Consider the following 144,179-nt stretch of genomic DNA (forward strand, 5'->3'; position numbering starts at 1 on the left):
TCTCAACTTTAATTAATGTGAGTCTTTGCTTTTTCGCCACTCCTATGAACCAGAGGAGTGGCAAACACTTTCATCTTCTGGGGTTCTTGCCAAGGTTCTAAGCTCTGTCTTCTAAAAGCATGCCTCCAGATGACAGACTCTAATTCAATTTCTTATTTTTGGCCTTTTGGGTCAACTGTCATCACTATCCAATCCTGTAACTAGTGTCCTGGTTCCATCTAGGATGCTGGAGAAAGCTGATCATGGCCTTTAGGGCAGATATTTTACCTCCATTATCAGGTCTACCAGAACCCACCTTAGCTGATTCCAGCTAAGATTGCTGTGATTTAGTTACTATGGGCCTGAAAAAGCAGAAGTTTCATGTTTTGTAATCTTTGAGCGGCCTTTATATTGCTTGGACTCAAGGAGATGGGTCCATTCACAATCTTCTAGGGAAGAAAAGGTTACTTCTAAAGGTTCAAAACCCCTATGGATAGGCTGAAACCAGCAACTCCAGCATCCCATGTCAGAATACCAGTTCCAGTCCTGGCTTCTCCATTTGCAATCTAGCTCCCTACTAACATGGCTTGGAAGGCAGTGGGGGATGATGCAAGTGCTGGGGTCCCTGTCCATCATGTGGGATATGCTGGTGATGTTCTGGCCTTCTTGTTTCAGTCTGGCCCAATCTCGACTGTTGCAGGCATTTGTAGAATGAAGCAAAAGATGGAAGGTCTCTTCCTCTCCATCTTCCTCTCTCTGTGTCAGTCTGCCTTTCAAATAAATAAATGATTAAAAACATTTTTTAGGGCCCGGCGGCCTGGCCTAGCGGCTAAAGTCCTCGCCTTGAATGCCCCGGGATCTCATATGAGCGCAGGTTCTAATCCCGGCAGCTCCACTTCCTCCAGCTGCCTGCTTGTGGCCTGGGAAAGCAGTTGAGGACGGCCCAATGCTTTGGGATCCTGCACCCACGTGGGAGACCTGGAAGAGGTTCCAGGTTCCCGGCTTCGGATCGGCGCGCACCGGCCGTTGCGGCTCACTTGGGGAGTGAATCATCGGACGAAGATCTTCCTCTCTGTCTATCCTCCTCTCTGTATATCCGGCTTTCCAATAATAATAATAAATAAATCTTAAAAATTTTTTTTAGGGCTCGGCAGTGTGGCCTGGTGGCTGGGGTCCTCGCCTTGATCCCATATGGCCGCTGGTTCTAGTCCCGGCAGCTCCACTTCCTTTCTGTCTCTCCTCCTCTCAGTATATCTGACTTTGTAATAAAAAAAAAATAAATCTTGAAAAAAAAAAAAAATTTTTTTTAAAGACATTAATTCAGATAACTGTTTCTTGATTCTAGAAACTAATTTTTTTTTCCCAACTAGAGCCTTGCCCTTGGCATAGGTTATTGCTGAGATTGGAAATTAGGAGTCAAATTTCTTTGGAGTTTAGCTGCTTTGACAAATGTATGTATTATAGACCTGATCCTCTATTCATACTACCCCTTTGCTACAGGAGATGAGATATTGGTACAGATTTCCAAAAGGACCCAATGGCATCAGTGGGTCATTAATTTTTCTTTTCATTTTCTGTTCTCATGTGATACGAAGTTTATCTGGATTTCATTTTTTTGGTTATATTTGGTTATTATTAATTTTTTTGGTTGTCCACAATTTGGAATTACCTGATATAACTCATCCATAGCTTCACTCTCTTAAATATAAAAGTAATTCATATTTACTTGACAGAGACTTGACCGTTGGTTTAACACTTGATGGTTGATGGGGTCCTCATTACCAGTGGAATGCGGAATGATTTGGTTTCAAAACCCCACCTCAACACCTGATTTTCCTCAGATTGCACCTGCTTCTGAGTGTCATAGGCTGAGTTTCCCGGGAAGCTATACAAAGAGATGAACTTTAGTATATGTCTTGATTTGTTGGGACTCCTGGAATAGAATATGATGTGCTTCCGGCCTACAAACAGCAGAAATGGATTTGTCACAATTCAAGAGGTTGAGACGTTCAAATTTAAGGAGCTGGTAGATTTGGTGTCTGTTAAAGTCTTACTTCCTGATTCACTGATGACATGTTCTTTTGATCATCTCCCAAGGTTAGGGAAGAAGGTGCTCCCAGAGGCATCATTTTAAGGTGTGTTAATCTCGAAGTTTGCCTTATGACCTGATTGCTTCCTCAAAGCCTCATTTCCAAACACCATTCTACTGGGGATCAGGATTCCATTTAGGGATTTGAATTGGAACCAGAAATTAACATCTGTAGCATTATACCCTTCACTCCTCACCTCTGAATCCATGTCATTCTTTAGTGCAAGATATATTCATCATATCTTACCAGCCACAACATCTTCAGATGTTCTACCATCAACGTCAAGTCCAAGTGCAAAGAGTTTCATCTAAATACTGTGTAAATCAGATAGGGGTAAGACCACGGTTATGATTTATCCTGAAACAAATGGTTTTCCGGAACCTTTGACATCAAGAAGAAATACACCCCCAAATCACAGTGGTATGCCTGCCATAGAATATTCCCATTTCAAGTGGGAGAAATAGGAGAGAACTCCCAAGTACCTCTGAAATCAGTATACTTTGCACCTCACTTTTTCAGCTCTCACAGGTTGGAGTCATGCACCTGCAATACTTCCAGGTTGAAATGGTGCCCCAAACATTCTTCTGGTGGGCACTGTTGTGTTGGTCTTGCTGCCATGGCTGTGTTAGGCATTGTTCTAGTGGATGCTGTCTGTGGTATCCTAGATTGTGCAGTAGTTTTCTGTCTAAATCCTATGTACCCTCATGGGCTGGGTCTTTTACCCGTGGGTGTCTGAGATTGGCTCCTTGCCTCTGGTTCTTCTGGGTGTCTTATTCACTATGTGGAACAGCAGAGATCACAGCACTGGGAAGCCTGCAGGCCTTTAGGGTTCTCCACAAAGTTGTTCACTAGAGTTGAACCTGGGGCAGTGGAAGACTGTGGTGCTTGAGTGCAGTGAGCAGATGCCATAATAGCGATGCTTATTGGCAGCACACTCTAGGGTCCCATAGGGTCCAATCGACCCTTCCTTTGATATGTCCATGCCAGGCTGAGAATTTCCAAGCTCTTTAAACTCTTTTAGCATTTTCCTAGAAAAAAGTTGACTTAAGATGGCCAGGTCTTGTCACCCCTAGGGTCATCTGTCACGGAACATGAGATGCTCAGGAAAGAGAATGACCTTGGATGAGGCAGATTTCCACATGAGACAGGAGGTGCTGGACTGTACTGACAGTGCTCCTGGGGCCACAGATACTTATGGAGAGGGATCTGAGCAAAGAACTCCCCATAGTGCAAGCCATGATTGCTTTTATTGGCCTTATTTTTTTCTCTCAGCCCTTAAACAGTGCATAGCAACTGAATAAATAGAATTAAACAAGATGTTCCTGGAGAATCCTTTGCAGAACTCAGCTCCACCCTGATTAACAATTGAGATTACTGCTGTGCAGAGTAATTGATAGATTCTGGAATTACCAGGTCAAACAGTTTGGGGTCTGTTGCCTTACTTGTCCCTTCTGAGCAATGTAGCCATGGCTGGTGTCAAAAACATGGCTGGCTGGCATGTGTTATGGGTAAGTGGATAGGTGTACAATGTTGGGAAAGAAGCTAAGTTGGAAAGAGGTTGCATAGAATGTAGCAGAAATCTCATCCCCAATCCTACAATAGGCCCAGAGAATCATCCTGAAACACTCACTCCCCTCTTGAAAACTAAAGTTGACCATCTTGCATTAGAAGGCAAGAGAGAAGCAGATCCCACTGAAGATAGGAGTCCCACATTTAAATAACCTGTTAAGTAGCTCTCAGTGTCAATAATCTGATTTGCACTCACGCAAGACAAGTTGGGTACTTTTGAATGGTCTCAAATATGTCAATATGTAACAAGAAGATAAGGAAGAGAATTAGGTTCAGCACCCAGGCTTTTGCTTTGTATCTTTCATTTTCTTGGCTAGATTGCTAAATAGTTTTATATGGGCCCCAAAATTGCTGCCTCATGCTAATTTGTGAATGATACAATCAGTGCTGAAGCAAATGATATAGAGAATTGATACTGGAATGAATTGGAATGGGTATCTTTAAATAACAATATCGACAAAAGTTTGGCACAAAGGGTAGGGGTTTTGGTTCAGCGATAATGCTCTTCCTGAGACAGCTGAAGCTTGAGTGTGGCGAGACGCACCTCAGCAGCCAGGGGCAGGCTGACCCCTTTACCAGGCAGCTCAACATTGGCATTTGCTTCTGTAACACAAATATGAATATCACAGTGTTGTGAGGCGCACATGACACACTGCATTGAAAACACTTAGTAGATCAGTTGTTCCTACCATTAGGATTGGCCTCTGGAGAGGCTAGAGCAGGGGGCAGTCCTGGTAGCGTTAAGTCCCATCTGTGAGTGTTACCAGCTCAGTGCATGAGAAACCAGTGGTCACTGGTATCTCTGGGAATTTTGAGGTTAGGAAGAAACCCCAAGCATCAGGGTGCTCTGAAGGAACGACCATCCAGGAACCCCATATCCAGCTTCTGGGAGATTGGAGAAAACCATACCTACTTACTGAGCTTCCCTAAAGCCCACACAGGCTGCTTCTTGCCTCCCATAGGCTCTCTGCCCTCGGCCAAGGTCTTCTCTGAAGAAAGCCCTTCTGATGAAGCTGCAGGTTCTGGGTCTTGAAGAGCAAAGCACAGCTGTTTTCTATCTGAATAACCTCAGGATGGAAAGCTCCACACCTGGTTTAGCAGGAGGTGGTCTTTCTCACCCCACCCCTCTAAGTAGCATCCTCTTGTTTAGACACCATATTCTATTTGTACGCTGTCATCATTTGCTTACGTTATGTCCACATCAGCTTTTGAGCTCCCTGAGACTGGTCTCGATGCCTTGTTCATCTTTCACATGGTAACATGGTTGTCCCAGGAAAAAACATCCTGGATCTTCTATATCTCACGAGACAGTTCTGGCATGGTTCATGGCAGGCATCAATCAACCATAGTAAGACATAAGGGCTTTTCTAAAATCTGCTGGATGTTTATATTGGAATGGATCTGTGAGATGGTGGAGACACTTTCCAGAAGAGGCACTCTTAGGGAAGGACTTCGCAGAAGGTACTGCTGTGCTTTGGAGAGATGTCCCAGCTCTAAAGCACCATGGTTATTGCTGCTGACGTGACTGGAATTTAGATTTATTCTCTGGGAAATTCCAGGTTGCTTGGCTATTATTGGTTAGTATTGGTTTTATAAAAGCCCCATCTGGTAGCTTGTATAGATCACTGTACATATTTTCTAGTTGTTGCATTGTAATTTTAAGTAGGAAGCAATGGGTACACCCAAAGCTTCCATTTCCATGTGGAAAATTAAAGAGACCAGTAAGACCCCTGGGTACTAGAAGGACTTGATGAGCAGAAGGCTCAGATCTGGCTGAGCAGAGCTTTTCTTGCCTGGCCTGCCCAGCCTTTTCTCCTGGCTACAGCACCCACACTCGGATTGATTATGGTGTCTGTGTCTAGGTAGCTCTTACTTTTCTCATTCTTTTACTTTCCATTTGAATCTGTGGGCTTCTTGTGCCCCTGAGTGGCTTCTCGCACTGACCTTATGGGTGGCAGCCAAGGGCATGCTATGTGGCAGACAACGTGTACCTGGTGCTTAGCAAATGCACAGTGGGGCTTGGTGACCATAACAAGGGATCATTAGACATGGGCTAAATGAGGGAGAGAAGTTGTAGAGTATTTTGTGGTTCAACCTTTTGAACATTTCTACTTCATTTGTAATATAAAAATTGAGTAGGGCTAGTTACTAGTGGCCATTGGAACCAAAGGCCCTCTAATCCAGCAAATTGAAATGATTACATCCATTCATCTTTAGTTGAACTGGATCCAAACGGTGGCTTCTAATAGTCATTTTCACATGTTGAAATATTATTTCTAAAATAGTCATTCAACACAACCTGTCTGGAAGTTTTCTGGAGAAGGAGATATTTTTGGAATCTTTTTGACAGCCTGGCCAGCACAATTGTGGTAGAGAATGACTAATGAGTAGTCACTTTGTCTCTTAGGCCCACTTTTGTGCTAGCGTGCTTGATTGAGTGCATGCTGAATCCTCAGCATGATTTCTGCAGTGGTGTTGCCTGCAGTCATGCAAGGAGTGCCTGAGTGTTGGAGGCTGCCCCACGCCAGGAGACACCCAATGCTTCATCACTGTAACACAGTTCTCCCAACACCTACTATGGTTAAAGGGGATCTGGAGGCATGCACACAACCGGACAGAGAATGGTACATATGAGGGTCCAGAAAGGGCTGGGGTTTTGAAAACATTTGCTTGATTCCATTGCTCCCTACAGAGAAACTAGCGTTTCCCAAAGCAGATGTCATTGTGGCCTCCAGTTCTCTGGAGAAAGCTACATTGACTCTTACAGATTCTTCTTGAGTTGCAAGAGTAGAAAACCGAGTGTCTCCTGCAGAAGGGTGAAATGCTGGCCAGAAAGCTCCAAGACTGCTTCTGGAGCAGTGTGGGCGTGAGAAGCTTGCATGCAGGCATTCACCCATGAGCCCTGATGAAGTTAGGAAACAGGTAGGCTGCCAGTGCCAACTACCACCCCAAGCAGACTCCTTGCTGTTTGGTTTCTTACTTTATTTGCTGAAGGCTGAACAAGTGAGCTTCTGACTCAGTTCTCAGAACTGAGTTGGCGGCGACCTTGTGGTGCAGCCTGTGTGTCGCTGCTTGGAATGAAGGCATCCCATAGAGAGTGTCTGATTCAACTTTCAACTATTCTGCATCAAATCCCGTTTCTTGCTAATAATCAACTTGGAGCAGCAAAGCGTGTGTGTGTGTGTGTGTGTGTGTGTGTGTGTGTGTTGCGGGGGGGCGGGGAGGTATAGCAGCTAATGACCCAAGTATTTGGGTCCCTGACACTCGGTGGGAGACTAAGATGTAGTTCTGGTCTGCCCAGTCCTGGCTGTTGTGGTCAGCTGGAGAGTAAAGGAGCTTCTGCCTCTTCCTCTCTCAATCTATCTTTCTCCTTAAATGAAAACAAGTAATAAATAAACAAATAAATGAACAAATGACAAATTCTCTGAGCCGAGGAGGAAGAGCAGAGTCAAGACAGAGCATGCCCGGACTGATGGATAGGACTCACTTTCAGAAGGGTGGGAGGAAGTGAGGCAGCAGGTGCACACCCTGCCTCATAAGGTGAGGAGGAGGTCGGTGAGGCGTTCTAGGATGAGACGCTGTGAGGTCTGATAAGAAAGGGAGCAATTGTGAAAATCAATGAAATATTTGCCGGAGACCTGGGCATCTTCCTTGATCTATGGGAAAGGATGCTTCCCAGTTATCTATTTAAAAAAATACTCACCTTTCCCTGTGGGTCTACTAAGAGCTGGAGAAGGATACCAGACAGAAAGAAAGCTCCTGTCTGTATCAGAACCTCCCGTGATGGACGGCATCTCGCCCTGACATTTTCATTAGCAGGAAATTTATATTCCTGTTTCTAGTCTGTTGTAATGACCATTCATAGCCGTAGCATGGTAGGAGCTAATGGACAGGAATTGGGGGAAAAATTCTTAAATGAATGCAGAAGTGAAGCATTTTCTTTGAGAAGCCAAGTAATTCATAGCACTTCTTGGCATTGGAGTGGAGGTAAAATAATTAGACATAATTTTTGGTGATTAAAAAGATTGTAAAATAATTTCAGTTACATCTTAAAATTATTTATCTTGTAAATGAGAAAGCATGAGGGAACAGGAAGGTGAGTTCTCAGGCTCAGAAACTTCCTCCTGGATTCCGGGCTGCTCATATTATCTGGGTTCCAGGCTTTGGTCTATGGTCTTGCTAGTCATCTTTCTAGCTTCATTTCCTGCACAGATGCCTGGGGGCTTTGCCACCCCATCACAACCCAATCTCTCTCCCACTGGCTTTGTTCTCTCTTTGGCTGAATATGCTGGTTTTGCCTGTCAATCACCACTCTCCCATGTCACAATTATATTCAGGTCCCTGTGTGGCTGTCCAGACTTGGCTGGCATGTCTCGTGGGAGCCTTGCTCTCCAGAAGCCTCACAATTGCCCCATAGGACATCTGTTTTGGTTAGGAAAGGCAGAATAAAAGTACCAGAGCAGCCAAGCAGATTGCTTGAAGGCAGTGAGTCCAAGTGGTGGAGCTGATGGGTCACCGTTGGCAGGTGCACTCAGTGGACAGCCCTTGCCCTTCCACTTCCTTCAGAGAACACGAAAGGATGTGTGTGAAGATAGCAGGAGTCAGGAAGAAAAATCCACATGCGCTCAGCTTCTCTAACCCTCAGGGAAATGCAAATCAAAATCACTTTGAGAAATCATTTCCCTCCGGTTAGAACAGCTCTTTCGAAAATGACAAAAGGATAGCAAGACCTGGAAAGGCTGTGGGGGAAAAAGAAAACTCTTCTCCATAGATGGGGATTTAAATTAATATAGTAATGGTGAAAAGCAGTGTGGAGGTGTTTCAAAAAACCTGAAAATAGAATGACCATATGACCAGGCAGTCCCATTCCTGCTCTGTATCCAAGGAAATAGAATCATTGTATCAAAGAAACACCTACACAGCCGGGCTGACTTGGGACTACTCCGAACAGACAAAAAGGAAACAAGATAAAGAAAATGTGTTACAGATGAACAATGGAATATTACTCAGCCCTAAAAGGGGGGGATGTTGTCTTTTATAACAACAAAAATGATGGACCTGGAGCTCCTTCTGCTAAGTGAAATAAGCCCTGCACAAAACAAAGCTGGTTCTATTACATCATATGTTCAGTATGAAGAATATTAACATACAGTGTATTTCTCTTTTTAAAAAATATTAGGAGAAAGGATTTAGAATATTCTCATTATAACCAAATGCTAAATGTCAGGAGACAGGCATATTTACTCAATTGGCCCTTACACTAAATGCATCTATGCTAAAGCACCACATGATACTCTCTAAATACGTACTTCTTAATGTCTATTAAAATTCCAATATGTCTGATAAGGGAAATCCAAATTAAAACATCAATGAGGTACCACCTAACGCCAGTAAGACTGGCCCACATGAATAAAAGCACCAACGACACTTGTTGGCGAGGTTGCGGGGAAAAGGGAACCCTACTCCACTGCTGGTGGGGCTGCAGGCTGGTACAGCCTCTATGGAAATCAGTATGGAGAATATTCAAACAACTCAAATTCAACATACCGTATGATCCAGCAATAGCACTCCTAGGAATATATCCAGAACACTTGTTCTATGAGAAACCAACATGCACTCCTATGTTCATAGCAGCACAATCAGTAATTGCAAAAACATGGAAACAACCAAAATGCCCATCAAAAGAGGATTGGATAAGAAAGCTATGGTTCATCTACTCCATGGAATACTACTCAGCTATTAAAAAAAACAAAATGCAGTTCTTTGTGGCCAAATGGGCCAAACTGGAAACCATAATGCTAAGGGAAATGAGCCAATCCCAAAAGGTTAAATACCACATGTTTGCCTTAATTTAAGATGATATGATGTTATGTATAACATGTTATGTTTTGAATGTTATATGTTGTGTATAAACTAAAATTGAAGTATAGGTGAGGTGGTCACAGAAGGTGGCTGGGAACCCGCATTTACTTTTAACATATTGGTTACTCATTACTATGTCAATTAATTCCATAATGATGTAAATTTTTGCTGATGGTATGTTGGAGCTTTCAATTGACTGGGATGATACTCTGCTGGCTCTGTCATCAGACCAGAGAGGGTATACCTAAGAAACCGTTGAACTTGACGGGACAATAAGATGCTGGACTCTATGTTTGGTATACGCTTGCAATGGGGAAATCTCAACTGAACTTGAGCTGTGGTTATGCAATAAGGTGGAGGAATCCACCATGGTGGGAGGGTTTGGGGAGGGGTGGGGAGAACCCAAGTATCTATGTAACTGTGTCACATAATACAATGTAATTACTGAAGTTAAATAATAAATAATTAAAAAAAAAATTCCAATAAATAAAATAAAAAAGTAAAGCTACTCGGGTGGGGTATTTTAAGACTCCTGGCTGTGGGAGACACAGTGTGAGACGATGGCTTCTCTGCACTGAAATGCAGCTCTTGCAGGAAGAAGAGGAAGAGTCAGCCACTTACCCACTGGGGATATGGTCCAGGACCCCCGTTGCTATAGGAAACAGTACATAGAAGCAGACCCTCTTTAGGGTCTGTTTTCTCCCCCTATATATGCTTGCCTGTATCAATTAGGCATAGGAATAAGTTCGTAACAGGAACCAGCACTGTGATGCAGGGGGCTCGGTCTCTGCTTGTGACAGCATCCTGCATTTAGGTAAACTCATCTCTTTACAGTCCGGCTTGCTGCCAATACACCTGGGAAAACAGCAGAAGTCGGACTAAGCCTCTGGTTGTAGTTTGTGGCTCCAGGGTTCAACCTGACCCTATGGTCTTTGCTATCATTTAGTGTGTAAATCAGTGGATGAAAGGTCTCTCTAGTCTCTCTCCCTCTCGCTGTTTATCCCTCCCTCTGTCACTTTGCCTTTCAGATAGATAAATGTTTTGGAAAAGAAGTTAATAATCAATAGTAAGGCAGAAAAACTAATGAAATCATCAACATCACCAGTCTCGTGCTTCAGGCTTACTAGGATACAATCTCTGAGTCCCTGGGACCTTGGGGCTGATAGCCAACACGGCTGCTAATGGACGTGTAGGCAGGTAGCATAGGCAGTGTGGGTGTGCTGGAAAAGGCGTCGTTCACTTCCAAGGAGGATGGAACAGTGTGACGGGAAGTGGCATCACATTCATTTAGAACAGTGGACAACGTCAGTCCTACTTATTTCTGACATTTCCCGTGTAATATTTTCAGTCTGTGTAAAGACCCATGGATAAAGGAGGAAACAGCTTGGGGTGGGGAAGAACTGAGGTCTCAGTACACAGAGCAAGGCTCTCCCTGCGTAGCTCATCTTTCTGGGTGTGAGTGCTCTCAGGGTCGTCCTCTTCACTCACATCCTTTTCTCAAGAAATTCAGCCCAAACTCTATTACAGAAATTTCTGGGAAATAGTGTATGAGATGACCGCAACCTAGAAACTGTAGAATTTGTTGATTCTGGATAGCCTTCCTTATACCCTGAATAATATTACAAATACTAATAAGCTTATGTATCCCAGAGCATGTGTGTGTGAGTGTACAAGTGAACTTCAAGTGTTTTTTTAAGGGTAACTTTGACACTGTGACTTCTTTGTGACCCCACCAGGATAGTGTGGTGGGTTTTATTGATGGTGTCCTTGCCAGACACTTGGCTAAGTACTTAATACTTGCTTGTATTTTTACCTTATCCAAGCCTTATAAGCAATCTGGGCATAGATACTGTACTCTGTTCTTGGGACACCTACATTGATGGTGGAAGCCTAAATGATCTGATTGGCAAGGGAATTCATTCACCTTCCGGCGACTGGGATGTGACTGGTTAATGGTAACCATGCTTGTTGTTAGCTATGCACCCCCAAGTGTCTCTGGAATGTCTGAATTCCATTTTTGTAGCTCACACTTAGCCTCCTCGTCCCTTCTCTACTAATTTTCCTTTGTACCTGGGCCAAATTCAGGTGAGTCTATTTCTGGAGATAGTTCAGTACCATGAGTTTTTGTGGCTATTGTCTTGCTGATAATGCACTATTCTTGCAATTGTCCCTTTATGATAACATTTCAAATCACGTAGTGTTGGCCGATGTGCAAGAGTAATTATTGGACTCACCTTTACTTTTTTAAAAAGATGTTTTTTATTTGAAAGACTGACAGACGTAATGTGTTTTACCTCTGTTTTTTCTTACCTGTTTAAAGTTTGCCTTATTTTTAAATCTTATCCAATAATCAACTTCTGCTATCATTGTTTTTTTTTATTTTAACTTTTGTTACTTTGAGTATATTTGGCTCCTATTTTTCTAATTTAATGTGCAAGTTTAGCGTTTTGGTTTGAAATCTGTCCTCTTTTCTAACATAAGCTTTCAAACATTAATTTCCTCTAAGCACTTATTGAAGTACATTTCACAAATTTTGATGGCTTGCCTTTTTGTTTTCATTCAGTTCAGAATATTTTCTATGTTTTCTGGAGGTTTATTCTTTGACTTAGATTTTTCTAATAGAGTTTTGAAAAGCAGCTTTAGGTTCATGAAAAAAAAAGTGACCATAAAGTACTGAGTTCCCATCTGGCTTAAATCCAGTACCCATAATCTCCCTCATCACAAACAACTTGCGTGATATGGTAAATTTCTTAAAACTGATGAGCCATTTATTATTCACTCTATTATTCACTCACATCCATAAGAGGAAGACACTTGGTACAATGGTTGAGATGCGTGCACTAGAGTGTCTGGCTGTGAATCTAGCTCTGTATCTGATGTCAGCTTGCTGGTGTGACCCTGGGAGGTCTTGGGTCTTTGCCGTGCATATGCGAGACGTGGACTGTGTTTCAGGATTATTACTCCAGCCTGGCCCAGACTCTGGTGAGAATGTCAGGTCTACAGAGAGAAAGCTCTTCCATCCACTGGCTCACTCCGCAAGTGACTGGTTTGAAGCCAACAGCCAGGAGTTTCTCCCGGGTCTCCACATGGTGCAGGGTCCCAAGGCTTTGGACTTCCTCGACTGCATTCCCAGACCACAGGCAGCAAGCTGGATGGGAAATGGAGCAGCCGGGATATGAACTAGTGTCCATATGGGATCCTGGTACATGCAAGGCGTGGCCTTTAGCCACTAGGCTAGCTATCATGCCGGAGCCCACTGGTGGGTATTTAAGGAGTAAATCTGTAGGTGGAGGCCTCATTTGGGTTTTGTCTAGAGTGACTGCCTCGGCAGTGAAACTTTTTTTTTAACTTTTCCAATTTCTCAGGTTATTCCACTAAGAAATATGCATTTGCGCTCTCTGTGTCATTTTCTGGCAATCCCTTAATTTACAAACAAACATCTTGATTCTTTCCATTTATTTATTTTTTTTTTGCCCTGAAGATTATAAGTAAAGCTGCTGTAATCATTGTCCGTAGTTTTAGTGTAGATGTTGAGTTTTTAATGTAATTGGCTCAATATCTAGGATCTTGGTTTCGGATTGCCTGGAGACAGCTTAGTTTTGTAAGCATCAAGGAAAACGTTTCAAAGTGGCAGGACTACATGGAATCCATGCATGTCCTGATTGTTACTTAATCACAGCTCCACACCCTCCCACGCAGCTGTGTGGTCAGGGTTTAGCCTGTCAGCCGCTCTAACAGGTGTGCAGTAATAGCATGGTGATGTCTCAGTGACACCTGATGGTGAGCATCCCTGTGCTTTCTTGTGGTCTGTACTGTCTTGGGTCAGGTAAGCATTCGTTTGTTCCCATTTCAGTCAGGGTGCCTGCTTAGCTAGTTAAAGCAGGTGGAATTCAGGAGTTGTACTGGTTTTCAGGAATTCTTTGTACACTTGGCTGCAAGTCCTTCAACAGACAGGTGTGTAGACAATATCTTTTCCAAGTCTATTTCCTGGGTTTCGATTCTCTTAATAATGCCTTTCATAGGCAAAATTTAAAATTAGTAATGTCCAAGCGCGTGCCAACTTTTTGGTAGTTATAAAACCGCTTAAATTCCCTCCCCACCCCTGCCCACTGTTGGCCCGCTCCAAAATGTAATCTTTTATCTTTTATGTTGTCTTCTGTCATCCATTCTGAGTTAGATTTTCGTGAAAGGCATCAAATAACTTAATATTTTTCCTTTTTGTTCATATGAATGTCCAGTTGTTGGGAACAACTGTCTTTGCTCTGTGTGATTTTCTGAGTGCCGCCGCACACATGCATTGGCTGTACCTGTGTGGATCTATTTCTGGGCTTGGTGGTACGCTCCATTCAAGTACTTGTTTATTCCTCTGCCAATTGTCTCATAGCTGTGAGGAGTGTAGCTTTGTAGTGACTTAGCAGTGTTCAATGGCAGTGTTTGGACTGTTTTTCAGTATTGTGTCTGTAGATGGGTGTCTTTCCACATCCACTTTGGAGTGTTTAATATCTACAAAGGAACTTTCTGGGGATTTTAATTGGCATTTCAGCTCAGAAAGTGCTGAAGATAAATGCTGTCTCAACAATATTGAGTTTTCCTGACCGTGTGCATGACATGCTTTTCCATTTGTTGAGCGTGTTAGGTTTTCCATCCGTTCTGTATATAGATTTCCACATACATGTCTCTTGTACTTATGTGTTGAATTGATACGTTTTCTTGATTTTATTTTTAATTTATTTGATACTACTGTAAGTGCTCTGTGTCTTTAATTCGAAATCCCAATTGTTCATTGTTATTGTTTTTATGAAAGTATTTTGTTTGCTTTACTGAATTAGATCAGCTACAGTGTAGGCTAGGACTAGATCTTTTTTTTTTTTTTTAAAGATTTATTCATTTTATTACAGCCAGATATACACAGAGGAGGAGAGACAGAGAGGAAGAATTTCCGTCCTATGATTCACTCCCCAAGTGAGCCGCAACGGGCGATGCGCGCCGATCCGAAGCCGGGAACCTGGAACCTCTTCCGGGTCTCCCACGTGGGTGCAGTGTCCCAATGCATTGGGCCGTCCTCAACTGCTTTCCCAGGCCACAAGCAGGCAGCTGGATGGAAAGTGGAGCTGCCGGGATTAGAACTGGCACCCATATGGGATTCCGGGGCTTTCAAGGCGAGGACTTTAGTTGCTAGGCCACGCTGCCGGGCCCTAGGACTAGATCTTAATCTTAAAGAGAAAGTGTCTGGTTTCTCATCATTAAATACGTTAGCTATGGGGTTAATATAGGTAGTATTTATCAACATGAGGAAGACTGCCTGCATTTCTCCTAACGGTGTGAAGATTTTTTTTTTCTTCTGTTAAATAGGCACTGGGATTTGCCAAAGGCTCTTTTCCTTAATCTGTTGATATGCTCATTTATGAGTTTTCTTTAATCTGATTTGATGGATTAGGTTCATTGATAACAGTGTTGAAATTTTTGCATGCTGTGATAACACCCACTTGGTTATTTGATGTAAAATTCCATTCACACTGCTGATTTTTTTTTTAAGGGTTTCAGTGTCTATGTTTCTGAGGGTTAAAAAGGTTAAAAAGGCTGTGGTTGAACTGCTTGCGTCTTTGTAGGTTCTGATAAGGACAAAATCCCGGCTTCTTAGGGGGGAGGAGCTGTTCCCACAGCTTCCATTCTCTGGAATAGAATTCAAGATTTAGGTGGGAGACTGGGTGGGGATTCTCCCTCAATATTCCCCTTCACCTCAGATATATAAATAATGTAATAAAATATATATTTAAAAAAAAAAAAAAAAAAAAAGATTTAGGAGAATATCTTTAATATTAGGCAGAATTCACCAGTGAAATCATCTCACTCTGGCATTTCTTGGTTTTGAATGCTATCATGGTTGATTTATCTTCTCTAAGCAACTACAAGTCTACTAATATTATTTCTCTTTGTGTGAGCTTTCAGTACCTTGTGTCTTTCAAGGAACTGTTCTATTTTATCTAAATTATTAAATTTGTGGGATAGAACTGTTTAGCGTAGCCATTATTATTCTCTTAATATCATTGAATTGGTAGTGATGGTCTTTTAAATTCTGATGTTAATGACCTGTGTCTTCTCTCTTTTTTTCTGTTACCATGGCTGTGGATTTTTGAATTTTATTGATATTTTCAAAGAACCTACTTTTATTTTGCTGATTTTCTCCATGATTCTTTTTATCACTGAGGTCATTTATTTCCTTTGGCTTTTATTATTTCTTTTATTTGTTTGCATACACTGAAGTTGCTTGCTATTTTTCTTTCCAGCTTTCTACAGTGAAACTTAGATTACTGATTATAAGTATTTCTTCTTTCTTAAAGTATGGAATCAATACTACAAATTTTCCTATAATCACTGACTTCTTTGTATCACACAAACTACAGTAGGTTGTACTTTCGTTTTCCTTTAGTTAAAATACTTCAAAATTTCTCTCAAGGCTTCTTGGACTTCTTCGTTGATCCATATCTTAGTGAGAGGTATGTTTTTTCTCTGAATATTTGGGGGTTTTCTGTCTATATGTCCTGTTGGTGCCTAGCTTTATTCCATTGTGTTCTGTGAACACACTTGGTGTGATGTCTAGTCTTTTGAATTTGTTATGGTACGTTCATGGCTCAGAATGTATTCTGCCTTGGCAACTGTTCCACACAAGCTTGAGAAGAATGTGTGCTCTGTCATTGTTGAATGAAATAGTGTATAACAGTCAATTAGATCTGGTTGATTGATGGTGCTGTCAGCTCAACTATATCCTTACTGATTTTCTGCTTGCTGCATCTGTCAGTTAGTGGTAGAAAGGTGTTGAAATATTCAATTTTAATAGTAGATTCGTCCATTTTTTTCTTGCAGTTCTATTAGTTTTTGTCTCGCATATTTTGATGCTTTATATTTTGGCACATGCACATTAAAGATAGTTATGACTTCTTGGGAAATTGAACCTTCTTTTATCATGTGAGACAACTCCCTCGTTATCCCAGATTTTTTTTCTGCTGTTAAGTCAACTTTGCCTGAAATTAATAGTTACACCAACTTTCTTTTGATTGGTGTTAACATGGTATATCTTTCTTCATGCCTGTTTTTGTAGATGAGGTCGGTTTCATCTTGCTTTTGATATACTCTGACAACTTCCATGTTTTAAATTGTGGTTAAACTATATGCATGCAAAATAGTTATTAATAGAGTTGGATTAATGGGAATGTATTTCCACTCTTTTTGCGGTCTCTGGTTTTCATGGAGCGTTTTCTGTGATTTGATTCTGTTCCTTCCTTGAGCATATCAATTACATGAAACTTTGCAAGTTAACGTTCCTTTCACAGTGAATCTGAGTCACCTTCAAATGATATAGTACTGTCTTACAGATAATGCACCTACATTTGATGTAGTATTTTCACTTTTTTCTTCCATGAACATTGGTGTTGTTTTTTCCCTTACCCTTTAGTTATAATCACTGAATGCCTTGTTACTATTATTATTTTGAGCAAAGTGTTATCTAGTAAATCAAGACTTTATTTCTTCTCCAACTATCGTGTGATGTTTATGTAGATCTGAATTTCCAGATTTCCAGCCTATATAATTTACTCCTTTGTGAAGAATGTCTTCACATTTTTTTTTTTTGCTAGTAACAAATTTCCTCATTTTTTTTTCAAATTTAATTGGTTTTTACAGGAAGAAAAAGAAAGAAGTAAGGCAATGTCTTTCATCTCCTGGATCACTCCCCAAGTGGCAGTACTAGCCAGGGATGAGATGACGGATGTCGAGAGCTAGAGCTTCCTCGGGGTCCCCAAGCCATCTTGCTTCAGGAAGCTAGCCAGGATGTGGAGCAGACTGGACATAAACTGCTGCCCGTATGGGAGGCTGGCATCACAAACTACAACCTAACCTGTTTATAGCGATGATGGCCCCAATTTCTTTTTAATCTGATTTTTTTTTTTTTTACTTACTTTTGCTTTTGAAAAATAACTTTGGGGCCTGGCATGGTAGCCTAGTGGCTAAAGTCCTCACCTTGCATGTACCAGGATCTCATATGGGCACCTCTTCTTGTCCCAGTGGCTCCACTTTCCAACCAGCTCCCTGCTTGTGGCCTGGGAAAGCAATGGAGGATGGCCCAAAGCCTTGGGACCCTGCACCGGTAATAGCAGACCTGAAAGAATCTTTGGGCTCCTGGCTTCAGATCAGCTTATCATTCCCATTGAGGCTGCTTGGGAAGTGAATCAGCAGATGAAGATCTTCCTCTTTGTCTCTCCTCCTCTCTGTATCTGACTTTCCAAAAAAAAAAAAAAAATCTTTTAAATAAAAAGAAAAAAAGGAAAAATACACTTGTATTTTTTTTTCTTTTTTTGTTTTGTCTTTGTTTTAACTTCATATCTGCTGTGGACCTTATTTTGTGGCTTCTCACTTAAGGGACTGTATAGCGATGGAGTGACACAGACTACAGTATCCAGGTGTGTAGATGCAATGCGATATGCAAATCAAATTTGGACTCCCAACGAAACTCTTGGACATATCTAGACAGTGACGTGCTGGACCGTCTGCTGTTGTCTGTGCCAGCAATGTTGAGGCACACTTAAATAACAGACTGATGGAATCATAACTTGTTTTGAATGACTATACTGTTGTAATAATATGGGGAAAAACCAGTCAGGGGTGGGAATTTGAATGGGGAAGAATCCAAGACCCTACGTGATTGTACCATAAAAATCAAAATAATAAGAAAAGTAATTTCATCCTACACATAATCTAAGTTAGGAATTACCGTCTTACAATGCTGTGCACACATCCCTTCACTTGCTTTTTCTGTGCATGGTTTCTGTGAAGTCTGTGCTTTTCTTCTTCTTTTCCACATCTTGATAATCCATTTTCCCCTTCTGAAGTCTTTCAAGATTATCCCTTTGCCATGGATTTTCTAAACTTTCGATGTTGCACACATTAATGTAGTTTTTGCTTTGTATCTTCTGAGCTTTTTGGAAATACGGTTTTGTGCCTTTCAATAATTTTTGAAATTTCTCCATCATAGTTATTTCAAATGATTCAAATCATTCTCTCTTTATTCTCCCCTGGTATTGCTCTACCTTTACATTATGTCTAGTCTAATTGTCCCCCCAGATCTTGTATATAATATTTTGTTTTGAAGTTGCATTTATTAATTTTAATTTTATTTGAAATAGACCATTCTGAATGAATATACTGACAGGGTAATGCGTGATGTTTTGCGACACGTAGACACTGTGCACCAGAACTCCAGGTCTTATTCCTTCTCCCTACCTTGAACTTCGACCGTCTGACTGCTGCTGTTCATAACATCACCCACCTGCAGCCTGTCCTCGACTTCCAGGAGCTCAGCTTTTTCAGATTCCACATACCATGACATTTCAGGATGTTTCTGGGAGAATGAGGCTAGAACAGTCAACTCATTTTGGCACAGAAATTTGTGAAAACCATGTATATATTTTTTAATAATCTGTATTTTCCACAAACTTTTTGCAGACCACTCACAAGCAAAATCTCAAGGTATTTATATCTATTCCTGGCTTATGTCACAATTTCTTGTGTGTTACCGATGAATAACATTTCACTATGTATATCCCACTTTTAAAAATATCCATCCATTTATAGGTAACCATTTTGGTCCTTTATGCTGTGAATAATGTCACTGCTGCCACACTGAGCGCGGTAACACAGGCATCTCTGCAGCATAAGGCTTTGTGTTTCTTTAGATGCCGACCCAGGAGTAGCGTCAGAGAGTGATTCAGTTTTTGAAGATGGCTGCATGAATTTAAAATACCACTGACAGCATGCACATTTTCTGTACGTCCTCACCAACACATCTTTCTTTTATAGGTAATGATATGATAGGTGTGAGGTAATCATCTCTCTGCGCCCAGAACAAACAGTGGGAATGGACAGCCTCTTCTGTAGCTGCTGTGACAGAAGGTGAGTGTTCACATGACGACGAATGAAAATGGGTCTTGGGGGCTGGCATGGTAGCTGAGTTGGCTAATGGCTGGAGCAATGTGTTGGCTACAGACTTGCTGTCGGTTCAGCTGTGTTGCAGCCATTTGAAGGATGAACCACAAGGTGGAAGATGGAAGAGTTTTCTCTGCATCTCTCCTCCTCTCTGAAAATCTGTTTTTTCCAATAAAAATAAATCAATCTTTAGAAAAAAGAAAAATTGAGCCAGGTGAGATAGCCTAGTGGCTAAAATTCTCGCCTTGCATGCGCCAAGATCTCATATGGGTGCCAATTTGTATCCTGGCTGCTCCACTTCCCTTCCAGCTCCCTGCTTGAGGCCTGGAAAAGCGGTAGAGGGTGATCACAAACCTTGGGACCCTGCACTTGTGTGGGAGCCCCGGAATAAGCTCCTGGCTTCTGATTGGCTCAGTTCCAGCTGTTGTGGCCACTTGGGGAGTGAGCCAGCAGATGGAATATCTTTCTCTGATTTTCCAGTTGAAAAAAATTAAAAAAAATGAAAATGAATCCTTATCTCACTCCTAATGCAAAAATCTACTAATAATGGATTAAAGTCTGGAAGGTCAGACCTGAAACTGTAAGGGCTTAGGGAAAAAGAAAAAAAGAAAAAAAATAAGAGAAAAACCCTAGGATATTGGTCTTGGAAGTGAATTCTTGGATGTGACATCAGAAGTGCAGGCAATAAGGGCAGAAATAGATAAATAATAGTGTATGAAATTAAAAAGCTTCCATAAAGCATGGAAAGCAATTAGTAGAATAAAGAGACAAACCACAGGTTGGGATAAATGACTTGCAAATCATACATCAGATAAGGGGCTAGTCGCCATAATATAAGGAACTCAAACTACCCAAATTAAAAAAAAAAAAAGATGTTACAAAATCAGCAAAGACTTTTCTCTAAAGAAAATACCTAAATGACCAGCACCCAGATAGACGGATTTTCAGGACACATGAAGAAGTGTCCAGCATAGCTGCTATCAGAGCTCTGGTTCCCCCTTCTTCTCTGTGTGTTTCCAGTTTGGAAGTTTCTACTGACCTGCCTTCCATCTGATTCTGTGCTTGGCTGTATCGAATCTACTGGAATCTACCAAAGACAATCAGAGATTTTGTTTCTAACATTTCCTTTTGATTATTTCTTAGAGTTTCTGTCTATATACTTACATGCTTTCGCTTGTCCAGTTTTCTCATCACAGTCGTTAGCATATTGAGCAGAAATATTGAAAATTTCTAGTCTGGTCATCTTAAAATTGCTGTCATAACCAATTCTTGGTTTTCTTTTACCCTTCATATTGCTTTTTTTTGGGTTAAATGTTTAGTATGCCTAGAAATTTTTGTTAGAAAAATGGGAGACGATGCATTAGATGGAAGAACATGTGCTGTGTGACTTCAGCTCCTTCGGCGTTGTTGGTCTGGAGGACCCTTCCTGTATTCTGAGTGGCTGAGAGCTGCGTCAAGCTTTGGATGTGCATTTGGACCTGCATTCCATTGTGGTAGATGCTTTTGCACATGCAGATGGTGTTGAGTTTTGGTTGCTTACTAACTTTCCAATTTCTACTGACAACAATTTCTGTAATACTTCTATTAGTAGGATAGAATTTCTCTTATTCAACTATGATTATGGATTTAATATCTTTCAATCTTCTTTTTACTGTCTTTCAATTTAATTTTCTCTCTTTCAATCTTCTAAGTTTTGGCTTCATAGGTTTTATTTTATTTTTTTAAAAAGATTTATTTATTTTTTATTGGAAAGTCAGATAGACAGAGAGGAGTAGAGACAGAGGGGAAGATCTCCCGTCCAGTTGTTCACTCCCCAAATGGCAATGGCTAGAGCTGAGCCAGTCCAAAGCCAGGAGCCAGTAGCTTCTTCTGGATCTCCCACGCGGGTGCAGGGTCCCAAGGCTTTGGGCCGTCCTCGACTGTTTTTCCAGGCCACAAGCAGGGAGCTGGATGGGAAGTGGAGCAGCAGGGATTAGAAACAGCGACCATATGGGCCCCAGTGCATGCCAGGAAAGGACCTTAACCACTACGCTATCATGCTGGACCCCCACTTCATAGGTTTTAAATCTCTATCATCATATGCACATATATTTCTGCTTATAATGATTTCTTAGTAATGGGTTTATGTTGTTTCTTTATTTCTGTATAATCTCTTTTTCTTTTATCTGATATCAAAAAAACAATTCCACATTTCTTTTAGTGTTTTATTGCTACATTGTTTTCTGTCCTTTTACTTTTAACTTACCATTATCAATATATTTATAGTAAACTTTTGTTGACAGCAAGTAATTAGGTCTTTTAATATAATTCATACCAAATATTCTAGTTGATATGATTAGGTCATTTACATTTAATGTAATTCATTAGTGGAGTTGGCTGAAGTCCTACCATCTAATTATTCCTTGTTCACTTGTTTCGCAAAATTTTTGAAAATACGTATTTTTAGTTCTATTTTTTATTGTGGTAAAATACACTGCATAAAATTGATCACTTTGACTATTTTAAGTGTGCCACTCATTGGTATTGTGACTATTCGCAGTATTTACAAACATCACCACTGTCCATTTTCAAAACTTCTTCATCATTTCAAACAAAAGCTCTGAGCTGATTACCCAGCGGCTTTTCATTTCTTCCTACTCCCATTCCTTGTTAAATATGACTTTCTGTCTCTGAATGTATTGAACTAATTTACATGAGTGACATAATGCAATATGTGTTCTCTTGTTTTGAGTTTATTTCATTTAGAAAACTTTTCTCAAAATTTACTATGTCATTGCACAATTCAGAATTACAATTCTTTTAAAAGATTTTTTATCTTTATGGTTGATCGCATTACGAAAATAACACATGTATTTGGCAAGGTAATCTAGGCTCCAAGTAGAAATAAAAGAAAATTCTATTTCTTAAACATGAAATCGATGTATTGTCACCTATGCATACTTGCACTTTTACAGGGAGGCTAATAACTCAGTAAGCCTAATTGTAATAATTTCAGATGATATCACAGGGTATTTTATTTTACCAATGTAGATAAGTATGTAGTTGTGTTTCTGCATTTGTAAATCAATAACCTTTAAATATTCTTATATACAAGACAAATTTACAGAGAGAAGGAGAGACAGGGAAAGCTATCTTCCACCTGCTTGTTAACCCTCCAAATGGTTGTGGTGGCTGGGACTGAACTGCTCTGAAGCCAGGAGTCAGGAACTTTTCTCCCATTTTCCCACGTGGATGGAGAGGCCTGAGGATTTTAGCTGTCCTCTGTTGCTTTTCCATGCCTTAAAATAAGGGAGCTGGATGAGAAATGGAACAGCTAGGGTATGAACTGGCACCCAGATGAAGTGCCAGTGCTGCAAGGTGAGAGATTAGCCTATTGAAACAATGTGCCAGCCGCAGAATTACATTTCTTTCTAATGTGGAATAGTACCACATGTGTGTATCACATTTCTTTATCCATTCGTCTGCTGATGGACACTTGAACTGTTTCTACAATTTGGCTATTAGGAATAATGCTGCTTTGAAAATTGGTGTAGGAATCTTTGAGTTCTCACTTTCAGTTATTTTGATGTAGACTTAGAAGTGGAATTGTTGGAACATGTGATAATGCTATGTATAAATTTTTCAAAAATTGTCTGTTTTCCACAAAGACTGCACTAAATTATGTTCCACCAATAATCAAAAAGGACTCCAATTTCTCCACACCCTTGTCAACACCTGTTATTTACTATTTTTAAAATAGTAGCCCTCTTCCAAATGTGAAGTGGTGTCATTTTGTTTTACATTTTCTTCATGCCTAGTGATGTTCAACATCTTTTAATATGCTTACTAGATATTTTGTACAACTTTGTTGGAGAAATTTCTACCCAATAGAAATCGTTCATTCACACTGCTAAATTTTTAAAATGTAAGATTTATTTAGTTTACTTGAAAGTTTACTGGAAACAGCAAAAGAATCTTCTATCCGCTGTTTACCTCCCCAAATGGCCATTATGGAAAAGCCGAGTCTGTTAGAAGCTGGGTTGCAGGAGATTGTTCAGGGCCTCCCACAGGATGCAGAGACATAAGGCTTTAGCTTATCTGCTGCTTGCTCAGGCCACCAGCAGGGAGCTGGATGGGAACAATCAGGACTAGAACCAGTGCCCATAAAACCAGTGCCAATGCAAACAGGTGGAGGATCAGCATGCCATGCTACTGTGCCAGTCCCACCCCACGTTGTTTCACAAGTTTAATTATTTTGTTTAGATCTTTAATAAATATTGAGTCAATTATTTTAATGTAACACAAGATAGGAATCTAATTTTGTTCGTTTGGATGTGACTATCAAACTTGTTGAGAAGTTTACAACCCCGCCATGAAAATCTTCTTTGTAGCCTTGCTGAAATCATTTGATTTTGTAGATAGATCTTTTGGCTTCTCCATCTGTTTCCTTGGTCTTTATGTCAGTGCTATATTGTGTTCGTGCTTTTAACTTTGTAGTAAGTTTTGCAAAGAGGAAGTGTGAGTTTTCCAAGTTAATGCCTCTTCAAGGTTACGTTGGCTATTTATTTGAAATCTCTTGAGTTTCCAAGTAAACTTTTGGATGAGTTTTTCGAAAAAAATAAATGTCATTGAGGGAAGGGTATTTGATGTAGCAGTTAAGATGCTTAAATTCCATATAAGAGTGATTGGGCTTAAATTCTGGCTCTATTTCCAATTCCAGGTTCCTTTCAGTGCACACCCTTGGAGGCAACAAGTGACGGCTTGAGTAGTTGAACCTCTGCCACTTGTGTGAGAAATCTGAACTGAGTTTTGAGATCACGATTCAACCCTGGATGTTCTGGGCATTTAGGAATTGAAACAGCAGATTGAAGATCTCTCTCTCCTTTTGAAAATCAACAAATAAATAATTAAAACATGTCACTGACATTTTAATGGAGCTTACATCAACTCTGGGTCTCTGAGTAGTATTGCTCTCATACCAATGTTGATTCTTCAAATCTTTGAACACAAGATATCCTGCTTATTTACGTCTTTGAATTCTTTCAGAAATGTCTTGAAGTTTTTAGCGCACAAATCTTTTTTTTTGCCTCCATGTTTGTATAATGTAAATAGAAATATCCTTTAAATTTATTTTGCATGATTTCTTGAAATTGATAAACACATCAGATTTTGTCTCATTCAAATTTATTGAATACGTTCATTAATTCTGATAGAATTTTTAAAAACAGAGTATCTAGGAATTTGTACATATGTCAGCTGTAAGCACAGGTAATTTTACATTTTCATCTGCATTTGGACACCTTTCATTTATATGAGTTTCTTGACTGTTTGGCAAAATGTCAATCAAAAAGGTGAATGAACTGTTCCAGTCTGTGATACCTTATTTGTTTATAATCTTGGGGTGGGGAATGTTTTGAATGTTTTATCAATCAGTGTACTCTTTCCAATTAATGGCCTTTAACATGCTGAAGGACCTTCCTTCTATTTTCTGACTGATTTATTTATTTATTGTTTTCCACACTATATTTTCATAAGCATAGTACCTTCATGTCTCCACCTCTGCTTCTTACTTCCCAATTTCCTCCTTCCACTATTTGGTGCTGTGTTCTTAAAAAAACAAAGTCACTCAGTTCAGTTACAAATTTAATTTTGTAATGCTTAAATACATCATAACATGGTAAGGATAAGAACAGGTAGCAAACATAGTATTGTAGCAGAAAGTTACATTTATAAGTTTCTTTTTTTTTTTTTTTAAGATTTTATTATTATTATTATTGGAAAGCCGGATATACAGAGAGGAGGAGAGACAGAGAGGAAGATCTTCCATCCGATGTTTCACTCCCCAAGTGAGCTGCAACGGGCCGGTACGCACCAATCCGATGCCGGGACCAGGAACCTCTTCCGGGTCTCCCACGCGGGTGCAGGGTCCCAAAGCTTTGGGTCGTCCTCTCCTGCTTTCCCAGGCCACAAGCAGGGAGCTGGATGGGAAGTGGAGCTGCCGGGATTAGAACCGGTGCCCATATGGGATCCCGGGGCTTTCAAGGTGAGGACTTTAGCCGCTAGGCCATGCCGCCGGGCCCACATTTATAAGTTTCAAAGGGAGTCCCACTATTATTCAATAGTAGATACAGATACCATGCACAACCATTACTTCCCAGAATGCTAATTGATCTTGTAATTTCATATATATGTACCATATTTTATAAATATGTTGTACTTTGAGTATTAGATTCTTGACTGTTTTTAATCATAAAAGGATGTTGGGTTTTGTCAGATATTCATTCTGTATCAATGGAAATGATCAAGTGTTGTTGCTCTTATCATTCTGTTAACACAATGTATCATGCCGCACACATGATCCTTAGCTTGCAAGGGATCAATCTTCTACATGGAAGAAACAAAGACCACAAAGATCTTAGAAGAAAACAGGGGCGTAAATCCTTATCGTTTTGAATTTGGCAGTAAATGCTGACATAGGACATAAAAGCATGAGCAATGAAAGAAAAATAAATGAAAATTAACTTCATCGAAGCAAAAAGTGTCGTGCAGTGAAACCAAAAAAAAAAAAAAAAAAAAAAAAAAACATGAAATGCCCAAAGGGGAGCAGAGTTTTGTAAATTCTACATTTCACTCTAATGTCGAGTGTCCAGAATATGTAATGAGTTCACACAACTCAGCAACAAAAGCAGGAACAGCACACTAGTCTGTTTTCATTATGTGCATTTGTAGGTTTTATTGAATGATGGCTTGAGATGATTGCAACACAGGTTCCTGATCTCTTCACCATTGTCCTTACAATTCAGAATTTCTCTTTGACTATGGAAGGATGTGTGGAGAGTCAACTTTCTGATTTTATGCAAAACCTTGTTTGATCTTCCTCTGATTGCCATGATGTTTTGCTTCTTCATACATACTGGAACTCCGCCTTTGATGTTCCAACATTTTTTCTGTGTTTTCAGTTTTCAGCGATTTAAATCTGGCTGTGGACATCCCTGATGTTTATGTTTTTGCATTTGATGAGAGTCTCAAATCTTTAAGCTTCCGTTCTTTTTCAAATCGGGGAAGTTTTTATTTATCGTTCGTGTGACTATCATTTAATGCGTTGATCTTGTTTCCCTTCTTGTGAAAGTTCAATGGCAGGAATATTCGATCTTCTGCCACCTTCTCCCATGTCTCTAAAACTTTGTGCAGTCATTCCCACTTTGCTTTTGAATCAGTCCAGTGTTTGAAAATGTTATTATAGTTCGTAGTTGTACAATTTTACTTTTATTCTCTTGTATTCTTCTATTTCTGTCCCACGGTTCCATAGCATTTCATTTTGCTGCTTGGAACATAGCTTCAGTGTGTACTTTAAACTTTCCTTTGATGTTTGCAACACAATCCTCTTTCGGGTTTGCTGTTTATTACCTCCTTAACTTGAGTGAAGCATCCTCTTCTTCACGTGTCACGGATTTTGTGTGCATCGTTGGCATTTTGAATATTGGATCGCATTGTTCTCCCTCTTGTTTGCAATTTTGAGGAATATTTATTTTCTTGTTTGTTTATTTAGCTTCAACAGGAAATCAAGTGTTCACACTGGAGGGTGAAGCGTGTGGGTTCTGGTTCTAATTTTAACTCAGTTTTGAAGGTGTGGACAGAACTATTTAGATCTGTTCTCCATGTGTGTGTGCAGCCATGCCCAGCCTGGGACCTTTGAGGCAGGCGACACTGTAGGGTAGGTTTCAGAAGATGATTTGGTGCAGGGCTTAGTGTCGGATGTGTGCATGGCTCGAGTATGAACCCAGGAGTTCACACACGGCTTTGTGGGATCATTTCCTTGCATCCCTTAATGATCTCCACTATTCCTTTGACTCTATCCTCCCAGAGACTTTACTTCTTGACTCAATTCCTTTCTCTGTTCTGGACCTTTTTTTTAAAAAAAAGATATATTTATTTTTATTGCAAAGTCAGATATACAGAGAGGAGGAGAGACAGAGAGGAAGATCGGTCCGATGTTTACTCCCCAAGTGACCACAATGGCCAGTGCTGCGCCAATCAGAAGCCAGGAGTCAGGAACTTCTTCCAGGTCTCCCACATGGCTGCAGGGTCCCACGGCTTTTGGCCATCCTTGACTGTTTTCCCAGGCCACAAGCAGGGAGCTGAATGGGAAGTGGGACTGCCGGGATTAGAACCGGTGCCCATATGGGATCCCGAGCGTTCAAGGTGAGGACTTTTAGCCGCTAGGCCATGGTGCAGGCCCCTGTTCTGGACTTCTTATTCCTGTGTCCCCCTTCAGGATCAAATAGAAAGGATGATGGGAAACAGGAGAAAAGTCTGTGGCTCAACCCCATCCTTTTGGGACCCCAACTTCATGGGTCTCTCCGTTGTTGCTGCTTTGTCATTTGAAGGCAACTCAGGGTCTGCAGCAGAAGAGAATGAAACAGAAGAAAAGGAAATGTGAGGATTCCTACCACCCCTTCTGATCTGCAAGTCCCCTTTTATGCTTTTTTGAATAGAACTAAAAGTACACGCTTCGGAGTGCTTCTCTGAGTGCACCTGTTTGCAGTTCTTGGCTTGGAGTTCTCTTGAGGTCACTGCTGTTTGGGTGGCATTTTGTTTTCCTTTCCCAGTTTGCTCTCTGCATTTTTTTTCCCTCAGAATTCTTGTATCATTGCTCCTCATTCTGCTCGGGGATTTTGTTAAAGACAATGAGGAAGATAAACTTGAGTGTACTTTCTCTGAATTAACTACAATTAGAACCTGTCTAGTGGTCACTTTATAATAGGGAAACTTGATGTTCCAAAAAGTATTCATGCTTTGTCTGTCTTAGACTTCTCTGAAATGGAATATAACTATAAGACAGAAATAAGATCTCAGTTTCACTCTATCTTAGTCCACTCTTTCTTTTGTACAAACTGACCACTGATTCGTGAAGTCTAGATTCAGTATGGAAATGTGGAACCGAGATGAACATATGGGTACCATGAACTGCCTTAGCTCATGCCTCGATCAGTTATGATAGCACGGCCTCTTGATTGGAGATCAGAAGAATGTCTTCTGCTATTTAATTGGCTTAAATTCTTGGCCAATACCAATCTCATCCCAGAATGTCTGTTTTTTAATCTGTGGGTGTGGGGGGTATCACACATACAGCCACCAATGATTCACCTGTGCTGGCATCTTTCCATTTGATGGTCGGCAGATGTTTTCCAGTAACCCAGTAACAGAAGAAAGCTTTGAAAGTTGCAAGTTGTGCCCTACTTGGGGTTAAACAAGATTGATGTGGGCAGATGCTATGGCACTGTGGCTCAAGCTAATGCTGGGATGCTTGTATTCCTCAACAGTGTGCCAGTTCAAGTTCCCTGGCCACTCTGCTTCTGATCCAGCTCCCTGCTAATGTCCTAGGAAGGGCTCGATGACAGCTTAAGTACTTAAACTCCTACACCTACGTGGGAAACCTGGATTCAGTTCTTGGTTTCTGACTTTAGCCTGGGTCAGGCCTGGTTGTTGCAGGCATTTGGAAGAAAATGTGTTTGTCATTCAGTCTGTCTCCCTCCCTCTTCCTTTCCCTGTCACTCTGTGTTTCAAATAAAGAAATACATGCTTAAAAAAATAAACTATCAGGGCCCAGCTTGGTAGCCTGCTGGTTAGAGTCCTCGCCTTGCATGTGCTGGGATCCCATATGGGCACTGGTTCATGACCCGGCTGCTCCACTTCCCTTCCAGCTCCCTACTTGTGGCCTGGAAAAGTAGTTGAGGATGGTCCAAAGCCTTGAACCCTGCACTCGTGTGGGAGACTTAGAGGAAGCTCCTGGATCTTGGCTTTGGATAGTCTCAGCCATTGCGGCAGCCTGGGGAGTGAGTCAGCAGAGGGAAAATCTTTTCCTCTGTGTCTCCTTCTCTCTGTAAATCTGACTTTGCAATAAAAATAAACAAATCTCTTAAAAAATATATAAACCAGGAACTCAGGGCAGGATTGGGGCTGTAATGAGGACCACTTATTTGATGGCTTCTAGCAGTTCTTTCTCCTCCTGGTTACCTCAGCTTCAACCATCCCTTCCATGCATTTTGTCCTTGTACTTTCAGGAAGTTGTGCCACCGTCCAGCTCGGGTATGGACCTAAAGATCATAAGAGATTCAGCACATTTCAGCTTGTTTGCCACAGGTGGCATGACCACATGACCCACATCTCTGCCTTTTTCCTGGAGCATTCGAGCAAGAGGAGTTTTCCTTCCCTTCAGTATTTGTTAAGCTGGGAAAATGGTGGCCTCTAATGCTGTTAATCTATTCCAGATTAAGGAAAGGGCTTCCAGAAGCTTCCAGAAGGTGAAGTCAAGGCATAAAGATTTGGAGCCGAGGAGATAAGGATGCTAATAGCTCTAGAAGTGTTGTTTGAGGCTCTAGATTTAGCTATGCCAAAAAGCCAGCTGCTTTTAGTTTTTTTTTTTTTTCAATTTAAGTATATCAATACATGCATTTTGTGTTTAAATCAGCACGAATCGAATTCTTTTCACCAGCCCAATCTTGCCCTGGTCTTCCTGGAGTGAGGCGATTGTGAATGAGTCTCATGCGCTTTGGAGCTGCAGAGCCCACTCCCAGCTTCTTAGAACAGATCTGTTTCATCAGGAGCATTGCAAACTTGGATTGTTTGTTCTGCAGAGTGAAGAAATTTGAAGTTTTATTTTTTTAAATTTTTCTTATTCACTTTTTTATTTGAAAGGAAGAGATGAAGTAACAGACAAAAGTAAGCAGAGAGTAACCCTGACCCTTCTGGTTTACCCTTCAAATGTCCACAACAGCTGGCGTTGTGCTACGATGATGCTAAGAGCCCTCAACTCCATTCAGATCCCCTGCATAGGTGGCAGGAGGTCCAATATGCATTCCATCACCTGCTGCTTCCTCAACTGCTCATTCACAGGAAGCAGGAGCTGAAAGTGAGACTAAAACCCAGGCACTTCAGTTTGGCACTTCAGTACGTCCCAACACAACACCAAATACACTCCCTAGTTTTTCCTTAAAGACTGAAATGGAGTTGGCTTAATGCAACTTCGGACTTTCAAAGAATGCGGGTTAATCTAGCATCAAACCACGCTTGGAAGACGAGGGAACAGGCAAGAGCTGAGTCAGCCGTGGGCTGCTCTTCCTCTGGTGTTGCCGAGTCCTAAAGGACCATATCTTGTACCCCAAGTTGGGAGAACAACATTTTGTAGATTCTCAGGCACCTGTAAAAACAAATATTTTCATTTAGAACTTGAGAAGGCCAGGGCACTCAGCTCTAGTGTTAAGCAAGCCTTGGTTTCACTACCTCTGCTGGTCTTGGGACAAGTCATTCACTTGGCCTTAGAGTCTTTGGAGATGTCCAGATTATTTTTCTAGCACAGTCATGCTTACTCATCCTATTTAGCAGTCAATTCCTTCAACTATGAAAGGAGATAATTTCTAGGCAAGAGTTGTGGGAATTAGCAGAGAAGTCTTTGCTGGAGCCCGTGGTTGCATCATGGTCTCCATTTGATTATCGGCAGGTGTAGCTTCTGGTGTTCCAAGAATTCCATTCCTGCTTTGCGTCACCTTAGGGACAAAGGTGACTTCACTTCTGTTAAATGGATGGATGGGGTCTTGAGAGATTCCTAACTCAGTGCTGGCTGCTGAGTGGAGTGGTGAGCTCTCCATCTCAAGGAAGATGCATCTAAATCAACACTCATCGGAGGAGCTAAAGTCAGTCTGAAGATAACAGGTTGGAACCTACCCCATGTTTGTCGCTAGAGTCAACTCTTCACAGACCTCAGCACCTCCAGCAGGTGTTTTACCAAGTGACCCATACAGAATCACCTTCCCATGAAGGAAATTTCCAGCGTGTTGTTTCATGTGGGATTGTCAAGAGCCTGCTCTCCTGGTGCTCTTCAGCCCTCCCATCTCCAGCTTCCTTCTTCCCCAACCCAATCACATCGTTCAGAGTAAGTCACAATGAAGAAATCTCCAAGAGAAGCTTCATGGCACTTGCTAATCAGTTTAATAATGGAAGATATCTTTGCCATGTTACATGGAGACCAACTGAAAGAACAAGGAGAGCTTGAGACATCATCTGTGCATGTTAATCAAGTGAATACTAATGGAAAACAAAATTGACTTCCTCTAGTGTCTGATTTTCATCCAATTGTACAGGTATGAGAAAACGGCTATGGAAACCCCATCCACTAGTATTTAATTCAAAATCACGTTGGCCTCTGCTCTATTTCTGACTGTTATCTTGCTCATGGGCAGAAGTGCCAGCCACCTTCCCGGGACAACTGCATCATGAGAATCAAGAGTGGCACACATTCAGTTCTGTGTGGATCAAATATTCAGACAGTGGGGATGCTCACGAAGTGAATAGCATCTGAGGATGAGAACAGAAAAGGGAGTCCAGGGAGCATTTTGCTTTCTACCTCCAGGAGGTAGGTTCAAGTTGCTCAGGCCACCAGTGACATGACTGCAGACCTCAGGTGCCTTCCAGAGAAGCACTGTTACACACTGCCCAGTCAAGGGGTCATGCCCAGCTGGGCACTTGTTGGACTCAGCATGGGGAGCTGCTCAGGGTAAGGAAGAAACTGGCATGCTCTTGATTCATTCTGATGTCAATAGAGAGGTGATGGGAGCTGCTTCGTGAGGGGCACACTGGAGCCCATGGGAGACCGCCACAGTGCTGTCTTTCGGGGCTGAAGGGAAGGCTAATAGCTATCCTGCTTACTGGATTAGTCTCTGCCCTCTGTTAGAAATGCTTCCAGCTGCAAGGAACAGAAAACTCATGTGCAGGGTGCTGCATGGGGGACCTGCTCAACCCTGGTAACGAATGTTCTGGTTACAGATTTTCATGCAGCAAGAATGCTGTGTGCATTGTTTTCCTAACCTGTCTTCCATAGTATGTTGGTTTTTGTCCTCATTCCTACAGCCTCATGGTCACAAGATGGCTACTAAGGCTCATACTATTGACATTAAAAGTAGAAAAGAAAGAAAGAAAGAAAAGCCATGGCAATTGAAACATTTCCCTTGATCTGGGAAAAACAGAGCTTTCTCTGGCTCTGCCCTGGCTCAGCTTGCTGGGGACCACCCACAGGGTGGCGGGATTTTCATGGAGCCAGTCCAGGTCTGGCACATTTGGGGCATGCGCTGCGACAACACTTGGAGAGCCAAACCTGGACTGAGTCTTTGTGGGGACCGAGGAGACTGATACTCAGGAAGGCAAAGGAGGAACTAGGATGGAGATGTTGCAAGCCCACTCAGTCCACTTCTTCTCAAAGACTGCCCATCCTTGGGATAGCCAAGGCAGACTATCTGGCATTAGGACACGGCTAGATTAGATGCTCATGCTGATTACTGGGGGTGGGGAGCAGAAATGGCCACACTGGGACCTGGTCACATTCCCTCAAACATCTGCTGAGAGGAACCAAGAGGCTCTAGCATGATATCCGGACTGCTGTCTCAGCCCGCATCTTGCATTCAAGCCCCGGTTTGTGGGTGGCTAGCTGGCAGCTACTAGCCTCCAGATGACCACTGCAAACTCCATGGGGACCTCCGTAAACTCTTGAAGGCGTGCTATTTTTCTCTGCCTGCATAATTGTTGGGAAGGAAGCTGGAGAAGGTGTTCTAATTAATTAGAGCAGGTATTTGAGGGTGCCACTGTGTGCAGCACGCGGGACCAGAATCCAAATTTCCCACTTATCTGCCTCCACCACTGCGACCCCGAGGCGCCCCTCTTTTTCCCTGCATCCGCATTTGTGTGAACTGCAGCCTGTGACCAGAGCCTTATTAGCTGGTCAAAATTTTACTTTTAAATGGACCATTAACCTACCCGGAGCCCGGAGCACTCTGATAATGTAATACCTCAGGAGCTCCTTGGGCCCCGGCGTGAGGCAGGTCAGAGCACACATCTATTTCTCTCCATTATCCCCCCGATGTCTGAGGCACGTTTGCACCCAGCAGACTTCTGTGGCTGCACAATACCCCCCTCACTTTTTTTTCCCTATCTTGCCTGTTCATCTTAGCCAAGGGCTTGCACAGGGCCCCTCACCACCTTACTGGAGTCTCAGAGTGCCCATCAACAAAATGGAAGCAGTTGCATATTTTTTATGTACACATTTTGTTTTGTTTTGTTTCATGGCCGTCAGAAGGGAAGGGAGATGCAGAGGTGAAGTGGAGTGGCTTGGATGCCACTCAGGCCTGGCTAGCAAAGCTGGACATTGTTCCCTGCCCCTGGTTACCTCTCATAGCTCCCTTCTCTGAGAACGAAGACAGGGACCCAGGTGACATACATGAAGGTCCCAAGATTGTACCGAGAGCCCCTTCCAGCCTCACAGGCCTTCTTAGAGAACTCCGCCTGGCTGGAATTCCATCCACTCCTGGCAAAGCATGACTTCCAGTCTCCCAGTGAGAGAGGCTTATAAAAAAGGCATAAAAATGAGGCTTCTAAAGACATCCTGGACGTCAACTAGATGTTGCAAAATTACATTTTGATGAGTTCAGTGTAAATGAACCAGAAACATATGGATTCAATTTCCCTTGGAATCCACACGGGTTTAAAAACCAAAGGGGCGGGGGAAATGCGTTGGGGGAAGAGCATTTTAGGTCTCACCAAGCTCCCCGCATTTGTAAACAGCAGTTTGAGGTTTGTGACGACTGTGTCCTGGGCCAGGCTCCATTCTAATAACAGAATACACAGGATGTCCTGCAGCAGCCACACAACATGTGCTTAGGGAAAAGTACCCGGCATTGGTGCTTTCTCTCTTGCTCGCTCTCTCTCTCTCTCTGCCATGGCCCCAAGGCCCTGTGGAACTCTGGGGCTATTTTCCCAGACTCCTGCTCCAGGCCCCATCAAGTAGGCACCCTCTTTTTCTCCTTTTACTTTTGCTAGGATGGCATTCCCAGGGGGTGTGACCGGATTCACTACATCAGTGAGTGCCATGTACCAGTCCATCTGGAGGATTGCAAAAGCCATCTTGCCTTTACAAGGTGATCAGCTTCCACCTTTGACTTCAAACTGGAAAACTGACATTGAGGGCAAGCCCCAGGTAGAAGGGCTAGCACTGGAAACCAGGGCTTCTGCCCTGGAGTCTGGGCATGTCCCACCATGGAGAATGCTATTCTTCACCTACGTTCAGGTGCACCTGTACTTCTGGAACTGCTGTAGGCTGATCTATGAGGACACTGGCAGAGGACTTCCCAGACTGGGCTCAGAGGATTCTAGGAATTCTCAGAGGTTTCTTGGGCTGGGGGCACAGAGCAGCAGCACAGGGGAGAATGAGCTGTCTGAATCCACAGGCCACTGCCCACACCCAGGGAGGCCACTCTCCTCTGTTTTGTTGACTGAGACTTCGGGTAAGATGTTGGTCAACAACAGGTTTGGGAGAGAAGGTTTCAAAGTAAGGGATGCAGTGACCACTTGCCACTCCCTCTGTCTAGTTGAATTTGTAGCTGGCCAAACTGTTGCATGGGCAGCTTTTGGCTTCACTGTGTCCCATATTGCACTGTGGTTTCCATGTTTACTCCGGGGCTGCCGGAGCTGTTCATCCTTGAACACCCACGACCTATTGAGTCCCTCTCCTGGGCTCCATCCAGGAGATCTGAAACCTGTTGTACTGAAAAGCAAAACTTACTTGTAGGAGTCACTGTGGAAAGAAGATTGTGTGAGATAATAAGCTGGCAAGCTCTGGACCCCAGAGACTCAGGCCCCGTTCAGCAAGATGTTGAGTGTGGACTGACCAATAGAAGCCAATTGCATGGGTCAAAACCTCCAACACAGGACTTTCCAATGACTGGGGCTGAAGCACTGGCCCCCAGCCCTTGCAGAAGGGACAGGCTTTTTTTTTTGTTTGGAAGGAGCCCCAAGTGTCCTCTGTACTGAGTTCCCGAGGGGGAGAGTTGCTGGGACCCGCCTAGGTACACCCTGCGAGACCCAGCCAAGATGCAGCCGGGCTGGAGAGCCATCTGATTGCTATTAGCCTGCGCGACTTTCTTTATTGGCAAACAGTCTGTCAGCAGCTTCTCCTTGCAGAGTGGCCCAGATGTGCTTACAAAGTGCTCTGTGTCCTCTCCATCCACACCCAGCCCCCCATGCGCATGGCCACTTTGCCAAACTCTATCCTGGCCCCTGGAGTCTGGCGACAGCCAACACAGGGTGTGGTCAGGGCTCAGAGGAAGGAGGCTGGCTCCCCAGGCAGCCTGCATGCCATCCACCCCCAGACTGTGTGAGCACTTGTCCACGTCTCCTTCTTTGTGCCCTGGATGAGGGGAGCGTGGCTTGGCCTTACGGATGTAGAGGGGCAGGACTGAGTGAGGCTGGTAGAGTTTGATGATGCACACATTGTACTCTGAAGTCTGTGAGGGCGATTTTCATCTAGTGTTGGGGCTCTGCCTCTTCTCTGAGTGAATTCACATGGGAGAATTGCAAGCAAACCTGCAGACCATTAGCTTCAGTTCTTGACTGGGTAAGCTGGGCCCAGATGCAACTCGCTCTGGACAGGGGTCAATGTCAAGGGTATTTTTCTACTCTAAAAGGTGAGTAGGCAGATGCAAACTGGTGCCTGCTCATAGCATTCCCTGGGGAATGTTAAATTTTTGGAGCAATTGGTCTCATTGTATGGCTGTTTGTGGACTGTTTCGTTCCATTCCAGCCATGCTGCCTTTCTTATCTTTTTTTTTTTAACAAAAAAGTTTATCTACGTGAAAGACAGAGAACACACATACATGTACACATATCACACACACACACACAATTAATTTTATGTAGTGGTTGACTCCCCGAATGCCTGCTATCAGGATTGAACCAGGATGAAGCCAGCAGGTGCAATTGATGGCAAGCACTCAAGCACCTGAGCTGGATGTGCTCAATATGGACGGTGGGCATCCTTAGTGATGCCTTAACCTGTTGTGTCACAACCCCTGTCTCCTGCCTCATTTCACATCACAGAATCCTGAACTCCCTTTGAGGGGACCACACTTCCCCAGCTGTCACTCCCTTGGCTGAGGCTTTTCCCACCAGCCACTTGGGTCTCTTACAGCCAAGGCTTTATGACAATGGCTTCACCAAGTTCATGGGAAACGTGTGTTACAAAAAAATGCATAGATTTCATGGGGTTGTGTTGCCTTACTTAGCTTTTAATTCTGTTTTTCCGACGGACATTTTGAGGGTCTTGGTAGACAGGTTTGGCCCCTGGTATCCAGTGCCGACACTGCTCTGCACCTTCCTCACACTCCTGAGTGTAAGAACACAGGAGGATATGGGGTAAACGCCCCTTCTACATTGCCATTGTCCTTTCTACACCCTTGTAGGCGATGGGGGCTGACGCAGGGATCAGCCAATACCTGTGAACAGGTCTCCTCCTGACCCCTTAGAGGACGTTGAGGGAGAAGTTGTGCATTCTGGTTACAAACGTACCGCACGTTTGGCATGGGCAGCCTTAGAGATAGCCTAGTCCCTAGCTCTGCATGTTTCAATGGCAAACGAAGGCATAGAGTGAGGATTCCAGGGGAGTTTGGGGAGCCTGTGGCAGACGAAGACTACCAAAGCTGTGGTGGCTGCAGAGTATTGCTGCAGTGAGAATGGTGACCTGCTTACGCGTTGCCACTGACCTTACCCAGGAGGCAGGGTGGTGAGGTGGGGGACCCTGGGTGCTGATGACTCTGTCAGTTACTCCATCACCCAGTGTCAGGTGTCAATTGCTTCTGCAGGCCTCATATTACAGAAAATCAATTTGATTCTTTAGACTGACCAGCATGGGATTGCCTTCTCACTTGATATTTGGTCTGTTCTCTTTAGGGCGAAGTAAGTGACCGCCTACCCGTCTTTGTCCAACCTTCCAAGACCTCGGCTACTGCAGCCAGGATTGCTCTCTTCACTTCCGCCCCATCTCTTGCCTTCTCTTGGTTGACTGCTTGCTTTACCTCAGAGTAATAGCCTGTTAGACATTTGAGCAACTTGCCCTCCCTCAAGTTCAGCGCAGGGAAGTAACTCAGCCATGTGTTCCTGGTCCACAGAAAGTGGGAGCCAGCATGAACTTCCAGATCCTCTGTACTCAGCCTAGAGCTATCAGATGGACCAGTTCCTTTGCTTGGTTTCTCCCTGCATCTTCCCACACATTTCCCTCAGCCTTCTTCTCCCTCTCTCTCCTCTGCCCAAGATCTACCAATCTCTTTCTTGATGCTGCAGGGTCACTCTCTTGGAACTGTGTACGTGGGAGGGTAACAGAGAAGGCCTTGCTAAAGGCATTGTGTTGGTGCTGGTTGTAGCCGTGTCTGGATGATTCCAGAGTATCAGGGCAGATGTGAGAATGACCATCAGGTAGCAGAGCCCACAATACCAGAACTGATGGAATTCCAAGGCCCAGCCCCGTAGCAGGCTCAGCTGGGTCTCCTTCCCATCCCAAATTGGAGAGAAGGCAAATTGGTGATGCTGCTGTGGCTTTATTTACTTTTCACGACAAGCATGTATCACAGCTGTTCTCCAGGTGTTTCTGCTCTCTTGGGCTTCACACAGACATCTACACAGGGCATTTGTAGCTCTGTCTGTGATCATCAGGTCAGAGCCCAGCTCAGAGCTATGTCTTGGCCTGCACCGGCCAAAGGGATGGCATCACTCAGTCATGTGACTGTGTCCTAACTCAAGACCGGTCTAAGGCTGTAAGTATCTTCTCTTTTCTTGGATCCATTCAGGAAGCATTAGTATAGCCCAGGGTTGGGCTGAAAGATACAGAGCTCTCCTTGTTTCTGGAGATACAAATCTGTCTTAACAACAGTGCATGGTCAACTTGGACATCTGGGGTAGCCCTTGATGCTGCATTAGGCTTCCTAGGCCATCTCATGCTGTCTCTAAGGGGGTCTTCACTGTTCCCACACCCCAAAGCCTGGCCCTCCCCGTCTGCCAATGCAGCTCGAAACAGCAGACACGGTGTTTTCAACACCTCCTACTGCAATGGTGCCTTGACTCGGCTCTGTCCCGTATTCTCTGACTCTTTGACATCGGAGAAAGAGCCCTTCTTCCTGTCCCAGGCCAGAGTCTTGCCATGTGTATTTGACCTCCCTCCTATCCTCATGTCAAAGCTGATGCTGATCCTTCTCTTTTGCTACACTGCTGACATTTTCTGTACCCTGGGAATATTCCAACTCTCTTATGGACACCTTCTCTCTTTCACCCACTCTAATCCAGTTTCCACATCCTCACACCATCCAGGGTGTCTTGTGTCAGGGTTCCCAGTGGTTGCCCTCAAGAAGCCAAGTGCAGTGCCTGTTTTCCACCTGTTGTCTATGATGGAGAGAGCTGCCCCCACCTTCAGCCATGCAGGTGTTCTTTCTCAGCGGCCATGATCCTTGCCCTCTTCTGGTTCTCTTAGCTCACAGGCTGCTCCTTCTCAGTGACAGTGGTTCAGTCCCCCTCCTCTGTCCAACCCTTTTCTGTTGGAGTCCTAATACTTAACCTATTAGTTTTTTTTTTTTCAAGATAATCCCATCCTGCTTATAGCTTTAATGTATCAAACGTCCCCAAAGGTACACATTCAGTCCAGATCTCGCTTACATATTCACACTTGACTTTAACATCCACCTTGGCTATGACCCACTTATTTGAAAATTAATATACCTAGAGTTAGATTTGTTTTCTCTCTCTCTTTCTTTTTTTAAAATTCCTTTGTGATTGAAAGAGAGGCAGACATAGAGAGATCTTCCATCCCACAACAGCCAGGATTGGGTCCAGCTAAAGCAAAAAGACTGGAATTCCATCTGGATTTCCCATGTTAGTACAAAGCCCTTTGGCCATTGTCTGTCGCCTCTCAGGATGTGTATCAGTAGGGAGTTGAAACTGGAAGTAGAGGAGTCGAGACTTGTACCTGGGTTCTCTTATACAAAATGTAGACAACCCAAGTGGTAACATGGCCATGGCATGAAACTTCATCCTTAAATAACTTAATTCCCAAAACTTAATTCTTAACTCAACCCCAAATAATCCCATATGACAAGAATAATTCTAGGTTATCACCTTACATTTCCCATCCCCCCTCTGGCATGTATGCCTTACACAATCTCTGGCACCATGCATCTAATGAGTTTTCCCCCCGGGATTAGGTTATGTTGCATAGAGCCACTGCCCTCAAGAAAGGAAAACCCTTAGGTTAAGTCTAACCTCATGCCTTGAAAAGCAGAGCAAGAGAAAAGTTCAGATGGAGTCGGCTCCAAGGAGACACGCCCGGGCCAAGCACCCCTGAGTGACCTGTAAGAGGACAGAGTGATCTCTGACCTTGAAGAACAGACTTGGTCTGAGCCACAGAAAAGTGTCTTTGGTCATCAATCAGTGAACTTGGAGGAGAATCCCCTGCTCCACGTGAGAGTCACACTTTAGTTGATATCCTGTGCAAAGAATCCAGCTCTGTGTCCACACCTCTAGGAACAGCGAGATACTGTGTCTGTGTTGTTTGAAGCTATTCCATTTGTAAGCAAATGCTTTGCAATCCTGAAAACTAGTGTATTTCTCCATAGTCTTCCTTCTCAACAGAATGTTTGATTCCTTCGCTTCTCTCACTCTTCTACCTGAACCATGTGTCTTGAACTTGTCGGTTTCTCTGCATCTTGGTCCCATTCTGACCCAGGTCTATGACAAGTTACTCCATCGTTACAATAAGCAGTCACCTCCGCACCTGCCCTGCACAACACATTTTTTTGCAGCGGTCAGAGCACTGTTGTGGAAACATTAAGCAATTGAGGCTACTCTCTGTTTAAAGCCTGTCTGCAGCTTCCTGCTAGATGCCAGACACCATAGAAGCTGCTCACCATTCGCTACAAAGTTCCCAAGTCCTCCTGCCCTATGAATGCACTTCATGCCCTCTTCCTCTAGATGGGGCAACACTGGCTGCTTCCTTCATAGTATGCATCAGAGTTGCAGCTGCTTATTTAGGTAGTGAGTATGGGTGTGGACTGATAGGTGCGTGTCTTCTCATCTAGACTGTAGCTGCATCCACACAGGGGAATCCTTTTATCCTTTAGGACCAATGTTCAAGGAGTGTCCTTCTGCAGGCCCTTGGTACCCTTCATGGAGGTACCCCCATGCACAGGAGAAACTTGCAGCCTTGGGGGAGAGTGACAACAACACATGGGCCTTTGTGGGCCATGCTGCCTGCCCACTGGAGTCAGCAAGACCCCTCACTCTGTGGGGACAATCGATAGCATTTCCTCCTGTGGACCCTGGTTTTTTGGCCCTGGGCCTTACCATCCCTGGCACCTAACAGGACAGAACAGAACTGGAGGGTCTGTAAGGGAATACTTTTCTCTGGCGGGGACCACAAAAATGAACAGATGAAACCATCGCTCTTCCCCAGAGCTGGTTATGCCCCAAAGCCATGAACCCAGTACCTACGAGGCACACATGCCCCCCGTTGTCCTCAGAGTGGCTAGAACAAAGCTCTCCTCCTGCCCCTCGGGAGCCTCTGGGGTTACAATTGGCCAGAGCAGCTCAGTCTGGGTAGCCCAGGAGATGAGACGTTATCTTGGAAGATGCTTGTTCCTTTGGGAGCCCGGGTTACCAAAAGAACACATAACATAGATCTGTCGGCCTCAGCTGCTGCTCCCCTGGGTGGGGTGAGTCACCCTCAAGGTCTTCAGTGTAGAAAGTTTGCTCGGCATGGAGGGTGGAGGCCGCCGGCCCTTGAAGCCGGCAGGGCCCGAGGGAGCTCAGTGAATGCCTTGGAGGTTTGCAGCCTCCTCCTCCACCCAGCCTGCCTCCTCCTCCTCCTCCACCCAGCCTGCCTCTCCCAGCCTCAGTTTCCTCAGTATCCCTGAATGTTCCATCCCTGGCCCTAGAGGCCCGAGGAGCACATCAGCAGGGTCTTCTCTTCCCAATGGCTGAGCAGACACTCCCATCTTGTAGCCATCCCTGCTGCTGCTGCTGGCTGTGAGCACCTTCTCTCCAGACCCTTGGCTGAAAACCTGTACCAAGCGACAGAAACACAATAAAAAGCCAACTGTCCAGAGAGCTCAGGAGTCCCTTTGTGAAAACATCAGGTTGTGATTTTTTTCCTCCCTATGTAAGTTCACTGGGTCTCGAGAGGTCACATTGTACTGGGCTGTCCCCTGGGAGCAGGGAAGCAAGTCTGAGGCCCTATGGGACACTAGCCTGAGCCCAGCTAGAGGAGCTCCTGGCCTGCCTTGGCCCTGTGGAGCCTGGGGAGCCATGTTTTTGGCAGAAGGCCCCCTTGGGGGACAATGGCAGGAGGGGAGAGAAGGGAGAGGACATGCCCCTGTTCTCTAGGCACTACAGAGAGCTGTGGTGTTAGAGGGGTCTGAAAAAGCCTGCAGGACCAGCAAGACTGCCCACCCCACCCACCAACGCCAGATGGGGGCTCCTGGGCTGCTGTCCCTCCTGCTTACGGCCTCTCGCTCCCTCTGCAGGAAGCATACAAACCACCCGTTCCAAGAGCGAAACAAGAGAATCCCATTATGGGCTGAGATTTGTCTGTGGCTGATCCCAGGGCCTTGCCACCTCTCCCATGCAGCCTCTCAAGAGGTCAGGGACAGAACGCATTCACACACCTGATGATTGTGCCCAGGCAGGGAGTTCTCTTGTACCCAGCAGCAGTAGTCTAGGGTTCCCATGGGTGGTGTGAAAATGACAGGGTGAGAGGGTCTGTGAGAATCCTTCCTGGAGGACAGAGCTCTATATTAATTAGAAATGCGATATTGATCAGCCATATGGCCTTGAGGGCAGGACCCCAAGGGCCTGCTGAGGAGCAAAAATGACCAGTAAACTGCTCTCAAGGAGGTCAGAAAAAATGACATGTGGGGCTCCTGAGACCCACCACAGTCGGTGAAATGGGACGGAAGATGAGGGCCGAGAACAGTATGAGAGGACCCCTTGCTGTGACCCGAGTCTTCAGTCAATGCGACTAAACTCACAAAACGCCTGATGTGAGCCAACTGGAGGAAGGTGGGAGTCACCGATTAAGTTGAGTGTCAGCTCAGGTTTGACACGAGGGAAGCCGAAGCAGTTAGCATGGACCCCGGAGCTCATGCAGGCCATGGAGTGGGGCTCAGAGACCATCCAAATGGTAAGGGTGGGATGATGGGCACCCAGATTTAAAGGGGCCATTGAACCACTCCTCTAGAGTCGGAAGTTGTACAAGGAGTTTTCACAAAGTTGATGGAAAATGCATATTATGGAAAAATCATGCATGGATTTCAGGAAATTCATACACCAAAGAAAGATTTGTTTAAAAATGATTTGTTTAAAAGGAGAGGGAGAGACAGAGAAAGAGCTTCCATCTGTGGCCGTCCAAAGCGTCCACAACAAATGGGCCTGGGCCAGGCTAAATTCCAGGGGTTAGGAGCCAGAAACCAGGAACTTCATGCACGTTTCCCACATGAGTGCTGGGTGTTCAGCTACTTGGGCCATCTTCTGCTGCCTTCTGGAAGCAGAGCAGCCAGGACTGACATCGGCTCTCTGGTGTGTGTCACTGGCATCTTGAGTGCAAGCTTAACCCATTGTGTCAGAAGCCAGCCACTGTCCATATCTCTCAGCTTCGTTTTTCCCACTGATTTGGAAACTGACACCCGTCTGAGTGTGGCTTGTCTCTGCCCCTGCTCCCTGGAGACAAACTGCTAAGTCTGGGGGAATTTCCCAAGTTGTCCAAGGGCCTTTGTTCTCTATGAACCTCTTTCATCCTCCCTGAGACCATGAGGGCTGGTGGGTCACCAGAAAGAGCGTAGCCATTCTTCCATCCCAAAGCCAGCCTGACCTCCATCCAGAGAGCAGAGGGGCCTGCAGGTGGAAGTCTCACCACAGTCTTCATTAATCACGTCTAAGTTGTATAAGCCCAGGAAAAATTCGGATTGCTGAAGCTCAACAGCAATCACACTGGTATGCCAGAAGGGTGACACTTCCTGACTTCACAGGGAAAGCCTATGCATGGGACTGTCCCAGATCTCATCCTACAAATCCCTTTACTCATCCATACTAAATCTATCATCCCCGAGTTCAGGGAGTCATTCCAGGGCAATGGGGTTTCCTGGGATTGGCGGTTGATATTTGAGGCAACAATAATCTTTTGGGGGAACTGTACATTTGTCCTGTGAAGGCTACATTAACCCCAGACTGTTGGTGTCTGTACTGGACTTTGGCCCTGCAGCTAGTTAAGAGGAAGGAGGCCTCTGTTTTGGTATGGGTCCTCTTCTGCTCATGCCCACTTCGTCGATACTCAGATCTTCATTATCTGCCTTGGCTCCGGTGCAATGCAGTCATGGCTGCCTTGTATCTTCACCACAATTCCTCCCCAGAGGCAGGGTGGTATGAACCCAGGGCAGGCATGGCTATTCTGTGTCGGGCTGTGTAGGACCTCTTTAGAGAGAGCCCATCCAGCTCTTCAAGCACAGCCCCAGTGTCTGATTGGGAGGTCCCTGGGACCACGATCTGGTGCTAAGACGTCTTCAAGATGCTCCTGCGTGGCAAGCATATGGTCGGGCTTTGAGGGTGTGTTTCTGCAAAGAGGCTAAGGAAGGGCTGAGAGATGTTATGGGGAGGACGGAGCTCAAGTCCAGAGGAAACCACACCTTGGCCCGCCCTGTAGGGCTGGTGTCAGAGAGCATACAGATCGTAAATCCCTCCCTTGGAGACAGGCAATTTCATTGTACTTGATACTAATTAAACAAATCTGTAAAACATGTTTCTCTGCATTAGTTTACTTCACTTGGCCTCGCAATGTGAAGATCATAATTACTTAAATATTTCCCTTTACTATTTTTCAAAACATTTTTCTAAATTGTCAAAAAACATTCTGGAGACAGTTGGATAAAAAACACAGTGAACATGTGTCTGATTAATTTTTGAAGACAATCAAGATCAAACAAAAAAAAATGATTGGGAACGTTTTCCCTGCAACAATAAAAGACAGAAATTTCAGAGCAGGAAGGGTGGTGAGTCAGAGGGAAAAAAGTCTTCATCGTTTTTACTGTGGTGTTTATTGGAGTTCTATTGACAGTGAATGAGCTGGGCTGGTGTGTGGATCGCCAGAGGTGGAGGGCGTCCCACGCGGGGTGTTCGACCAAGTGTGTTGCAAGACATGGAGTCTCTCCTGATGCCAGTCTTGCAAGCAAGAGATCACTCGGAGCTGCCACTCTCTGTCACCTGTCATTACAAACAACCCCTGGGCGATCTGCCGGCTGCTTGACACGCAGCTCTGTCCCTCATCTGGCAGCTGACAATTGGGCCACCATCCCGAGGCCATTGACGGAGCTGCAGGGTGATGGAAAGCCACTTGTCAAAGGAAGGTTTATGATGTTAACTCACAAGCACTTCCTAAGCTGGAACTGAATTTTATTTTTCTTGATTCAATTTATATCGTGGAGTCCTTTTTTGAAAACGTATTTTTTAGGTTCTGATAAACAATTGGGAACCAGAGAATGCAATTTCTTTTTTCTCTCTGACTCCTGTATTTGCTCTCCCTTGCCAGAGAAATGTCATGGGGCCGGAAGAGAGGCCAGGCCTCTATCTGAGCTCCTCATGCTCTCGGAACCCCGAGGAGACTCCAGGCAGGGCCGAGGCTTGGCAGCCAGGTCCCCGATCAGTGGGAAGGCAGCAGCCGCTGTCCTGCTGGTGCGTGTGGGTCACCAGGCATAGAGAAGTGCATGCTGGGAACACATCCTAAATTCAAGTCTGGACCTTTTTTGAAGGGAAAGCAATCTACAGAGGGTCCCAGCCCTCTCAAGACTCTCAGTCACCTATGCCCTTGTTTTTATTTTCTCTTCCAAGATGCTTGCATTGCTTCGAATACTGCAGAGATTACTGGACCTGTTTATTGGTTCAAGATGACAAAACACTGGGGGTTGTGGTCCCCCATTTCTCACTACAAATAAGAACTTGCATTTCCACAAGAGGGAAGAAGAAGGAGGGGCAGCTCCACACGGCCTGGGCCATCCTTAGCAGCTGGGGTCGGTCTGAGTGTGCACACTGCTGCTGAATTCATGAGGGACTAGCCGTGTAAAGTCAGTTCCGTCGTCTGCTGGAAGTTGGAACGCTGCTCCTTAGGGTCTCGTGTCAAGGAAGGAATTGTCAGGTGGAAGTGCAAGGAGAATAGTCTCCAAGGGCCCCTACCTGGCCCAAGAGGGTCAGCTCTGTTCTCTCGGTGCCTGCCCTTTTATCGTTCCTGATCATAAGGAGTAAACAGCTCATCTCAGCAGCAGAGACCCTGTTCCTGGTAGAGCAGTGAGCTGTTACAATCACAACCAAGCCATGCCGTTGAGCCTTGATGTCTACTCAGTAGGTTGGCATTGGTCACTCAAGGGGCTCACGAACAGAGGGAAGTGAGACATGAAAGTGGGTGAAATGATCTGACCACCCACAAAGGCTGGGCTCCAGTTGTCCTCCCAGCCTGGGTCCGTGGGTCCCCCACTGCAGGCTGGATGCCGTGCCTTGAGTCCTCGGGCTGTGCTGAGTGTCCCAGCTTTGCAAGCCCTAGCTTTTGCTTTTCTTCCACCCCCTCCAAAGCTTAAGGTTTCACACCAAGTGAGTCAGATGGGCTTACACCCATGAGTTGGGGAAGCTAATAACTTACGAATATGGGTTTAGACCCACCGTAGTGCTGGGTGCCTGTGACGTGGAGCAAAGAGGGGAGCTTCCAGCCATAAGCTGGGACATTCCTGCCCCATCTGTTGCACTTGGTCTTTCCCTTGTAAAGTGCCATTAGATGCAATGAGCCCTTGAGTTCAGCTCCACGTTCGAGTGTGGTGTTCACTGCGTCAACAGGGAATCCCCTGAAAAATTCAGAAATGCAACATGGAATTCTTGTGGCTTCCAAGTGTGAATCAAATCATCAGGGGCTTAATTAACAGTCAATTATACTAATTTTAGACTCGGACATTGATTCTGAAGATTTGCGGTTTTTTTTTTCTTGCAGCAATTCCTTTACCTGGTCCTCAACTTGTGTTAGTCATTTCTAATCCAAGTGAGCAAGGGGCACAGGCGCAAATTATTTCCTTACCCTCTTTCTGTTTCAGCTTGCTTCGGATAAATAAAGAAGAATTGGTTCAGTATTATGCATTTTCTTTGACCGTAGGCGTGCAGGTGTTATCTTAGTCTCCATATGAAACTTCTAGGAGGGAAAGAGAGTTTGGATTTATGGATAATAAATTACCCACAAAAGCGAAACAGTGAAAATAATGTGCATGGTATTTGCATAGATATGTATATATTTTGCCCAGATCATTACATGGAGGAGCTCACAGGAGATGGAGAAATGGAAAATGGAAACTACAGGCAGCATGCTCACCTTCCCTAAGTGCAAAGGTGCTTGTCCAATTTGCACATGTGACAAGTTTGTTAGACATTTGTTGAACTTCCTGTAGGAAGGGGAGTTTTTTTTTTTTAAAGTCTTTGATCTTTGATATTAAGAAAAGGCATTTCATTGAAAACAGCCTTTGCATGATTTGGCACGAGTCGTCTAGACTGCTTTATGAAAAATGACAGCTAGTAGGAAAGTAATTAAAGATGTATTTTGCTGAAAGCAAAAGTATTTTTGGAATCAATACCAACCGTCTTTAATTTGCCAGCTCCTTCCACAATCAGGGTGTGCTATCCGGAAGATCTACAACCCAGAGAATGGGAGTTCTCCAGCCCTCTTTTTTGGAGTCCCTTGTGTCTTCAGCATCTGCGTTGCACTTCTCTAGGAAGGCTGGAGGAGGCGGGGTCAGAAGGGCAAGGAGTGCTGGCACCTCCTGGGGCTTTCCCAGGGCAGCTGAGGAGCAGTTTGGAAAGGGGAGTGATGGCGCCAGATGCCGTGCAGGTTGGACTGGGGTGGAGCTTGTGGTTTGCTATGGAAGCAAAGGGACAGATGCTTCCACTCAAGCTTTTCCAAAGTCTCGGAGTAGGAAGAAATCAGTCCTGTGTCTTTTCCCTTCTTTCTGGAAAGCATCTTCCTTGGCTGGCTGGGAGGTCCACTTCTGTGCCAGGAGCCATTTCTTCTGCATGCATTCCAGGGACACCACATGGCAAGAGGATGTCAGGCACACGCCAGGGATTGACATGCCTTGGCTGGTCCCTCTGAAGTTGACCTCTCCACCTGTAGGAACATCTCTCTGAATGCATTCGTCCCTAAGCTCCTCCATCCCTCCTTTTGCTTGCTTGATGATTGCACATCTTTCAGGTGTCTGTTTAGACACTGCCTCCAGGAAGCGTTTCAGAGATGCCTCACTCCTTCCAGTTCCATCTGAGAACATCAGTGCTTCTTCAAGCTGATCCTGTTGCACTGCAGTTGGTGGGTGGCCTACTATCATTGCCACCTGTGGGGGCAGGGGCCCTAACTTTTTTACTAATTTGCCTCCTAATCCTTGTCTGGGGACTCATCGAATACGCTTGAATTTGAGGGAAGCAGAAGCAGGATTTAAAAACTTTGTCGTAACATGCATTTCTGTACACTTCTTAGAAGATCCTTTCCGGTGGTACCTGTGGTTGCGTTTTTATCCTTTGATTCTCTCTCCCCACAGATGTGAATGAACAGTAGGACAGAATGTGGATGCTGTGGGCAGGACCAGCCATCGTATGCCCTCATCCTGTAGCCTTGAGTGCCTCTGGAGATTCCCCTGGGCACCACACTCACGGCAGAAGCAAGAATAATTTAAGTGAACCCTCTGTTGTGCCTGCAACTTGGACGGGTCTTCCTCTGTCTCTCTTATTTTTACATCCACTCCTGCGATAGTCAGGTACCACATCATTTGGTTACATCACGTGTATTATCTGTGTGTGCGTACCTCTGATGCATAGGGGTGTACGGGGTACATTAGTCCTTGTAACTGTCCACCAAACTGTGGCCCTCTGTTGACTTCTGACCACTTTTGTCTACCAGTAAAGTTTGTTTCCACATACTCAAAGTCACACTGCAGCTAAGCTGAAGAAAGCATGGAGCCTTTTGGCCCCATTTTCAACGTCTAGGTGCTGTGGATTTCCATTGCTCTGGATCTTAATGAGGCATTAATTTTTCCCCTCATTGATATGCATAGTCAGACATAGTTAATCTTGGGGACACTTGCTGGTCAGATGCCGGGGATAAGTATGGATTAGTGGAATTCTGATTACCAAGCTTCCCAAAGTGTCAAACAACTTGGGAATTCAGAGTACAGAAGTGTGTTCTTGAAGGCCATTGAGCTGCCCAGGGCAGACTGTCCATGGCAGTGGTAGACATTTTCATCAATGGCAGTTAATGGCATTGGTGTCAAGTGGGGAACATTGGAAAACATGGGGCTGTGTGCTTGTGTCTGTCACTCAGTCTGTCTTTGTACCAGGCTGGAATCTGAGCTTTGCCCTCTTGACGATCTTACTCTGGCTACAGTCCTGTAGCTAAGAGCCAGGTCCGCAGAGCAAGGACTCACCCTCTTGAGGAGGCTATGCTTAATCTTTGGGATGACCCAACACTGCAGTGGGACACACATGGTGTTACATTGATCTTCACGGAGATTCTTGCTCTTGAGTTTCTGTCTTGCATCCGCTGCGGGGTATCTTCCCCATGGGTCAAGTTCTACTCTTGACTTGCACTTGGCAACTGCCTCTGCCTGGGTGAGGTGTGTGGTGTTCTCCAACTTCAATTCTAAACATAACCCAATGTGCTGGCGTGAAAAGGTGCCCTAACTCCTGCTACTGAGAATGGATATTGCTGCAAGTCTGACAGAGCACAATGTAGAAATAGAAATTAAAAGGAAAATACACATAATTGGGAATCAACAACAGGCATTCCACAGGGGGACTAGTTTGAATCCTGATGGTCCCAATCCTGCTTCATCTCACTGCTAGTGTGCCTGGGAAGATGGCCCACGTGGTGGGGTTCCTGTCACTCAGGATGTGGGAGGCCCAGATGGAACTCTCGGCTTCTGGCTTCTGCCTGGCCTGACCATGGAAAATGTGACCTTTTAGTGGGTGAACCAATGGATGGAAGCTTTTTCTCTCTCCCCTCTCTCCCACTCTGCCACTCTTTCAAATAAATAAATATATGTATGATATAGCAAATTGACTTCTTGTTAGCTCTTTTATACTCTTTGGGGGGCACACACAGGCAAACCCAAGTATGTTTTCTGAAACATCTTTCCAATCGAGAGGACTTTCAAATAATTTCCATGCCAGTGAATATAGGAGCAGCCAAATAAATTACCATGCCACATTAAGGAATATAATGTACCAATTAGAAAGAATGAAATAGTCGTGTGTGTATGTCCTAATATGGATGAGACCCACCCAATCGTATTAAGTGAAAAATACAGTATGGTATCTGTTTTAGTTCAATGAAGTAGTTACATAAAAATAAATTTACAGAAGAAGTCAGCAAATGATCAAGAAAGTGTAAAAGTTCTTCAAGAAGTTTGATGTGGTCTCATGGTTTTATGTTTTCCCTATGCTTTTTGTGTCATGTTTTTTTTAAAATCATGATTGAATCTAATGTCGCTATATATGTATGTATATATATATATAAAGTTTATGAAAATGCTTATTATAAAAATTGCATAGATTTCAAAGTACCATATCTTTTAATTACTTCTTCCCAGGAATTTTCTCAAGTGCTCTCATCTATTTGCACGTTAGGAAAGGAATACATGCAGGCCTGGAAAACTAGGCGCCCAGCTGAGCCAGGAGACACACAAAAGGATAGAAGAGAAGTGGGGAGGACTCCAGTATTACTGTTTGTAAACAGAAAGCGATTGTCATTGGGCACGCCACCTTTGGTGAGAGTTTCAGGATTTCTACTCACCTCCAGGCTTATGCATCAGTCTTTGGTAAGTGCCTTGGAAGACTGAGGCCATTCAAAACCCTTTGTGCAGCATTGGCTGGGATGGAGACAAAAAGGTGAGGCCAGAATCAATCAAGTGGTTTAGGGAAGGAGCTGAGACTTGCACCAGGGAAGAAAGGCCAGAGAATCCCAGCCAGGTTCCAGGCAAGATGATATAGGCTGCTACCCCACAGCCTCAGCTCCAGTGCCCAGCATGGGACATGTCTTCAGGCCCTCTACGCCTGGGAGTCAGACTTGGTTTCTTGCTCAGACTTGTTTATGAGTGTAGGCTGCCTAAGTCTGTGGAGCTGGATGTTAGGTTGCCTGTAAGGGCCAAGGTCTCTGGGAGATCCCGTTATGAATGGTCTTCATTGGTGCAGCGGTTCAGAAGAATCATCTTTTCTGTAGGACAAGCTTTGAAATAGACTCTGCTAGAGCTGATCGGGGGTCGTGTCATTCCTGTGTGCTGAGTCAAAGACTCAGGGGAGGGTCAACCAGTGCCAACCTGGATTGTAGGAGGCAGATATGGCCATGCACCATGTGGTAGCACAGGCCACAGACTTGTGGCCCAGGGTGGCTCAGAAATACATGTCATGCAGTCATATTTGTTGGGTTGTGATGCCTGTTTATAAGGGTGCTGAGAGCGAGCAATGGCTTGGTGTTGCTGTTCCGGGAGCTTTGGGGTTGGCAGCAGCTGTCACTCCTAGGTGACAGAGCTGGCACTTTCCCCTCCTTCTTGGGGGGCCTCAGCGTCTTCATCTGTGGGATGCAGCAATTGCAGCATGAGCTACAGCATTGCTGTGGGCTGCATCCAGCTCAGGATGAGATGCCACAGAACACCTGACGGCACCGCCCTTTGCTGGATGCAATGCCCTGCACATTCTCCCACAACCTCGTTCCTCGACCCTCCGCCCACTGAAACCAGCGGCTAACTCTCTGCCTCATTTTCTGCTAACGAGGGGGAAATCTAATCTCTACTTCAGGCTGGATGTGGAAATGATCCAGTTGCTTGATGCGGGGACGGGGGTAGAGGAGCTGCAGAGGAGGCAGGGTGTGGGGCGGGTGCCTGCTTTTGCCACTGTGACTGGGAGAGAGAAAGAGAAGCAAGGAAAGCTAGCCAGGGGTCTCCACACCACAGGACCAGGACCGGTGCCCTACCTGCCCACTTTGGCTGACTTTCACACACCGTGAACAGTGTGCAGACTCCCCCAGTCGCCCTGCAGAGGAAACTTCGGGTGGCTGACCCCAACTCTCCTCACGCACAGCCAATCTCCCTCCAATTGTTTCATCGGCAATGTGGCTGTCAGCTCCAACCCGACAAGTGACACGTCTCAGGCTCATGCTGACTAGATAATCAAAGTCTTGTCAGGGCTGTCAATACCCTGTAGATGGGAGAGGACAAAGGCAGGGGAGGTTTCTACAGAAACCGCTGCTTGCACACAAACGCCACTGGGCCTCCTACCTGAGTCACCTGTTTGCTCCCGAGTGTCCCTTCCCACTCCTTCTCTGTGGCTCCCAGGCACAGATTCCAAAACGAAACAGTCACCCAGGAGGGTGCACTGGAGAGGCGGGGTCCTCCGGCTCACAGAGAACAAACCTGTGCTCGTTTTGGTCAGAGGTGGATGTGCGTGTTTCAGGGAGAGAGTTCACAGCGGTAACTTAGTGAAGGAGAATTTTGTTTTTCCAATCAGAGTGGATTCTTAAAATCCGGAGCTGGCAAAATGCTGGCAGGGGCTGAGGACCCATTTGAGTGACACAGATGAGTAAGCATGGGTGTGCAACGCTGGCTGCACGAGCCTGTGCAGGTGCAACAGCCTTCCTCCCAGCCTATGTGCCCGGATGCACTGGTTGGCAAGAAGGCAGCCCTGCGTGAAACTGGAGAGCCCCCGCCCGTCTTCACCCAAACTTCAGCTGAGAATAATCTAGGCTGAGCAGTGTGCCAGAAGGATGGGGGCGACCTCGGGGACTGGTCACATTGCACCTGGCAGTCTGGTCCTTAGGGGAGGGGTGACAGGGACTCTGAAGTGAGCCTCCATTCCCTGCCTCTCCTCTCTCCAGGGCCCACGCCACCTTCTAGGCTCTAGCCTTGAATCATAGCCTGGTTGCTGCGTTAACAGAGATCTCAAGGACCTCTTTCTCCAGTACACACAAACATATGTGCACATGTGTAAGTGTGCATGCATGTGTATGCACCCACGCATGAATGTATGCCTGCACATGCGAGTGCCTGTGGTATGTGCAAACACATACGCAGATAGCTTGGACTGGTATACAGAAACCCCTGCCTCAGGGTTCTTCTGGAGTCTGGGGCAATGTGCTCCACTCTGGCCCTGGAGCAAGTGAGTGTCTAACCAGAGATCCTGCAGAGGAAGGCTGAGCATCTCAACAGTCAGAACTAACTACCTTGTCCAGGCACCCAAGCTCTTGCGTGTCCGTCCTGGCCTTGTCCTACCTCGACCTGCCTCTATTCTCAGATGCTGTCTCCTCCTCTGCCTGGATGAGCCCTCCTTTTTATCCATGCTGACTCGTCTGCCCAGAGACTGCAGTGCTGCTTCCTGCCTCCGCTCTGGTAGCTCCATGCAGACTCCACCTTTCCCTTCCCTGGCACACAGCTGTCAGACCTGCAACCTTCTGGCCTGATGGTGTCTTTCCAGCCCTGCTTGTGACAGTCCCCGTTGGATTTTCATGAAGACCCAGGCTGCTTTGAGATGTTCTTGTTGCTGAAGTCTTTCCTTGCTTATTGAAGGAATTCCTGATATCTGGGGACCACAGACCTTACTGTTTTCTTCGTGTCTGTTTGTGATGAAAGACAGGAGCTAGTGTAAGGATGACATATTTTACCCAGGAAAGAAAATTATGGACCAGGCCCTCGTCCTCAGCCCTATAGGAGCAGGTCCCCCCTAGGTGTTCACGGCTGCTCTTCTGAAGCCGGGCTTGCATCTCTCAGGGACTGGTGAAGACGGCAGAAGCCTCTGCACAGGCTGGGGAAGGCATGGTCTTTGCGCACAGGATTTAGTTGTCCAGCATACATGCTTGTGCTCCTATGGTATGGTCTAAGCATAAGCAGATGAGGCTAAACCTTCTATAGCAACGTTCCATCCTGGCCAGGCTGGTCCTCCTGCAAAGCCGTTGCAAAACCCCCTCTTATCTTTTGCATTGTCCTATCGCCAAAGCGAAGTCTGACTTCTTTATCCCTTGTGTGCCAGCAATTACTCTGGTCTTGCTTTTATGGTGCTAGGATGGTAGAGTTTCTTGCTGAAATATTAGTCCCAGTCCATGGACCCCATCAATGTGCAGGCAACCATATTTAGAACAGACTCAAAGAGGGGATAGGGGCGTGCATATGTGTGGAAGTGAATTCTCCCCTGTCTAATTTATATTTTACATTTCTGTAAAATCATGCTCAGAGTATTTTGGTAATCTCTGCTGAGATTAAGTATAATGCTGCACATTTAATTGATATAAGTGCTTTCAATTCTCCTTAATATGACAAATCTCCAGTGTGAAATATTCTTAGTTAATGATCAACATAAAATAGAGTTCATTTTTAATGTGAGTACAAGATTTGAATTAATTTGTAGCTAGAGCAGGGTTATTAAATTTTGTATGCAAACTATGCATGGGCACATGTGTGGTCATACATGTGGACCAGAGTCCCCGTACATGCTCCAGGCAATAAACATGAGTGAGGCGTGTCCCTTCAGCCCTGAGCTAAGAGTGTCTACCCTGCTCTTCTCTTTCTGTCTCAGAAGCAGCATTTTCAGAGCTTCACATGAGAGGGAGTTCCCCCTACCGGGGTCTAAATGTCTGCTGCCTCAGTATTCTTTGGATTCAAGGGAACTGCTGGGAGCTTGGGGTCGCCTGGCCTGAGCCCAGGAGCTGGCCTACCACACATCAAAACTGGCCAGAAACCTAACAAGCTATGGCCAGGTTGTCTGCTCCTCCCCACTGGGTTTCCCAGGCAGCATTTACTACTCTGAAAATTAGCATATTGCTTTACATTATCAAAACCATATGAGGGCTAACGTCACCCACTAGAGTTCAATGAGAGTTCCATGCCGAAGAGGCTCCTTGCAAAGTCAAGTCCAGGAGGATGGCCTGGGGAGCAGCCCCCAGCAACGCTGATCAAAGCCAAGAGACCTGCATTGCCTAGCTTGCCTCACACACAGGCAGGCAGAGGCGTTGGCCCCAGGCACCTGAGCTGCGAGACATTCGCCAAAAGCCAAGGTTGTCGTCTCGGTACCCAGAGCCATGGCGGAAGGCACATGTGGAAGCCGCCACTGCCTGTACAGCTTTGAGATAGGAGAGAGAAATTTTCACACAACTGTTAAAAGAGAGGAGAGGTGGGGGGATAAAGGCTTCAGGGATACGTGCCAACATGAATTTGAATATTGTATAAACCATGCGTGGGATGGAAGCGGCAACTTGCAGGAAACATCTGTTCCGACTGGACCCTCTGTTCCTCCGGCAGCTGGAACACAGAGCTGAGACTCCGTAAACTTTTCCTTTGTGATGCAACCCATTTGGAAGACAGTCTTCAATATGCAAGCTGACCAGGCAGCTCTTAAATATTTCCAGTTTGTAGTCACCTCCTTAATGATGATGGGATCTGAATCCCAATAATGATGAGGCCTCCCCAGCCCCCTCCCAGAGACAAGGCAGGAGTGCAGGAGGCTGCACTCGGGCAAGTTCAATTTCTATTGGCTCCAGCGGCTGCAAGAGAGAATCTTTAATCACGTATACGATATTATTGGCAACACCACGCAATCAGAGGGCTGAACGCCTCGTTTTTTGAGATTTCCTTTTATATTTCAAAATTGCTTTTCTTTCAAATGAGTGTATCCTATTCCTTTGCTTAGAAGGAATTACTCCTGGCTTCCCTGTTTTTTTTTTTTGTTGTTGTTGTTGTTGTTTTTCCTTTGTTGGCTTTACCATTCCTTTTGAAATTACCACCTAAGACCCGCAAGCAAACGCTTTACATACGAAACGGAAGGCTTGAGTTGTATTATGTTGCAATTTTTAAGAATGGCATAATTTTAATTAGAAATGTACAGATGAATAAAAATAATGCTGCTGTACATTACTAATTAGATATTTTATTACTCTTTGATTTGAAAAAAAGAGGTACGCTTTGCTGTCCTGAGGAAATCCAGTCAGGTTATTGTGAGCTTTTCTGCTGGGCTCCTTAGGGATCGGCAGGTGGCGGGGCGGTGGGAGGAGGAAGGGCCCCTGGGTTACGGTGGAGGGGGCTGGGGAGATCGGCGCCCCACAAAAGACAAGCGGAGAAGAGACTGCTGAGAACTGTCTCTGAAGTCTGGCATCCAGCAGCAGGGAATCCTACCTGCCCAGCAGGTGTGTCAGCCTCTGTGGAGCAGTTAGCTGAGGAATGCCATCCCCGGTGGAGGCTACGTGCCCCTGGAAACTCCTGGCAGCGCCTGCTGGCTGACTGCATAGGAACCCGCTTTTGGCAATGTCAGTAGAGACAGGCAAGTTCCGGGACTTTGGCCTCTGAAGCTCCTTTCTCACTTGATTTTCTGTTCAGCCAGATAAAGCTGTTCTCACCAGCCTGCAGCTGAGCTCCCTGCAAGGGTGGAACCCTGTGACTCAGTTCCCCACCCCGAGTGCTCTCTGTTTACTGTGGGGCTTCAGTCAGGATGATTTGAACCTGACACCAGGATTCCATTCGGTGCTCCTTTTTGCTGCGATCCCAAAGTTCTGCAATTGCCCCCAACAGAAATCTGTACATTGAAACTCCTCGCAGGGAGGTGGTGGAGGTCCCTAGCTCGTTTCTTTATCAATAGTCCCTGCAGCCCGAGGTCATGCGCCCTGGACTAGAGTCTGCTTTAACTCTGCCAGCCGCATGTGGCCCCAGTGTGTGGGAAGAGGACTGTGTGCTGCCAGTCAAGCAGCAGGACTCTTCACACATCTCGCCAGGTAATAAGCAGGAAGTGGAATCTCAGGATTCAGCAACCTCGGGCAGAAACCTTGGGCCAGGCTTTGTGAGTCCTCTGGAGAAGTGGCCAGGTGCTCCAGAGAAACTGCCGGGTGTCTTCCAAGAGAAGCCAAGCGGCTTCCCCCATTAGGAATGGTTTGTGGCCAGGAATGTCGGAGCTGTCACATCTGATTATGCAGCTTACTAATCAGCCGAGAACTCAGAAGCATCCGGACTCCGGTAAAGTCGACATCTGTTCTAAATCCTGCCCTCGGAGCAGAAGCAGTGCCAAACACTCCAAAGACTGCTTAGCTGGGTACAAAAGATGCTGTCAACAGGCCAGAATGCGAAAGTAGTCTCCAGGTCTGATGGGAATGAGCTACTTTTAAAAACAAATTTTTGAAAGAAAAAAAGAGAGAAATTGAATTGCATCCAATACGAACTAACACTTGCATTCCTTAAGAAAGCAGCAGCTAGATATGCCATGTGTGGTTAGATGCAGGAGCATTCATTGATTGGCTTTCTAACATATGTAGCGAAAGTCAAGACCGTCTGATGTGGCTCTAGTGGTAGTCTTCGAAGGCTGTCTCCTGGACACCGTGCAAGACAGGGCAGTGCATTTCTCAGGAAGCCAGGCTCTGACCATCCTTGTCGTTTCTGAACCACGGCTAGCTGGAGGGATGCACTGAGCATGAGAGCGGTCCATTTGTTTCTGCTCATGTGAGCTTGGTCAGTCACCAGTGGGCTGAAGCCGTCACTCACATTGGCAACCCTGTTCCAAAATTCATCTTACAGTTTTGAAGAACGGCTCTCTAGTCGTAAAAGGAAACATTTAATGAGAGTCTTGACTCGTGTAAAGTCACAGTGTGAGGGCTGGAGGAGAGCACTGGGCAAGGAGTAATGATGGGTTTTATATGTTGCTTAGCAAAGTGAAAGAATGCTTGTGTGGAAAATCTTATAAAAATACAAAGAACGAAGGCATTCCAGAGCCTGTTAGAGCTGCCGGGAGATGCTTCACGCGATGAGAGTGAAATCGAAAGGAGCCCAGAGGAGACCAGGGCTGGTGTCAAAGAGCAGTCTGTAGAAGTAGGGTTGGAAGGCAGTGGAAGGGGCTGGGGTAGGCAGGAAGGAGGCAGACCACAGGTGCTTGGCCTCCACAACCTTTGCACAGTGCATTGCCGTGTTTGCAATGATCACCCACACAACCTAGTCGGGAAGTCCATGGTCTCATCCCATGGCCAGTTTCTTCATAACTGCTAGTGCCAATGGGTCTGCCCACGTGGAAATGAAGCCACACACCCTGGTAATTTCGATCAGTAAGGAGGGGCTGGAATGCACTACTTGGAGTTCTTGATTTGTCTGGAAGTGTGAGGCCTGAACTAAGAGTTATACCAGAGATCCCCAAGTCTGTGCTTCAGGTTCAATGGTAGGAAGAGCTTCAATACCCTGACATTGACAAGTCAGGGAAGGGCCTGGGTCTGATCCTTTCTGGGTTGTGTTGAGATACTGGTTGCCTGAGGTGCTAGGAGGAGATTTGCTTGGAGTCTGTCCCATGGTCCACTGTGTCAACACAACAGGTATAGCCTCCCTAGATTTGTATTAGGATAAGAGGGGCGGGTCTCCTGGTATAAGTTCTGTCTTGTTCTAATATTTGTCATTCCAAGAAGACCACGTCTTTTTCATCTCCTTTCCCTCCCATGGACCTAACAGAAGGTGGACAAAGGTTAGGTTTCTGTGAATGGCAGGGAGAACAGGTGTCTCCAAGTTGCTTTTGCTTCCAGCCTCACAACTCGGCGCAGTGAGGGTGGCTCAGGACACGAAGTAGATTCGTATTCATGCAGACCATTCTGAAAGCTCCATTTCCGAGTCATCTCCATGGGTTTTGCCCTGAAGTTTCTTGTCCTTCTTATGTTGCTACCAGAGAACATGTTGCTTGAATGAGAGACTAAGCAAGCTGCTTTCCTAGCTGCCCTCTGCATAGACAGGTGTCGCTATCTGCAGCTTCTCCCTAGCGACTGAACCCGCAAGCTTCTTCCCTGGTAGCCATGTTCAGTGCTGTCCCTGGGTTCTCCGACACTCAGTATGGATCTCACCTTGTGAAGACAGAAGCAGGGATTTCAGAGATCTCCAAGAATTACAACTTCCATCTTTCATTCATGAAACAAAAATGAAATCATGTTGCATTGAAGATGCTGCCGTGGAGCTTTAACGTGGGCATTTCCTGGGAATCGCTGCCTCTCCCAGGTTCTGTCTGCCACTATAGACTGACCCTCTTTGTTCATTGTCATCGTTTCACCCTGATGAATCCCAGTGTCCTTTTCCTGAGCATGCACAGTTCTTACTTCAGTGTCTCCACACTCTGAGACACAAAGGCCACTTCCTGCACTCAGTCCTTTGCCACCAACTCTTACAAACATGTCTGGCCCACAACTGCAACACTGTCTCTTTATCTCCTAGCCACCTGTCTTCCTCCTCCCACCATCATTGCAACTGGATCCCAGGAGGGGCTCCACCACCGGATCCTTCCTCTGTCATCTGCCCCTATAATCTCTTACTCTCTGTTTCAATTCATGACTTTGTTTCATTGCCTTCAATTCCTTTGGCCCCTATCACACCCGCTCCTATTTGGGAAAACCCTTCTATCTGAAGAATGCACACCTTACTGTTTCTTGGTTTTATAAGTTCCAGAAGTCCTTCTAGGGAAAATTATAAAATGGGATGGAGTGGCAGCATGAGGTATGTTTCGTAACATACACAACCTCACTCAGGTTTCAACTCTCTTTTGTGTCCCTTTGTACCAAAACAGTCAATCTTTTTTGCTGCAAAAAATACACATGCAGAGTGACGGATAGAAGTGTTTGAATTAATCGCAACGACAATGACACATAGCCCAGCTCTTTACCCTGTCATGTGGAATATGTAACAGAACAGTCTCTCCTGTGGAGGCAGAGTCCTGGATATACTCTTTTTCCTTTACATCCAAGCCACCTGCTCCCAACTCTAACAATTGTCCTGTGTAGTAGATACAGCCCTACTCTGTGAGCATACTTGCACCCTCTGCAGGTGCATGGGAAAATTGTATTCTTCTTTGCTCTTTTTTAAAGATTTGTTGATTTGTTTTTATTGCAAAGGCAGATTCACAGAGAGAAGGGAAGCCCACTGGTTTGCTCCCCAAGTAGCCGTAATGGTCAGGGCTGAGTCAATCGGAAGCCAGGAGTTTCCTCTGGTCTCCCACACAGGTACAGGGGTCCAAAGCTTTGGACCATGCTCCACTACTTCCCAGGCCACAATCATGGAGTTGGATGGAAAATGGACTAGCCAGGACATGAACCGGCACCTGTATGGGATTCCAGTGCACGCAAGGCAAAAATTTAGCCACTAGGCTATTGCACCAGGCCATCTTCTTTGTTCTTAAATTTAGGGGTGAAAAAAAAAAGAAACGATAACTCAGCAGTGGCCATGCAGCTCTCCATGGCCAGCGGCCTGTGCTCAGTACAACTTTTTCTAGGAATACTTTTCTTCTAGAATGACATTCATGAAATAGATGTTGAGTCTAAGCCACATCAACCCGGATTCCTGAAAAATACAGTGACAAATTCCTTTGCCAGTTTGCATGAGGAGGAAATAAAAGAAAAAAAAACATTTATTATTATCATTATTATTATTTGCCTTTTTTACTGCAACATAACTGTCTAGCTTGATGGACCCAGAGACTGCAGAAATGGACCTTTGGGGAGGGGCTGTCACATGGCCATCTCCTGTCAATCCTGGATGTCCAAGAACTGTCTGCTGTCCTGCACGGCTCTCCGTGGGTCCCTTCTTCTCTCATCTCCTCTCTGTCCTGCGCTGTCAACACATTCTCCTTTGTGTCTTCTGTGATGACAGTGATCTTAGAGAAAGTGACTGTACAGGAAGGACTAGCTGGCTCAAGTGAGAGGAGAGAGAACGCGAACATAAGGCCAGTACCTCTACCACCAGCTGTTGGCATACCCAACCCAGGAGCTGACACCGTCCTGTGTGGCACTTGTATTCCTTTTCCAAGGGAGTGGTCCTGTGGAGTGGGGCAGCAGGTGGCACTGGGGCTGGATGGTTTCACGGCTGGCCATGTTATGCACAGACCTTCTCACCCCACTTCCCTGCTAAGTCCAGGAGAAGGGCCTCTGAGGCCTCACTCAGCCCCTGCTCTTATTGGCCCATCCTCCAAGGAAAGCTATTAGCCTAGGTAAACACTCCCTCTCCCGAGTGACTTGATCTCTGTACTCCCTGAGTCAGTTCCTTTGCTAGGTAAATAACCATAAATATTAAAACATGTCAATAGCTTTATTAATAAATGACTTCTGGCTATCTAAGAGATTCTGTTCAGAGGAATTTTAGTGGGTCTGACACATGATTTCTTGTATTTCATAAGACTTAGCTATTGTCAGCTGGAGGGTGCCTCAAGTCCATGTAACACAGTGGACATCACGGTACTAGGATTCCCTAAATATTGGCTATTCCAAGTGTTTAATAACACTTGGTTTGAATTTTTTTCATTGATTTGGGGGTCATATAACACACATTGTCTGATGTCAACACGATCGAGGGGCCCAACATTGTAGCACAGTAGGTAAAGTTACTGCTGTAATTCCAACATCCCATATGGGCACCAGTTCAGATCCCAGCTTCTCCACTTTGGCTTCAGCTCACTACTAAAGACCTGGAAAAAGCAGAGGAAGATGGACCAAGTGTTTTGCTCCTGCCACCCACATTGGAAACTTGGATGATGCTCCTGACTTAGAACTGGCCCAGCACTAGCTATTGTAGCCATCTAGGGAATGAACCAGTAGATGGAAGACTCTCGCTCTCTCTCCCTTTCTGGGTAACTCTGGTTTTTAAATACATAAATAAATCTAAAGAATGTGGTCCTTGAAATGCAGTGACTTGGTTATGTCTATGTATGTGCTAATATTTTAAACTTCTAATTCTTAACTCTTCACCAAAATAAAGCTTCCTAAATTCTTCCTACAAGAGCATTTCCAAAACTCCTGGATGGAATGCATTTGTTTCTTATTTGTAGCTAGTTTGATATGGTTATCGCTCGTTTCCCAAAAACCTCATCCTCTTTTAGAAATGATCACATTTTGTTCAAGAAAACCAAGAAGTGCACTTTTTTTTAAAAAACAAAGTCGATTATCCAGATAGTACATTCATCAAAATCCAACACAAGTTTTGTGCCTTTCTATCTAGTCTTGAATCTCATTTCAGGATAGGAATTTCAAGGAACAAGCATTTCAAAATTCTACAGAACATATTTTTCTTGTGAATTTTCCCCAGAGCCATCTACAGTCTTGAAACAAACACTGGGCATCTTGTGGATGCTTTTTTTTTTTTTTAAAGTATGTATTTGAGAGAAAGAAGAGTTACCACTCACTCGTCCATCCATTCCCCAAATGCTGACAGACAGTCTCGGAGAATGAATGAATCAGAGCGAGAACTCAATCCGAGTCTCTCACATGGATGACAGGGACTCAGTCACTCAATCCGTCACCGGCTGCCTCCAAGAGTATGCTTTGCTGGAAGGCTGGGAGTAGCAGAGGAGCGGGGATTTGAACCTAAACACTCAGTATGGTATGTGGGCATAACAGTCAGTGGCCTAACTGCTAAGCCAAATACCTGGCCCAGTTTTATAGGTTCATTCAGACAGGCGAGCCTGGTTCCAGTATCCTGGACGACTCTCTGGTCCTGTGAAGCAAAGCACTGGAAGCCTGGAGATCCGACCCGAGCTGAGAAGTTTCTGATCTCAATAGAGATCCTGAGTGTTCTTGGATATTTGTATCGCTCAAGGCCCAAGACAGCGTTTTGTGCAGCATTTTTGCTGGAGAGAGGTGGCACTGGGTTAACTTAGTGTGATCGTGAAGAACTTTTTGAAGATTTATTTATTTTTTGCAAAGTCAGATATACAGAGAGAAAAAGAGACAGAGAGGAAGATCCTCCATTTGATGATTCACTCCCCAAGTGACCGCAGCAGCAGGAGCTGTGCCGATCTGAAGCCAGGAGCCCAGAGCCTCCTCCAGGTCTCCCAAGTGGGTGCAGGTTCCCAAGGAGTTGGGCTGTCTGATCGTGAAGAATTTTAAGAGGAAAAGAATGGATCGATTCAAAGCCAACTTAGGCAATGTCAGGGACACTGACTTCGCTGAACAGCATGAGCGTGGCGAATGTAAGAAGCTGATAGGAATCCTGTGTAGCTTGTAAGGTTTTTGACTTGACACACAGGGTTGTTGAAATGTCATTTACCATTTACTGAGATGGGAAAAATCAGGCAGAAGATAGATTTAGTATTCCACGTGGTTGTAAAAGCTGTATAAATCTTTTTTTTTTTTTTTTTAAGATTTCTTTCTTTTTCCTGGAAAGGCAGATATACAGAGAGGAAGAGACAGAAAAAGATCTTTCGTCTGCTGATTCACTCCCCAAGTGACTGCAATGGCTGGAGCTGAGCGGATCCGAAGCCAGGAGACGGGAGCTTCTGCTGGGTCTCCCAAGCAGGTGCAGGGTCCCAAGCTCTTGGGCTGTCCTTTACTGCTTTCCTAGGCCACAAGCAGGGAGCTAGATGGAAAGCCGGGCCCTGGGACATGAATCCATGCCCATAAGGGATCCTGGCTCATTCAAAGCAAGGATTTTAGCACTAGGCTACTGTGCTGGGCCCTGTATAAATCTTCTAAACAAACTACTTTCTTAACCTGATCCTTGGTGTTCCACGGAATGTATGTACCGTGGTGTACTGCAACACTTCCTTGTTCATAGGTATTTATCTTAAATTTTGTGTGAGTTCTTTGTGATGTTTAAGGTCATAGCAGGAGTTGAAGTGTCACTGACGGATTCTGAGAGTCAGGGAATAACTGCAGAAGAAGAAGAAGGAGAAAAAAAATAGCTATTGGAATTCTGGAAGCCAAGGGATGACAGTATGCCGGAAGGAGGAGAGGATCAAATATTTAAACACTGCTGAAAAGTTACAGGCATTCATGACCTAGAAATATCCATTGGATGGAGACTTAGAGCTCACTGTTGTCAACACAGTTTCAATGGCACGGTGAATGTGGAAAGCAGTAAAGAAGGAGCTAAAGAATGACTAGCAGTTGAAGAGTGCTTACCAGGTGCTTTCTATCTGGAAAAGTTGCTGTGGAAAGCAGCAGAAAAATTGGAGAAAGAGTGGCAGGAGGCAGTGGAATCAGGAAGGCACTTCCTTCCTCGCTCCTTTCTTTCCATCTTTCTTTCCTTCCTTCCCTCAGCCCCCCCTTTCTTTTTTGGTTCCTTCTTTCTTTCCAGTGTGGAGGTTGCACTTTCTGTACAGGTTTGATGAAGTCATAGCCTCTCCAGGTTTCTAGTTTGGAGCCATAATGACGTCTGCAGGCACACAGCCGGTGCTCTGTGTCAAGCCTGAATGAATTAAGGAGCAAAGTGCACCTTTCTTAGAGTTCTCCTACAGCAGGAACACGCGTGAGGAGCGATTAGAGGAGCAGGTGGCACCCAGGACACATTAGCTGCTACCAGTGACGGCCAAAGGAGAGCAACACTTCAGCAACTTTTCCATTGCCAGCCATGCCTGCCCTAGACTCACACACTAAAGGGGCTACAGCATTGGGCCTGAGGGCTCAAGGTGATGCCTGGCTTCCTCCGGTGGCCATTAACCTGGGCTATGAAATGTACTTGGCGCTGGCTGCCATAAGGGACTGGTGGTTCCTGCAGCCCTGGTGAGATGGTCACCTCCCTCTCCACTCCACCATCACCGAATTTCTTTAGTGACTCTGTTAGCTATGAAGAATCAATAATAACCAGAATTTTTTTTTTAAATATTTCTGCAGAAGAGGCAAGAGACAGTGGTATTTGGTATTTTCTTATGAGGCACTTTGTGTAGATGGGCATTCAAGCGGAAATTTTTGTTGGAAGGTGAAAACAAGCTGGAATTTGTGTCACAGGCACAGTGGCAGTGCATCTGGAGCCCAAAAAGAAAGAGAGAGACAGAGAAACAGAGAGAGAGGGAGAGAGCTCCCTTTGAACATAGGGCAGCAGAGACACGGTGGAAGTCACGCTTACTGCCCCGTGCTGGGCCTGGCCACTGTGCTGGATGGACTCCAGCTGTCGGGGACATAAATTGCCCTTCAACAGCCAGGGCCTGCCCTCCCCCACTGCCATCTTTGGGCCAGTCAGTCCCTGCTCACTTCACAGTCTTTTTTTCTGAGCCTGATACTACTTCTGAAGGGAGCTAGGGACACTTTCACCATCCATCACAAAATAACACCGCATTCTGTACATTTATTACAGTATACATTATGTTTGTGCTATTAGCTCAAAATAAGAAAAAAAACCTAGCTTTTCATTTCTCTGAAGTTTTTCTTTATCTCGCCCAAACAGATATGCAATATGACCGAGAATTTAATGCCCTGAAGTTTAAGACCAGACTGGTTTGTAAACACAGTCCCTGGTGGTTACTATTGATCTTTTGCTATTTTAATGCATTTTTACTGACCAACATGTCCTGTGGTAAAGAATATTGCCTAAATTAGTTATCTGATTGGTTCTTTTGATTAATGATGGGCCTGCGCTTCATTACGCGTGACAACATGATCAGAATAATCACCGTCGCTCTACAAGCCGGGCCTGGCATTTTTTATTCCTTCATTTTTAAAGTTCATTTATAAAATTATTTAATGTATACGTCCTAAGTTGTAATTTATTTACATGACACTTTTTTCGATGGGAACTGTTGTACTGTGTCACAAATGGCTAAGAAAACAAGGTAAACTAGATGTAGAGATCAATGTCTCCTGGCTCAAGGGGGAAGAAAACACAATCAAGATTCAGGAGCTGACCTTGGAGCAAAGTCCAGGTTGTCACCGCACCAACACTAAGCCACCCCGCAAATCACCAGGCAGAGTCGGACGTGTCCTCAGAAAATCTCTCCCTGTCACCTTCCTTCTGCCTAGAACTTGGAGCGCTTTGGCCTTTTGACTCTCACTCTTCATGCATGTTCCACCAGTGAGAATGATTCCTGGGCCTGGCCAGGTCAAGAGGGCTTCTTGTTCATATTGGTAAGCCAGCAAGAACATCTGTGAGGGAATTCAGAAGACACAAGATCAAATTTCGCATCAGACCTGCGGTAAGGAATTGTACCCATTTGAAAGCAACGGTGTTGCATTTGTGGTACAGAAACAGAAAGATTTGGGTTCATGTGACTCAATGTTCAGTTGGGTTCATGCGACTCATTGTTCAGTGCCAGTTAGTTAGTTGGATGTAGCTAGTTGTTAGTGTAAGACTGGTGGATTCAGGGTTGCTTAGAGCGAGGGTTCTCTCCTGTATTCTTAATGTTTGCAGGTCCGGCTGACCTGCCAACAAAGACCAACAAGGAAGACTCCTGTCTTGTTCTTTTGCTAGTCCTGTCATACTGTGAATTTCTAGAGTTCAAGGCGTTATGGGTCCCCAAGAGTTGGCCATGGATCTGGAATTCAGAGGCCCTGTCAGGCGTTTTCACAACACCCCTTCAATCAGAGGCAAGTTGTCAAAGCTTTTAGCCACTGCTCCCTCAGAAAGATGTTCCGCAGTCAAAATATGACAAGCATGGGCCCAGGCAGCATTGCATGTGTCGCCTTGTCCTTGTCGACTGTCTTCTATAGGAGAACTTGATTCCTTCAAAATTTTTTCTTTCCCTCATGGCTTCTTCCAATAGCAGTCCGGATGAATATGCAAGGGCACCTGTTTATATCAATGGGTCAAAAAATTAACTCACACGCTGATACCTAATACTGGGCAAGACATACGAATGATGTCAGAGCTGATGGAGCAGAACCTCTCCCTTAGAGCCCCGAGCCATCCATTGTCTCCTGACGGCGACAGAGAATTCAGCATTTTTCAAAGTGCAAGGTCAGTCACCAGCCAGGGGATTGCTTGACTTGGGCTACAAGTGGGTTTGAAGATGGGATGTTCCGCAAAGTGGACAGTGTGTTCCCTCCCACAAATGGCCGCTCTGCTCTCCCAGGTCCCGTGGAAGACACACTCAATCCCCCTCCACCCTGCATGAGGACAGTCACCTTTCTTGTTTGCTGGTTTCAGCATTGTGTTCTCTGTTTCCCATGACCCTTGTCAATTCCTGGCACCTCAGACATGTTACTCTGTAACAAAACAAACAAAAATATACAAGGAAATTTAAAGCATCCCAGGGCACGCACAAAATTGACCATGTTTAGCCTCTATTTGTTTCTGTCCAAATCTCAGGGCAGGTAGAATGCCAAGACACAGGTTCCCAAGACAAAGTTCTCAAGCTAAACGGACATGGACTTTCAGGGTCCTTCCTCCAGCTCTGACCTTGATTAACGTCACACATAACATCGCCTATCTTCTGCATGATGAGTTACTCTGTGATGCTATTAAAAATATCCGTTACATCAATTCACAGGGTGGTTCACACAGCTTAGCAGTGAACTTGGACTTCAGTGCAAAGCCCATTACAGCACGCGGTGGTACATGAATGTGGGCATGTCCATGCGCATGTTTTGGGAGGCTTTCTGGAGTGGAACAGAAGCAAGAGAGTGAGAGTACATTGACTATGCAAGTTATATGTTAATATGATTAAATGACTACCGGATCACCCAACATAATCAATTGAGATATTCACCAACTTTGTGTTCAAATTGGAAAAAATTATTACCTTGAGGCTGCCAAACACATTTTGCAGCTTTGCATTCGCAATAATGCGTGTCTCACTTAGCATTTAAAAACATATTTTTGACTCTAATAAAGCAAAGATGAATCTATTAAAGAGATATTCACCGGAATGAAAGGAAGCATGCAGCCACACTGAGAACAGGCACCTGGGCAGGAGAGGGTGCCCAACCTTCCTTCTTTCTTCTGCAGGATCTTAAGGCTGAGCTTCAGGAAAAGCATCCCCTCTCAGGCCATTCGTATTCATTTGTTGGGGGAATTATTTGTTGTGACTCTCAAAATCCCGCCAAATGCCCAAGTGTCTTGCTTTGATTTACTTGTGTTTGGAAACCTTGTGCCACAATGCCCTGATCACAGGGATGGAAATGCGTCCTCGCCCGCACTCAACAAGCACAGTGGAAACAAATAAAATCAAAGATGCATATTCCGCTGCCGCCGCGGCTGTGCAAACTGTAAGTGATGGGAGGAAGGCAGCCGTCACTCGGGCCTGTTCTATTATTGACAACGGCAGAAGTAAAAATTAGAAAACAAATCCCCTTGTAAATGAAACGAAGTCAAAGGCCTCCCTCGCTCAGAGGAAATACTAATTGGAACTACCTTGCTAATGCTCGCGAGTCACAGGAAGGAAACATTAAGTTATTATTTTTAATAATGTTTACAAGTATATCCAGCCATTTCCAGCCGGTGAAAGATGTCAGCCTTGGCCAAACGTGGCAGATCTACTTTTCACCAAAGATGCTGCTCGTCTTTCCCCTGATAGCAATCATTAATTTTATTTTTTAACCCAGTCTTCAAATGAAGACAGATGGGCTGGGGAGTTTTAAATGCAGGCTGCTTATGTGCAGAAAAATGGCTGTGAGATAGCAGATCACGGCTTCCCAGCCGGGGCCAGTTACTGTTGGGAAGATAGTAAAAGCAAGCAGACAAGGGAGAGCAAAGCTGGCTTCCGAGGCGCTAATAGTGAGGAATGGAAGGGCCTTGTACTGTTGCCTGGATTGAGCCAGTCACTTCCTAACCTCGTTGGTGACTTTTATATATATTTTTTGATTTGTTATTTAATTTTTTTATTGGAAAGTCAGATATACAGAGAGGAGGAGAGACAGAGAGAAAGATCTTCCATCCCGTTGATTTGTACTGGCCGGAACTAAGCCAATCAGAAGCCAGGAGCCAGGAGCCTCTTCCAGGTCTCCCACATGGGTACAGGATCCCAAGGCTTTGGGCCATCCTCTCCTGCTCTCCCAGGCCACAAGCAGGGAGCTGGATGGGAGGTCGGACTGCCAGCATATAAACAGGTGCCCATATGGGATCCTGGCGCAGGCAAGGCAAGGACTTTAACCACTAGGCCACCTTGGTCACTTCTTGATAACAGTTTCCTGCTCTTGATCATTTTAACATTGTTTATGTTTACATGTTATGTTATGTATGCTATATGTTGTGTATAAACTAAAATTGAAATGTCAATGAGGTGGTCACAGAAGGTGGTTAAGAACTCGCATTTACTTTTAACATATTGGTAACTCATTACTATGTCAATTAATTCCATAATGATGTAAATCTTTGCTGATGGTATGTTGGAGCTTTTAATAGACTGTGATGATACTCTGCTGGCTCTGTCTTCAGACCAGAGAGGGTATACCTAAGAAGCCGTTGAACTTGACTGGACAATAAGATGCTGGACTCTATGTTTGGTATATGCTTGCAATGGGGGAATCTCAACTGAACTTGAACTGTGGTTATACAACAAGGTGGAGGAATCCACCATGGTGGGAGGGTTTGGGGAGGGGTGGGGAGAACCCAAGTACCTATGAAACTGTGTCACATAATACAATGTAATTAATGAATAAAAAAAAAACCAAAACAAAACATTCTTTATGTTTTTTCCAGCATCCTTCTTGGTGTTAGAGATCCAAACGTCAGTGAAGTATCGCATCACCAGGTGCATTGTGACACGTTTTCGCAAATGAAAACATTTTTGCCACTCAGTTTCACTGAAGCCATATTTTCAAGTCACGTGGCATTTCTGCTTTTCTTTGGTTGCTGTCATTTCATGTTGGAGTCAGAGGTGTTGATTTGGTCTTGCTGTGAGCTGTTGCAAGAGGATTTCCTGAGAGGTGGTTAGGGCAACTTTTTGTACTCGGTTGATCGTTTTGCATTCAGAGAAAAATGGGATTAACTTGTCTGTGCCTCCGGTGGTGACTGGTTCAGAAAAAAGAGAAAGGAGGAAGAAGAGGAAATTGAAAATGGAATTATCAGAATCCTTGTGATGGAAGCAGTGGGATAAGGACCTTTGCACATCAACTTCTCTATAGAGAGAATGAAGACGCTGGTGAAAATTATCAAAACAATTGCTTCAGAACACCAGGCTTCCAACACGCTGAACAGCAGTTATGCAAGAAAAGCAGCTGCGTCTTGGTGAAGAATAACCAGTGTGAAGGCAGTCGAACTTATCCAATTCCAGTCCTTCACCCCGATACATCTCTAAACCATAGCCAGTGTGAGTTACAGGAGGGGCGGCATGGATTGTGGTGCTCCCAGCCTGCAAACTGTCTGTGCTTTTCTTGTTGGGTGATCCTAGAAAAACTCCCTTCTTGGGATGTATTACTGACTCAAAACTCCCTCAGGGGAAATGGCCTGAGCTCCGCAGTGTTTATTACAGAAAAGCCGTGGCAACGATTTAATGTTAAAGACATCTAAGGCAGCAATTGCAGTGGAAGTAAACAAGGAACTGGCAAAAACAACTTACAATCTGAGAATGAATGAAATATCTGTAGGAGGATTTGAAAATTCTTGCCTATTCCTACGGATCCAGACAACCAATTAGAACTTTTCAAAGTTACTTCTCTTCTTCATTTATTTTCCTGAGGGTCCCAGCCAGAGAAGTTAAGTAGGAAAAGTAGAAAAAGGCACACAAATTGGAAAGAAGTGAAACCTTCTGTATGTAGAGACAATAGCTTATATGTAGAAAACCCTAAAATGTTTAATCCTCCAAAAAGTTACAAAGCAATAACTGAACTCAGTCTGACTGTAGGATATAAGTCCGATATACGAAATCAATTATTTTTCTATGTACTAACATTGGACATTCCCAGCTGTCTTTGTGTAGAAATTGATAGCTTGATGTCAGTATTCATGTGGAAGTGCAAGAAATCCAGAAGAACCAAAAGATTCTTTCAAACTATAATGAGGTTAGAGATTTCGTTCTTTTCAGCTTCATAATGTAGCACAGAACTACAGTGATAACCATAGAGGAGAGAGACACAGAGAAATGGGATAAAATTGAAAGGCAAGAAATTAAGCCTTGTATTTCTTATTCCTGGTCAATTGATCTTTGACTAGGGTGCCAATATAATTCAATGGAAGGGAAGAGCAAGCTTTTTCAGCAAAAGATACTGGGATATCTGGATCCCATTTGAACTCCTACCTCACACCATACACAGAATTAAAAAAGAAATTAAAGAAAGATGATAGACACAAGAGAGTTAATATTACAAAACTGTTATGAGAAAATACAGCACGCGTATATGACCTTGGGGTTAGTAGTATTTTTATTAGCTGTGACACTTAAAGAAGAAACAACAACAACAACAAAATAGAGTAAACTAGAGTTCATCCAAGCGAACAGCTTCATGAGCAAGCGGTGGTTTACTTGTTGCTCATGTCAGAGTTCTAGGTTCAAATACTGACTTCTCTGTTTCTCATCCAGCCTCTGTTAGCACGGACTGTGGGATGGAGAAGACGTTGGCTTAAGTACTTGGTTTTCTGGCACCATGTGGGAGAACGTTAGGCTACTGAGTTTGGCCTGGCAAAGCCCTGGCTGTTACAGACACTCAGAGAACGAAACAGCAGATAGAAGACTTTCTCTCTATCTCTATTTCCATCTCCATCTCTATCTCCTGCATTGCAAACAAATAAGATAAAGTTTTAGAAAAAATATTTCAAAGGACACAAATTGAAAATATCAGTCAGTGAATGTGAAAATGCTTACAAACCACTTACCATATAAGGATCTTTTATCCAGATTACATAGTACTCTTAAAGAGAAAAAGATACTTCAATTAAAAATTGAAAAAAATTTTTCTTTATTTTTGTATTTCTTACTCTATTTGAGATGAAGAGAGAGAGAGAGAGGGAGGGGGAGAGAGAGAGAGAGAGAGAGAGAGAGAGAGAGAATTTTATCCCATCAATTGGTTTTGTTCTCAAAGTCTCACAAAGGCCAGGGTTGGATGAGGCTGAACCAGGAACAGACACTGAAGACAGGATGTCCTACGTGGGTGGTGACCACTTGAGTTAGCCCCTCCCTCTTCCATGGCCTGCCCTGGCAGGAAGATGGATTCAAGGGTAGAACAGTTTCCAGTGTGAGACTCTGGCGTCTCTGGCAATGGGCAACGTATTTAGGTAGACATTTCTTTGAAGGAGATATCCAAAAGGCTGTTAAGCGCAGGAGAAGCTGCTCAACACTATTAGTCATTAGAGAAATGCAAATCAAAACCACAATGTGGTATGATTTCACACTCGCTAGGATGGCTAGAATTAAAGAGACAGACGATTCCAAATATTTGCAAGACTGTGGAGAAGTTGAAATCATCATACATTTCTGATGGGATTGTAAACAGTTTGGCAGTTCCTCAAATATTTAAATGGAGAGTTACCATATGATTCCACCGTTCTACTCCTTGGTACATACCTATGAGAAATGAAAACAGATGTTCACACAAAACTTGTATACAAATATTAATAGCAGAATTTTTCATAATCGTCCAAAAGTGAAAACAGCTAAAATATCAATGAATGAATGGATAAATGAGATATGGTATATCCACCTCCTGAAATGGCAAGAAAAGGGAATGAAATATGGACATGCAACATGGATCGAATTTAAAAGTATTCCTGTGAGCAACAGAAGACAGTCATAGAAGATCAGATATTACAATCATATGATTGCATGTATATGTAAGTCCAGAAAGGACAAATCCCTGGAGACAGAAACTAAATAAACACTTTTCTGGGTTGGTATAGGGGACGAGCGAATGAATATTGTATGTATGGGGCAACAGTGCCCTGAAATGAGGTGGTGATGATGGTTACATAACTGAACATGCTAAAACCCACGTCATTATAGCTTTTAAAAAGGTGAGCTCTGTAAGACTTGAATTATCTATCAAAACGTATTATTAAATAAATGTGATAATTAAGAGACAAAAGACACGATCCTAAGTGATCTATTTTTTACATTGTGATCAGGTTGAATGAGAATTGAAGAAGACTCCAGAGGTGATACTTGGAGTATCCTTGAGGAACATGAGAACCAGCATGCTGTGCTGTCACCATGTCCTTTTGACTTGGGGACAGTCCACCTTTACAGTGGACTCCCTATGCTGCCATGGATGGGCGGGGGCTTGATAAACAACGGGTGAAAATTGGTTCACAGGTGAACACAATCCGCAAAGAGCAGCGACGATGATGATGGTGTTGATGATGATGAGTGGTATCTCTAAACATGCTAACACAATGAGCGTGGGAGGAACTCTCCAAAGATGAATTCAAAACAGCATACAGTAATGAATAAATTACTCAAGTCAGTGTGAAGCTTCCCCAGGGTTCTACTGTGAAGTTCAGCTCTTTCTCTGATGGGTCTGTTTTTTCTCTGAATGCTTGTTAATACTTTCTCAACTGGTATATATGAGCATGCAAAGAGAAGAAACACACACACAAACATTTTAAAACCATTTTCAAATTTACTTCTCTTTGATAGTCATTTGTGTTTCCTCCTTGTCTTAAAAGCAGTATTTCTGTTGGGGAGAAGAGCTCAGCCAACCTCCTGTGTTACTAGGTTATACAGCTTGTGAGTTTCCTGACCTATCATCCTAGTCTTTTCTGCCTCTAATATTTTGGAAAGAGTGATAGGAAAGTTACTGAATGTGTTTTTTGAGATTTCTATGAGGGTAGGGGACATCTTCTCACTTGCCTGCTTTGGAAACTTTTTATTCTCATGTCTGCTGGCTGCCTGTCTTCTTTCTACCATTGTGGAGCAGAAAAGGAGACAGTCCCACTCCTGGGGGCAGGAAGCCAGATTGGTGATTTAGACATGCAGAGAAGAATTTTTTTGGTAATGCAAGCATGGATACAGTGGGTGGGGTTGCTGGCAAACGGTGATCTAAATTGCAGGAGAAGAAGAAAGAGTTTGCCTCCATTAACATTGTCGGTGGTAATAAGTATGCTCTATGGTGTGCCTATTGTAAATTTTCTTTGTTTGTTTTTATTTTTCATTGTACAGTTCTGTAGCATTTTGCAGGTATAGAACAGCAAGGACTGCTGGGGGAATAAAGGATGCCAGAGGTTAAACAGGTAGAGCTCCCTAAAAGCTCCACAAACAGGTGAGACACACGAGCCAGGAGTGCAGCAAATTTAATCTTCGAACAGGTTTATGGTTTTATCAGGTTTTTTGCTTAAGAAAGGCTTCATTATATACAACATTAAGACAAATTTTTGCAAGGCAGATTTATTCCAAGGTTTATTCTTTTACTGAGTCTCATAATATTTCACCCTGTGGTGTGTGGGGTCTTATTCATCAAAAGAGTTTATGACTTAATAAGTTATGAATTTTAAAAAGTTTTACTAATAATGAGAGATGTGTTGAGATTTATAGCCAGCGCATTTATTCCATTAAGGGTTTGTTTTTGAGCTAAAATGCACTGGAGACATAACACAAGCAAATCGCATGGTTTATTTGTAATCAACAGGCATGGCTTCTGGGACCCTCCTGCTAGGAGCAGTGCATTTGTTTCCTCTTCTTTTCTTTGCATGTCCTGAGCTTCTTTATTGATTTCTGCAGGCTCTGTCCCCAGTGGGTCTCAGGACGGTTTAAAATCTCACTGGCCCTTTCCCTCATAGTAGAACAGCCATCACTTGACACATTCATGGACCACAGGGTTAGAGTGGCCCTTCACTTTATTCTGTGATTAATTATCATCTCTCTCTCTTTAAAAATATTTATTATTTAAACAAAGAATCACACATAGAAGAAGAGAGAGAGAGAGAAAGAGAGAGAGAAAGAGAGAGATCTTCTATTCACAGTTTCTACCCACAGGTTCCCTCTTCAAATGGCTGCAACAACCATTTGGCAGAGCCAAGCTGAAGCCAGGAGCCAGAAACTCCATCTGTGTCTCCCACATGGGTGGTGAAGGCCAAAGTACTTGAAGCATCTTCCATTGCCTTCTTAGGTGTGTTAGCAGGAAACCGGATCAGGAGCTGAGCAGCTGGGACTTGAATTGATGCTCTGCTGCAGGATGCTGGTGTCATGGAGGCAATTTAGCTGCCCCAATCACTATTTCTTAGAGATGACCACCACAACTACTGGTTTCTGAGGTCATGTCAACAATGTGTCTCAGAGGTCAGCCCTACATGCACACATTTCCGACAATCCCTGATCTTCCCAGGGGTCTGTTTCAACTGATTTGTATCAGTTGCTGTGGGGAGCCATGCAGTTGGGTCGGATGGCATGGGTGTCTGATGAGCACTGCTCCTCGGTTAACAAGGCTACGAGGAATTTCTGGCAGCGAGGCAAGGCCCGGCGGAATGTCTCTGGTCACCTCATTGCTGCCTCACCCCATTGTATGGACACTCAATCACCTCTCTGATGTTTCATAGAATTCTCCTGAGGGTGGTGTTGTTATTTTCTGCTAATGTGAAGTGATTCCTGTAACTGGTATGACCCCTCAAATTATCAATCATGTTATGGTAAAAACATCTTTAGTGATGTAAGGCTATGACACACAGCTAAAAGTATACAATAGTACAATTGAGCCCACAATGTCTCCAAACATCCTGTTCTGTGCCCACTTTTGTCCTGGAATTTGCCCTAGCATAAGTAATGTTTTCCTTAAGAAATGGCTTGATAATATCTTGCAACTGATGGCAACCATGGAGGTACAAAGAGTTTGTTTACCATGCGCCTCGAACTGTTACAACACATGATATGATGCATTTTAGTTTCTCACCACAGAAAGCAAAAGTATATGGGGCATCTTCTATAGGGAAACAAATGTGAACCCCACCAAAATGGCTTAAAATCTCTATCTTATGTTGGCACTTATATTTAGGGAAAGAAAACAGTTTATAAGATAAAAGGAAGTTTCTTGTAAAGACCCTCTGTTTGTAGATTGGCTGAGCTGCCTTGATCCCTTTCACTGCCCTTTAACAAAAGAACAAAAAACAACCGAATCAGCACTAGGTGAAGGTGACGGTAATTAATGCATGATTTGATTATAAGATTTCGCAAAGAATCTATGTTATATGCTTTTATAAAATCCTTTCATTTATGATCTTTTAATTCTGTACTCTTAATATTTTAAGCAATATTATTAGTTTGTGTTTAGTAAAAATTGATTTTGAGTATAAGTAAACTACTTGTCACTATGTAACTGCATGCGCTGCCAACTGTGGAGTTCCTGGCTTCAGCCAGGTGACTGCAGGTTTCAATGAGTAATGGTTTGCCGAAAATGTTTTCTTTAAAGTAAATAATATTTTTTAGGATTGTTTTTTGTATTTTCTTAATCATGATGTAAAAATGAAACAATTGGATATTGTGCAAAAGCTTGTGATGATTTGTGTATAAATAAAGAAGGCAACTTTTCTGAGTTGTCCATTATGAGCATCAAGCCATAGTGGTCCGCGTTTTATCTCTTCCTCCTTATAGTCTCACCGATCCACGCATCCTTTGCAAGCTCTCAGTCAGCCGGAGATGTCTCCAGCAAGTTGCCACCAACAATATTACAGAAGTGTTTCTCTAGTGTCACTAAATCTTACATTAGTGTTACAAAACTGGAACAACCATCTTATTCTTCCTACAAAAAGAAGTCAGTGAACTCTGAACAAGGCTCTGAGTGTTACAATCATTGGCATGAGTTTTTCTGGCAATGGAATAGAAATTCTAACAGAGGTGTTCCTAGATAACCACTGACTTGAAAGTGGGATGTGTAGATCCTCCTAGGGGAAGTGCATGATGCTGAAGGAGATGCTACTTTCAGGATCAGGATTAGCATTTGATGAGTGATTGGGTCAGCACAGAGTCAGACATACGGCCAGTGATCAAGCAAAAGCTGTTGGATTGCCTTGCCTTAAAGGCTCGTGTCTCACGTTCACTGGACTACCTCCTTCCACTGCTGAATGCAAGAATGTTGCCTCCTCTCGGGATCTCAATGACCACCTCCTTCCTCTGTTTGATTTGGCTTCATGCATCTATTTTTCAAAATAGGAGCATAGCTTGTTGCCACTTTTTTTTTTTGGTTTTTTTTTTTTTTTTTTTTGCCAAATTGCCTCAGCCTGAATGTGGCCCCCTTTGCTTTGTCCATCCTTGCTTGGTGTTTGTGGCTCCACAAAGCCCACATGCCTTTGGAGCCTGACAGTGAGGGCTGAGGTAAGGTTTACCCATAACTTTATGGGGTTAACCAGGAGGGCAGAGCAAGAAGCCACACGGGTCTCTTTCCTTGTGCGGCAGCTTGGTTCAGCAGTCCTCCAACAATTTCCCCATCATTGTCCTCACTCTTTCCTGGCCAATTTCCACACAAAGTCCGTGAATCTCTTAGAAATGAAAATCTTGTGTTGTTCTCTTGATTAAATCCATTCATGTTTCCCATTTCCCTTAGGACAAAGTTGAAAACCTTTAAGCGGGCCAGTTAGGCTCTTCAAGACCCTGGCCCAGCCTTTCCCTCTTGCTTCATTTCTAGCCATCCTTTGCTCCCTTGCAGTTGTCTAGGAACAATGTCTTCTTTCTTCCCCAAACCTATTGATTAAGCTCCTTCCCCCATCTGAGCTCTGAGCCTTGAAAATTGTCATTCTTCTTCTAACACTCTCGCACCCAACTCTTCACTTGGCTCCCTCCCCAAGCCTCAGTTAACTGTCACTTCCTCAGGGAAATTCTGCCCAGTCTTTCAGACACCATGGCACGGTTACGCGCTGGTGATAAGTTCTTGTCAAAAGTCTAGTTAGACATTAAAGAAATATCCATACAAAAATATGTCTTCTTAACATGAATATGAATTGCATGAGGCTAGTCAACGTCTCCCTCACATCCAGGACCCCAGAGCTTGTACCAGAGATGTGCAGTCAGCATTTATTGAGTGAATAAAGCTTTTTTAAAACCCTGTATGTTTTAAGATCCATTTCTACTGTGATGGCTTCTTAGCATTCTTGTCTCTGACTATGACATCATGTCCAGGATGGCCTGGCCAAATGATCAAATCTAGGATCATGATTTCATTAGCCCTGTTCTCCCACCAGCGCTAGCCCTCCTGGGAGAACTTAGAAAGAAAACGTGCTGCCTCTACAGGAAGACTTAGAAGGTAACATCCTTTCTGTTTTTCATTTGATGTAGAGTATAACCTTCCAGGACCACAGAAAACATCTTGGTTGCTTATGCAACAGCTTTTCCCACTACACCAGCCAACTTTTCATTACTTCAATGAATATGCCTGAGAGGAACTTCACAGGAAAGGAGAAGTGGAGACTGTGAAAATGAGGGACCAACACCATGGTATAGTAAGCTAGCCTTCCACCCCCGCTGCCAGCATCCCATGTGGGTACTGTTTCACGTGCTGACACCTCCACTTCAGTACAGGTCCCTGCCTGTGGTCTGGAAAAGCAGTGGCCCCTGAAGCCATTTGAGGAGTGAGCCAGAGGATGATAGCATTCTTTCTCTCTGTATGTGCTCATCTGTGTCTCTGAAAATGTTAGTTTCAAATAAAAATAATTTTTAAAAAAATGGACTTTGTGTATGTGAGAGAGAGAGAGAGAGAGAGAGAGAGAGAGAGGGAATTTCCCATTTGCTGGTTCAGATCCCAAATGTCTACAAACGCCAGGACTGGGGCAGCCTGAATCTGGGGCCTGTGAACAAGCTGCCTGTCTGCCAGTTGGATGGCAGGGACCCACCTGCTGGAGCCATCACCTGCTGTCTCCAAGAATCTACAGGGAAGCGGGATTGGGAAGAGGATGGCTAGAGCTGGGCACTGCAATATGGGGCTTGGATTTAAACTGATAGATTAAATGACTGCCTCAGATGTTTTTGAAAACTCCTGATTTGTACAACTTGGCCCCTATGTTTTCAACAATAGGTAAAGGAATAAAATGAACATTGGCATTTGTTGCCAATGGTGACGTTTATACTTTTAAGCATAATTATAATTACAACATTATGTTTGTCACTATGAGCTTAATAGTACTATAATATTTCAAGTGTCTTGATATCAGTGCAAACGTTACTGAATATTAATTTACAACATTGTATAACAAGAAATGTCAACACTGGAAGCTTGGCATTGTTCAGTGGCATTTTCCAGTGACCACTGCATGCTGCTGCTAAAACATGCTTGGATAAAGATCTGTTCAGAGTAAGACAGACCAACACGTTTCCATGCAATAAGACATGAGAAGTTCTTCGATGTGATCTCAGATTCCACACTGCACCACCCTTTAAAAACCTACCTCGGAAGAATATTCACAACTATCTAAGGGGATTATTTAAATATTGCTAATTCTACAGCTATGCATCTGTTTGAGGTCCTATTTCTTCATATAGGAGGCTACTTCAAAAAGCTAATGGAAAATGCATTTAAAAGATAAGGGTTTTTTTTTTTTTTGGTTGGAAAATTCTTTTGAAATCCATGTATTTTTTTTTTAACAATTTATTTTGGATGAACACTTTGGACCCCTCCCCCTCAGACTTCAACCAAAGGACATATCATTGCAGATAGAGCACAAAGGCAGATTTGAGGGGTGGGCATCTGGTGATTAGAAAGCCAGTTCTACGTCAGAATGATGGGGCTTTATACCCAGTCCCAGTCCTGACTCCAGCTTCCTGCTAGTGCAGCGCCTGTGCGGCAGCAGTGACAGCCTACATGATGGAGTTCTGGCTACCCACATGGGAGTGTGGATTGAGCTCCTGGTTCCTGGCTTCAGCTCAACCCAGGCTTGGCTGTTGTATGCATGCAGGAATTGAACCAGCACATGCTTTGTCACTTTATCTCAAATAAATAAGTACATATATTCATATACATATATGTGTATATGTACATATACATATATGAGAAATTAGCTGTTTTAATTTTTTATTAAGGGGGAGATTAGAGCAAGTTAACAAAATACAAAAGAACAACAATGTCCCCCTATTTTTTCATTCTGGAAAATATAGTTACTTTCACACCTCTATGTTATCTATATCTACACATGGGTATAATGTTAAAAATGAATTGGCAAACATTAGATTCTTGGTTTCAGTTTCTAATAGGGTAAATACTAATATGTCTAATCTGTAGACAAAAGCGTGGTAAACACGAATCAGGGCTAATCATGTATGATTCTGTTTTCCTTCCTCGCAATTGCTTTATCTGTAAGCCCGTAATGAGATGTGGAAGGAGCCATGCTAGGAGGTTGGGTGACTTTTAAAGTGATGCAGTCTGTTTTGCTCCGCTGTCTGTTCCTGGGGTGACGTGTGACAGCTAGAGTGACGGTAATCTTCTTCTATGGCCATAGCTGAAACACTGAAGGCAGTAAAGTGAAGGAAAGAAAACAACTTGGATGCTCATGCACATTCAATTCAGGCACAACTGTGGGATGAACCAGACTCTTAGTCATTCCATTATTTGAAATAGGTCCCCCTACGGCTCAAGCTAATTGGGAAGGTTTCCTTTCATTTAATAGCCAAGAACGTTCTAAAACAAGAATTTGTCCCCAAACTTCAAATTGTAAAACAATCCATTTCCAGGGTGAATGGCATCTCTCCCACTGTTGGAGTTGCTCAGTACAGAGCTCAAATTCATATGGCCTCAAAGATCATTAGCACTCCATGTCCAATCTCCCAGTTTTATATATTGCAATGCATAGGTGAGTATATGATTTTTTCATCCTCATAGTTCTTCTCACCATCCAAACCAGCAGAAAAATAAATAGCCATATAAAAGAGGTGAATGTTATAGACAACACAAAACTGCCGGGATCTATGCTGCACTTCCCCCAAAGAGTCATTTCAGTCTATTAGGCACATAATGCATGTTTTAAAAAAAGAACCTGTTGTAAATACTTATTTGCTTAGATGGACCGCAGCACAACAGAGATTCTCCTGGGGAGAGAGCGGGTATTTTACAACCTGCCAAAAAACGATGCTGTGGAAGGTAAACTAAGGACAAACAGAAAGGCACAGAACCCCCACCCTCCCTACCAGGAGCAGGGTGGCTCAGTGGAAGCCCAGTGCTTGGACAGGGCTGGTGGCTTGACATTCAGGCACGTTGACCGCAGAGGCTGTTCCTTGCTGCTGTCCAACATCCGTTCAGGCTGACCTCGAGAGGTGAGGGGAGAAGATGGGGCAAGCCTTTGTGTAGAGCCAGCGGTCCCAGGCCCAGTGGGTAGCTGACATTTCTGGGGCAGCGGGGGTGCCTCTTTCTGATGATCAAACAGGCATGAATAGCAGAGAAAAAGCATCCCATTTCATCCGCAGTGAGTCCATCAACTCAAAGTAGCTGGGAATTATGCTTTCGGTTTTAGTGAGATGTTCTGATGACAGACTATTGCCCATGCTCATGGGAGTAAGTCAGCTCTAAACAGGCCCTGAGTGTGTCATCCTGGAAAATTCCAGGGCAAGCAGGATGGGTTTGGGGATTGAACTGTTGAAGAGGTTCTGTAAGTGTCTGGCCTTATATTTCAGGTCTTAGGATGTGTGGAATCCACTTTGCCTTCCTGTTCAGGCAACCTGAGCTTTCTCTCCTCTCTATTTGGCCAAAATGCTTCTGGCATAAGTAGAGTCCAAGAGCACTTGCCTAGAGGATGCTGTGTATTCCCAGCAGCCTGGCAGCAGGAGGAGTGAGATGTTGGTGTGCCCCGTTAGTTGGGAAGGTCAAGGTGGTTAAAATGACGAACACCAAGCTTCCACAGTAGAACGATCTTGTGCTTCTGTAATTAGTGAAGAATCAGTGAGTTATTTGGGAATCAGGTACATGTTCCGCTCCTTAACGAGTTTTTGACCAGTGCTTTTAGAGTAAGCCATGGCTGACCCAGTGATAGCATTTGTGTGCTTGCTTCTTGTGCAACGATGATGTTTTCATGAAATGATTCTATCATCGTTATTACAGGACATTGATGAAAAACCACAGACTTGCCACTTCTTTTTCTGTCTGTATGCTGCTCTCTCTGGTGGTATTGCTCTTTTCAATATTCCCATTGTCTGTAATTTGGCCAGGGAGTACCTCATGTTTTGTGTTAGAAGGGTTTTTTCACACACAGAATTAGCAGTTACTCTAAGAATCCCATGTTCCTCAGTGGCTCCTGGCATTTGCAAACTAAAGTCTGGATGCTGGATGTGCCATCTGTCACGGAATGGCATCGCATCTAGGCCATTTCTGTGGGCATGATAGAAAACGTAGTGTTTGCCTTCTCCTTTCTTTTCTAATAAAATGATGCATTCGTAATTGTTGCTACAAATCAATTCCAATGCCATAGGATTTCTCTCATTTTATCCTAATCCATATTTGAATCTTCTTTTTTTCTTAATGATATTCTAGTTGCTAACAATATAAAACATATTTTCTTGCTTGTTGTGAATCGTATATGTATACTGCGTACTGTACTGTAAATATGATAATTTCAGAATCATCAAGTATTGATACTACAGCAACTGCACCCTTGTACATTCAATGTCAAGGGCGTTGTATAGTATTCTTGCCGTCTCTGTAGTCCCCCTACCAATGTGCTTCATTTGAATCCAAAAATGAGAAAATCAGAAATCAGAAAAATATTCCAATTTAGGGATGTTTCATGTACAATTGGTTCAGATTTGTCAAAAACATCAATGTTACAGAAATATGGGAGGAATATATGGAGGAACTATCAGAAGTTACAAGAAACAAAAGAATTATGCTAACTACATGCAATTAAGATCCCTTACTGGATCATGAAAAAAGAAAATAAACACTACAGGGACAAAAGAGTGAATATAAATATGAACAGTCTACTTCACAACATTGCTGTGCCAATATCAAATGCCTGAGGTGTGATAATGGCATTGTGTTCTATGTTGCATTTATTTATGGAACAGGACTGTAATTGGTGGACGCTTGTGAATCATCCATAATGCTTTTTCTTTTTCCTATCTTCCTTTCCACAATACAGATGTTAAATAAATATAATTTGAAGATTTTTATAGCTCATAGGCAACTAACATTGATGTTTATCTTAAGCTGTGATTAATCCACTCTTTAAACCACCCACTAATTTTATTGACTATTTTGTTTCTGGGTGCCTACCAATTTGATTATTTTTAAAAATTTATGTGTCTTTAAACTGTCTTGTCTACTTTCTATCCCACAGATTTAATTCTTTTAAAAATGTCTCGAGTACTCAGAATTAATTTTGAAAGATTGATTTGTTTGAAAGGCAGAATTACAGAGAGCCAGAAAGGAGAGAGAGAGAGAGAGAGACAGAGAGAGAGAGAGAGAAATGTTTCTTCTGGGTCACTTCCCTAAATGGCTGCAATTGATAAGCCTGGGCCAGGTGGAAGTCAGGAGCCAGAAGCCCCACCTGCATCTCCCACCTGGGTGGCGGTGGTGGAAGCATCGGAGCCCCTTCCCCTGCTGTCCCACCTGGGTGGCGGTGGTGGAAGCATCGGAGTCCCTTCTCCTGCTGTCCCACCTGGGTGGCGGTGGTTGAAGTATCGGAGTCCCTTCCCCTGCTGTCCCAGGCGCATTAGCAGGAAGCTGAACCAGAAGCACAACAGCTGGATTGCTGCTCTACAACACTGATCCCTAAAACAGTATTGTAAAGAAACTGAGTTTAGGAAATGTCTTTTATGTTGACGTTTCATTGTTTTAGTTTTGGGGCTTTAGCCTACATGCTTGCAGAGTTTGCCCGCTAGCATTCCTAAACTACATTTTCCTGTCTGCCTGGCAGCTTTCAGTTGTGAGCCCGTCTTTTGTTGTCATTACCTTTTGCTCGCTAGAGACCCAGGTGGGCCATGCAATGGACTCATTCTCCTATAGTGGTTTTATATTATTTACTTCTTCTGATGTCTAGGATGATCAATAAACCAAAATAATTTTTTTTAATTTTAAGGATTTATTATTCTATTTACATAAAAGTTGGAGTGATGCAGAGAGAGGGAGACGCACACACACTCAGAGTGGGGAGAGAGAGAAAGGCAATGGGGGCAGGGAGTTGATACACTTCTCAACCAGCTGCAGCTGTCAGGACTGTGCCAGGCTGAAGCCAGGAGCCAGGTACTCCATCTGGGTCTCTTACATGGGTAACAAGGGCCTCAGGATTAGAAGTGGAGCAGCCAAGACTTGAACCGGTGGTCATTCATGATGCCAATGTTTCACATGCCAGCATAACCGCCCATGCCCCAGTTCTGGGTGTCAATTTTTCAGAGCCCTTCTTTAACAAAGGGTGTAGCTTTTTCAGGGTCTTGTTGTGGAGTCCCATCCTGACTCCTGCCCATGCTAGTCACAAAGCTCACCTTCAGTCTCCACACAGCACTCCAATACCCTGCCTAGAGGGACCTGGTTATGGGTTGAATGGTGCCCCTAGAAACTAGGATGTACTGAAGCCTGAGCCCCGGTACTTCAATTGGTGACGTTGTTGGGAAACAGAGTTTCACACAGTAAGTGAACACAAGGTGTTAAGGTGAGCCCTATTGCAATATGATAAGCATCCTGACAGAGAGGGGACATTTGGACTGAGCTGAGTATGTGCAGAAGGAAGTCATCCTTGTGTAGAGACACATGGAGAGCCTCTACTGAAGGAGGGACCTGGGCATTGGTGCGCACAGAAAGCATCGTGGGGAGTTGGCAGGTGTGATGGGGCATGTACAGGGCAAGGAACACCTGTAGCTGATTTCTTGGGGCTTCAGCGGGAGTCCCACAAGGCTGATGTCTCAGTCCCTGATTTCTAGTCTCTTTATTTCCCAGTTGAAATACTTCCGTTATTTTAAGCCATCCAGCTAGCAGCATAGTCATCCCTCGATTTTCAGAGGGAGTGGCTCCAGGACCCCTGAGATACCCAGATCTGTGGATGTGCAAGTCCCTCCCACAAAATCAAAGTATAGCTTGGGCCCAGTGTATTGTGCACACAGTGACCGTACACATCAGGCTGACAGGGACTGACAACAGACACAGATATGCAAAACAGGTAAGCTACATAACACACCAAGTGTTGCAAATCGCTCAGATCTCAAGACACAGCAAGCCCTCTCCTCTGAGAGGGGGGGCGACCTAAACACCTGCGGGGTGTGGGAACCCAGCCTGGGAGGTGAGAACTCTATCTAGGGCTCTCACACATGCAGATGGCAGGAACCCAGCTACCTGAGTCTTCACCATTGCTTCCCAGTGTGCACACTGGCAGGCACTGTGACTGGGAGGTGGGCATCAAATACAGGCACTGAGGTGGGTTGCCAGTGTTCTAACGGAGCCAGTCACCAAGCCAGATGCCTGCGCCTGGATTAATTCCACTCTAAGCACACCTGTGCTGCAAACTTCATGCCAACTGGCCTCCGTGGCCTGTAGAGGTGGGGACACCGGTGGCTGAGGATGCGGCCTCCTTGGGAGTAGCTGCCACTCAACATGACAGAAGTCAGATCTTCTTGTGAGATCTTCTGATTTTAAAATGATGGCACTAAGAAAGGATGCAAACATTTAAAAAAAATCTACTTTCAGTTTGCTAAACACAATTTGATGATTGCTTGTCTAAAATTACTAGTTTTCTGAAAAAAAGAAAACTGTTTTATAAAATAATGGTAGATTTTTGCAAGTGCTTCTAAAACTCCTTTCACGATTTAAACATTGTTACACACTGTAATTTATATCAATTACAGATTGTGGCAAATAAAGGGAACGCCAACACATTTTAAAGTGACACTCTTCTCGTATCTATATATTTCAACACTGAGAAGTCTTTGTGAGGGACATTTCCCTTTAAGGAAAATGATAAAGAATAAAATTAATCGGCAGCAGACGGTGGTTGACCCCCAATTCTGGAAACAGACGGACTCTTCAAGGTCAACAGTGCAACTTCAAGTTTAATTGATTCCGTTGTTTTTGTTACTTTTCCTTTCCTGAACACTCCATATTCTGTTAGCTGCTGTTGCTGAAATGCTCTGTGCGGTGGGTGGGGGGGTGTTGTGAACGTTGACTCTGAGGAAGAGCCTATTTCTCAGAGATTCTGCTGAGAGCGCTCCCTGATGGGGCAGTGAGATTTGCCCTGGCATTATGGTCTGAGTGATGGCAGAACGCACTTGCCCCTGAATTGGAATGACTGGAATGCTCCGAAGAATGCTGATAATGTTGGGTGGTCTATGCTTGGGGTTCCTGTCTGGTGTCTTGTGCCCTATGCAGGAGTATGGAAGAATCCACTGGTCGAATGAAGAGGCTGAACTGGCACCTTGTGGACCAGAGGAAGCGTGGGTTCAAGACAATGCCCACACCTTGACCAATCTGCCTCTCCAGACACGACACGGATGCTCCTTGCCCTGCATCTAGTCCTCAGTGTACTTGCCCGAGAGCTGGCAAGCACACACCTTATCGTTCCTTTATCCTTTGTGAACTGACTCTGGTGTTTGGAACCTTGAATAGCTGCTCTAGGCTGGGGGTGCCATCATCCCCATCCTGGGCAGTGAAAGTTTCCCATACTCAGTTTTGGGTGTATCTTAGACTTTCTACCTCTGCCTCCATGGTCAAGTGCCCAGGCCGGGGGCAGGGTGGGGTGGAGGTTGCGGGAATACCAGGTGCTGGTTACCAGTAATCTGTCTCTGGAGATGTGCTTTTCAGCTCCCAATGATCTTGTATGCAACTTCCTCAGTGTTTGAGGGGTTCCTCTTTGACTGTGAATCACCCAAAGCACCCCCTACCTTGTCATTCTCACAACGTGGTTGGGGTGATTATTCCAATTCTGATGAAACTTCTGTTGACTTTATTGCTTAGAGAACAGAAGTTAAAACTCATAGCTAGGAGAGACCTCTGTGGTCTATATCTTCCTAATCTATCAACCTTTTCTCTAGAGCGACACCTCCATTCTGACCATGTTGAAGTATTTGCTATTGCCCAAGTAAAAATTGCAGATTAATAAGTTTATTTTATTAGGCCTAGAGTGATAGTGACTAAATTCTTGCCTTGCACATCCTCCAGGATCTCATAGGGACACCAGTTTGTGTCTCGGCTTCCCTGCTTCCCATCCAGCTCCCAGCTTGTGGCTTGAGAAGACAATAGAGGGTGGCCCAAAGCCTTGGGATCCTACACCCGTGTAGGAGACCCAGAAGAAGCTCCTGGCTCCTGCCTTCAGATTGGCTCAGCTTCAGCCATTGCGGCCACTTGGGAGTGAAACAGTGGATGTTAGATCTTTCTGTCTCTCTTCTATGTTAATCTGACTTTACAATAAGACAAATAAATCTTTAGAAAAATTTTATTTTATTTAATGTACCTTTATGTACCCAACAACATAGCTTTAAAACATATACACCAAAAAAAGACATAGTGATACAGAACCATGCAATATATCCTGTTATACTGGGAGATATTTGCCTCTCCCTCAGAACGCTATAAATTAAGAACACATAGATTAAAAAGAAAAACATGAAGACAATTTATAAAATTGACTACATATTCAATGGGAGAGTAGAAAATCTGTTATACATATGGCAGAATGGAAAAGTCATACTGTTCTAAAATATATATGAAATATTTACCAATCTCTCTAATCAGACATCATAAATCATAAAGACTCATTACATGAGAAATCCAGACTTCTAAAATAACCCTTGATTTAAAGATCTCAAAATGAAATGATAAATTTCATTCTAAACTGGGAGTCTTGGGGCTGTTGCTGTGGCAATGTGGGTAAAGATGAAGCCTGCCAGTCTGGCATTTATATAGGGCACCAGTTCAAATTCTGGATGTTCCATTTATGATCCAATTTCCTGTTAATGACCAGGGAGACGCTTCAGAGGAAGCCCAAGCTATTCAGGTGGAAGACCAGACGAACTCCTAGTCCCTGGCCCAGCCCCAGCAACTGAGGTTACCTGAGGAGTGAACCAGCAGATGGAGGGTGTGTGTGTGTGTGTGTGTGTGTGTGTGTGTGTGTGTGTGTGGTTTTCCTGCTGCTCCTTCTCGCTCTATAACTAAATTTCAAGTAAATAAATGTTTAAAAAAGAGGAGTCACAAAACTGTTAAAACAATGTCAACCACGAGACCCTTAAATATATGAGCTAGAATCTTCAGAAAGTTGAAATTAAATGAACGGTGTATACATTCAAGTCAGAAAGTTAGAAAAAGCAGACCAAACTGTCCATGATAACAAACCTCAAATTAACGAGATAGGAAAAAATAGCTTTCCTAGTTGGTTCTGGGAAGAAACAAATGACTGACCAATATGAACAAGAAAAATTAATATGTACAAGGAGAGGTCCTGTTGGAAGTGAGGAAGAGAACATAATCTCAGATAATGATGATATTATAACATTTGGTAAACATTAGATTGTAAAATGTTGTCAAAACAGAAACTTTCTAGTAATAAAAATCACCAAGATTGTTTCAAATAGTCTTTTTTTTTTTTTAAAGATTTTATTGTTATTGGAAAGCCGGATAGACAGAGAGGAGGAGAGACAGAGAGGAAGATCTTCCATCCGATGTTTCACTCCCCAAGTGAGCTGCAACGGGCCGGTACGCACCAATCCGATGCCGGGAACCAGGAACCTCTTCCAGGTCTCCCACGTGGGTGCAGTGTCCCAATGCATTGGACCGTCCTCAACTGCTTTCCCAGGCCACAAGCAGGGAGCTGGATGGGAAGTGGAGCTGCCGGGATTAGAACCGGCGCCCATATGGGATCCCGGGGCGTTCAAGGCGAGGACTTTAGCTGCTAGGCCACGCCGCCAGGCCCTCAAATAGTCTTAAAAGAGCATTATTTGAAGGGGAACTTTTTAAAATAACGAAGCAGTTTTTAAAATGCTATTAGCACTGGACTACTTGCACATAAGTTGTATTAAACCGAAATTTAAAAAAATACTTCACACAAACTGATTATTCATATATTACAGGATCTAGAAAAACATGGAAAATCTCCCAAACATCAGTGATGGCAGTATTTCTCTTTCAATAAAATAAGAGTCATATAAAATTGGAAATTTATTGTGTGAGCATAGATACAAAATTCTAAATAAAATAAAGTTTCACTAAATTAAGTTTATCTTAGGAAAGAAAGGGTTATTAAACCTGCCTAAATCTATTACTGTAATGGACAAAATTCATAAATGAAAATAGAAATGCCATTTAACAGGCATTACATAGAATTGATCTTTCATTCATGATTTTAAAAAGCTAAAGAAAGAAGAAAATTTCTTAATTAAAAAAAAGGGAGGAAAAAAATCCACATTGATGCAGTGAAATAAGGAATCGAGTGGCCTTGCTGTGTTTGTCCGCCTTCCCTCACTGCGGCGAGGCCCTTGGCATCAGGCCTGCTAACAGAGGAGAGAGGCTTGTTTTGGCTCACACTTTCGAAGGGTCACAGTCTGAGGTTGGGTGACTGAATGAACTCTGCTGATGCATTCCTGCTGGCAGAGTTCCAGGGTGGCCAGAGCATCAGCTGGAACGTCTTTCTGTCTCTATTTCCTGTAAAATCTCCAAGATTCAGCCACACCCTGGTGATCAACTCCAATTTAAAAGATCCCAAATTCAACACTGTAGGTAGATTAAATTTCTATCATGTTAATACCACCAGCATAAAACTCAGTACCGAACCTCTAACACACGGGTCTATGGAACCACACAGCGTCCAAACTAACATCCACCCTACCCTCAGGGGATGCATTTTCCTACCAACCCCCCAGGGAAGGTCTGAAACTGTGGGTAATACCAAGCCCTGTACACACTACAATTTTTTCCAGACATAAGTAACTCTGATAAAGTTAATTTGATAAATTAGACATGGTAAAACATTAATAATGATAACTAATAATAAAATAGTATTCTATAATAAAAGTTAAATAAATGTGTTCTATCTTAACCTAGCATTCAATGTTTTTCCTGTTCTTAGTAAATTCCTAATTCTTGCTTTCTTACTTAAAGGAAGGGCTTAATGGTTTCTGCTAGGATTGTCTGAATTTCCAGCACTTCTAGTCTTGTGCATTGGGGCCGTTATTAAGTAAAAGTTATTCAAATAGAAGCATTTGATACTGTGTGACCATGAATCTAATAAGTGAGACAGCCACAAACTATCAATGAGCAGGTAGCATATATATAATGGATACGCTGGGGAAATGTATGATTTGCACCCTAGGTTGGCTGGCACTGTAAACTTCGCAAGATTCTACCATTATTCTTGGAATAGCAAGTTAAACCTTTTGTACATCTGGAATTCTCCATAGGCATTTTTGGAACATGGATGACTTATGATAAAGGAGACCATGGGAAGTGAAACTGCAGATAACAGTTGGGAGGGGCATTATTGCACTTACTTCAAAGTCACAAAACCAGACAGGATGTACGTTGCAATTCTAACCACAGAAATAAAAAACAATAAACGAATACAACTATGGTAAAAGCAAGTATCATTACTCCTAACTAATATGATTGAAGGCCTAGTAACTCCCAGTAGACTCAACTGTGTTTGAAGGTAGTAGGATACAAGATAAACACCCAAAAATGGAATTTCTAAACAACAGCTACACATAGAAAATACAGGTGAACTATGGAAACATGCTCATTAATGCTAACAACATAGACACAATAAACATCTAGTGATGAAACCAACCAAAATTATTTGAGATATGTAGATAATACTTTATACAAACGTAAAACAGGCATTGTAACTTGAGCTTCCTCACAGATCAGGAGACTCAATATATTAAATTTCAGATTAGTTACCCATTTACTAGTCCATGTTGTCCTGTCTGAGACTGGAAGCTGGTTCTTCCAGAAGGCAAATAGTATCTGGAAGGATACGTGAGGGGTGAGGAATATGTCAAACTGATTAGGAAGTCTTGGAGGAGAGACATTGTAGAGGAGTTGGAAACACAGTTTTGAAGAAAAAGCAAATTGACGTAGCAGGGTTACTTCCCTTTCCTGTCCCCAAATTTCCACATTTAGTCTAAGTACATAGCAATTAGAATTAAGCATCTTCAAACACAAATCAAGCAGTGAAACAGACCGAGGAGTGATGAAATAGAACCAGGTCATTGAGAGCTTAGTTTATAAGAAAGGCAATACTTCAAGTTTGAAGGGGAAAAAATAGACCAGTTCACCAATGATGAATGTGGTTGGCTATTCAATTGGAAAATTCGACTTCTACTTTATAATATATAGAATTTTGACATAGATTAAAGAGTCCAACAATTATTCAAATAAAATAACCTGAGGTAGCGGGAAGTATTCCTTAGTAAGATATAAAGTTCAGATCTTCCAGAGAAGAGGATGCCTGATTGAACTACGTTAGAGCAAGCGACAATCTTTCAAACATAATGTATGATGGACTGGCTAAAACCAAATATCAGAAATGAATAGTTAGTATCCAACATTTGCTACACAATAGTCAAAAGAAGGAAATCAGTGAAATTGATTAGGCAATTCAGACACTAAGAAACACATTTAATGAATACTTCTATTTTGAAACGGTCAAAATTCCTAATCATTTGGGAAACATAAATTAACTCTGTCACTTTTCACGAATTAGTCTGATAAAATTTACAAAACAGATAAATCACGAATGGAATAGCATATAAGTAAATGTGCGTGTCATCACCCGGCTGTGAAGGGCAATGTAGCCCAAAGGTGCTGAGTGCAAAAGGCACACGCCACCAAACAACTCATTTTACTTCTAGACTTCAGGTTTACAGACGGGCCTCTGTAAAACAAGCCATGACTTATGTACCACCCAAGCTTTGTATATAGAAATAGCAACAAAAAGCTCTGAACATTTTATGATAAATTGTGGTACATCCATGCTGTGGAATAGCAAGCAGCTGTTACAAAGAATAAAGCTCATCGATACTGAATGATCTTTTAAATGAATGACATACAATCAGGGCGCAATATGTATTATAGTTTCTCATTTATGTGAAAATCTGATTGGGTACATATGAGAAGGTACTTTGGAATGTTCATGGAAAACTGGCATGAAATGAGTTTATATTTGTGCAAAAAGTCCTGAAATCCATCTGTGGCTTTTTCATAATGTTCATATTCATCAATGTTTGAATGAGTTCTCATCTGCATGGATTTAAAGCATTATTTGCACCAAATAAAGTTATCTCTTTACACCAATTCTCATAAACTTTTAAAAATACTTTTGTGTATGAAAATGGGTAGAAAACATAGTTGGAAAGATATACAGTGAATTATTTTACAGAATTTGTCTCTGTTGGGAGGCAGAGAAGTAGAATTGGGTGTGTGTTCAGAGGCTTACAAATATATCCACCCACATCAGGGATGCCGCAACATGTTCACCTTTTCATGTTGGTGTGCAAAGCGGTCTTCAGGATACTCTCTCTCTCTCTCTCTCTCCTAACAAAATATGTGTTTATTTACTTAAAAGCAGTTTGTACAGGGAGAAAAAGGGGAGAGGAAGAGACTTTCACTCCTCTGGTTCACTCCCTAAATGGCTACAATGACATGGCTTGGGCTAAGCTAAAGTCAAGAGCCTGGAGCCCCATTTGGCCTCCTTGGCAACACCTGCTGCCTTGGAGGTATCTAGGGCACTTGTTGAATGGGAAATGGAGCAGCCAGAACTAGAAACACAGTTTGAATATGGTGTGCTGGCTTTGCAGGCAGTGGCTTAACCCTTTGTGCTATAACACTGGCCTGTGCGTATTATTTTTTAGTTTAATTTTCCCATGAACTTATAAAGTATTTAATTTTACTCATAGAGTGTTCTTCTATCTGCTGGTTCACTTTCAAATGCCTATAAAAGCCAGAGTTACGCCCAACCACACAATCAGGAGGCTAGAACTCAGGGGTCCCACCTGACCTGAGGTCAGGTTCAAAGTGTACCACCTGTGCTGCCTCCAAGGGTACCCATTAGCAGGAAGCTGGATTCAGAAGCAGAGTCCAGACTCAATGCAGGCACTTTGACGGAGGTTGTGAGCATCCCAAAGAACCTGTTGTGCCAAATGCCTGCCTCCCCAGGAACTTTTTGAAGTCCCTTTGGATTCTCAAGGACAATTAAAAAATGATTTGTAATCCTATTATCAAAAACCACTTTATTTTCATCTTCACTTTAAAAAGGCTGGACAAAATGCTTATATGTATCAGATTGAAAGATCCCCTTGGGCTCAGTGTGACAGCACAGTGGTTAAAGTCCTCGCCTTGCACATGCCGGGATCCCATATGGTCACTGGTTCTAATCCCGGTGGCCCTGCTTCCCATCCAGATCCCTGCTTGTGGCCTGGGAAAGCAGTTGAGGATGGCCCAAAGCCTTGGGACCCTGCACCCACCTGGGAGACCCAGAAGAAGCTCCTGGCTTCGGATTGGCTCAGCTCCAGCCATTGAAGCCACTTGGGGAGTGAACCATTGGATGGAAGATCTTCCTCTCTGTCTCTCCTCCTCTCTGTATATGTGACATTGCAATAAAAATAAATCTTAAAAAAAGAAAGAGCCCCTTAGTTACCAACTTGCTTGCATGTCTCTATACACCCTGCTCCCCAGGGAGTGTGCCTGCAGAAGGACAGACCTGAGGCCCAAGTAGGACATCCCAGGTTCTGTAGTCACAGACACATGGGAACACATCTGCTAACAGGACACCCAAGCACAATGCTGCATCCACACTCAGCACCCAGGGATGGGACCACTGTTGTAAAGCATCTGGGAAGTGGTAGTGCCCAGCCTCCTTGTAAATACAGAACCGTGTCATTGCAGGCACGCTGGGACCTGCTTCGTGCAAGGGGAGAGATCGGTGTCAGCCCTGAGACTGGCATGTAGGAGGACCTTTCTGCTTCCTGTAAACCATCCATGAGGTGGACCATCCATGAGGTTTCAGGCAGTGTAGGCAGATGAACGCCACAGGCATTTCTTTGCACTCTGTATCATTAAAGGGGGCTGGAATACGACTGCTCTGCCAAGCATTCAGGAGCAGATTACTTTTTATGAAAGCTTTAAACATAATCTGTCTTTTTCATGGGCATTGTCCTTGCTTTGGAACTTAAGTATGGGTAGTTGGAGACCTCAGATATTTTGCCCTGTTTTTTTTCCCAGCAGCTTGGCAGCCCTAACAGTTAAAAATGAATAAAATCGTATTGCAGACCTGAGCACCTATCTGAAACTTCTTCCAATTTTACCCTCTGTTTTACTGAGTAACAACAAGCGTTTCTACTTGCTCTCTCAGGATAAATAGATATATACCTAGCTACCAACAGACTGCAAAAGTTCACGAGCAAGGTATGCATAAATGGGGACGCTGCCATTCTGTCACGTCTGGAGTCCTCACGTGGTGTCAGATGCATGGATTCAGCCTGTTGTTGGTCTTGAACATCTGGTGTGATGTCACAGTTGAGTCAGAGCTGTATGCAGGCTCCGTTTCTTGTGGATCCCATGGCTCATGCAAATTCTTTGGTGTTTCTGAACTTCTGATGAAAATCAGGACCCAAACTCCCACTCTGCATGGTTGACATCCAGATGTTAGACAATGTTCAGAGATGCTGGCATTAATGGATCCTTTAAAAATCCAAAAATGCTTTTATTCTATTCTTCCAAGAACTAGTTGTAGTGCCACTGGGCCTCCTTGAATGAATCAGATCAAGTCACTGAGAAGGAAGACTAGAACAATCCCAGACAGCATGAAGTTTTGACATCTGAGAGATGTCGAAAGGAATTTCTGAAAGTGTAGAAATGTTTCAATCTAGTGGCTTCTTCCCCAGCTGGAGTTAAGGCTTTGGGTGGTACATTAGCCTGTTTTCTGTCACTCTAACCAAGTACATGATGCTAGGTAAGCCATAAAAAGAAAAGTGATTAAAAAAAAATAAAAAAAATAAAATATTTTAAGGCAAGAAAAAGAAAAGAGATTCATACAGTTCACAGATTTTTAGCTTGTTTATTCAAGTAATATGGCACAAGCTTGGATGGCAGGCCCCCATCCCAGGCATCACAACACGGTAGACGGTACATCATCGAAATAGGTGTAAGAGGGACAGAGCACATAGTGGATTCTTACGTATCTCACTGACCTCACAGCCAACCACTGAATGTCCTATACATCATGCTACAGGCACAGAGAGAGTAGAGGCTTGCCCACCTCACTGACCCCATGACCAACTACTGAAGTTCCTACCGCCCACCCCATTCACCATGCCTCAATGGAGGACGAATCTTCCAGTGCATGAACCGTTCTAGGAGAGGCAAGGACCTGACTCGTGTAACTCATGTAACTCCTTTGTCTTTCTGAACTTCTTGTGCAAGCAGGGATACTACTCTCCCTGTGGCCTGGAAAAGCCAAGCTAAGCCACATCCAGATTAGAGCAGGCGCTTCAACAGACCAGCATACACAGAAACACTCACGAAAACCACCCTGGTCGTTAGAACGTTGTGTGATGTTTTATTAGAAGCGATCATTTTTTGACAAAAGCCCAGGAGTTGTGAGGGCAGGTAAGTTTCTGACAGTCATCATGGCTTATCAGAGAGGCAGTGAGACCAGGAAGTTTGGCAGAGGACCCCAGCATGGGGAGTGACGCCTGACATGTACCATGGTGTGGTTAAGTGTTTCCAGCTCTCTCTCTCTCTCTCTCTCTCTTCATTTAAACAATATTTTATTTTGTTTTATGACTCAGTTCCATAGGCTCTGGGGTTGCCTGCGCCACTCCCCAAGGTCCCTCCTTCCCCATTTGATTTTCCCTTTGGTTTTACAGTGGATGCCCTGCATGAGCAGGCGATGGACATGTTTGCTGCCTTGTCCTTTACAGCATCTTCTGGGGAGAGTAGGAGACTCCACTGACTCACTTAGCTCCCACTTGAGGACTTCTAGCTGTGAAGCAAAAACACACCCTGGGATTCCTCCACGACATGACTCCTCGCTCTCCTGACCAGAACTATGCTTCATTCCTCTGGCTCAGAGGACACTTCCTGTGTGGCAGATGCATCCCCTTCTTACGCTTGCTGAAGCAGGGAAAGGGATTGGAGATCAGACCTCAGAGGTGTTCCCCAGGAGCCAGGGAAAGTGGGAGGGCCAACTAGGAAAGGCAGCCGCCCTGCTCTGTGGACGACTGGTTCACGCCAGTACCATCTCCCACATCTTTCCCGCCGGGCTATCACTGTATCTGTCTTTCATTTCATCTCCCCCTCTTTGTTTCTCAGGATTCAGTCCAGCCTTGACCCAACTTAGTTTAACAACTAGGAGCTGTAGAGACTTCACTTAGACATTCTGAGCCCCTTTCCAAGTTTCTAAGACCAAAAAACCCCAATTTTTTTTTCCAACCTCCTTTCTGGGTGAACCCTCCTGCCTCAGGGGAAATACACACTCGTGTTCCTCTAATTATTAAATACTTTGTGAGGTTAAAGACTGGTCCTTCCCATCCTAGCACCCAGTAGGTCCTCTGTGAAATGGATAGATTGGTCACACAGTGCACATTGGGCTTTAGAATTCCTGTAGTAAGAGCACAGCTTTCCAATTGTCACTTGTCCCCTCTAAGAAGAAATGTCAGATGATCCAAGCTGAATTCATTTATTTTACTTTCTGTAGACCTTCTGGGTAAAGGCAGGCTCATAAAACATGTGTAAGAGCAAGGAAACTTGGGGTACGTGAAAAAGATGAAATGTAAAGTATAATTGAACAACACTGCATATGCTGTTCAGGCTCTGGGTAGGATATGAAATGTATCATGCTGCTGTGTGCTTTGGCAACTCAGTGACTGTGGCTCCTTTAAGGAACTCTGTTTCTTCCTTGGATAAGATATTGAGTGGTCTTTCCTGATTATTAAACCCCCTATACCTGGCTCTGTGCTCCTTGACTGCCGTGAGCCTTAGGACAGTGATGCAATCAGCAAATCAAGAAAAGGCGTGGAAGCATTCAGATGGTGGACTCACTCCCTCCCCGCTTCAGTCCTGGGGTTAGGGCCCCCAGAGGAAAACTCCCACCTTTTTTTTTTCACTGTAGTCCTGGTTTTTCCTGTCACTCTAACCTGATGCGTCCAAAGCCCACACTTGACTCAAACTTCAGCTAAGTGAGATCAGGCCATGGTGGCCTCTAACGGCTGCCTAGATTAACGACGTGCTTGCTTGCCTTTTGGAACCCCCAGAGGAAATATCTGCAGCTTTAATTCTCAGTTAAAGGTGGAAGTGTGGCCTTGCATTTTGTATCAGGTATCCCCCAGCCCCATCCTGCTCAGCCGATCTTCAGAAAGGTCAACTCTGGGAGAGATTGGAGCGTCGGAATTCTATCCTTAGTGCTGTATAGACGCCTGACCTTTCAAAGGTCCTGCTTCCTTCCCTCCGTCCCTCTTCATGTCCCCTTCCTCGGAACAGCACAACCACCTATTGAAGTCTAAGTGATCTTGTTTCTCTCTCTCTCCCTCTCTCTCTCTCTCTCTCACACACACACACTCTACATTTGAAAGAACAGATGACTTTGGCAAAGCGGCACACGTGAGCGTTCCTCAGAGCTGTCAAGGTCATCAGAAACAGGGCCTGAGACTCGGTGATCACTGAGGGTCCCTGGGGACAGGAAAGCCCCTTGTCGTGTGTCCTTGATGGGGTCCTCGCTGCAACAGAAAAGGGACAGAGTGAGAAAACCAAACACGTTGGAGTAAAGGACAACCTTGCATTCATACTGAGGTTCATTAAATTGTAACAAGCACACTGTTCCAATTTAAGATGCTAATGTTAATAATAGGGAAAACCAGGCCTGACCCTCTACTCCGTCTGTAAATGAAAAATTATTTTTTAAAATATGAAGTGTGCTTTCAAACTGAAAGCAAAGCAGAAGGGTACAACAAGATCTTAAGTCGTGAAATATCCCCTGGACACTGAGGGCAGAGATGGCCAGGGCCCACCCTTAGGGGCCCGATGAGCTAATCCTTAGTACCCAGGAGGGAACAAAGCACTGAGCTCATTGTACACACTCCAGGGTTGCTTGGGAAGCTAGTGGAGGTGGCTGCATGTGGTCATCTTCTTCAACCTGTTAACTTCCTGTCAGCAACACGGTAGGAACAATGCCGGAAAAGGAACAAAACACTTCAGGGTGTGCTGGGAAGGAGAGGCAGTTCCCCCTGGGGGTGATAAGGAGAATATGGCTTCTTCCACCAGAGATGAGCGATCCTGGGACCAGGAATCTGTTGCATTGGCATTACACCTGAGTGCTGGCTCAAGTTCTAGCTGCTCCTGCGCTGATGTGTCTGGAAGAGCAGAAGCCGACCTTGGTGGTTTGGCCTTTTCAGCCTTGTGGGAAACTCAAGTGGAGGGTCAGGTCCTGAACTCTCTGCGCTCAGCCTTGATCAGCCCTTGCCATTGCAAGCTGGAAAGAACCAGCAGACAGATCTCTTTTTATCACGCTTCCAAATACTTGTATTTATATTTATTTGTGCGCTTCCAAATACTTGTATTTATATTTATTTGTGCTGCTTTTAAAAATAAATAAGGGATGCTACTGTTGCACTTTCTTATGGTTTGAAGCAGGTGCTCAAGCACTCTTACTAGTTTATTCTAATTTTATGCATTTGAGATAATAAAGTAGATTACAAAGGAATTTTCATTTGTCGTGTAGTGTCTCTCTCTCTCTCTCTCACTCTCTCTCTCTCTATCTCTCACTCACACACACACAGAAGGAGAGCGAGCACCCATCGGCTGACCTACTCCCCAATGTCCAGGGGCTGGGGCTGGTGAGTCCTCACACCACCTGCCAGCAGGAAGCTGGAGATGGTGCATTGAACCCAGGAACTCTGATGTGGGATTTGGGCATGTTGGATGGTGTCTAGCCCTCTTGACCAAACACGTGCCTCCATTCATAGATTTTTGCCTGTTCTGTAGAAATTCCTCTGTGGCCACAGGAAATGCATGGGTTTTGTTCCCCGTTTCTTGGGTCTCTTCCAGACCAAGCCTTGTTCTGGCTCTGCCGGGCCACAGCAGGGAGCTTTGCTGCTCTCTCTCTCTCTCTTCCAAGTTTGCTCCTGAACTTCTCCCCTCGGTGCTTTTTCTCTCTCATTGACATTCCAGCCCTTGAAACAAGGTCTTGGCTCCTTTCTCATTTCAGGATCTCGTTTTGGGGGAGCTGGAACACCTGTCCGCTGATCGCCTGCCACTCTGCATCTGGGCTCGCCTGACAGGCTTGTCTGCTTTGACTAATGATGTGATTGATGGACAAAATAAGGAAGAACATACAAAAAAACATTTCTGTCTGGTCTGGTGTGTCAGCAAGCCTTCATCAAGTGGCTGCTGAAGGTATATTTTGCTGCATGCCTCATTACACAGTAATGGCATTCCCAGGCAAAGCTGTTTCTTTTCATGACACGAGACAGCAGGCAGCTTTATGGGCGCTGGGCCCACCGAGCCCGGAGGAAGGAGAGACACACTAAAGAGCGGTCATTTCCAAAAGTGCCTCAAGTTGTTTTTTTGTTGTCATGAATTTAATATGAATCAACACAATATGAAACGGGCATGAGGGATTTTAGTGACTAGCGATTTTTTAAGACTGCTGTCTAAACAGCCATCAGGAAAGAAAGGGGAGGGTAAAACCACAACATTCTCTTTCTCCAAACCTGTTGCAAAAAGGAGTCATCTGTCAATTTTATTGCATTAAAAAAGTACACAGAAGCATATAGTCCAAACAAATGTCTTCTTTCAGGCTAAACATGTGGGAAACGCCACACAGCTAACGCCAGCATCATCTCACTCAGCAAACTGAGTATTCATAACCCCGTTCCAGTGGCCTGCCACGGACGGGGTGACAGTCATGAGAATTACAAATGCTACGCTGTTGCCTCTTTGTGCATATAATAATGATCTGAGCATCGGTGGAGGCTGGAGCAGGAGCAAGGCAAAGAACTGCTTCATGCAGCTAATAAGAAACCCATGAGCTACAATGCGAAGCAGAAGGAAGGGAAACGCGACTCAAAACACGACAGAGAATGGGGACGCGCCTGGCCCAATTTGTCTGCCCTTCATTAAGGTCCAGTAGAGATCAACTGTGTTGGCTTTGGTCACGGAGCTCCTGTTCTTTTTCAAAATTTTTTTCAAAATATTTTAGCTGTCTTTTTTTTCCCCATTTCTTTTTCTCATTGCAAATTTTCTTTGCCAAGGTATTTTATTACACATGTTTTTCTCTTTTCTTGAACGTGTTGGATTGTCTCCAAAGAGAAATGCTTCACATGAAGTTTCATTTTAAAAACACTTTTTATTCTTTCTCGCGAACATGATGAGTCTTCGGTGGTGGGTTATTGTGAATAATATGCGATTTTAATGGGTTGTGATTAGACACAGGTCTCTTCTTATAATAAATACTAGATAATAAATTAGAAAATGTATATGAGATCTTTATTCTTATTTAAAAGAGAAAAGACATAAAGGCAAAATCTTGTTAAGATAAATATAAGAGATAATCTTTTTGAGTGCATTTAATTTGCTCCATTTGTCTGAGGCAGTTGCTTGACTTTTGTGTCTACACTGGTAGCGCGTGGCTCTCACCAGGGCACATCGGTGCCAGGGCTATCGGTCACCTTTCCACCTGTGTAACTAACAGCTGGGATCCCCAGGGGGGGTGTAAAAGGGAGACACGGTGGGATTCAAGCCAAACAGTCACAGGGCTTCGTGCAGGTACAATTCTAAGATGGAGGGAGGGTGGCATGCTGTTGTCTGGTTTGGAACAAAGAATGAAGTCATTGTGAAGAGCCTTGCGATTTCCTGCATCTGCTCAGATTGTTCCTCTACTTTCAGCCTCAAAATCACAGTCCAGGGAGCAAAAGGACCACTGTGACTCTGCTACCCCAAAACTTAAAGCACAGTGAGGTACCCCTGGCAGCAGCATGAGAGTGAATTAGCTCGAAGGTACAGCCACCTGCCGGCACCCACTAACTTAGCCATTTGGCGTTGAGAGGCAGGTAGACGTAGTTTTACCCGTATACAGCCTTGAGCCGTGGTAATGACAGCGCGGTGATAGGCAGCGTAGAGGACGGCAATGCCATCAGATCGCATAGCCTAGCGATGATTCCGTCAGCACAATAAACTCTCCTAATGGCACATCCTCCTTGGCATTGAGTCAGGCATGACTGTACCCTCCTCCACGGCTGTGTTCTGCTTTCCTTGGAGTAGAGTCTGTGACAGCAAGGCCTCCGGCATCCCCCTGTGGACACCGGTTTTTGCCCAGCTGCATCACATACAATCAAGCTTCTTGCTAATGGCCTGGGAGAAGCATCAGAAGGATTTGCTCCTCTGCCACCCACAGAGGAGCGGTGGAAGAAGCTGATGCCTCCCGACGTTGGCCCAGTGCTGGCCCCTGGCACCATCTAGGTAGTGCGTTAAGTGAGCAGAAGACCTCTTTATCTCTCACTCTCTCTGTGTAAGTCTGACTTTCAAATTAGCAGATCTTAATAAGGTTTGAGAATCGCCAGAAAACTGCATACTTCTTTAGGTTCTCACCTTGCACCGTTTGACTTTTCAGGTTCTTCAGCAACAGCTGCCAGGCTCAATGGTGAGGCATTTTAACCTGGACACTCTGAGCCTTGGTTGGGACCCAAAGACCTTCTCTGCATGGGAGGAGGTTGGCCCTGGAGCCCTGGGCTCCTACGTCATGCCCCACCATTGTGTTTGAGGACTGGTGCTTTTTCAGACCCGCGGATGCAGACAGACTCTGGGCTAGAACATGGACTCCAAGGTAGTACCAGCCTCTTGCTCATGAGGGCCGCAGTCTCTGCTTTTCTAGTGGAGTGGTTCATTTTACAATCAGTGGCTGAAGGGGCCACGGGATGGGGCAGGAGGTGGGTGGGGGATGACGGTGGTGAGATCATTTAGCGGCAAAAATATTCTTTCTTAGCCAATTGCATGAAGCCAGAGGGCAGAAGCACCCAGGTGGGTGATGCTAACAACCAGAGTCAGGGTGTGGACAGGGGAGGAAATGAACCCCTGACCTGGGGTTATTCTGCTTCATCTTAGAGGAAACGGACTTCCGCTCGCGGGCGGCTCGATCTGTTACAGCATCCGTAGCTTCTTGTTCTGATCAGATCTGTGTATTTCTCTTGATTGATTCTGCCTTACAGAACTCCTCATATTTCCCCCAATGCCACCTACCTTTTGTCCTTTCAACCGCCACTCACTCAAGACAGACTCTGGAAAATGTCAGATAGAATCCATGCCTGCTTTCTGCTTCCCTTCTCCAAATGCCCTCCAATGATGCTGTTTTATCTTTCTATGGTTTCCTCATGTAAGTGTTAGCATTGTTTCCTTTGTCTAAAAAAATACTCAATAGCTGCTTAGCTGTTGTCTCCATAACAGAGACACACAGACAGACACACACACACACATAGAGCACAATTTGATTGACAAATGCTTTCTCAGGTAACTACAAAGGTTTTTTTTTTTTTTTTTTTTGGCACACCTTGTGGGGTTGATGTAGTAGAGGTTGTTCTGTTGAGAGAAGACTCTTGTGTTAAGAGAGGAAATTCTGTTGCACTGCAAACAGAGGCTGCCAGGCAGAGCAGGCAGCTTCCTGGAGACGCTTTTTGTACTCTTGGCAAAGGGAGGTGCTCTAGAGGCTCCCCATTTCCTGGGTGCAAGCTCTCAGGCCCCTGAGAGCTGCTCCTGACACCCAGCCCCTGCCACGTGCTAAGCAGGGTGACTCGGGGACAGAGGAGGTTTCCATCTGACCCACCAGTTGGAGAGCTGAGTAGGGCGGGTTACTGTGCCCTCATAGCCATTAAAATCATAGTCAGGCAGAGAAGGCTCCGCTCACACTCTGCGGACCATTTCAGGTATCTCTGGCCATCTTCTGAGCCAGGATGTTACTTCTACGGAGAGTTCTGTGAGGTTCAGCTCCAATATGACCTTCTAGCCCTGGTGGTCTTTGGTTTATTCCAAGTGACAGAAGCCCTGGGACCCACTCGGTGCTGACCTGTGTACAGCTCAGAGGGTGAGACACCCATTGTGCTCTAGGGGTGAATCTTTGATCACTTCTTTCACATTATTTCATCCGCTTTTATTGTCCCCTCACTCCTGGTTGGTGGACAGTTTTGTTTTAGGTACTTTGTTTATTTTTTGAATGACAGAATGACACAGATAGAAGGAGAGTCAGAGAGCAATCTTCCACCTGTCAGTTCATGTCCCAGATGGCCACAGCAGCAGGGGCTGAACCAGGCAGAAGAATGGAGATGGGGACGTCATGTGGGTTTCCCTTAGAGGTGGCAGGGGTCCAAGCACTTGGGCTTCATTTGCTATCTCCCCAGGTGAAGAGGCTGGATCAGAAGCTGTGCAACCAGGACTTGAATTGGCTCTGTGATATGAATTGTGAACATGACAGACTTAACTCACTGTGCTGCAACCTTGGCCCCCAGTGAACAATACCGAAATGTGGTTTTGTCTGCTTGCTCACGTGATGGAACTGAAAGATGAAATAATCACTTGATTTCAAAATGACCAGATAGGTGACACATGCTTTGGTTGGCATACCTGCTTCCTCACCTCTGCTCTCTCCTCTCTCACTTGTGTTGGGAAGGGAATGAGGAGGGCATCGCCCCTTATCCAAGCTTTTGCCCAGGTTCTCCTTTATGTGGTGGCCACTCTAAGCCATGGGTCCTAGGGAGGTAGCAGACCACTGTGTGTCCAAAGCTGTCAGAGCAATTGGCTGTGGTGCGTTGTCTGACAGTTGTTGTTGGGCCATGCAGCGGTAAGAGTCGAGTGACTCGGTCGTGTCCCAAGTGCCTTGGGAAGGGCTTGAGATATGGGGGAAGGAGTGAGGGGATTGCAGCACAGTCGGAGAGCTTGCTTGTTTGAACCCGTGCCAAAACAAAGGCACAAAACAGAGTTGCCTGGATCCGATGCGTGGCTTTGTCTTGATGGTATCTCAGGTGGCGGGTGGGCCAAGTCTGGAGGGGCCAAGAACCCCCTTCTGCTCCAGCTGTACACATCTGTTCTCCACCTTGGAAACACCATTCCAAGGCTGTCTTTGAACTCTGATGAGGTGTGTGAAACACCCCATCGACACATCGTATCAGATATCTTTTGAAATGAAAATCTCTTAGATCAGTTTCAACTCATTCCAAATGTCACATGCATCGTCTGGGCTGAAATCCATCTTCCCTCCATCCTCGGGTGTGTCTGAATGGCAGGGCGAGTCTTTGGGCAGAAACGCTGGTCAACGCCAAGCTGGATCTTTTGGTTGGGGCTTGGTTCTTCCTGCCCCCTGTGCAGGAAGGTCCCTCTTGCCTCTCCTGTTAAGCTCAGATTTCACTCCCTGTCCTTGTCCTTGTCTCTTTGCCCCAGCAACTCCTCTACTCTTTCGCCTTTAAGGCTCCACCCCATTTGGCAGGGGACTCAGCCTGATTCTTGCTTGCCTGGCCCTGACTGGCATTACTTTCCGACTGTTTTTAAGTATGGCCTTTAATTTCTAATGACTCTTTCTGTGAGTCCATATCACTACCAGGCACCAGGAACTTCTGGTAAAATCCTATGGGTTGGGTTACGGGCACTGGGAAAAGGAAAATGATATTCGCATCAGTTCCCATCAGATGCAAATTCCTGTTGCCCCTCTTCTATTTCTACCACTTGTGTACTTGAGTGAATTTATGCAGTCTCACCTCCTGACCCTGGGGATGGAAATCTCAGACTCATCTTTGAAGGATTTGGTTAATCACCTGCTATTTCTCCAAAGGCGCTTGATGTAAAAGGGAACAAATCAAACATACATGTCATGTCATACGCAAAACAAAAATGCACGTAAAAGCTGAGGGAATTTTAAGTTATAGTGAATGCCAACTTTCACCTATACATAGGACCATAGTTATTTTCTGACCCTATTTTGAAATGAGAGATTTGTAAAATGGAGAAAGTTAAAATAATAGCGATTTAAGGCAAAGTGTTGTTAAAAGTTCGTGATGTAGAAGAGCCCAACTCCTATTCCAGTACTGAGATTTAATATGTACTTCACACAAAAAATAAATCATGCAATATTTTCATGGCAGGCATAGAATTTTATGGCTTTTATGACTATCATGGAATTGGGATTCGTATTTTATAGACAGCTCTAATAACATCAAGAAAATGCTCTGGGAAAAATGGGGGCTTGGAGACAGACGAGCGATCACTCAACAGAAGCTGAAATCAAGCATAATTAAAGCCCAAAAGTAACGATGCCTGTGTACCCCAAGGGCTCGCAGCAGGGACAGGCCGGCGTGTGAAGCTTGTAGCTCCATGTTGGCAATATCAGACTCCTCTGATGTCAGCTGGCTGGATCCTGCAAAGGCCCACTGCTGAGGTGGGAGGTCGGGCTGAGGGTCTGTCCTAAGCAGTAACACACTAGGATAGCTGTATTTGGGTTTGGTTGCCTGGACATCTTTCCCAGGAAGAAGGTTCAATGGTGTAGGGACTCCAGGATGCCTTACAACTGTTTGTGAAGTTACTCAAAAGCCAAAAATAGTCCATCAGCTACCATTGATTGCCTGGTACTTTGCTGAGCTTTGTAAGAATTTTCAGGGTCCATGCTCATAGTCATCCCTTTGAGTGATCGCAAAGTCTCACTCATTGCACCCGTGACAAGGACCGATCCCCAGCTCTTTCTACCTAGAGCTCTTTCATCAGCAGCAAAATTAGCAAACTTCCATGGAATCTCATGTACTTGGGGGCCAAGAGCCCAAATGTGATGACCGGTGTCATTGTTGGGTCTTCCGGCATTTCTTGCCTGCATCATCAGGTTGGGGGTTGGCAGGCGGCAGTCCCATCTGGGGTCTCAGCCTCCTCAGGACTCCCACGGGTACTGAGTACACTCTTCTGCTTTGGAGGACCCCGCCTCATGGTTGTAGTTCTGCTTTCCTCTCGGGAGTGTGTGATTCCGAGCCACACCTGCCTCTAGACACGTGGTCAAGAGAAAGCATAGATTCTGAGAGGCTGAGAGCCCACAGTGCATTCCCTATGCTGGGCTCTGGCCCGGCCTCCTGGGTGGCACTTGTGTGAGGCCTGACCTCCTGGTAACCTTCTGCAGGAAGCGTGATGAATAGGAGGGCCCTGTCCTCGCAGAGGCTCCATACACAAAGGACACCCCTGCTCCCAGGAGCAGGAGAATTGGGCACCCTGGTGATGGATCACAGGAGGTCTGGGGGCCTGGCTAAAGGTTCCAGGGGGCTACAGCTTCTTTGAGCACCTCATTCTGGAGCCAGCCCTCCCAGCGACTGCCCTACCCTCCACCCTGGCTCTTGGTCAATCACAAAATAGGTTCCGTTCTACTGGGAGGTGCGTCTCTTGTGGATACCTAAAAATCTCTCTCTCTTTTGAAGCTTTATGGTCATTTACATTCTGATTAAATTGCTTTGATAAAGTATTCAGCCACAGCCCTCTCCATTTGACTCTTAACTTGATAAGACATAATTTGCAATTGATTATTGCTCCCACATTCCTGGCACTGCATCATGAGCTGTTCATACATCTCGCCCTCTCCTAGCCAATTGGGAATGGAGGAGGTGAGAAATGCTTTCTGTGACCTTTGACCTGTCTGAGGTGGGATCCTGAGGTCATTAGGGACATCAAGCATCAAAACACTCCAGCCTATAGTCCAAGGAGACAGCAATGAATGAGTGTGGCTCTGAGTAGTACTTGCTTTTTTTTCTCTCTCTCTCTCTTGATCAGATACAGGTATTTTTCAGAGTTGGAAAATGTCTTGAATAAATGAGCTCCGTATATATATGTTTTTAATGCAATTTGCCTGTATTTATTTGGGTGATCACAATTTATGCCAAGTGAAAAGGTTAAGAGGCCTGGAAACTGAATTACGCCATTTATTTGCAGACATGATGCAGTGCAGGACAGCAGCAGGGCACAAGCTCATCTCACCCTGCCCCCGGCCTCACCCCTGACCTGGAGGTGGGCACTACAGCTGCGGGATGCCTCCCCAAGCCAGGACTCCTCCACTGGGGATAGCTCAGTAAGCGTTTATGGGGTGACTTGTGCAATCCCCGTCTCCCTTCCCCAAGGCCTATTCCCAGGGCCCCTGCAAATTCCCTTTGAGGGTAGAACAGCACCCACTGTGCCTCCTGCCTCTCTGGAACTGCAGCTTGCAGCTTCCCTGCAGCTCTTCACAGCCACTCCCGTAGGTCCAGACTGGCCCATGTCACAAAGGAGGTATTTGGGAGTCTAGACGGAGATCAGAACCTTCCTGGGATAAGGCCTCCTGGATTGGTTGGGGAGTTGGGACACAGGTCTCCCAAGCCTAGCTGGGTGCATACCACTCTCATCTCCAACACAGGCAAGTCCATTGCTCTAGGGGCCTCTGGTAGATCCTAAGCAGCCTTGGGACCATAGAAAAGGCTGTCATGGTGAAGAAATAGCCTGGGACAAAGTTTGGCTGCACAACACGTCTGTGTTGGAGGGTGGCTTCCATGTGTCGCCCATCTTATTTGCTTCCTGTGTCCAGTGTCTCAGGGACCCAACCCAAACATCCTGCTTCCTCATTGCCTCTGATCATTCTTGGGCTGTGCCCTCTTGGCTCTGCTCCCATAACTTTCATATTACCCCAAAGTATTTGGATATTGGCAACCAATAACTGAATTTTTCACGTCAGCTTCATCAGTGACTCTTAGGCAACCACGCCAGAGTCTCCTTCGATGAAGGGAAGACTTAGTTTAATTCTCACTAATGTCCCAGGAGACTCAGGAAGCCAAGAGGCTTGGCCAGCCACAGAGGGGCTGGAAGGAGTTGGGCACCAACCACCCATGTTTTCTATTCACATCCCAGCCCTAAAGCCACATCACTTTCGGCCTCTTGCCCAATGTGCACCTGCTTGTCCTAATTTTACTCCTGCGCAGCTATATGTAGAAGGGACCAAATAATTACACTGGGCCACCTGGAGTGGACAATATGATGAAGGGTTTCCTCCCTGGTGGGAGGGATGCTGAAAGGAGGCTGAAGTGAGAGATGGGTATAAAGGGAGCTGTTCACAGTGTCCTGGCCATGCTGTGCCCACAAAAGCCACTGGTAGATAGGCTGGCACGAAGCCTGCCTGTGTCTCTCTGTGTAGGTGGGTATTTTCTGGTTAAGGAGGTAGGGGTGATCCATGTCCAGGACAGTCTGGAACATTGTAAAGTTCATCAGTTCTGGCGAAAAGAGCGGGAGTGAGAGGCTAACATCCCAGTCTCCCCTCTGGAGAAGTAAGATAATCCTGTGGTCTTTCAGAGGGTGTCCCATGGGATTGGGCCCTGGTTGCCCATGATGGCAATCTGTTCCTTAGTTAACCTGCTGCCTTTTCTTGGAGTTCTTCTCTTCCATATCTCAGTGTTTAACTCCTTCACAGTGTTTCCAGAGAGTTCTTCCCAAACCAGTCTGCCTTTGCCAGAGCTTTCTTGCAGTGTGTATATATTTTTTTTTTCCCCCTGGAGCAACATAGCTTAGGCCACCTTGAATGTCCAGTGAAAAGTGCTTGAAAAATATGGGGCTGTGTTGACCAGAAGGCTGGGGATGCTACCATCCTGGAGCTTCAGTCTTGGAAGCAACTGGGCCAGTTTTACTCTGCCAGGCAAACCAGCCAGCAGCCTTCCCTGGGATCCTGCCGCCATGTTGCTGCCCAGGGCCTGCACGAACCTTGGGCAGTGGACGATCTGATTTATCTGGAGTGTCTGCGCTGAGGCAGGTAACTGAGTACTTCTCGCTGGGAGGGATTTCAGCTCATTTCACAGATAAAATCAATCAGAGATAAACCGCACTCACTGCAGCCATGAGAGGGAAAAGAGAACAGCAGGGGCCAAGTGGGAGATCTCGCTCTCCCTTCCCGTCTGGCTCCTCTTGGCCTGGGAGCAGCAGGAGCCTCAGGCTCTTGGACTACAAGGAGCATCTTAACCTTCGTGCTGGTGCAGTGCCACAGAGGCTGCCTCCTGTGCTGAGCCATCAGCTCAGATCAGGGAAGGCCAAGCTGCAACCCAGGAAGGGCAGAGAGGTGGAGCATGTCAGTACCCTTGCCGTGAGACCCTCCTAAATGAAACCTTCTGTTTCTGGCGGGCATTAGCATTGGCCAGAGGATTGGCAGGACATAAATAATCCAATCTACATTTATGAACTCTTTTTGTTTTCCTCAATGACAATCCATGCAAGAAATGGAAAACACAAATTGGATGGCTACAATAGCAGCGCCTCCCAACAGCTCCCTTGGGCTGTCTGGGGCCTGTGAATGTCCTTGCTGAGGAGGGGCTGAGAGCAGCAGTCTCATCCAGGCAGGACAGGACCTGGGTGGACACTCGGTCGTCTCAGGATGATCCACCCTAGGAATCTACCTGTCTGCAGTATGCCCCTCCCCTCCCAGGGTTCTACAGCTCTGGGAAAAGCTACGGCCAGGCCAAGGGGCCAAGAGCAGTCTGGAGGAGCAGGAATTCCATTTCCTCTTGTAGCTTGAGCCTGACAACCCATTTTCCAGGCTCCTTATGGGGAGCAGGGGGACCCTACTTCCTTATGAATGGGTGCTTTGGACAGTTTTTCACAGATGCAGACAGATGGGTCTGAAAGGGCCTGTGTCTCCTCCCAGCAGCTTCTCCTCTCCTCCAGAGAAGCAACTGTGCATTGTCAGTGACCAGGGTTAGCAGCCTCAAAGGCATCAAGCCCATGTCTGCAGGGAGTCAGGTTTAGCTGCCTACCTAATGCCCAGGCCCTATCTTCTAGCATCACCACTCTGGTTTACTCTGGGGAACCGCTTCTTCTCCTTTCAGAGGGTCAGTTGAACCAGCCCAACTGATGAGCTAAGGACCTATGCCAAGTCAACAGAATGTGGAAAACACGTTAAAGAGGGAAATCATCTTTCTTTCAAATGCTAGAAGGAGTGAATGTAAGCCTAGCACTCTTGCAGCCACTTTGGTGTCATGAGGCAAAGGTCCACATAGGAATGGAAACCATGTAGACAGAGATGCTAGAAGTGATCAAGAGACACAGGGCTAAGTGGCACGGTTTGGTATGAAGGATCTAGCAGGACCTGATACCAGATCCAGTCTTAGAGTGCTCTTATCTGGGCTTACAAATTCTTCTCCTTTTGCTTCAAACAGCTTCGCTTTGAATGTTCTTATTAGTAACATGCAGATAAAAACCTGGGGCTCGAAATAAGCCCACCACATTCTTATCTATCCATTTCAGAGAAATCCCTTTCATTCAACAAACATTAGTTCAGCTCCATTCCAGGCTTATACTAGATGCTAAGGTTAAAAAAAAAAAAGATCTTTCTCCTCCAGGAGCTCATACTCAAGTGTGGGAAACAGACATACTAGGAATCACCTCAAATGTAAGGAAGTAGATACTCAAAGTGTGTTGTTAAAGGAGTGCATACAAATGTACACATTAATTAATGCATGCTAATTAGGAGTTGAGTGCAATATGGTGTGGGAACACAGAGAGGCAAGAGATTAATTCTGACTGTAGAAACCTAAGAAGGCTCAGAGGAGGAGGTAGTATTTAATCTTGGCTTTGAAGAATGGAGAGGACATCGATAGGAGGATAGTGAGTAAATAAATGAATTCAAAACATAACACAACACATGTTCATATTATCTACATGGACAAGGGCACAGCATAAGAGGCTGGTAATGAAAGACTGAGTTGTGTATAGGTCACACCTGCCCCAGACTTCCAATCTAGTGGGGAAAATTGCTCCAACTCCCAATGTATGGGAAGAATAGCATGGGCAGAAGGGGTGGGAAATAGCTTCCAGGAAGGGGTTTTTGGAGAGTGAAGAGGCATCAGTCATGCAAAGACAAAGGGAGTCCTAAGAATAGAGGGATATCTATCATTGGAGACAAAGGGAAAAGGGGTGGATAGCAGGAGCTGATTTGACAAGAAGAAGAGTCATGGCTTGGGGAGTTTTGGGAGACTGAGGCATTGGGTTGGTATAGAACTGGCAATACAAAGTAAATGGCGATAGTGTACTTAAGCATGACTCCAGAGTTGGCCTCAAGGAGCATTAACCTGGTTGCAGAGCAGGTGGTAAGGGGTGGGGCAGGGAAGGCTGGACTCTTGAGCGTGAGCAAGAGAAACCCAAGTCAGAGCTGGCACTCTTCCAAGAAAGGAAGGACGCGTAGTGTTGCCAGATGTCCCCAAGGCAAAGAGATGGCATGGCCACTTTAGCCTTATTCTGACCAATGGCACCCAACCACTTTGCTCAATGAGAGAACGGGCTTTCTGGTGTTCCTATTCCTGCAACGAGAGAAAACTCTTGCCCTGCCCAAGTCTTCAGTGGTTCAGGACAGCAACACAGTGGGGCTCTCTTAGGTCTTGTGTCTACTCCCTCACTGGGATGGATTCCGGCGAGGAGCTCAGCATGGCTCCTGTGGGCCGTCAACACACCTTGAGGAAAGACAGCCCCTGCTCCCCAGATCCGAAATGACAGTCACGGCTCCTGGGAATCTCTGGTGAGTGTTGAATCCCTGATGATCTGTGTCCTGGTCTAGGTCCTGTGTGGGGGCTGGGCAGGACAGAAGGGGTCCTGGCAGATGCGTGGGAGGAGCATGAAGCCAAGAGAGGATTGTGGGAGGGGTCCTGGGCAGGTAGGAGCAGCAAGCTCCTTCTCCTTCTCTCATGCCCACTCATTCCACACTCAGAAGCTGCTACCAGTGTCTGTGTCTGTGTCTGCAGCCTCTCCCAGGTGTCTTGTTCAGAACTCGTGTGGTGACAGCTTCTGCCTCTCACCTGTGACAACTCAGAGAGGCTTCTAGCAAGACACATGGGGGTCCATCTGTCCAATATTGAACCATATGACCCACAAGTGATGTATTCAAATGACCAAGGGCACAGGTGGTCCTCTTGAGGACGGTGTCCACCGAGAGCCCCGCAGAGAATGACCGCTGAACACCCGCCCCCCCCAGGGCCTCACGGCTCAAAAAATCTTTCCAGCGTACCAGCTGGCATCATAGCCTCCATGTGAGGTCACGGCAATTAGGCCCGCACCCCCAGCTCAGGCCCCCACAGCCTGGCTGACAGACACGTCGGATTAATACATCACCAGGTATGAAAGTGCAGTTAGAATTTGACTGAGGTACTTCCAGCCTGAGAAAGGGAACGATTTATCAATGCAAACTTAATAACATCTATTTGAATCTAACTAAAAATCAATATTTCATTACCAAATTGTTAGTGAGAATGAAGAAAAATTGCGGAAGTCGGGCAGTTTGGGGCTAGGGAAGCGTCAGGAGTTCAATGTGGAGACGGAATGATTCATGAGGCCGCACTGAAGTTCGGGTGAAGGAGGACGAGCCGCGAGAACTTGGAGGGGCCCCCTCACGCATGACCTTGGCCGTGGAGGAGGAGGGGGAAGCACAAGAAAATGAGAGTGACTGTCAGTTCCCTTCAGGGATGGAACTCTCCATAAATCATGGAAAGCCAGCCCAGGGAGGGGAGAGGAGCCCAGCTGCTGGAGGTGGGGGTGAGGCAGGGGCAGGGGCGGCACATTAACTCTTTGTGCCCTGACACCTGAGCTGTACCAGCTGACTGTGACCTGCTTGCGTTGAGTGAGAGTCAGGAAGTGGGTCGACTGCGAAGGGCTGTCATTCCTGGCATTCCATGAGACTCCACACCGATGCACGTTCCATACCTGTCAAAAACCTGAGGATGTCAGTTTGTGCCTTGCCCGACACCCATGTGAGACAACTGCTGGGAAGGTCTGTTCCAGGTGAGCCACCTGACTGGCTCACCTGACTGGCTCACCTGGAACAGGTGATGATTTTCCATCGGAGCATCCAGACCTGAAATGATCACTCCGACTGGTGGTTTTGTCCAGCAATACATTCCAGGACTGGCTTTCCCAACACTGCGATTGGAAGGAAAGCCAAGGGTTTGCCTTTGCTTTTGTGGCTGAGTCCATTACACTTGGTGGCTAGCTGTGCTTTGCCAGCAGGCCATTGGGGAGATGTGTATGTGCCCTTTCAAAGGGAATAAAGGCGACTTGTGCAAAATGTGACCCTTGTACGTGGGGCCCCATAAATTGCCATATGGCCTCTGTCCTTGTCATTTCATTGCAGAGTTAAATGTAGGGACTCAGATGCCCCTTGGAGGGAGGCCATAGTGACCACTGATGTCTTGGAAGTCAGGAGAAAGAAGGCACGTCTCTCCTTGTTGACTGAAGTCTCAGCTCTCATTGCATCGTAAGTCCCTTTGCAAAGTAGAGGACAAGACTTTGAGTCCCCAAAGAAAACATGATCAGTTTTGATGGAAAATGGAAATGCACTTTCTTTCCTTACAGCTTTTCTATAATTGATCGTTTGAGGGTGGTGAACAGGGCCCCCAAGCAGGCTAGCAGCATTCTGGACAAAAAAGGGTCTGTCAAAAAATTTGTGGAAGTTGGAATTAAAATTTGTGCTTATTTTGGTGCAAAAACTTTTGAAATTCATGCATAATTTTCTCATGATTTGTGAACTTTTTGGAGACCTCTGCTATGCATGAAATTCCTAAGTCATTTTACATAGGAATAAACTTCTCATTTCACTGTCTTTGAATTTTCTGAAATAATTTCATCTGATAGGTAAGGACCAAAAATCCCTATGTGTCAGCTCTTTATAATAATAGAGAGAGTTCTGGTCCACCCTGGTTATGGACACCTGGAGAGCCACAGCCATAGGTCCTTGCAGGAGCCACGACTCTTGTCTAGGCATCCTGATCTTCAGTACTCAAGAGCACCAATTTCCATGAGCACTCTGGAGTTCTATCATGATCTTCTCACTTAGAACCCTGCGTAGTGGGCACCGCTGCTGCCATCGTAGTGTGCGGAAAAGAAGTAAGGCATAGGGAAGCCAGGTGTCCATTCTCAGCTCAAATAGGCAGTCGCAGAGCAGGTTTGGAACCCAGTGCATTGTCTTCCTGCTGCCACTTGCAAGGCTGCTGAGGGGACCCGTGCAGGTGATCTGGCTGTGACAATGTGGTTGTTGAATCTGATCTCTTGCAGAACGTGAAGTCTGGTTCTGAGCAGCACGTCACCGCAGCAGGAGCCAGCATTCCACGTGAAGGCTTGAGCTGTAGCTGCTGGTGGTGTTCATGCGGAATTGGCCAAGCATGACCATTGAAAGTTTTCAGACCTCTGCTCTCATTTCTTCTTCTCATTGTACACCTCACTGAGAAGGAGAGGAGCTCAGAAGAGCCAAATCACCACAGACTCAGCAAAAACTCTTCTGGAGTGTCTTGATCACTGAATGTCACCTGCCCCCGAGATAGGGGCAATCCCCAGGACATTCTGCAGGAATCAGTGTCTTTGATCTTGTCCTCTGGATTCCCATGCTTGGAGGTTTTCCTCTGTGAGGTTTCACGCGGGTATCTCATCACGCCAATCAGTTGGAGCTGACACCGGGAATGTGGGGCAGTTACTCTGAGAGCATTGCCTCTCAAAAGCCTTTTATAAAAACTTCAGATCCTGGTGTTGCTCTATGGATGGCAGCAGTAAACAAGGGTGGGGAGAACCTGCCATTCTCCCTCAATGAGCCAGGTTTTGGGGGAGCTTCCTGGAAAAGATGCTGTGTTCCTAATGCCAAAGCTCGGCGTTCAACGACTTCTTGGTGACCCTCATTGCTAAAAATGGGCTGTGGAACTCAGACTCACATTGCAACCGTGAATTGCTGGCTGGAAACATAAGTAATTCAAAGCAGAAAAAAGTAGACAACATAATAAGTCTCAAATCAATTTCATCTCAGCTCTCTTCATGTGCCCAGCTTCCTGTTCTTCCCTTCCTCCCCAGAAGGCAGGGACTCTTAACAGAGAGGGTGCTTGGGAGGTCCACACCTCGCCTTGCTAGCATGGATCAAACCCAGCGGCTGCAACCCATCAACTCTTGGCGGAGAATGCTAAGGGTAGGTCTCTGGGAAACTTGACCTTGTTCAAGCTTATCAGCACCTGTTTGTCAGTGACGCTCTCTTGCACTCATCACTCACCAAGGGCCATTTGGAGCTAAGTGCCTTCAGTTGGGAATTTTTATGGTCCCTGAATTTTTCCAAGGATTCCCAGAGAATTTCAATAGGGGTCTTAAATTCCAGCTGCAATTCTGCCTTAAAATGCACCAGATGAGTGTACAGAAATGCTTGGGAAAGTTTGGGTGCATTGGGTGCCGCTGAAAAAGTTAGCACTCCCAGAGTAACGCTTATAGGTTCATAGGTTCATGCAGAAGAAAGTTGGTTTCTCATGGTCTGTTCATGCCTTGTGAGAAGTTGCAGAAAATCAGATAAAATGGTTTTGTAGGTGGAAAGCGCTTGCTGCACTTTTTGGTACAGAAGTGATTGATATGTAACACCAATAGTAATCACTTCGCTGTTTCCATCACAACCGTCACTACTCCTGCTAGTGTTTGTCCTGCAATTGTTACTTCAATCCAAGTTTCCATTGATTATTCTTATCTCGTACACTACCAATTTAAGGTTATGCCTTAAATGTTACCCTTCCTGGTTTGTAGTATTTCTCTCTAGATGGTTCTCCTGGCACTTAGGGATGAGGGAGATACCAAGACAAAAGCTATAAAGCAGTGTGGGTTCTCTCCATCAACCATTGTGGCATTCTCTCCATCATGTACAGCTTTGTGAACAAGCAAGATAGAAAAAAATGTGCATGGTGTACCATGGTTTATTTAAGATAATGAATGGTATGCTATTCTTTACATCTGTGCCATGTTATAAATAATCAAAATTGTGCATCGTAGATATGATTATAAGGAAAGAAGAGAAAAGCAAAGGAAGAAAGAACAAGAGAGAAGCTAGGCTTGACAGAACAGATCTTGCTTGAAAAACTGATTTTAAAACAAGACACAGATGGAGCACTTCAAAAAGTTCATTGAAAAGTGGGATTCAAAAATCAATTCATCAGTGCAAAAAAGTTTGAAATCCAGGCATGCTTTCTTTTTTTTCAAAATACTCATTTTATTCCTGAATGTTCCTGAAGATTCTCTTTGTGTATGGATTCAAATTTTTCTTTGCAGCAATTTAATTTTGCTTTCTGTGAATTTTATGAAGCATGCTTTTATTTTAGGTATTTTTCAAACATAATTCAAAATTAAAAAGTGGGTTTAGGTCAATGGAATCGAGCAGAGCCCAGAAAATTATGTACATATAGCCAACTGATATTTGATGAAAGTGCTCAGTTCATAAACTAGAGAAAAGATTATCTCTATAATTAATGGTATTGGCAAAACTGGGCGTATATATCCAGAGGAATTCTAGAGTCACACCTCTCACCATATGCAAAAAAAATCAACTCATGATGGACCGAAGACCTAAATGAAGACACAAGACTATGGAGTTGCTCAAAGAGAATGTAGAGGAAACACTGCAAGACAGTGATATAGGGAGTGACCCCAAAGCACAAGCAACAACACAAAGCTAAACACATGCAGTGTGTCTGACTCCCAGCCGCACGCGAATGCAACGCATGCGTGCCAGCTGCCTGTCCTGCAGAATATTCAGACATATCATCAACTTGGAAAACAGCAACAAAGCAACAACTGATTCAGTTAAAAAAACATCGCTCTCCAAAGAAGAACTACAAATGGTCAAGAAATACATGAAAACAATGTTCAATGTCACTAGCCATCAAGGAAATTCAAGTAAAAAAACACAATGAGATGTTGCTTCACTTCTATCACAAGGATTGTTGTTTGAAACACAGAGAGTAGCAAATGCTGGTGAGGACCTCTCAGAAAGGGGGACGTTTACACACTGCCGCTGGGAGTATACGTAGTGCAACCTTTGTGGAAAGCAGTAGAGAGAGTTCTTAAAACCAAAAACAAACAAAAACTCTAAACTTGTCGCATGATCCAGCAGTCCACTAGTGGGGATATACCGAAAGACTTGCACATGTTGTACCCAAGCGGTGCCTGCCACCACCGTGTTTAAAGCAGCACTGTGCCCAATGACCAAAATGTGGAGCCAACCACTGTGTCCAGCCTCAGATGAATACACAAAGAAAATGTGGGTTGTATACCTCGTAGAAGACACGTCATCTATAAAAGAGAATGGAATTCTAGCATTTGTATCAAAATGCACACATCTGAGGACATATTATTAAACCAGACACAGAAAGAACATATTTTCCATCATAAATGAGTGCAAAATATTAAAAATCATAATAAAAATTAAAGATAGAAAACAAAAATGAGAAGAAAGAAGAAAATGTCTGTGTGTATCATTATTGCTAAAAATACACTTTTGTAAAATGTGTTCTAGACCTTTGTCAAACTAATGGCTGTTAGTCATTATGACTTAAAATTTACTGTATAGGGGCCATTTTTCCTTCAATTATTGTTTATAGCTGCAGCCTATATTCCTAGTAAAATGGAGTATTTTTTGTGTTTTGCTTTTTACTTTTTAAAATTCGTATTTATTTAGCGTTAAGCCTTGCTACGATCATGTAAATTTAAAACATTATTTCAAAACTGAAAGGGAGAAAAAAAGAAGGAAAGAAAGAAAAAGCAAGAGTAAGAGAGAAGAAAAAGAAAGAAGAAAAAAAGAAAAAAGAAAGGAAAGGATGGGAAGGAGGAAAAGCAGAGGGAGAGAAGGAAAAATTTTAAAAATAATTTCTGTGAATTATATTTAATCTGCTAAAAACTAATGAAAACTTTTAAAAGACAAAAATAACTAAGTAAGTGTGGATTTTGTTCTATAGCCTTCAGAGAAAATTTAGTTTTGGTGAATTTAAAATAGATTCCTTAGTGGTTTCTGTCCCCTGGGCATAAAAGAACTGCCAGCAATACCTTTCAGCATCATGTTGTTAAGGATAACTTGGTATTTTTATTCTTGGACCTACTCCCTTTTTTGCACACGTGTTTATATCATGAAGAAGCGACGAAGTCATTATGCTAATGACATTGGCATTACAAGATTATTAACATAAATACACAAATATGAAAGTTTGAACCTAAAGTTGAGGTGACCGTGTCAGTTTGTTTTCATGATGTTTTCTCGTGGGGAAGGAAATGCAATAGAAGTTGCTGGACATGGTGATGCATCCCATGCCTGTAGAATCCCTGGCTCTTGACTGTGGTCCCTATATGCCATTTACCACGAGAAGAAACCAGAGCTACGAAGAGAAATGGCTCACTCCAGGTCCAGGATGAGAACTATAGACCATCTTGCCATGCGAGGCAACAAGCAGATTCCCAAGAACTGCATAATGTGGGGAGAATGAAGGAGACAAGCGGATGCTTCCCAGGCAGGAGTTGTGGAAAATGTCGATTGTTGCAGAGTGCCAACGTGACTATGAACTGCAACAGACTGAAACAGCAAGCCTGTTAGCATCCGCTCGTTCAACACAACACTCCACATAGATACCTTCCTCATCATTCTCACTGGCTTGCTGGCATCTAGTTACCCTAAAAGTTGAAACTAAAAAAGAATTCGTCCTCTCGTTTTCTTGTTACTTCAAGGTTAGGTAGCAGGTAGTTGGTAAGAGAAAAACGTCCTGAATAGAAGTTGAAACATGCCCTTTACAAACGTATCTTACCTAATAAAGAACAGAATGAGAATTTTCAAGTCTCAAAAACTTGGATTTAGGTCATGTTTATGGCTGGTTACTAACATCATAAAACATTCTGTGTTTCCATCCAGCAGTTGAATCCAGGAGTCAGCTCACAGAAGAACAAGAGATAAAGACATAGGCTGACACACTAGCGGGGCAACTGACAACATCCGAAATAAAGGGGAGAATAAAGGGTTTGGGGATGGACGCTAGGAGAGGAGATTTAAAGATTAAAAATTGAGAAGACCAATTATGAACAAATCAACAAATAAGTAAACAAAATTTCTCCGCTGTCTATTAAGTATCTCAAAATTAACTGGGTTTGTGATACAAATATGTTATTCTTGTTTATTAGAAAGTACAGTTGAAGTTTTGAGATTGATTTATTTGAAAGGTAGAGATGCAGAGAGAGAGAAAATGAGAGATTTTTCGTTTGCTGCTTTGCACTAGCCAGGCCTAAGTCAGGCACCATTTAAGTCTTGCACATGGCTGACGGGTGTTTTCACTGCTTTTCCAGGCACAGTAGCAGAGATCTCAATCGAGAGTTGAACGGGCAACTTCATGGGATGCTGGTGTTGCGAGTGGCAGCCCCACATGATGCACCACAACACAGACCTCACAAAGTGAAATGTTTATTGATGAAGGATTGTGAGATTGGAATTTGTGTGTCACAGGACATCACCTTGATGGTGCTTGGAGGGTGGCAGTGTTGGTGAGTGGGGAGGTCAACCGTAGATGCAACAACAGAGGCCATGAAGATAATTATTGGAATTGGGCATCAGGTAATGGGGAGCTCAATACCTTATCCTTGCTCTGGGGTGTGTTGAAATTTTCCATGTGTAGTGGACGGCAGCAGCCTTGTCTCTCATAAACCTGTTGGGTGTGTGTACTTGGTCTGGGTGTGTGTTAGGGGTTGAGTTTCTTGTGACAAGGTCCTGTTCTCTAGAGATCTGCCCTAAGCCTGGGGTCCCAGGAAGGATAGGGTGTGCTGGGAGGTGCTGGGATTCTGCTGCATTCCAAAAGGAAGGAGCTGGAATGCTGCCCTAGAAGAGGGCGTATCATTGGACAAAAAGCCTCACTAGAGGAAATCCTGCCAGGCAGTACATATCCTAGAGTCTCGCCTCTTGCTTCTCTGTAACCTTTGATCTCAGGAATGCCTGGGCATTCCCGGGTGCTATGGGAGATCAGGTGGGCAGATCAAAACCTGCCAGTGTAATGTAGCTCCCGACTGGGCTACACACAGTGACTCTGGCTTATGGAAGCTCCTTGGAGTGCAAGGGAAAGGAATCACTGCACCTGCTGAAGAACAGGGGAGAGTGGCCAAGTATCCCTGGAGATACTGCACCCCCTGTGGGGCATCACCAGTGCCTTGTCCCCAGATGTGCCTGTAGCCTCTTGCAGCTGCTGTTTAGGATGAGCCAAGACCTGGTCCTCGAGCCAGGCTTGTCTCCCACTGCAGTCTCCCGATCTGGGGGTGGGAGTGGAGTCGCGGGGGACAGTTTACCCGACTCCAGAAGGCAAACCCGTGTGTAGTGCTATCACAGACAACCAGAAAGGAGCAAGGTGATGGCACTTAGACTTCAGGTTGTGAGGACTCCTGAAAGAGACTCACAGCAGGTGTCTGGAGCTGGTTATTTTGCGGTCCATACCACCCCCACGCAATACCTATTGTGTTCCAACTTTTGAGCTTTGCCAAGGACATCATTTGTGGCTCGGCAAGGATAAGGCGGCTATTTTCTCCGCTTCCTCCTGCCGTGAGGTGTGGCTGAAGAGGCTGCCTGTGATCGATAAAGAGCCATGCACTTAGGTTTGCTCCCCAGCTCTCAAGAATATTCCTTTTCTTTAAACTTCACCTGCTTGAAGAGGAGTCCCTGCTGGGAAGAGGACAATACAACACACTTACCACTGAGGACTGTCTGCTGGGTCCCCTTTCCATCCCGGAGGATGGCACAAGCTGCTGTCTCCACCTAGGGCTTCTGCAGAGGGCCCTGTACCCCTTCAATGAAAGGGTCTCCCCATGTTTAGTGCTTAGCCCAGGCTACAAAGGACTTTATTATGAAAAGTAGTTATTTTGGCTCCCATTTCAACAGAGTACAGCCCAGGGAGGTTCTTGCACTGTTTCCTCTCACAATAGCAAGTTGAAGGCCAACCCAGTGCATGCGGATGGCAGGGAAGGGGGCCAAACTCCTGTATGCAGTCCTTACCCATTCCTGCAGCAAAGGCATGGACCCCTGCATGAAGGGTCTGCCTCCTCACCCCAAGCTCCTCCCTCTGGGTTCCACCTCCCAATGCTGCAGCATTGCAGACCAAGCCTCCACCTGCATCTTGTTGGAGACCAACCATATCCAAAGCATGGTTGCAGATACAGGGTGATGGCAGCCACGGGGGAGCCAGCTCTGCCCCTAGACACAGCTCTAGCCTGGAGAAGGCAAGGTGCTGGACTGGCCTCCTCTCACCAGGGCCTGGACAGTGGATATCTTTGAGCAAAGGGAGGGAGGGCACAAAATTGAGGTCACCACTCTGCCAGGAAGCAATGGGAAAGGTCAGGGGAGAATGGCTAGACTGGGCAGTCTCAAATACCTTGGTTGGGAGTGCTGCCCGTTGCCCTGCACATCTGCCAGATTCCCGTCCCACCCTATCTGCTTTAACATGAATGTTACCCTTGACTTTGATGTTGTGGAAGTGAGTCTCATTGCGCATGGGATGAATGAACCAGAAAATCCCTGAGGGGGCCTCACCTGGGGGAACCTGACCCCCTGGGCTCTGCGTTCTTGACTGCCATGCTCTTGGATTTAGCTAGAGCAAGAAAAGGGTTGACTGGACATCACAAAGGCAATATGACTGAATGGAACCCTCTGGTTTCTTAGAATGTAGCAAAGTGTGTGAACGTGTGTGTGTGTGTGTGTGCAAAGCAAATCCATTTTGTGCCCATCGAAGACACTAAGATGTGAGGGTTTTATGTAAGATTTTAACACTTCCCTGTCTTGTCTTAAAAGATACAGAGTTTGATCATCTGTGTGTGTGTGTGATATCGACTACCCCCAGAATCCTTTGATGAAAATCTTCATCGTGTAGCTCCCTTAATTTGGTTTTAAAATACGTAGACGCGGAGAGCTCTGCAATATCAAATTCCAGAAGTCTTTGCAAATTTCTGAATGTGCTTGAATTTTTGCCTTCTTAAGTATACGCAGTTAGGAAACAATACGAAAAATCCACTTAATCAGGACGAGATTAAAGGATTTTTAAAAGCTGGGTTGCAGCCGCATTTACATTCCCCGATAATTTCTTAATTTTCTTTTAAATCACCTTTCATCTTCGTAAAATGAACTGTAAAAATCCTTGCGAGTTCCGTAATGTGCCAAGCAAAGTGGGGGGAAATGAAGGAGGCCCCTACCTTTGAATCATTCTGTTCATAAAGCGCTTTAACGGCACGCCAGGAAAAAATGGAGGCTCTGGTGTACGGAGGTACTGTGCGCCATAGACTCCCGTAACAGAAACAGATGGCGAAGCTGCCTTGGAAGTGAAGAAACTGGTGTACATGCAGCTCACCCTAACATATGAAGAGATTCAGGGCTGACACATGAAGGGATGCGTTTGGCACACCGCCAGCCGTACACTCACATTCAGCCGTGAGTGCTGAGGCTTGAGATGGGAGACCCACAATTTCAGGATCTGGAACACCAGCCGTGCCAGGATTTAGAACTCTGCAGAAGGTTTTTGGGAGCCTTCCATGCCACCGTGGAGTTATGGGGTTCTTAGTATTTCAGGTGGCCATGAGTCCCAGCAAAGAGCCATTCTGGCGTTTATAAATGGCTCATAAAAACAATAGTGGAGGACTGCCAGCTTTGCTAGGTCTGCCTTTAACTAAGTTAAGATTTGCTTTTTACCTAGAGCTGCCACCAGTGGCTGTTGAAACAAGGAAAAATCTTCAGTGCGAAAAGGAGCTGGTGAAAATGATGTCCTTGGGAGGGGAGAGGAGGGATACCAGATACCAGGCCTGCCAGTGACCCTGACTGATTGGATGGCACAATGCATGCAAAGCGACCTCTCCTGGGTGTTGTGCTCTCCCGAGTAAGGGCTAACATAATTTCTTTGTCACATCCCAATGGTATTAATACATGTACTTTCTGATTAGTACACATGCTTGCTCTATTAGTTGGGGTGGGCTAGGTGCTGTTACTCAGACCCAAGAACGCAATGTCACAAATACAATGGGAATGTATTTGTTATATATAGAGTAGCTGAGGGTGGATGGCCAAGCATTGGCAGTTCACCTCTGTGGAATCTGACAGGGCCTGGGTTTCACCTACTTTGTGGTCCCACCATTCCACAGGGTCTTGTCATCCAACCCAGAAGACATCCATGGCTAGTCTCAAAGCTATGTCCCAGAGCACACGAATTCCCTTATTCCTTTGACCTGAAAAACTCCAGCACAGAGCCGTTTTATAGGCCAGTTGCTATTCAGGTGTTTCCTCGTTTTTTCTTAAGAAATGTTCTTGACTGATCTTCCCTGAATCTTCTATCTCTATTGAGACTTGCAATCCTCATGGGTTTTGGAAGTGCAAAGGTACCATAAAATGCTGTATGCTTGTCATTTATTTGCACATCCAAACTATAGAAAGAGTGGGAGGGAGAGAGAGAGAGACACATATAGAGAGAGACATAGAGAGAGACTGAGAGGGCCCTTCTGTTTTCTTGGTCTCCCCTCAGATGGCCACAACCACCAGGGCTGACTCAGACCAAAGTCAGGAGGAGTCAGGAGCTCTCCTAGCTTTCCCGCATGGCTATCAGGGGTCGTGCACTTGGCCTATCTTCAACAGGTTTTCCCAGAGGCATCAGCAGACAGCTAGATTGTCAGTGGAGCAGCTGGAACATGACCCAGTGTCCATATGAGCAGGCGGCAATTGGTGACATCACAATGCCAGCCCCAGATTCTTCCTAACCAGTCATCTCAATTCAGATCAGAGGTGGCCGAGGCTCATCTTGCAAGGAGCTCAGTCGTGTTGCCAATGGAACCTTCTCCATGCAGCTGCTCTCACTTCAGACTCCAGGCTTCAGGTCCCTACTTATCTCTTTCTGGTCCCTTTCCCTCCATCAGCCTCACCCAACTAGAGACCCTTGTTGGGGAATGAGGGAAATGCACTTCAGTCTTAACATGACATACCCCACGTGTCCCTGTGGGACTTTTCCTGCTCAGCTCCAGCAAATATTCCTTGTTTCCCAGAGACAAGATGTATTAGGAGTCAAATGGTGTTTATATTCAGCTTTGGGCCTTCGCACAGGCAGGACTTGTTTCTTGCCAGCAGCACTCCTTGGTCCACAGAGAAAGCAAGTAGGCAGAAAGTCTGGTCTCTGCCAAGCCTGTTCCTAAGGTGTGGGGTTTGTGAGCTGCACCATGCTGCTGCTGGTCCTCCTGTGCTTCAGTGCTGAGATGGGGGTGCTGATGCTGCAGGGACATGGGAGTCAACCCTCTGGCTTTGGGGTCAGATTCAGATTTTGAGGGGACCTAAAGCTTAAGCAGTTTGGGAAGCCCTGTAAGAAACATAAAACATACAGTCCAGAACAGTAGCCTAGTGGCTAAAGTCTTCACCTTGCACAGGCCAGTATCCCAAATGGGCACTGGTCCTGATCCTGGCAGCCCTGCTTCCCATCCAGCTCCCTGCTTGTAGCCTTGCAAAACAGTCAAGGATGGCCCAAAGCCTTGGGACCCTGGACCCACATGGGAGACCTGGAAGGAGCTCCTGGCTCCTGGGTGAGTTTAGCTCAGCTCCAGCCATTGCAGCTGCCTGGGGAGTGAATCAACAGATGGAAGACCTTCGTCTTGATCTCTTCTCCTCTCTGTATATATGACTTTCGAATAAAAGTAAAATATTTTTTTAAAGAAAGCACTGCACAGATGACTTGGTTCTGTTGGGTTGTCTTTTACAAAGAGGAGTAGCGGAGACCCCTTCGAGCAGGGATTGTGCCAGGAGAGTTCCTCAGCCTTTAGGATGAAATTTCCAACCTCATGGTTTGTTTTGGGTTTTGTTTATTGATGTTTGTTTATTTGGGGTTTGGAAAAGCAAGCAGCATTTCTACCTTGCAAGGAGCGGAGGCCGCTGGGCTTGACTTGGTTTGTACTGTGAGGAGGAGATGGTTTTAGGTATGAGGGTTGGTCCACATGGAGGAAGCACATTGTGGGGCCGGACCCTCAGATTGCAGGCCGGCTCTGGCTCCATCTGTAAGCACCAGGGCAGAAAAACACAAAGGAAAGGAAGGAAATTGAGATATTATAGATATAAACATATATTATATTCATATATTATATACTTATATTATATGTAATGTAAAATCACTTGGTGACTAAAAATAACTGCTTCATAAATTTCAAAAAGTCACTATGTTTAAAAAATGTGGCAGAGAGGGACCTTGGGGAAGGGTATGGGTAACCCCAGAACCTATGAAACTATATCATAAAACAACAAAAAAAATATGCTTAGGAAAAAGAAAAAGAAAACATAAATATGAACGCCAAATTGCTGGGGTTCCTCCCAACTCTGTGCCTGGGCGAGTAAAGCAGGGAGCTCCAGAGAATAGAGCTGCATGGGACATGTGCTGCATCTGGTTGTAGGGGAGGGAGCATGGGGTAGGTGAGTCTGTGTGGTGAGTACTGTCCAGTCGGTCCCACTGATAATAGGAGGGAGAAAATGTGCCTGGGGCTGAAGGCCTTGCTGAGAGAGGCCCTTCCAAGAGAGCCTGCTCACTGAAGGGCTAAAATGTTGACGTGTTGATGGGATGCCCCACCCTGGCAGAGCTGACTCAACACCCTCGTGCTGGGTAAAGGCAGCTGGGTAAAGGGTTGCTTCTCTTACCAGCTTTCTGTGTCCCTACTCTCCCTGGCAGCCTTTAAGGGCCACAGATCTTTGGGCAGTGAGATTTGTCAGTGACTTCTCAAGGCCGAGCTCACCAGCCTCTTCCCAGTAGGCTCCCTCAGCTGCCAGCCCCACTCCCTGACCCTGGAAAGCTGTCGGGAACTGCCTAGACATGGAAGGCATTGGGGAAAACAGCTTGCCTGAAACAATGAGCAGAAGGGAGTCCCTTGCAGAATCCTTCACTGAGGGAGGCTCAGCCCATGCCTGGAGGTGTCTCCCTCAGCCAGACGCTTCCCCAGAGTCTCACTCTGAGCCCCTGCAAGCCTCAGTGCCTAGGGGAGGGCTGGGCACCCAGCAGGATGTGAGCAGGACACGTGGCCCAGCTGACTGGGCAAGGGGCCGATGCTAGTCGATGCTGGCCTTGGCAGGCAGAACAGCTATGGTGCACAAGGGAAGGCTCAGAGTGTAGGAGGCTGCTTGGTGGTCAGGAGAAAGCTTAGCCTGGAGCGATGAGGATGGTGCCACTCACTTCTGTAGGCACCAGATGGGACAGCTGCTGTCACCTGCTCCCGCTGCCCCTCTCATCCTTGTGTCCAGACCTGGTCTCTCTTAGAGCCTCGGTGAAGTCCCATGAGCTCAGCCAGACTCCTGGGAAACTCCTGACTTCCCATCTACAAGGGGCAGGGGCCAGATTGGCTCTGGGGCCCCAAAGAGATGCCCCCTCCCAGCACTCCAGGCCCACAAACAGATGGGCTCCCTGAGGGCCTGCTCGACATCTGGGGGAAGGAAACACCCCAGACTGGTTGAATTCCAGAGAGAATGTTGCCGGCGTTGATTTGCGGTTTGACAGTCAAAAATAATCCAAGCACTGCTTTGCATGTGATTTATACAAGTGTCTTAATTGGCATCTTGATTATATGATTGCGTGAAGTGCTGTTTTCAGGAAGGTGTATCTCTAAATAGAAGAAAGAAGAAATATACAGCTGCGAGGTGCGGGAGCAGCACCTCGCCTTCGATGCCGTCCCCCGGTACCGTTGCATCCAATGTCGCATTGCCCATCTTTTTGCCCTAATTCTGGGCCTTTCCTGGGAGACATCCCCCCAACTCACACCCATCTTCCCAGCAGCCATGGCACTGGCTCTGTGGTTTCTCTTTGGATCAGCTGCATTTTCCTCTGCTGCTCAGACTCCAGGATGTGGGCTCTCCTAGGCTGATTACAGCTAATTAATTTAGAAATACATTTTAAAGGCAAGTTATCTTAACTTTACAGCTAATCTGATGGAGGAGATCTAAGGAAAACCTGAAAATCATAAAACGTTCCAGAACATTATATTTTATGCAGTCTAGAATGTGACACATGGGGTCTTTAATAATTCACTGCTTGTTAACATTAAACAACTGTTAACATGCTCAAATAATTAGTTATGCTTGCTTGACATGTTTGCATCTTTAATAATTGATGCATTTATCTTAATTACTAACAGTATTATGGTCGTAATATGCATCTTTTTTCTATCTTAAAATTTTAACAAAAACTGACTTTTTGCCAAAAATGATTATGCTCTAAGTTTTAATTACTCATTGTAATTAAATTGCAAGCTGCAGTATTTTACTAAAATATCTTTCACAAAAATATTTAATGGAAAAGAGGTGATTTGTTGTTTATGCAGCCAAGTTGGTAAATATTTCATAAGTTTGATATTACCCTACCAGTGTGGATATAAAATAACATTGCTTTCAAGATATGGGTCCATTTAGAAGTATTCCAGAGCTGAGGTTTTTTTTTCTCTAACGTTTCTACACAAAGGGTCATCCATCCAACCCATGACCAAGGTGGAACAAAGCATTCGTGCCACTGTGGAAAAGCTTCTTTAGGCACCAGACAATCTAACCCTAATGACTATGTCAGGAGGTGGTCCTGATTTGAAATTGCTGGAGAAGTGACAGCCACAGCTCTTCATCTCCTTTCTCCAATCCCATGCATCTGATTACTGGAGTGATGCTTGAATAGGTAGTGGTGGAGGAGACTGTCACTCCTGCCTGTGGAGGTCGACAGGTGCCCCAGGCTTCGTCCTGGTGTCCACACACGACTAGCAGGTTGCTCACTGGCTCAGATACTCCTGCTGCTGCTAAGAATGCTGGCTCCAAGAAGAGTCTGCAAGATGAGGAGAAGTAAACATTTTACTTGCCAGAAAGGAAACTGAGGCTTGCATGTCTTCGGCCCAGGCTCACACAGTGTGACGGAGACAGGAAGGAGCCAAATGTTCAGATGGCACATCCAGCGTGCCACGCATCGCAGTTAGGGTGCTTCTTTCTAAACTGCAGGGTACCCTTGGCAATTTATCATGGGTTTCCAAACTGGACAAAGCCTAACTTCTCCTCTGCCAAGCTGCATGGAGAGCAGGGTTGTGGGCTAAGACTTCGCTATTTCTCATCTTTTTTGCTCCTTTCAGTACTCCTGTTCCTTTTGGCCCTATTTTCCCTGTCCTGGAATTCAGGCTGGAAACACCAAGGAGTATAAGTGGCTAGGTTTGGTGGCACCCCAATATCTTTCCCTGGTTGATCAGCCACTGCTGTAAGTCATTAGAGGTTTTCAAGATGCAAATTAAGCAGTGACGGGGCTCTTGGGAAATGACAAACAGACCCACAGCAAAACTAAGCTCCAACACAGAGAGGCCGAGCCAGCTGTGGGCCCGGACCTCCTCCCACAATATCCTGAATGCAGGAAACCCTTTGTCAGTAAAATTCTTGATTTCTTGGGGGCCTAAGATTTCCCATCTGATTCAAAAGCACTTGGATCAGTTAAGCTGTGTTTAGCTGCGAGGGGTAGAAAATTGGTTATTTTAGGCAGCAGGGCCACCAAAGCTGCCAGGAAGGGTTGGCCTGGGGTCCCTCACTCACAGCAAGTCCACTGATTCCTTCCATATCCCCCTGTTACTGCCCAGAACATCTGCTTCATCACAAACCTGGGCCCCTCTGGGTCCCATGTCTGCTTATCATACCCAGACACAATAGCCAGAGGAAAAAAGGTGGAGATAACTCTGTGTCTGTCACTTTGAATGAGAAACCTGTCCCAGAGGCCTCTCTATGCACACCTCATGGCCTAGGTGTGCATCAGCCGCGTCCTCCAGAAGCAACAGTGGCCAGCACTGGCTTGATCTTGTCATTGGCAGATGGCCTTGGTGACTGGAAGTTAACTCTTGTATCCAATATTCCTTTCCATGTCAATCTTCCCTCATCTAGTGGTCATCTGCTGAGCACCTGCTTGGTAGAGAACAAGGCGTTCATTTCAAGGTAAGTGAAACCAACAGGCTTAGGTTGTCATAGGCAAGTTTCAGATAATAGAGAAATGAGACATGCTCAAACGGAAGATGACAACTAAGCAGGGATTTTCCAACCATTGTCTCTGGCCATAGATACAGTTAATGTGTTCTCCAGGAGACCGGAGATCATAAAAATGCATTCTCCCTGTTAAAGAGCTTGGTGAAGGGGACCAGATATGCATGCTAGCAAGAATCTCTGGTTCTCCGTGCAGATAGAGGGACAGAGTCATGGCTGGTTTAAAGGCGTATTTATGGGGAGTCGTTTCAAAGCTTCTGCTGGGCCTTTGCTTGGTTTAAGAGAGTGGCCATTAAGATGCATCTGTCAGTTGAGAAAGCTTTTCAGTCTAAGTAATGGAGAGCCAGATGAACGGTGTCTTAGACATCAAGGACATCTAGGACAAAGAAGTGTCCAGGTCGGCAGTCAGCTCAGCTGTGACATCAAGAATCTTCTGTATCTTCCTTTTCTCCTACTTTTAGTTTGCTAGATTTTCACTTTGTGGGCTTTCTACCTCATGGAAGTCAGATGACCATGACAGTTTCAGGCGTCAAATCCAAGTCCACGGCAGGGAGCACTGAAGGTGTTCTGCAGGCAGACTTACCACTGTTTATCATCAGAACAGGCTGCCTTCTTGGGTGCCATCAGCGAACCTCCCTCGGTCTTTCAGCTCAACACTGTACCTCCAGGGTAGAGACCCAGAGTAACAGGTGGGAAGTGAGAGGGTTTGGGAAAGGACTTTGGGGGTTGAGAAAGACTGTTGGGTTTGCCAACCAGCAGCACCTGTAAGAGTGTGCTTCAGAGATGTGCTTTTTAAATTTTTTATTCCTGGAAGACAGACCAGAGTGGACACAAAGTAAAAGCAGAAAGATGACGAAAGAGACGAATAGCATCCTTCAAGTCTTAAAAGTCATTGGTTCAGTGAAAGAACATTTCTGCGTTACTGTTTCTCCTTATATTTGTATTTCATTACAATTGATTGATTGATTGATCAATTGATCGATTGACTGAGAAAGACTGTCTGCCAGTTTTATCATCAAATGGTCACAACAGCCAGAACTGGGCCAGTTTGAGGCCAAGAACCAGGAACTCCACACAGCTCTTTCATGTGGGTGGCAGGGATCCAGTTCTTGGACCATCACCGGCTGCTTTGCCAGATCCATTTTCAGGGAATTGGATCAGAAGTAGAGCAGCCAGGACTCAAACCAGTACTCTGAAACTCTGAAAGTTGGTGACTTAACTGGCTGTATCACAAAATATTCCCCCCTGCAACACACACACATACACCCCTTATAATTCAGTGCTGCGTTGAAAATGGCTTTTTTTTGCATTTGCATCTGTTTCATTTAACTCTTTGAACAACTGAAGAATCAAATCAAATCCAAACCCAGTAAGTATAAAGGAAAAGAATATTCATCTCTCTCCTGCTGAGTGGCTGAAATGAAGTGACGATCAATAAATTAGCAGAAGGAAGCAAATTTATGACGTGCACAGGGACATCACAGGAGAGAAAGAACCCAAGAACCCAACAATATCTGAAGATGATAGACTGTCCTCATTTGGGAGAAGGAAGGGAGTGGACGTGGAGGTAATTTTAGAGGAAACATAAATAACATGGGGAGATGAATGGGTCCAGGTAACAGAGGAGAGCTTGGGGAAATGTTCGTCTGAATTCAGATGTGGTGTCCATCCAGCCTGCTTGCCCGAGAGTTAACGTGCCAGAGTGTCTGAACTTCTGGACAGATAGGATAACTAAACACAAAGTCCCTCCCTGTGCTTTGGAACCAAAACTGGAGAGAAGGATGAGAGCCGGAGGTGGGGCTGGAAGAAGATGCTCTTTTAGGTCAAAGCACCCAGCATGCCCATGTGTTCTCGGTTGGAGGTATTGTTTTCTGAGCTGCCGCATCAACAAACAGCTCCAATTCTCAGTGTGAGGAACCCTCCCTGGGTGGATGGCTCACGCCCCTTGTCTATCCCCATCTCTCTCCTTGGTGTGGGTTGATGGCTTGCTACTGAGAAAGAATCCAAAGTGTGGGGGAGGGACACCCTTTGACAACCTGTGGTAGAGGAAGATGAACTTTGCTGGGGAGTGAGGCTGCTGCTCAGATCACACACACACCAAATGCTCCCGCTGTGACATTAAAGGTAATGCTTCATACAGCCTTCCCCGAGGATGAGATTCAGAGTCCAGCACTCAGTTCTGAAAGTCCGCCAAGATCTGCCTTCTTCAGCTTCCAGTGCCTCCACGTCCCACACATAGTCTTCATCTTACTCTGCCCACTACTCCGTGCTCCTTCTACCCTTACCTGCCGTTCTGCTGTATGTGGAGCCGGTCCTCGGGACTTGACCCACCTGAAGCTGTTTACCCAGCAGCCTTTTCCATGAATATGACCTGTCTAGCTTTGGCTGCTTGAATCCATCTGTCTCCTGAACACCACCACTGCAAGAGTCTGAACTGTGACCCAGAAAGCAGAGGGAACAGAAGACCCAGGAACCCAGGTTCTGCCCCAAGTTCCTGGGGTTTGGTTCCTGCCCCTGGCAAACCTAAGTTGTTTAAACTTTCACCTGTTTAAATCTATCTGTGCTTGCATTTGCTCATCTATAAAATGGGGATAGGAATAGCACTGACTCGATCATGTCTTTATAAGGTCGAAGTGGACAAACCTGTGCCAAATGCTCAGCGTGGCATCTGCCCAGCTGTGAGACTCGTGGGCGTTGTTGCACAGCCACTTTGGGGAGAAACTTGTGCCACATCTTCATCATATTTCTGTTGAATTTCTTGAGTTCCCCAGAAAGCATGGTACCCAATATGCCCCACCTCAGGCACTCTGATTCCATAGTTAACAGCAATCGAGAGGACTCTTGAATTCAAGGGTCAGGTTAGTTTGTAAAGTCGTCTGGGATCCCAGCCATGCCACATCCACCTGGCTCACAGTTTCACTCCTGACGAGAGTCAGAAACCAAATGGCTTAGCTCTGCTTCCACTTGAGGGCAGGAAGGAGGACTGGGAAAGGCCTGCCTTGAGCAGCTCTCTGGCCAGCGCTGTACTTGGCCTCCATGTTTCTAGTCCTCTGGTTCTCAGACCCACTGGCCTCTGCTCCCACTGGATCAGAGCCAGGCTTCCTTACTGGGGTAGCCTTATGCCATCCAGCACCTCTATTGCTCTTGGGACTCCCTTATGTCCCACAGGCAACCTCTGATGCTAGTCTCAGAGGGAGGACGGTGGAACTGAGCAGATAATATTGGAAAGGAAGTTGGAAACATTCTTTTAATCAGTGGCGACATGGTCTATTTTGTAAAGTAAGGACTTCTCTGAAGCAGGGTCTGGATGGTCAGGCTGAAGCGAGAAAGGTCTCCAACTGCCCAGAGGGAGAGCTGCTTAGAAAACACACCTGGAGCCCAGGTTCTGGGCATGATGGAGGGACCTGCTGCAGGAAGCACTTCCAAGCAGTTGGTAAGAAAGTAGAGGGTGAGCTTCTCAGCGAACTCCTTATTACTGTAATGAAATACTTGATGCAGGTTGCTTATGAATAAAGGAGTTTTGATTTGACTCTGATTTGAAGGTTCAAGTCCATCAATTTGGCTTCTGAGGAGGGCAGAGTCAGGGAACACATGGGGAAGGAGGAAGAATCTCATGGTATGCTGGGAAGCAGAGAGGGTGTCAGGACCCAACTCAGCTTTTATGACCAACACATTTCCCCAGAGGCCTCCCACTGGGCCCACCTCTTAAGCACCATAGTTGCCATGAGCGTCTACCCTCCCTAGACCAAGAGCTTCTCTGACCTTGGGGATTTCAAGCCCTGCTTGTATTTGGGAGCCAAATCACGCTCAATTCATTGCAGGGAAAATCAGGCAAAGTCTCACAGCAGGGAACGACAGCCTGATTTCACAAAGGGGATCCTGGGGTGGTAGCTATACCCTAGAACACCCCAATTCCAGGTGAAGCATGGCACCCTGTCCTCTGACTGGTGAGGGGAGGAGGGAAGAGATGCCTCCTACTGGAAGGGGACCACAAAAGGGCTTGAGCCTTTCCTGGGTAGGACAGGCTGCTGGTGCTGGCTGCTGGAGTGGAAGGCACACTCTCAAAGCAGGGGTATGCAGAAGGCGTTAAGAGAGGCTCCTTGGGGATCTGGGCAGAGCTAGGAGGTGGTGTCTCTCTGTGGAAAGAGTCCAAACCTGGAAAGAGGTCATCTCTTGGGTGCAGAAGAGTCCCTGGGTCGAAGGGCATAGTGCCACAGCTCCCTGGGAGCACCCTGCCCCCAGCAGCAGCCCCTTTTTCCACCAGACCCGATCCCAGGGGCCTGCAGAGAAGTGCAGGGAGGAAGCTTGAGAGGGAGGGCAGACGACGGTGTGAGAACAAGCATGCCCCGGCAGAGCACTTTTCCATGGATGTGTTTTTCTTTCCGACTTTATAGTTAATTTATTTATCTGACCACTCGGGAAGGGAAGAAAAGTACCATTTTATGAGTCCTGGACAAAATCAAAAACAATAGCACATTTAGGTGCCTTAATTTTTCTGTTCCCCGAGATTTATTTCATTTTATTATATTTGACAGCAGTCAACAAACAACAAATAGGCGGCCGAGTGGAGCTCTCTCAGCACATAATGGTTTGTATTCTCTGTGCACTGGGCAGACATTTTCCACCACATACATCATTTGGAGCTTGCTGCATTGATCCCAAAAAGTAACATACATACTTCTGTGCTGCTGGCGCACACCAGCAAAGCATGTCCAGTAGAAGAGGGCAGGGGGCAGTGACACACAAGGGCATGACTCTCGTGGAGATGAAGGAGCTGAGTGGAGTATGTGTGTGTTTGGGGTTAGGAGGACCTAGTGGGAGATCCAGGGTTTGTCTGGTGAGGGGTGTGTGTGTGTGTGTGTGTGTATGTATGTGTGTGTGTCAGAGCTTAGGTGCTCAACGTGATGAAGGTATTTGTTTAGGCAATGGATGCCATAAAGCTTTGTGGCAAGCATGTCAGGTTGTGTAACCCTGAGCTTTCGGATGACCTCAGTTACCCCAGATCTGCTAATGGCCACTGAGGTTATGGGCCGGTGTTCCAGATTTATCAGCTTGTGGGTCTCCCGGAAGCCAAACCAACATGCGTATTTTATTTCCTTCTGCTCCAGGCCCATACCATCTCATTCTGGCATTTCCAGTCCCAAATTTGAAACTCTCTTGGTTATCTCAGCTATTTCCCCGTGTGTGGCATTCCACATGGGTTCTTGGATCCAACAGTCCTTTTTCCCTCAGCTGCGGCTGGGCTGTGACTTCTAGAAAGACTGAATGGAAGGCCTGAGGACAGCATCAAGACATGAAAATCCCTAGGATGGCAATTAGATGGGATTGCCCTCAGAACCTATAGGTCCAGACTTTGCGAAAGCTTGGCAGGGTGTCGCACCAGGAGCCTGGTATAGCTTGCTGAGTCCTTGTCATTGAACTTCCTTTGTGCTAGGGGCTGGCTTATCTCCAACTCAGACACATGACCCATTTCCTGGGAGTCTAGGTTCAGTTGCAAAGACCGCTGGGGAGAGGTGTCACCCCTTCAGTAAGGCATATCTTACTGGTATCAATTCCTTGCTGCCAATGACTACAATAGTTGACTGCGACTAAGTCCAGTTCTTGCAGCAGAAATTATCCTACCTCTAACCTTGGGTCACGGAAGCGATCAGGCACTGGGGGACAGAAGGGCATGCCCTGGAGGCTTAGCTGTTTGAACTGACAGTGTCCATGCTGAGGCCCCTGTGACACAGAGCAAGCTAGCGCTTGCCCTGCCTGGTCAGAGAATCTCTCTGGCTGCTTTGGCCATCTGCTCCCTGCAACTGGGGAACACTCAGCGATGACCCATCAGCAACTGTTTATCCTTAACACTCAGCCATTTCTAGGTACTCTCCTGTCTGAATCCAGAAATATGATAGCTGTACTACCCCGAGAGCAACAAAACCATTTGAGATCCAGGGCCAGATCGATTCCAAACATGGATTTACTTCCTTTGAAAAAACTCTCATCACCTGCATTGCTGATGAGCATAAATTCTGCTGTTCCCAAGACCATGGTAGAGTCAGCTTCACCTTCATGCTAGCCAAGGCCACCGGGTGCATTCATTCAAAAGGAAAGGAATTTTTACCAAAGCACTTTCAGTTTTCCTTCCCTTTTGTGCAGAGGACAGCTATTCCAATGTTCTCATCTAAAAGGAAAGCAAACCTTTTAAGGAGACTTTCAAGTTCTTGAGCCAGAGGCTGGTATTATTGCATGGCAAGTCAGGCATCCAAGCTGCCAGCATCTTTTGTGGGCACTAGTTCTAATCCCTGCTGTTCTACTTCTTTTTTTTTTTGTTTTTTTTAAGATGTGTTTGTTTTTATTGGAAAGCACATTTACAGAGAGAAGGAGAAAAGGACAGATCTTCCATCTGCTGATTCACTCCCCAGATGGCTACAATGGCCGGACCTGAACCTATCTAAAACCAGGAGATTCTTCTGGGTCTCTCACATGGGTGCAGGATTCCAAGAACCTGGGGTATTTTCCACTGCCCTCCCATCACCTAAGCAAGGAACTGAATGGAAAGTAGAGTGGCCAGGAAATGAACCAGTGCTCATATTGGAATGCTGGTGCTTGAAGGTGGAGGATTGTCCAATTGAACCATTGCATCTGCCTGGATTCGGCTCCTTGCTAATGTGCTTCAGCAAGCAGCAGAAGATGGTCCAAATGTTTGTTCTATTGCACTCAGGTGAGAGACCTGGATGAAGCTCTCAGCACCTGGCTCCTGGCTTCGGCCTGGTCCAGGCCCCAACCATTGCAGCCATTTAGGAAGTGAGCTAATTGGTGGAGGATCTTTGTGTGCTCACACCAGTGGAAAGACAAGGGGCTGGACCTCAGAGATGGGCTTAGGAACTATGCAGTCCTATCTCCATGGCTGCTAGAAATGAGTGCGCCCCTGAATATGTGTGGGAGCCCTGTGGAAGTGACACTTAGCTGGGGAACACAGCAGAGAAATGGATTCACATTTTCCTGTTTTCTGGGTCGACACCTCTGTGAATGCAGGCCCTCAGTTCTCAACTCTTGACCCCTTTCCTTTATTTCAGCAGAGTGGCCTCTGCCCAAAGGGTGCGGAGGACCAGTCTACGACAGACGGGACAAATTCAGCTGGGGTTTTCTGGGAGGTCAAACACCAGGTGATCACCTGTCACCACCCAAGCTCAGCCAGGGCCCCAGGGTTTTATGCAGAGGGGAAAGAACTAGGGCCTTGATGACACAGCATTGCCTAGGCAAGATAAAATGCTAGGTCACAGAGCCCTTGATTTTCCAGAGAAACCATAGAATGGGCAAGAATTGTTTTTCTTATTCTCTCTGTCCCAAACAGCTCAGGAAGATGGAAGTTACTGCTTGAGACTCTTCATGAACAAGCCAGAAAAAGGCTAGTGGTTGGAGCATCTCATTAGGTGGGGGCCTGTCAGGTGATCTCTACCATGTTACCTTGGGTCACCTGGGAGATTCTTTTGGGGGGGGGTCACACAGCAGGGCAAATTAATCATACTTGGGTTGAGGCCTCTACCTGTACCCCTCTATAAGAAGTAGACACCCACAGAGAAAGCCGTATACCCACACCTCTGAATGTTGCAATGTGCTTGCATCGGCTGGTGCAGGTCTCTTGGATATTTGCTCAGAAGCGTGGGGACCAACATGGTGGGACTTGGGGGTCTCTGGCCTGTATCAGAGAGCCCTAAGTTCAGATACTTCTAAGAAACTCTTTGATGCCACCCAAAACCCTCCTCCCTGGAGATTTCAGGGGACCGAGCTGTCAGAGCTTGGCTCTATGTCCAGCATTCCTGAAACTGGAAACACTGAAGATGTGAATTTAATGGTCTCTTAATTCAGTCTGCCTTTACGCACTTAAATAGAGAAGCCTTCCTTCTCATGACACCTCCATTTATTCAGAATTAGCATGTAAAACCCTAAATTAGGAAATCTGCACTTGGGTTCTGACAGAACCATTACTTTTTATGCTGAGAGAGTTGAGTTAATTTTAAATTATTGAGGCCCAGCACCTGCATGGAGTAAGTCTCTTCAACTACATCAGGCATCTGTGGGCTCAAGCAATACACAAACACAAACTGGATTCAAATCCACCTTTTCTCTGCTGGACAGGGACATTTGTGTGTATACAATAGATCCAGAAGGAAAGCTGGTGCTAGCCTCTGTCAGACCAGGCTTGGGACAGAAACAGACCTGACATCTAGGTGCCATCTGCTTGCTGACCTGAGTATAAAGATGAAGGTATTCCGTCGCTCAGCCACTCTTCTCTGCCTGCCTCCCAACCTTGACACCAAGTGACACAGATGTGGGAGTCAAATAAGAAGAGCAGCATGTCCAAAAGGCAGCAAGTTCCTGTTCTCAATGCACCTGACCCCAGGGATGTGTCACCTCTCGATCAACCTGTGATAATGGCTTCTGGGGTTTCCTAAGGCTTCCTGAATGTTGCACACGGCCAGGGCCCTATCAAAGGTGGGCGGTGCCTGCTGCTGCCTGCTTTAGCATGCCTACAAACTCTGTACTACCCTTGAAGGACCACTAAGTCATTTCTGCCATCCGGCTTTCTTTCAGCCACGGAATGGAAATTGTCAACACTTGCCAGCTGAAACAGTTTCAATTGCCTCCCCATCTGTCCAGGCTGCCCCCAGGAAAGACAGACCTGGACTTGCCTCTTGGTGTGACCTACGTGCCTGGAGAACCTACAGTCTGCTGGGGCAGCCAGACTTCTAGGAGAATTCCAACCCTCTCCAGCAACCCAAAATATCACCGCCCCTCCCCTGGCACACCCAATCTCCTTGCCCAACACACCCTGCCGGGACAATGGCCCTCCAACTGTCAACCCACACTGACCCCTGTGTCATTTAAGGTGTGACTATCCTGACCAGGTGCCTATTAGTCTGAAACTTGCAGTCACACTGATATCAGTTGCTAATTTTACTGTCGGTAAACATTTGTACTAATCTTTTCAGCAAATGTTACAGGCGTGATGGTGACAGCAACTGGGACTGAGAGTTTGGCTTTAGGTCATTTTCATGTCTTCATCAGAACTTGTTTGGTCAGAGCAGAGAGACTGGAGCTTGGGGCTTTTGTCATGAGAAATAAGAAGGATGGTTAGCCTCTGAGAACTGGGGATACTAGGTGAGGGCACGGGGACCGCTGCCTGCCCTGGAGCCAGAGAGAGTCCAGCTTGGGACCTGTAGAGTCATGTGCTAGGATCAGCATTCAGCAGGCTGCCTGGAGCTGCGTGGAGCCTCCTAAGAGCCTAACCTGATCAACTCTCAGCCTGAGCTTGAACTAAATCCAATAGAGATTGGCTTGGAGCAAGAGACAGTTGGTTGCCTGGGCCCTATGGACTGCAGCCCCCTGGGAGTGGCCAGCCAGAAATCTTGAAGGCCAATCCCAGGTTGCACTGGTATGAAATGAGAAAAACCAAAGATCTCCATTCCTACCCCACCATGGGCCTCTGCTCCTGACCTTGATCCGGGAAGGACTCCCGCTTCCCACTGTGCCTCTCCCAGGACGACCATTGTCCGGTTCAGCCCAGATTCCCAAGGCCTGGTGGCCACCCCGTGCTGCAGAGCACTCACATTCATCTGCCGGGAAACAGGCAGCATGGCACCGAGGAGTGTCGTGTTCAGTTTTAAAATGCCACAAATAACAGATTTATAGATTTTTCTAAATACATTATTTTAGCTTGACAGCATTAATCATTCATGCTTCCTTCTTTCATTTTTCTACCTGCAATGGATTATTGAAACAGAAAATAACAACGAGAAAGGCTAGCAGCAGTATCAAAATGTCAAGTTTGTACTTACAGTTGTATGGGCCCAGACAGGGTCAAGAGCCCCAATTATTTGTGTATGTACACAGTGGTACGACACGAAAGGTTATGTCACCTGCAGCTATTTTCTTGCAGATTTAAATAGGACTGATATTCAGCTGTACAGTGAGCTGCTGACATGGAACAGAGAGTTGTAAAATACTGAAAACTCTGGTGTCAGAACCTAAAATATGAATTGGGTGATGGCGAGGTATAGCTGTGGGCAGCACTACATGTCATGGTGCGGATCCACTCAATTACTTTGGGTTATTCCCTACCTTCTCTTTTTCATTTAAACATAAAGCCGAAGTGAAATCACAGTGCCTAGCTAGGGGTGAAATGTTGGACCTGTCTGTCTCCCAGGATGGCCTTCCAGAGACAGAGCCTCAGCACCAAGCAAGGGCAGAGAGATGTGTACTTGCAACTGTGAGGGGGTCCCTTCACTGGTGGGGCTACAGACATAGGATAAGAAAGATGTTACACCTTTCCGGTAAATGGCTGCTCTCCTTTAGAATAGTTACCACACATGGTCGTTCATAGGAACAATTTGGCATGTGGTCAATGCACATGGAGCTGCAGTTTGTTTTTCCTCTGTCCATGAATTGTAACCCTCAGTATTTTTTAAAATAGCTAGTGAAAGGCGAGACTAAATGAAAGAGAGGGAGAGAGACATAGAGAGGGAGGAAGAGATCGTCCCTGCATTGGTTCACTCTAAAAATAACTAGTCAGGGATGGTCAAGGCCACAGGTAGGATTCAGGACTCCACCTGTGTCTCCCACATGGGTGGCAGAAGCCCAAGTATTTGGATTAGCACCTGTTATTTTCCTGTGTCATTAGCGGGAAGCTAGATTGGAAATGGAGCACTTTTATAAGGGGTGCCAGCATTACAGGTTGCAGCTTATCTCGCTTTGCCACAGTGCTGACCCTATCTCCTTCTGTTTTGCTGACAGATACTTTCAAGCATGTCCATGGTCCGTAGATGAATTGCATTGTCTGTAGGAGAAGCGGAGTCAATTCTGCAGCATCCTTTCAGGAACAACTCAGTCTGTCATGTGATTTTTCCACCATCCCAAGACAGCTCCACCCACAGCTAGCCAATGAATAAACAGGATGAGGCTCAAGAGATGAACCAACTGATGAAAACCATTCTCTGTCAACGAGCAGCAAGGACTCAAGCTGAACCTGGCAGCTGCTGAGTTCGCTGTGCTGTGTGTAACGTGTTAGGACGCCATGTCTGACCTCATTGAAAAGGGCGGTGGTCCTCGGTAGGTTGACCAACAGCAGTCTTCAAGGATGTATCTCTGTCTCTGCATTTCTAATGATCAGACCCTTGCCTTACTTTCAGGCCACACTTCCTTTAGGAATCCTTACCAGGCAGCCCCTCCTGTAGTTGTACTAGTAGGACTAATAGAAAAAAAAACTGGTGATAGTGGACAAAAGAGAAAAGTCCTATCAGAAGAAGAAGGATGCATGGGTGTGTTCAAGAAATCTATGGGAAGACTCTGCCAAACTGGACGGGATGAAGGGTTAGTAGGTGTGCTGCATCCATTCAAGGGGTGCATGCTGCGATGAGGGTGGACCTTGGAAACCGTGTGTCAAGTGAAAGGAGCCAGTGACAAGGAGGATATGTATTATACTATCCAATTTCTGTGAAGTGTTCAGAGTAGATCAATAGAAGCAGAATCTAGAACAGTAATTGCCAGACGAGGAGGGGAGAAGAGAAAGGCAGTAGATGTCCATGAATCTGATTTTCCTTGTTTTGAGGAAATACAAATATTCTGAAGTTAGCAGTGACTGCTGTACAATTCTGTGAATGCTCTGAAGTCCACTGAGTTATACAATTTCAAAAGTGCATTTTATGGTATGTAAATGATAATTTGAAAGGTGGGAGAGCCAGAAGAAAGGTGTTTTCAGGAACACTTCAGTTTCCTCATCGGTTGGCTTCTCCTTTCTGAGTGGTTTCGTTGCGTTCTTCAGTTCCCCAATCCTGCTAGAAGAGAATGGCTTCCCAGTTCATGGACTTCCATACCTTGGCACAGAGACCAATCAGGATAACACCGAGACTTTTTGCTCTTGATGTCAAATTTCTAGCCGACAGTTCTCTTGCAGTGGGGTCCAGCTGTCACCCTTAGATCTTTCTACTACCATTGAGGGTGCAGGGGAGAAGGCTCATAGGAACTGAGAGGAAGAAGAGTTTCTGTAAAAGGGATGGATGATGAGCAAACAACCCAATTTCCTGTTGGAAATGCACTTTGTAATGTGACTGAAATACTAAAACTTTTTACATAGACTGTGCTTGACACACAGATACTTAACTCTGTGTCTACCATTTAGCTACACTTTGCTACTTGCCTTTTCTTAATTCTTCCTAACATTTTAAAATATATCTTATCTTCTCAATTATATTAAAATTTTATCAGGTGCCAAGATCAGCCCCCATTTTTTTTTGGCTTTTCTGTCTCTATAGCATCAGATACAGCCCTGGAGGCTTATACTGGAGTTCAATATGGAGAGTGGTATTCCAATCTGGGGCTGGTCCAGATTTCCTGCAAGCTTTTACAATTTTGGAGACTATCTTTAAGAATATATCATGTATGTAAAATTAGGGTTGGAAGTAAACATCTACTTTGAATGATAAAAGAAATCATCCAAAATACACTTGGATGGAAGATGGAAAACATCACAAATACCTTGGAAAAAGCATATTTTATTAGTCAAATTTAAAAATTAACATCCTGACACATCTCTATAGTACTTTTTCCCTACCATTTTTTTCTGTCTTCTCTTTGATCAACACTTTTATAATGTCATTTTCTATAGTGGGAATAGAAAAATCCTTCCTCTAGCATGCATAAAACATGCAAATTCACACTCGGATGAAGTTGCTGAGTGACGTACTGCTGCAGATTTGTGCCTCACAAACATGAATTCTCATATATTCTGTTTTTCGTATTCCTCATCAAAAATGAGAAAAGAGTGTGGGGTATTTATAATTGCATATTTTATGTGAAATCTATCTTTTATATGATAGTGATTCCATTTTGACTAGGCATCAATAATAGCCTATCCACAAGGATACTTTCATTAAGAATATCTGATGATTGGAATAATTTTCACAGGCTAGCATCTGGCTCATATAGCTCAAATATTTTCAGTTCCTTATAATCTTGCATAGGTTCATGCTTGTCTCAATAGAAGCTTTAGCCCTGCACATCCATGGCTTGGCTGGGATAGAGTGACTTCAAGTCAGTCCTGCAAGCCACTAGTATGGTGAACATACAACATATGACAAACATGGAAGTGACTATGCATGCTGAAATATATCTCTTCAAACCCAAACTGAATGTATCCATCCTCACCCAACGTCTCTTGACCCAAATTCCAGTTCCAAAAAAGTGGTGTGGCAAGAGACAATGTTCTTAACCAATTGTGCTTAAATTTTTTGCAGCCTTCTGAAACACGTGCTAGGTGGTCACATGCCCACACCAAAGTTTCCTCTGCAGGCTTTTGAAGGAGCTTGGGGAGATGAGGTCGTTTCAAAATCAAGCTTCTCCAAGTCCAAGGCAAAATCACCTGTATGCAGTGTTGGGGAATTGTAGAGAAGGGAGTCATGGTGTACTTGTTGGATTTTAGTGGAAAGCAACTTCTCATTTAGTCCTCAAGTGGAGTTTAGATCTGGGGCTTCAGATTTCAGGGTTTTTGATATTAGTCCAATATGTTGAGGCAAAGAAGTCTATGTGATGGAAGATGACATCCATGTGTCTTGTGTTTCAGTACAATTAAATGCCTTACTCAGGCTTCAGACATCAGACCTAAGGCATGGTAGGAGCTCAACTGATATCGGTTCTAAAGGGTGGGTTAATGAATGAGGGCACAAGTGGTGTTGTGAGGCTCAAATGAGGAGATGGTTATTATAGTGCAAACAGGAAGCTGACATCCTTGAACAGCACTGATGAGGATCAGTTTGCTTGTACTGCTCCTTAGCCCGTTGAGTGAGGGTCATCATTCAATGTTTCTGGAAGATATTCCTTCACTCCAAACAAATCAACCAGCTAGAGTTCACAATTTTCAAGGAAGTTCAGAGACCCTTGCTGGGTCATGCTTGTGAAGAATAAATTTCTCATAGTCCAGGTCTAATGTAACGTCATTATTTCCAGAGGTGTACTTGCATGGGCTGAGAATGTACTCTGAAGATTTAATAAAAAGCAGATACTATCTCACAGGTGCTTCCTTTTAAAGGGAGACCTGCCTCTGCCACCCTCAGTCTCTCATTCTTGCCAGGATCCTTATTTATTAAAGGTTACTTAGTGATCTAAATGTATAGATGCAACGAATCATATAAATTTGGGAATTATTACATTGCATACTGAATAAGTGAATAAAGAACCTTCTATCCAGAGAGGTTTAAATAACAAAGAGCATGTTCTTGCTGGATTATGAAGGTGAAAACTCCAGTAAGATGGCTTTAGGCACAGCTGGATTTGGGAACATAAGTGATAGGGACCCAGTCTCTCTCTTCACCTAGCCTGTCCTGCTCCAGGGGCAGGCAAGCTGTGCTACATGTGTGTGTCTTTCTGGTTTTGAAAACAGAGAGCTTTGTTCTCAAAAGTCAAACTACATTATTGTTACGACTTTTAAACTCTGCTAAGGTCATGAACCCATCCTTGATGCAATCGTTATGAACAACAAAGTGTGGTGATTCGATGGGTCAGGAAGGAGACATGGTCTCACCCTGATGGGAACTGGGGTATCAGCTCCTCTCTGAGAACACAGATTGAGAGCGGGAAAAGGGTGGATGTTGGCTAGGGGGTGATGCATCAATGAACTCAACCTCACTTTGAAACTGTTGTTCTATGACTTAAAGCCAAAAACACTAGGCCGCAGAAAAAGTCAGAACTGCCCTCCGGAGGTATCAGCTGGTGAGAGAAGGAACCACTCCAACATGGCATTGTTTTAGCCCATCTGCCTAAGCAAAGGTAACAGCCCAGTACCTTTAACTCCATGGCGTACATGGAGTACACATGGAATACAGTTACGCATAGACAGCTGCTAATTGTAATTCCTCACAAAGGTGGTATAAACAGATCACTGCCAATTGAAAGTTTTAATTAGATTTATTAATTCCAGAATGCAGTTGAAATGTAGTGAATATTGATTGTAATGGCCTCTGTTTTAAATATAATTAATTTGTGATCTGCATAATTGCTCATTACCTGTACCTTAATTATAGGGCATAAAACATTGTTTATCACTAACGTAGCCTTAATGGGGAGACAGGCTCTCTCTCTCTCTCTCTCTCTCTCTCTCTCTGATAACTTAGGTTTCTTGGTATTTTTGTTGAAGAGAGCAATGAGACATTTCATTTTCTGCAGAGGGAGCAAGTGAAAAAATTGGACGCTGTGTCTCCAATGACAACCAGTATGCCAAGGCACCCTGATAAACACAGGGCATTTATGATTCTTTTATGACTACATTTTCTGACAAGATAAAGTAAATACTCTTTTGTGGGACTTTACAACTGCACAAGGCTAACGCTACTGTCCAAGGAAACTGAAAAATTCGAGGATAAATATACTGTGTTTGAGGCTGGCTCTTAGTCAATGAGGATATCCTAGCAGCTTGACAATTTTCATATAATATCATGAAGAATTTCATGGTTTTTCTTCATCTTCCTGCTAGCACCAGCACAATACATCTTTTCTAAGAAAAAAAAAAACTATACAAATCTATGGTACTTTCTGTTTTTTCCCCATACACCATAAATCCTAAAGATAGTTCACGTGCCTATTACTGTTTGCATTTTTCTGAAGTCCAAGCCACAGAACCTGAAGTAAACTCCATATACACGACCAAAAAAAAAAAAAAATCGCATTGCTAGAAAATCTGAGTTAGGTGAGATTTTAGTGACTTTTGATTCTGTAGAATTTTGCAGGGGGGTGGGGGAACGTTGTTCACGCAGACCACCGCGGAAGTAAGGGAGACGGGAAGCAAGCGTGCACGTCTGTCTCTGTGTGTGAGGCTGGAAGTCCTGCGGAGAGGGGTATGCACCTGTTGAGAAGAGCTTGCAAATGTTGTCCACTGACACTCTTTTGCCATCGGAGCAAAGCAAGATTGTGCAAGGGGCAGGGAAACACCTGCTGTGGCTGCTCCTAAGGAATCTCACTGTACCTGTGAGGTCACAGCTACGGGGGGTGCGTCACTTAGGCCATGTCTCTCTGTGTCGTTGTCCCACGCTTGCTTACATCAGAGTATCTTACAAGCACCCAAATGTGATAATGCAGGTGTTTATGATGCATGCCTGCAAATGTATCCCATGCACTTCTGGATCTATTGACTAAGGACAATAGGTTTATTTTATCTAAATACAGACATTCACATTGGGTTCCAAGGAGATCTGAAACTGAATCAAGCAAAAACTAGACAGAGATAATAGAGAAAAGGGAAAAAAAAATCTTCCTTTTTTCTGAGACAGAATGAAGAAGAAGAAATAATTGGTCATTTTCAATAAAGTGTCTTAATGTCATCCATATGCAAACTCTCTGTCTTCAGCTGAGTGTAAGTGGTTGATAGGATCCAGAAACCAAAAGGAAATAAAATAAGTCAATAAGAGGAGACTGTTTCTAAGCAGGTGCTTCCTCTTTCATATGATCATAGAACACCTCCTCTGGTATGTCCTCACTGAATACTTGTTGACAAGTATTATGAACCCTTGCAGGAGAGGTATCTGGGAACCCAGGTTTTCTGACTGGCCTCTACCCCATCACAAGCTCAGAA

This window comes from Ochotona princeps, chromosome 16 (genome assembly GCF_030435755.1).
Source record: "Ochotona princeps isolate mOchPri1 chromosome 16, mOchPri1.hap1, whole genome shotgun sequence".
NCBI lineage: Eukaryota > Metazoa > Chordata > Mammalia > Lagomorpha > Ochotonidae > Ochotona > Ochotona princeps.